Source organism: Pseudorasbora parva, chromosome 9 (genome assembly GCF_024679245.1).
Source record: "Pseudorasbora parva isolate DD20220531a chromosome 9, ASM2467924v1, whole genome shotgun sequence".
NCBI classification, from domain to species: domain Eukaryota; kingdom Metazoa; phylum Chordata; class Actinopteri; order Cypriniformes; family Gobionidae; genus Pseudorasbora; species Pseudorasbora parva.
Window position 1 is genome coordinate 43,727,680 of NC_090180.1, and position 137,071 is coordinate 43,864,750.

The 137,071-nt window shown below is 38.4% G+C and overlaps 2 protein-coding genes and 1 long non-coding RNA gene across 6 annotated transcripts; 2 read left to right on the forward strand and 1 right to left on the reverse strand.

Annotated features, from left to right (window-relative positions):
• Positions 1-8,504: 8,504 nt before the first annotated feature.
• Positions 8,505-16,352, forward strand: viml (vimentin like). Its single transcript, XM_067453315.1, has 9 exons — positions 8,505-9,085; positions 10,807-10,867; positions 12,677-12,772; positions 14,163-14,324; positions 14,616-14,741; positions 14,927-15,147; positions 15,281-15,324; positions 15,411-15,499; positions 16,021-16,352. The coding sequence occupies exons 1-9, from the start codon at positions 8,589-8,591 to the stop codon at positions 16,060-16,062; spliced, it is 1,338 nt and encodes a 445-aa protein (XP_067309416.1). The 5' UTR covers positions 8,505-8,588; the 3' UTR covers positions 16,063-16,352.
• Positions 16,353-20,684: 4,332 nt separating this feature from the next.
• pde1cb (phosphodiesterase 1C, calmodulin-dependent b) lies at positions 20,685-119,306 on the forward strand. 4 transcript variants are annotated; one of them, XM_067452744.1, is made up of 19 exons: positions 20,685-20,798; positions 20,923-21,156; positions 41,041-41,091; positions 43,338-43,509; positions 95,671-95,784; positions 97,419-97,601; positions 98,726-98,792; positions 101,061-101,177; positions 101,253-101,393; positions 104,671-104,771; positions 105,494-105,622; positions 107,958-108,059; positions 108,684-108,804; positions 112,121-112,202; positions 112,915-113,029; positions 113,594-113,757; positions 114,854-115,063; positions 115,471-115,533; positions 117,873-119,306. In XM_067452744.1, the coding sequence occupies exons 2-19, from the start codon at positions 20,958-20,960 to the stop codon at positions 117,887-117,889; spliced, it is 2,148 nt and encodes a 715-aa protein (XP_067308845.1). In that variant the 5' UTR covers positions 20,685-20,798; positions 20,923-20,957; the 3' UTR covers positions 117,890-119,306. The 4 variants fall into 4 exon arrangements, with proteins under 4 accessions (XP_067308845.1, XP_067308846.1, XP_067308847.1 ...); XM_067452745.1 differs by lacking the exons at positions 20,685-20,798; positions 20,923-21,156 and adding an exon at positions 35,816-35,956; XM_067452746.1 differs by lacking the exons at positions 20,685-20,798; positions 20,923-21,156; positions 41,041-41,091; positions 43,338-43,509 and adding exons at positions 64,863-65,160; positions 71,089-71,115.
• LOC137089227 (uncharacterized) lies at positions 57,303-60,556 on the reverse strand. Its single transcript, XR_010907650.1, has 3 exons — positions 59,989-60,556; positions 59,044-59,200; positions 57,303-57,608 (listed from the first exon to the last, which is right to left on the reverse strand). It is a non-coding gene; the product is annotated as an uncharacterized lncRNA (long non-coding RNA).
• Positions 119,307-137,071: the final 17,765 nt, after the last annotated feature.

The following is a 137,071-nucleotide window of genomic DNA, read 5'->3' on the forward strand; positions in this document are numbered from 1 at the left end:
GACAGTGAAGCGTGTTCCTCCCACAAGCCTGAAGCTATCAGAATCAGATTTAGAAGACTTGCCTTGTGCTTTTGGAGCCTTTGGTTGGTTACACTGACATTTATTCAGTTGGCACTACTAATTTTATCACTGTATGAGTTCAATATATTTAAAAAAGCGCTTTGGATTTTCTGCATAACTCCTGTTGTGTTCAACAGAAAGTCGTGTGGTACACATAAGAGTGTGTAAATAATGACAAAATTAAAATATCAATTATATAAATTTAGATGAGAAAAATACTTTTGAAATTATGATGGAAGCATGAATTGTTGACTGATTTCAGTCACTGTCAAAAAACTGTTACTCTGCCAATTTGTTAAAGGGTTAGATCACACAAAAATGTTCAAACGTGCTGCCTAACACGAGAATGAACCTCATTGGTTCTTCCTGAAACTTAAACTTGCCGCATAACCTAAAAAATGAACCTCATTGGTTCTTGATGAAGCTCAAACGTGCTGCATAATATGAGAATGAACCTAATTGGTTCTTGCTGAATCTCAGTGTAACAAGAATGAACCTCATTGGTTCTCGCACATTGAGCGAACATGCTTGAGCTCCTGTTTACCACAACTGATGTGTGAGTTTGGAACAAAATGATGAGTAAATGACAGAATTTTCATTTTTGGGCGGACTAACCCTTTAAGAAGGTATTCCTCAAATGAAACTTAAAAAATAACAAAAATAAACAGGAATAAAAATTAAAAATGAATAGAAGTGCTTTATTAGAAAACATTATCTAAAACAAAAAGTTAAATTATTTTCTAAAGTGAACTAAAGAAAAACAGCTTGAATATAAATGTGAAATCAGCATAATTTCATTTTAGACTAATTATGCCCTGGGGCAATTAGCGGTGGCCTTTGGTAATCAAGAACAAAACCGTTCACAAGTAGCTCATGATGAAACAAATGGGGTCTAGTGACGCGCTACAGTTCAGCCTTCCCTTTAAACTGAATTCAGAAAGCAGCTGCTTACAAAACAAGGGGATCTGATTAAGCACATGCAATAAGAGTCACCAATCTAAAGAGATGATTGTCTAATGAGAAATCACACGCCAGCATTTGCTCTCTGAAACATGCTTTAGTCAACGGAAATAAAAAAGTAACCACTACGAGGCGACAAAACACCATCTTGTAAAACTTGCATCAAGCTCTATATTTTTGCATCACATTCTGAGATGCATAAAAATCATGGCTATTGCCTTTTAATGTTAACAGCGTTTTGCTATTAAACAAAACAGAAGGGCTGCACAGATTCAATAAAATATGATCATAACACAACAACAGACATAAAAGCCTTCTGGAGTCGAGTTAAAAAGTTTTCCACATCCCACTCTTGTCATTTGAGCTGTAAATCCATGGAAAACAAGTCAAGCTAATCTAATGTACAGTAATATTCAGTAAAGGCATGCGCGTTTCTGTTAGGCCATATCTGAACCGGAATGCAAAACAGGAAAGCTATAGGTGATCCATGTTTGGCTTGCACCAGAGTCCTGCACGGGTCCATTTTTGGAGACCCGCCCCCGCCCGTACCCGCAAGGTTTAGCACCAGATCCGACCCGTGACCCGTGAAAATTTCAAAATTAAATCCGTACCCGCCCAGACCCGTTAATATTTGGCCCGTTACCCGACCCGTGCCCGCGATAAATCACACACGCTAAAACATTCAAATTAAAATGCTTAATTTTTTTATCCTACACCTCTCTCAACATCAACAGCGTCATGAATGGGCTAATGAAACAGGCAAAAGTGCCTTTAAAGACTCATTGTCAACAATTTCATATAGCTACTCCACTCACCAGCTTTACTTTTACTTCATCCATTGCTACTCCTGCAACGCTCGCTCCTTCTGCGCTACGAGAGGCATCAACTAAAGTTTCAATGTCGCAGTGGTGGTGACGTGATGGGTCAAATGGTATATCATTGTTGCGTGTATGTGTAATGGTAATTTGGACATAGAAATTGTAATAGCCTACAAAATGTTGGATGGGGGAAGAAGGAGCTGGGAACCAGCGAACATTTAAAAGACTTAACCAAACAAAACGAAAGTAACGTGAGTAGCCCTTCATGGACATCTCCCATGCGCACACGCATAATAAAACGTAAACACAACTCAACGTCAAATCCAGGTCTGGTGATCTCTCGTCCTTATATGCTTCCGAGCTCCCTCAGAGGACTCGAGACCGGTGTGGCTCGCAGGTGACGCTCATTCACAATCACGCCCTGGTCTCTCTCTCTCTCGCTCTCGCGTTCACTTTGCCACAGAAATATTGCACATATTTTTCATCCGCCCATCCGCGCTACTACCCGCCCGCACAGAGTTAATTATCCGCCCGCATCCCCGCCCGTGAATTTTATAAATGTCATAATCCACCCGTTTTAGCCACTTTTATGCGGATACCCGCGGGTACCCGACCCGTTGCAGGACTCTGGCTTGCACGCTGCTTGTCTGAGTGTGTGTTCGTCTGCCTCGTCCTGTAGTACGCTAAAGCCAGTGAATTCTAACTCTCTTCTGCCTGGATATCTCCATTCAGCCCGTGAGTGTGTCAGCATTTCACAACCACAGCCGAAGACACTTCCAGCCGCCGGTGCACACCTCTCATGCAACGACCTCTCTATAGAAAACTTCAGTGATCTCAGCTATAAACAGACTTGAATTACTCACCATCATGTCGTTCCAAACCCGTAACACCTTCGTTCCTCTTCAGAACACAAATGAAGATATTTTTGATGAAATACGAGAATCTAGACAGCGACACAACGGCCACTTTCAAGGCCCGGAAAGGTAGTAAAGAGATTCTGAACGTTGTATACAGTATGTGACTGACTACAGTGGTTCAACCTTAATGTTATGAAGCTTCAAGAATACTAGTGTGCGCAAAAAAACAAACAAAAATAACGACTTTATTCAACAATCTCTTCTCTTACACTTTACTCACTCGCGACGCATGTGTATGCACCACAACAAATGCATGTGGCCGTTCTGCCCTGTGTGTGAATAGTGTAAGAGAGTGACAGGGAAATTAAAGGGTTAGTTCACCCAAAAATGAAAATGATTTAATTAATTCCTCACCCTCATGTCGTTGGACACCCGTAAGACCTTCGTTCATCTTCGGAACACAAATGAAGATATTTTTGTTGAAAGCTGATGGCTGAGAACGGCTTCAGAAAGGCCTCCATTGGCATTCGGTACATTCCATATTGCTGCCTTCGCGTGCTATCGGAAGATTCCTACTTCCCACTTCAGAAGTCGTGATTACGAGCTTGTTGTGTTCAAGTGCTTTATTGTCGGAAAGAATGGAGGACGCCAGGTTCATACTTTTGTGCGTCTAGGGAAAATGTTATTTTAACTATAACCATTTCAGTTATTTCCCGGTCCCAGAAAATAATAGAATAACTGGCAAACATATAGCAGCACAACAGGAAAGCATATTGTTTATAATCACATTCACAATAAAGGCATAATGTAAACATAAAGAGGCTGCTTAAAGACTAAAATGGTAATAGTTTTCAGCCCTACATGATCCTATTGTATAGCTACTTTTATCACACTATCTAGTCAGCTTGCTTATTCTGGAATGATGATCAACTACATGCGATTTTTGATGTGTTTTGAAATACACAACATGCTTCAAATGATTATTAATGTATGTAAATATGTACTACTTTAACTACAAGACAATGAAATTGGGTGAACTAACCCTTTAACAGTGCATCCCAATTCGCACACTATCTGTTCTAAATAGTAGTCGAAAATAAAATTAGTATATCCCAAATCGTAGTAGGCTATGTTGAAAGGGAACTTGGCTAGCTTTAATTAGCTAATTCAGTAAATGGTAACTTGCTAAATGGTAACAGAATGCTTTGAAAGCATTAGCATAGCATAAGAAATGCTTAATGAGTACAGCAATATAGAACATAATCAGTTCAAAAGTTCACACTTATGTAATTTATGGACAGTAAATTTAAATGCATTTTTGGCCAGCTTTCTGGGAAGAAGACTTCGAGATCAGAATTTGGCCCGAACCCAAAGTACCCCCTGTGTATGTAAGTTATTAGAACTAAAAGTGTGCAGAAGGGGAGGTGGAGGGATGCTGACAAACTCAATGAACGCAGGTAAGACTGCTTTGCTTGAAGCTGTTTATTGTGAAGAAATCTTGTTAATAAAACATCATTTCTCAAACCAAGCTCATGCTTCACTCATCACATATACCCCCCCCCCAAAAAAAAAAAACAACCAACATAAACTCTTCTAAACTAGCAGAGCAAAGCATTAACCAAATCTCCCACTTAACATTAATCTTGCACAAAAAAGAAAAAAAAAAAACATTATGTAACTTTGTTTTAGCATTCCCTTTCTAATACCATGACAAAGCATGCTGGGGAATATAAATCCCAGCCCAGTTCATAAAAAAAAGTTTATAAAACTCAAAACAATGAAACAGTTTTGTGAACTCAAAAGAAGTTCTAAAAACTCATAAAAGTGAATTTGATTGAACTAATTGGTTCAATTTAAGATTCATTATTTTGAGTGGTAGGGTTTACAACATAGACTGTAAAAGAAGAAGAAGAAGATGATGTTTTATTTTTACATATTGCAAACACATTAGGCCAAGTTTGGCCACATTATCCAAAATACATATTAAATAGGTTTTTAGCCGGGTCTTGAAGGTAGACAAAGATGATTATGAAGTATAAGGGCTAGTGAATTCCATCATTTTGGAGCATTAACACAAACAAAAACGTGGAATGGACGAAATATCCATTCCAAGTTCCATTCCAGCTCTAGCTCCAAACATTTTTTTTGCTGTGAACTTTTTAGGGGTTCCAACTACGTAGTGCCGATAGAACCTTTTAAGGTTCTATATCGAACCTTTTCTTCTAAGAGTGTAGTGAATGTGAAGTGGAGCCATGATATCAAGGCCCCGCCCACAATCCCGCAGAATCGGTTAGTACAGTCAGACTATAGTAAACAGTAGAGTACTGCCTATATAAAAAGATATAAACAGTTTACTTAAGAATATCTCATTATTTCTGTGTGAACTTACATCAGTGTGATAAAAACTATACCATAATGACATCTTTATAAAATGACATCTTTGGAACAAAGATTATTAAAGTGTAATTTAATGGTTTAGTTTGTCTAAGGGGGTGCGGGGTAAACTTTAACTTTAGCAATTTTGAGGCTTCAAAATCCAAGTTACCAATCACTCCCATTATAAAGCTCGGAAGAACCAGGATATTTTTACTGTGTTTGGGTAAGAGAAGAAAGACACGTGCACCTATGGCTTCAGGGTGAGTAAATGATGGGTTAATTTCCAGTTTGGGGTGAACTATGCCTTCAGTGCACACTGTTAATGAAGGAGTTCATCATGTGTTCAGCTTTGAGCAGCTCAGGTTAGATGTATGATTACAGAAAACCATCTGCTCCTGGCATTGTGAAAGAATATAACACAGCTGTCACTGACACATATTCAATTATCATGCAAATCAAGGTCAAAGACCTTAAGGATCAAAAAACACAGCTGAAATACATTCAAAATTTTTGTAGATTACATGCCAAATATTTGATGTTTTGTCCATTTGTTAGATTAAGGTACATATTGTCATTGTTCAAATGTATATGACATCTTCTAAATCGTCATGAAAATGCATATTAGAATATGACAAGACATTTACATATACTCCCAAGCACTTCAAAGTACCGTGGTATAATAATGTTAAATTTCCACAAAAAAAAATCAGTTAGGTCTTGTAATGTTTAGTGCTTTTATTCAATTGTGACCTGAGCTTTAAAGTATCCACCCTCTGCTTGGCAACACAAACACAGGGCTAAACAAAAAGGACCACGGGCAGCTAGACAAAAGGTGCAAATGTGAGCAAAAACACGAAGGACAGAGGCGGACAGAATGGAGTGATTTCTGGGGTTTTAAGTTTAAGATGGCTTTTTACAATAAACATGTACACACACACATGCAGACACAAATCTCCTGCTCTTTTATAAGCTAGTCAACCCTGGTTTAGCCCTCTGCCGTCCTGGAACCCTTCCATCGGCCTCCTGGGTCGCCATGGCGACCTGAACAAAGCCCTCTCAGCCTCATTATTCCTCAGTGAGTAGTGTGCCAAACTCCTTCTCTACATGGAACCTATAAGAACACTGTACAAATGATTTACTGTAACTAACAGCTCCCTAACAAACTCATGAAACATGTTTCTTTCCCAGTTTTCTAAACCCTTTGTTCCCTGGAAAAATGCAAAACCAGTCATATTAATCAAGTTCCATTCCTAATTACCATTAACATTCCTAAAATATATAACAGAAATCTTGCAAATTAATATATATATATATATATATATATATATATATATATATATATATATATATATATATATATATATATATATATATATATTATTATTATTATTATTATTTTATTTTTTATTTTTTTACAAATACAGCCAGTGATATACTAGGATAAATAAGTATTTATCTGCACGTGAAAATGATGTGATAGTTTCACTTTGTGTGAAATTTTAACAAAAAATAATTTAGAAATGTATATATATATAAAAAAAAAATTCCAGGATGTCCAGTAGGCTATAGTTTCTACTGCAATTTGTTTGTGAATTTCATAAGAGTCATGTTTTTCATGAATCAGACCGCACTGCTGTGTTTTTGATTCACTGAGTCAGTCCATAAGAGTCATTTGTTCATGAATCTGACTCCACCAGTTGCACTGTACTGCTGATTCAGTACAAACGCTCGGCTCAAACGACTCATTTGTTTGTGAATTGCCCTGAATTTGAGTTTGTTTTTGCGTGTTTTGAGAAAGTAACAATGTGGAGAACCTTTTTTTGACAGTACCCCGAACTGGGAGAGCCAAGAGGACGTGTAGCCTATAGCGTAAAGAAACAAATATTTATATATATAAGCGCTTTGCATTTTGGTTTTACAGGGAAAACTATTTACTTGAGACATGTTTACTTGAGTTTCCATAGCAACAGGACATGATGATCAGTAGCTCAAAATCAGGGGGTAAAAACAAATGAGCTTTTCAGCCAAGTAGGCCGCAGGTTAAGAACCAAGGGCTCTTCAAAATAACACTTGCTGTAAAGCATTTTTCTCTCAATCTGCCTGCAGACTGAATATCCTGCTAATACGTAAGTATAAAATTAAGTAATTTAATATGGAAGTGTGAGGCCTGAGAAAAGACCTAAACAGACAAAAAAGTTCAGTGTACAGCTATATTGAATTAACTCTCTAAATGAAGGTATTTCAGCTTCCAAAAAAGCTCAAGAATGACGTTTGTGCAACTCAAGGGACTTTTTGTCTCTTAACTGGATGATTAGTCAGGATGAAGTAAACAACTGCTGTGATCACTCTTGTCTTCTATTGCAGCCTCACTTTACAGATTAAAATATTTCTTGAAATAGCAGGAAAAAAGTTCCAATGACTCACCAAAATATGATATGTATGTTTGACAGATGTGTGTGCAGTTTGTGAAACGACTGTCATAAGATATCACAAGATTAGTGCATAAAAAGGAATGGACCGTATTTATCACAGAGACCTTCAACTGGAGCTTGGATACTGAAGACATGACACAACTAAATATATTTGTTCAAAACAATGAGTCATGCACTGGATAACAATAAGATGAAGTTCAACAATCCTCCTGATAACATTCAAGGAATAAGAAAAAAGAAAATGAAAAAGAAAAAGAAAAGAAACAGGAGCTAAGGAACTAATGTGCTCAGTTCTGAATACGTGTCTAAAACAGGGCAACAAAACACAATTGGATGGCCATAGGGTCTGTTAAAAGCGCTATATAAATGCAGTCCATTTGTGTTAAATGTGTGAATAAAAAAGCCAAAATTCAATCTGTTCATCATATTGAGCGATCAAGCCTCTTCAGAAATATTGCACTAAACCACTTAATTCAAGTGGATTAGTTTTATGATCTTTTTATTAACTTTTTGAAGCGTCTCATTTTTTTGTTTGTTTAGTTTGCTTTGCTGAACTATAGTCTTACAGTTTCGAACAAAATGAGAATAAGTAAATGATGACAGAATGCTTTTAGGTTCAACTGGACTTTTTAAATCTTCAACCTTATTAACTAAAGGTAAATTAATTAAAACTAAACAGACATGAAAAATAAACAAAATAATTATGATTCATTATAATAACAGAATACTAAATAATACAATCCAAAAATATATTTACAAAATTAAATAATAATAAATTAAAATATAAGTGTGATAGTTTCAAATCTATAATACAATGCCGCAGTGAAATCTGGTGGCCTTTAATTCTGTTAATTTCCTCAGTGGGTGGAGAAAAGTAAAGTAACTGTTGAAACTCTTTCAGCCTGAAGGAACTCAATAGGGTTCTGTTTGTGTCACTCAAATCCTCCAGCACCGTTGTGTGATTTGCATAATGAGTCGACTATAAATAATGCTTCCTCTCACACAATCGTCCCCCGTTTGGGACAGTTCCTGAAGAGAGAACCGGTTTGCAGACCTAGGGCCTACTACAAATATTAAAGTGCACGATGTCTACGTCTTCCTACCGAAAGCGATTTGGAGACGTGAGCCGGAGCAGCGCGTTCCCCAGCCGTCAGACCTCCAGTTCCGTGCGCTCGTCTTTCGGCGTCTCCTCGTCCCCCGTGATTTACGCGTCGAAGAGCTCCAGAGTCCGAAGTAGTCTGGCGATGCCACGGCTGACCAGAGAGACTCTGGACTTTAATCTCTCGGATGCCTTAAATACGGAATTTAAAGCGAATCGGCTCAATGAAAAGGTACAGATGCAGTCACTGAACGACCGCTTCGCCAGTTACATCGAGAAGGTGCGTTTCCTGGAGCAACAGAACAAGATCCTGTGCGCGCAGCTGGAGCAGCTGCGGGGTCAGAGATCGTCCAGCATCGCGGATCTGTATGAGGAAGAGATGCGAGACCTGAGACGACAGGTGGACCAGCTCACCACGGAGAAAACACGCGTGGAGGTGTCACGAGACAACCTGGCAGAGGATATAGAGCGACTCAGAGAGAAGTATGACAAACTACACACAATGTTTGGGCACGTTAATGTGGGAATGCCATTTGCATTAGGTCATACAGAATAGCCTACATATGGCCTGGTTCAACGGGGCTTAAAGCACGCTTTAAAAAAATAATCGCTTTTCACTAAATTTAGGCTTGTATGTCTGTTGAACATTTATGGAGCAACAGCTTTTCTATGAAAATAAATCATAAAAGTGGTTTATTTTGTTTAAAAATCGTATAAATGTATGGCGAGGGGGGCCTTTTACCACACAGACACATGGGGCAAAACAGTACAGTAAACATATTAATACAAACACTTTAGCTAAAATAATATATTTTTTAATAATGTCTGTTAATTGTCCAAAACAACCACTTTAGCAAAGTTTGTACTATTTTTTGCTTATTTTGATAAATAAAATAATGTATTTTTGTTCAGTAAATATACTCTCATTAAATTATGTTGATATATATAACAAATATGCAGAAACTAAATTTAATATAGATTTAAAGCCATGAACTGATTTTCTAATTTTTTTCGTACTGTTGTCTGAGGTCAACTAATGATGTTTGTGTGGTAACAAGTAATAGGCTATTTTTCTACACTGGTTTCGAGGCTCTCTCCAGAACACTCGGTTTTGATGGGCGTGCTGTGCTGAAGACTTGGAAGTAAACGCCCACGGCTAGGATTGGATAAGATTTGCATATTTAATGAGCTTCAGCTCTCCTGCCTGTTCATGTGAGGGAGGGATTGTTTTGAAAGCAGCAACCGAATAATTCTCTGACAGTTCTCAGACTCAAAACGTATTTATCAAACAGACACAATGATTTATCTCAAATCCATCTGTGATTGATTTATTCATAACAGTTTCTGTTCCTCTCAATTCTGATTTCGTTTTAACTCCTACGGTGGCTGATTTAGTCCAAGATTAACATGGCAATCCCCCTCTTCACATTCGACACGGTGCCATTGAGTGTTAAAACGCGAAAGACGAAGCTTGAATTTACGGGTATGTCCCTCTTTGGCTAATGTACTTTCAAGATGGAGGGGTAACATGGCGACCGGCATTCGAACCCCTCACCCGTATGTATTTTCAATAGCATATTATAAATTTATGAGAATACTTTATTACTTCAAAGAAGTAAATATACATTAATGAGCACATATATTTATGAATGAACTAAGTGTTTTTAGCTAAGAATAAACTAAAAAAAGTTACACAGTGTAGCTTTAAATACATTTTTAAAAATAAAAAATATATATTTTGTAACTGCAGAGTGAGTGACCTCATTTATCAGGGATATTGTGCAGATATACAGACCAGTGTTCAGGAAAGCACTGTGGTGGTGTTTGCTTTTTAGTGTTTTGGAAAATATAAAATCAATTGTGCTTTTTTTTTTTTTTTTTACCTCGGGGGTCTTTAGCCTTGTTGTACCCTGTGCAGAATGAAGACAAAACCTATTTGAAAACTTTGCAGTAATCAAAGCATCTATCTCTAGCATAATTTGTTTGCATACCACTTTTTATATTATTTTGTGGTCTAAGGCAATGCAAATCATGTGAGCAGTGATTTTTGAGTATAATTGCATATGAGATCATTCAAAGTCATTATTGAGAAGTGTATAACTGCTAAATTTTGTGATTGACCGATAAGAATCAATCATTCCTGATATTTTGCATTGAGGAATATATTCTTAATGTGTTTTCTTGTTGATATCTGTCATTTACAGACTGCAGGATGAGATTCTTCAGCGAGAAGAGGCAGAGAACAGTATGAGGAGTTTCAGACAGGTGAAACACGATTGTGTTTAAAACTAAAGGATTTCAGAAACATTGCTACTTCTTATATGATTTCAAATGGCAGCGTTAAAAGGCAGACTGAAGGGCTTTGAAAAGCGCAGCATTATTCACTGCGTTAACGTAATTCCCACTGAAACAGGAAGACAGTGACAGTGGACAACAACTGCGCAGGAAATGAAGATGTTATTAGATGTTATCACTATTGCAGAGTTTCAGAAGTATGGTAATACTTATTGCAACATTTAAGTGTAGCAATGTATGAAGATGTAAAAAAAATGGAGCAACATAGTATGAGATAAATTGATAAAATTGTGTAATTTCTGCATCTGGGTGGATGACTGAGCTCACACAAAAATTTACAATTTCATTCAAAAGTTTGGGGACAGTTCAGCATGTATGGGATGAAAAGTGAGAGTAAAGGCATTTATAATGTTACACAGAATTTTGATTGTAAATAACTGCTGTTCTTTTGAACTTTCAATTTATCTTGACAAAAATCTATCAAAATTTCCACACAAATATGAAGCGGCACAACTGTTTTCAACTTTGAGAATAAGAAGAAATATTGGTAGCACTGAATTTTACAGTCCTCTTCCCCATGTACATATTATGTACTTATTATAGTAATTACAATAACTGGATAATAACTAGGTACTAACCCTGACCCAACCCCTAAAGCTGACTGCCCATGTAGTTCCCTTATATTAATCAGTACTTACGTAGGTAAGTAGACTAAGTTCCATGGGTGTCGGAAGCAAATGAAATGTGGGTGGGTCCTCTCTCTCTGATTTATTTTGGCTTTTTGCTGAATTAGAGACGATAAAAGTGAGTGGGTCAAATATCATTGGTCATAAAAAGTGGGTGGGTCCTGTCCAACCACACACAATGGTTACGACGCCCATGCATGTACTGTAAAATAAAGAGCAACCAAAATGTTTCTTGAGTTGCCAGTCAGCATATTAGAATGATTTCTGAAGGATCAAGTGACACTGAAGACACTATTGAATGAATTACATTTAAAAATATATTCAAAACGAAAAGAGTTTTTTTGTAAGTTTATTTCACAATGTCAGTGTTTGTACTGTATTTTGATCAAATAAATGCAGGCTTGGTGAGCATAAAATGCTCAAGGATCAATGTTTATTAGAAAAAAAACATATAAAGTTATAAATAATTGTGAGTACTCATGATCTTTAAACTATAAAATCACCACAAGGTGTGTGGTATGATAAGCAAACTTATGTATACTATTGCTGCTTGCTACTAATTTTCTCCATGTAATCACAGAAACAAACGAGTCTGCTTAATTTGGGAACTGTGACCGAGATTCTGGTCTGTGTTTGAGGAATGGCTCTGCGTGGCATGAATGTCTTTGTCTCTGGCATTAGCGCTGGGAAATCTCCATCGCTGCTGATTGCCCTTCCAGCAGACCAGCAGACCCTGACAAAGCAAACTGTTGTGGCTGAAACGGCTGCCAAGGGCAGGAATGTCTGGATGTGTGTGTGTGTGTGTGTGTGTGTGTGTGTGTGTGTGTGTGTGTGTGTGTGAGAGAGAGAGAGAGAGAGCATGTGTCAAGCATAAAACAGTGTGAGTGTTAAAGCCCTGTTTATTCAGGGTTTAAATGCGGGATGTGTTAGTCCTGTCAGCAGACATCCGCATGGTGCCACACAGACTGCAGGGCATTGTGCCCAGCCCAGAGACTCATTAAAACACAAAGACCTCTTCACCGCGTGCTTGCTGTGCATCTGTACTCAATACACTAGTGTTGCTGTGTCATTGAATGTTGTTAATGTTGTGCAGGACGTGGATAACGCCGCTCTTGCTCGAGTGGATCTGGAGAGGAAGGTGGAGTCTCTCCTGGATGAAATCGCCTTCCTGAAAAAGCTCCATGATGAGGTAAGACACACGGTTACAGTATTTCTTTCCTCAGACTGAGGATAACTTCTGCTTTAAAGGATTGGTTCATCCAAAAATGAAAATTACCCCATGATTTACTCCACCTTAAGTCATCCTAGGTGTATATGACATTCTTCTTTCAGACGAATACAATCAGAGTTATATTCAAAAATGTCCTCCCCAGTTCAAGCCTTATAATGGCAGTGAATCCAAAATTTGAAGCCCAAAAAAGTGTATTCATTCATTATAAAAAATGATTATTCATTATCCATCCTTTTTAATAATAAATAATGCCAATATGGCTAGGAACTAAATTCTCATTACTGTGTAATAATCAAGGAACTTTTCTGCCGGTGCAATGATATTACGGAGCACCTGAAAATACTCCCCAGCACGCTCTCTGTGCAAGAGAGTTGTCACGTTGGTTATGTTGACAGAAGTTATCCTATTTTCAGCCGCTGTGTATTCTCATTGCACTGCTGCAAACATTGTACTGCACCAAAGTCCCTTGATTATTACGCAGGAATGAGAGTATAGTTCCTAGCCACTTAGGTCTATAAAATCGCAACGTTTAATTTTCTGTCGGTGTAACTATACACATCACAACATGTAAATAGGGAAATGGTGGCGTTATTTTGTCACTTATTGAGCAGTAGGCTAGCTGGAGCCATTGACCTCCAGTCTTTGTGCTAAGCTAGGCTAGCGGTGTGTGCGTCAGACAGAGTTATGGCACGCACGGAGATGAGAATGGTATGAATAGACTTATCTAACTCTGGGGGATACAGTGAATAAGCTAAAGTCCCAAAAAGTTGACGTTCCTTTAAGTTCAAACTCAAACAACAGCATCAGTCTGATTATGGCATTAAGAGCAAGAAATGAATCTGTTCAAGATGCTCACATGACATAAACCTTTTTTTTCCACTGTAAAAAACTAAACGTGCTGTAGTACTGCACATATTTTGCAGTGATTTTACTAGTGTTCAATTTATATGAGCTCCAACTTAATTGCAGCACCACCTCGGTAATAGGGCGCACGTAAATGTTGCCATTGAATCTAATCGAATCGCTTTTTTTGGTGTTCACAAAGTGTTTCAGATCTCAGGTTATATTGTTGTTTTGGAGACTTTTGTATACTAAAATGTTTTAAACTATTCATTCCAGGCATTACTTGTCATAAATATAAACTAATTCCAGCATTATCTATAAAATGAAATAAATAATAAAATGTCTTTGAGAAGTACCAAACATCTACAGTATGTGTGCTTTTTCAACTGCATATCAACACCCTAGCATTCTGAAATGTTTTGTACAAGCAAAAGCTACTAAAAATGTCAAAACGGGAGACAGGGAGTCATGACAGATGTTACTCAGAATGCATCTCTCTCTGTAGGAGCTGGCTGAGGTGCAGGCACAGATCCAGGGCCAGCAGGTGCAGGTGGATATGGACATGGCTAAACCTGATCTGACAGCTGCTCTGAGAGACGTCAGACTGCAGTATGAGAACCTGGCAACCAAAAACATCCAGGAGTCAGAGGGCTGGTACAAATCCAAGGTATTTAACACGAGCCTTTTCACCATTAACAGGGATTTCCTCTACTTACCATCAACATCTTAGCCTCTTTTGTTCTTGCTTCTCATTTTTTTATCTGCAAGTCATAACTGTCAGATGAGCTTCTTCTGCTTTTAACGCTCATGCAAGGAGTACAAAAAATGAGCCCTCGCTTATCAAAATAATGTTTTATGGATTCTTCCTTTTCATACAATTTTTTTTTTTGTCTTTTCACCTCACATCCTTTGTTACCAAACTCTGCCTACCTTTACGCGTGTCTTCATATATTCTCAGTTTGCTGACCTGACAGAAGCGGCTAACAGGAATAATGAAGCTCTGCGAATGGCCAAACAGGAGGCCAATGAATACCGCCGTCAGGTGCAGGCGCTGACCTGCGAGGTGGACGCCCTCAAGGGAACAGTAAGCATCTGGCATTTACGCATATTCTTCTGTCAGAAATGTGATGACTGTGACTGTAACAACAAACCACAGACCCTGTTTTGTTGTTTACCCCAATACTGAACCGTGGTGTAGAAAAATCTGATATTCCATGACTACCATAACATCATATCCACAATCCCTAAATCTTTTTAATGTAAATGCAGAATGAATCTCTGGACCGTCAAATGAGGGAGATGGAGGAGAACTTTGGAATGGAGTTGTCTGGTTCCCAGGATACTATCGCTCGGCTGGAGGAGGACATACGAAACATGAAGGACGAGATGGCAAGACACCTGCATGAGTATCAGGATTTGCTCAATGTCAAGATGGCCCTGGACATCGAGATCTCCACCTACAGGAAACTTCTAGAGGGGGAGGAGAGCAGGTGGACACTTCCATCCTCTTTTAGTGCATTACTGCTTGACTTCTTTAATGATATGAATATGGTTTCATTTGACTTGAAACAATTGTTGTTATGTTTTATAAAATAATTTTACACTTTATTGTCTTGAATGTAGAATTGCAACCCCTCTTCCAAACTTCTCCTCATTCAGTCTGAGAGGTAAGACATCAAATCACAAACAATTAACATAATAAAACATATAAAAATGTGTTTCTGCAGTTTACTTAAAGATTTCATTTTCACAGAAACGATGCTCGAGTCCAAGCCTGTTATTGAAAATACATTCACTAATAAGAAAGTTCTTATTAAGACCATTGAGACCAGAGATGGCCAGGTATGTGCTTAACTTATTGCTGCATTTTCACACCGTCTTATGCTTATAAAGAAGTACAAACATTTCAAGCACTTTATTGAAAGTGTAAAGACCAGCAAATGCTTGTATATTAAGAACAGTATAAATTAATTAATCCTAAAATAATGTCATAAAATATGCTTACATGTATTTATTTAAATATTATTAAGTAAATGAGGCTTATGATAGGATTACATTTTTGCATTGTAACATTATTTGATTAACGATGAATTTAAATTAAATTAAACAATATAAATAAATACATAATATTCTTTTATGTATTTAAATATTTTTTAGATAAGACATTTATTTACTAATTTATACATTTATTTAAATTATTTTATTTATGTTTTGTAATTCACATGAATCTCTAATTTACAATATCAAATTTTTTTTTCTCTCTGGAATAAATGATGTATATACGTGATGTAGCCTAATCTAATTTCAAGTCAGTGATATCAGTTCTCTCTCTCATGAACACTTCCGCTCTTCTCTTCCATTAGGTGATCAATGAGTCCACTCAGAACCACGATGACCTGGAGTGATGGAGGGAAATCTCCTCGGCTATCATCCACTGCAAACCACCAGCTACAGCACATTTTTGAATCCCAACTCATTCTGATGTGAACAACCCACAATAACCTGCTTCAAAGTGCCTTCTTATCTGCCAAAAATAAACCTTACAATTATTTGAGCCTGTAAGGCCTGTAGTTCTGCTCGGAGGGAGAGCACACGACCTTTAGCGTACTGTGAATCTTTTCATTGTCTGAACCTGCATTTATCTTCCACGTAATGTTGCCTATTCAAAATGCTTCAATAAAAATAATCAAAGAAAGGTTTGTATTCCTAAAGAACCTCATTCTTTGTCTGGTGTAAAAGACAGCCTTAATAACAAAAAAATCCAAAAAATCCGATTGGAATTTCTTAGAGGATTTTTATTTGGTCCTAATCCTATCAGGCTCATGTTGGATTGATTATTTTAATCATTAAAAAAACAACTACACAAAGGCCTCTTATAGTTACTCTGGAGGAGAGTTTTGAGATCTTGATTGTTCCTGAACTGGTTCTGGATTTGAAGTCCATCACTGCCATCGTGTGGACATTTGTAAGAACAGAAAATACATATTACATACATACATATGCATACATATTTTTCTCAAGTCTTAATTGACCTTTTTAAAACAGGTCGTTCCTCTCACCAAGAAGCCTCCGTGTTGTCTATGAGGAGTTCATGTGGGATAGGATGTGTGTTCCTGTCTGTTTTTCCAGTGATGGAGACAGTGATGTACTCCCTGGACACAAGTGTTCAAGTTCCTGTTCGCTCCCAGGGAGGCACATCAAGAGCTCATGTGGATGCGGTCATAACTCAGTGTCATATTTTTTTAAAGGAATAGCTTGCCAGAAAGCAAAAACATCTACTCCCATGCTATTCCACACCCATATGATCTTCTTTCTTCAATGGAACACAAAATAAGAAACACTGAAGAATATCCATACTGGTTTTTAATTCAAGGACAGATGACTGTGACCCTAAGAGACAAGAAAAAGTAGTCCAGACAACTCAGGCACTATATTTTTCCCAATGCCATATGATTGTTTTGTGTGATAAAAAACCACCACCTGAAATTTAAGTTGCTATTAGTTGCAGATCTGTTCTAGTTTTGAAATCTCTTACACACTTGTTGCCTTTAGTATAAATTTCATCAGGTTAGTTTTTTTTACACATATTTATATATACAGGTCCTTCTCAAAAAATTTGCATATTGTGATAAAGTTCATTATTTTCCATAATGTAATGATAAAAATTAAACTTTCATATATTTTAGATTCATTGCACTCCAACTGAAATATTTCAGGTCTTTTATTGTTTTAATACTGATGATTTTGGCATACAGCTCATGAAAACCCAAAAAAATTAGCATATTTCATCCAACCAATAAAAGAAAAGTGTTTTTAATACAAAAAAAGCCAACCTTCAAATAATTATGTTCAGTTATGCACTCAATACTTGGTCAGGAATCCTTTTGCAGAAATGACTGCTTCAGTGCGGCGTGGCATGGAGGCGATCAGCCTGTGGCACTGCTGAGGTGTTCTGGAGGCCCAGAATGCTTCGATAGCGGCCTTAAGCTCATCCAGAGTGTTGGGTCTTGCGTCTCTCAACTTCCTCTTCACAATATCCCACAGATTCTCTATGGGGTTCAGGTCAGGAGAGTTGGCAGGCCAATTGAGCACAGTAATACCAATGGTCAGTAAACCATTTGCCAGTGGTTTTGGCACTGTGAGCAGGTGCCAGGTCGTGCTGAAAAACCAAATCTTCATCTCCAAAAAGCTTTTCAGAAGATGGAAGCATGAAGTGCTCCAAAATCTCCTGATAGCTATCTGCATTGACCCTACCCTTGATAAAACACAGTGGACCAACACCAGCAGCTGACATGGCACCCCAGACCATCACTGACTGTGGGGACTTGACACTGGACTTCAGGCATTTTGGCGTTTTCTTCTCCCCAGTCTTCCTCCAGACTCTGGCACCTTGATTTCCGAATGACATGCAAAATTTGCTTTCATCCGAAAAAAGTACTTTGGACCACTGAGCAACAGTCCAGTGCTGCTTATCTGTAGCCTAAAAGTGTCTTGACCTGGGGAATGCGGCACCTGTAGCCAGTTTCCAGCACACGCCTGTGCACGGTGGCTCTGGATGTTTCTACTCCAGACTCAGTCCACTGCTTCCGCAGGTCCCCCAAGGTCTGGAATCGGTCCTTCTCCACAATCTTCCTCAGGGTCCGGTAACCTCTTCTCGTTGTGCAGCGTTTTTTGCCACACTTTTTCCTTCCCACAGACTTCCCACTGAGGTGCCTTGATACAGTACTCTGGGAACAGCCTATTCATTCAGAATTTTTTTTCTGTCTTACCCTCTCGCTTGAGGGTGTCAATGACGGCCTTCTGGACAGCAGTCAGGTTGGCAGTCTTACCCATGATTGCGGTTTTGAGTAATGAACCAGGCTGGGAGTTTTTAAAAGCCTCAGGAATCTTTTGCAGGTGTTTAGAGTTAATTAGTTGATTCTGATGATTAGGTTAATAGCTCGTTTAGAGAACCTTTTCATGATATGCATGATATTTTGAGACAGGAATTTTGGGTTTTCAAGAGCTGTATGCCAAAATCATCAGTATTAAAACAATAAGAGACCTGAAATATTTCAGTTGGTCTGCAATGAATCTAAAATATATGAAAGTTTAATTTTTATCATTACATCTTTGAAAATAATGAACTTTATCACAATATGCTAATTTTTGAGAAGGACCTGTATATATATATCATCCACATCATCAAATGGGTTGATCCTAAACGGGGAGCTTGTTTGTATATGCATTCACCTTCACTATTCTCTCTGAAATGATGATCATGTCAGTAAGTAACTGTATTCTTAAATTCTTTTTTACAACACCGGCAAAGATCGTTTATTCCACACAAATAACAAAACCAGGTGGTAAAAGTACTCAAAAGTTATACTCGAGTGAAAGTATATATACCTAAATAAAAAAATACTCCAGTAAAAGTAGAAAGTCCTCCATTCAAACATCACTTGAGTAAAAGTACAAAAGTATCAGATTTAAAACGTACTCAAGTACCGAAAGTAAAAAGTAAATATTCAAATTAACTGTAAATATCAATAAGCAGATAAAATCTTTTGGGACTGATATGCAATGCTTTAATTGAACAAATGATAAGATTAGATACTGCAATTAAGAATTTGTTAGATTTGCAATTAATAGGAGACAATGAAGCACCTTAACGCAGTATAGGGGTTAAACTTAAAATAGACATGTTCCATAACATTAGCTCTATAAAACAGATGAGGAGCAAGATACTATTAACTAATTCAATATTAATTTAAAAGCCATAACCACAAAGACATATTACGTAACAATTAGTTAATAGTCATGTGCCTCAACAAGTAAAGTCATACTATAATTTTGCCAATTGTTATGATTAATGATTAATTAAACAGACAACTGAGAGTCGGAATGCATGCAGGCTTTGAATACATGAATTTACATTATTAGTTAATGTAATATGTTATTAGAGAATTAATGATGTCATATTTAATTAATAGGAATTCATATATTACTTAATCTACACTCTAAAAAATGCTGGGTTAAAAACAACCCAAGTTGGGTTGAAAATGCACTAACCCAACAATTGAGTTGTTTTAACACAATGGTTGAGTTGTTTTAACCCAGTGGTTGGGTTAAATGTTGCTTAAGACAACCAAATTGCTGGGTAAGAACAACTCAACCATTGGGTTAAAACAACCCAATTGTTGGGTTAGTGCATTTTCAACCCAACTTGGGTTGTTTTTAACCCAGCATTTTTTAGAGTGTATTAATCCAGGGTATTCTCACAAAAATGCGTATAAATAGTACGAGTGTGCAATGTCGTGGAATGTATACGCCAAAACTCATTTTGGCGTGTCTATGGCACGCTGTTTTTCGCGTGCATATGAAACACACTTTATGGCGTATTATACATACGAAGTGTGAGTGTTGTGAGTGTTGCTGGACAGTGTTACTTTATGCAAATTATTTATTTATATACTTTTTGATGTCACATTTTGAAATATTTGCCTTATGTAGTGATTATTTTGTCATCCACTGTTTTTTTTAGGGACACTGCTTCCCTTGCCTCCTCCTGCTTCAAAATGCAAGCATCTTGGAGAAGCAACAACTAGCTACCAGCTAGTCACAGTCAGTTTAAGGTGATCATCTTGGTTTAAGAACATGTTTGCTAACATCCAGCTATGACCAGTCAATGACCATTTTAGACAGTAAACTGGATGTTGCATCAGGGATGAAAAAGTGCTAAAATTATGACCAGTTGGATTATGTTGATCAGAAAAACATTTGATTAAAAACACTGAATTAAAATGAACACACTGGGAGAACAAGTGTACAAACTGAGCAAATGAGGAATATTATATACGTAGGTTACTATTGTTGATTTCCCCTTTATAAATATTATTTATCACTTTAATTGTGAGTGTAGCCTAATTGCATATTAGTAGCTCGACAGTGTCGTATTTCATTAATGTAATACACTTGACAGACTAATTACAGGTGCTTGTTTTCAACGCGCGTGACCCCAGAGACTCGTGTTTGCCAAACTAACTTTATTCGTGTGACGACCGCGCGCTTCTCTCGGGAAAGCGCACAGGAGATTTCCGCTGGATTCATTGCTTCTGTTTGACAAAAAGACTCGCAAATAGACTGAACCGAACACAAAAAGGTGGTTCAGCACATTATCCACGCTTAGAGGACACAGTTTGCTTTGAACCATAGTTTTATGAGGACGAGACAGCAATGACAGTGCCTGAATCAAAGTCATGGAGTGTGTAACTGTGTTTTCAAAGGAGACGTTCAGTCAGCTGAAGGTTGTTCGGCAGAGATGGGTTCAGTGACCTCAGCTTTCACCAAGTCGCGCAACACGTTGGTCAAAGTGGGTTCGGAGCCGCAGAAAGAGCCGGACGGGATGCTGCGAACCGGGTCTAGTGTGGTCGCAAAGCAGACTAGCAAAGAACCGCTGGTGCAGAAAACAAACGGTACTTCCAGAGCAAACACGCCACAGGCTCCTGCATCCGCCACAGGTGAGTTTACCTTCCGTCATGTTTCATATTTTTATCCGGTCTAGGGAGTGGATTAAAGCATATAAGCTGAAATTGGTCGATTTATATTTGTAGATTTTGTTGTTTATTTACAGTAGCTTCAAAATTTGTATTTGGAGTTGAGCACTCTTAACAATAGTTTAAAAAACCAAAATATCAAATCAAGCCAAAGTCAGGACTTCCCCCTCACCTTTTTGGTAAACTAGACATATTTTAAAGCCTGAAATTCTTAAAAAGTGTTTTAAACTATTGACAATATTCAGATTACAGTTCATACCAAAGTAACACTCTTAACACTGACAATGTTTTCAATTTCTCAATTTCAATTAATTTATACCCTACATCTTAAAGTTCCCATGAAATCAAAAAAATGTGGGGCTTTTAGTATGAACATTTTAGCCTTACTGTTATCTATAAGCTAGTGTACTCAGAAATTCATATTTAGAAGATATAAGCACTCAAAACTTACAGTCAATCAATGTAAAAGATGTTGATTATGTCACTCTGCACTTCACCTTCTCATCAGATTTTCTGCCCAATCAAATGCTCTCTAGAATCTGAAGCCCCGCCCTCTACATTGTAAATACACATTATAAATACATAATGTATCTATAAATAGATTTATAGATACATCATAAATAAAATTGGTCACTTGTTCACACATTTACTATTTCTACATGGTGAATGGCACATAGTGCGCTATATAGGGGATAGTGAACAATGTGAACTGCTGCAGCCTGGCGCAGACCACAAAACATATTGGACCCATTTGAATTCTGCACATAATGCAGTATTTTAAAGCGATTTGGAAGAGATTATGTGGAGAAACTGTTAGAGATTAGGAGGAAACTGAGGCTTTACCGAGCTGTGATATAAACTAAATGCTACTTGGCTATTTTTAAAAAGAGTTGTTTGAAATGTCATGCCCTGTCTTCCTTTTTCACAGGAAAATACATCAACAAACTGAATAATGCTATGCATTTCAAGGCACTTCAGTTGGTCTTTTATACGTCAAAATTGGTTAGGAGAAACTATATGGAAATGGTTAAAATTTGAAAGGCTGAAAAGTGATTATTTAAAGATTATTTATTCATAAAAAATAAAAAAAAACTTCTCTGCTAAATAAATGTCACAGCAAGTCACTTCCGATGGCCGATTGTCGGCTTGGTGTGTCCCGGGCTTTAGGTTTCAGAAGCCCTTAAAAAGGACAGAATGCTCATTCACACCAGTTTTTTGGTAATAGTTGTGATGTTGCCATGTTGTCTCCTCACAGCTGATCTTGGATTGTGTGTGTGATGGAGACGCATACAACGAGCGCATTTAGCCCAGAACACAGCATTGTTTTGGATGTTCAGGGTCTGTTTTGAAATATTCATCATAAAAGCTGATTAATCAGGTTGTGAACATTGTGAATGTTATCTTTAGGTTCGGTGTTAAAAATGCCAGTGTTAATGCAAAGTGGACCAGGACTAAATGTCATTTTTTTGGTCTGTGCTACAAGTGTAAACACACTAAGGAAGTTCACAAAAGCTTAGCATTTCATTTGGTACAGGGCCTAAATTTCATTCATACTGAACACATTAATATAAAACATATTTTTTTAAAGCAGCACTTGGCAACTTTTGCTCTCGGGGTCCCCCTACAGTTTGGAAAAAATAATGTCCTCAACTACTGTCGTAAGCTCTGTCATCCTTCAACAGGGGATGCCATCGCGCGTGCATTTGTTGACATGACAGCCCTGATAGCCCTGAACTAGTGATGCGCGGGTCGTCTCATAACCCGCGGACCCCGTATGTCTATTTAATGGTCACGGGTGCGGGGTGGGTTGTAAAAATATATACAGTGGTGCGGGGCGTGCCAAATAACTTCATAAAAGCGGCCCCGCGGGTTGGTGCAGCACTAACAGTTCCCCTGAACACTGCAGGAGGAGTTCACATGCAGGTGATCTTCTGGCGGCGTGTGTGAAATGTCTTCATCCCAGGTACAGTCAGTGGCATATGAATATAATTTCATGGGTTTTATTTTTTTCAAACGCCAAATAATCACAATGCTCACGTTTACAAGCCAGCGTCATTATAGTAGTCTATTGGTTACCGTTTTACAGAATCTATATGATGCTTCAGTTCAATGTTCAATTTTTAATGACATTCATATATTTGTAAGTGTATAGCTAAACATGTCCAAATACTCTTTTGGGAGCCCCTTTTTTCATCTGCCTCTATTAGGTAATTGTGGAATTTCAGCACATGCCTTTATGAGACGGGTGGGAAACAGGTGTCTGCTCATTTTGGGTCAAAAACACGGGTGATAGCGGCCATTTATCTGCACATTAGAGAGTTCAGGGACTTCTGTGGAACAGATGAGAAAAACACTCCATAATGGGATGATCAATGAAGCGCCGCTGCAGTTCTTTTGAAGGGTGCAGATCCGTGTTTTTTTATGGGTGAACTGTTTGATGTTATAATAACAGTGTCTCCTGATGCTTTATATAGCACAAGTGTTTTTCAGAGACGGATTTTCACACAAATCTAAAATGGACATAATCAGTCAAGCTTTTTTTGAATGGTTGCTGTCTGCCAGATGCCAGAACATTTATATTTTAGATTTATTAGAAACATTACCATGCAAAAATTTAAGTTGATAAGATTTGAATTGATTTTTAAGTAAAACATTTTTGTGAAATATTATTACAATTTTAAATAACTTTTTTTTAAAAGTTAAGTTTTCTATTTTAATATATTTTAAATATAATTAATTCCTGAGATGGCAAAGCCAAATTGTCATCAGCCACATGATTATTAACGTTGAAAACAGTCATGTTGCTTAATATTTTTGTGGAAACTGTAATACAGTTTTTTCAGGATTTGTATATATAAAAGGGAAGGGTCAAAAGTTTAAAGTACAAAATTTATTTAAAATACAAATCTTTTATAACTGCTCTTTGCTGTCACTTTTGATTGCATTTTAATGCATCCTCGCTGATATGAAAAGGTATATGACCATCCAGTTTCTGTTCCTCTCAATTCCAATTTCGTTTCAACTCCTACGGTGGCCGATTTCGTCCAAGATTAACATGGCAATCCCCCTCTTCACATTCGACACGGTGCCATTGAGTGTTAAAACGCGAAAGGCGAAGCTTGAATTTACGGGTATGTCCCTCTTTGGCTAATGTACTTTCAAGATGGAGGGGCAACATGGCGACCGGCATTCAAACCCCTCACCCGTATGTATTTTCAATGGCATATTATAAACTTACGAAAATACTTTATTACTTGAAAGAAGTAAATATACATTAATGAGCACATATTTTTGAAAGAACTAAGTGTTTTTAGCTAAGAATAAACTAAAAAAGTTACACAGTGTAGATTTAAAGGGGTCATGACATGAGAAATCTAATTTGCCTTGATCTTTTGAAATATAAGAAGTCTTTCTTTGTATCATTAAAAAATATGGAATTACTTTTGTCTCAATAAAACTGAACAAAACGTTATAAAACTGAACAAAACTTTTTCAGAAACTATCAAAAATATGCCATTCCAAAAGAAGAAAAACACATTGAAAATGAAAAAAAATGAACTCAGTCGCACAAATGTAACAGGATATTCATTATGCTTCGTTCTTTGTTAATGTTTTTCAAAGATTCGTTTTCGCAAATCGTGGATTGTGAATGCATTGCCAAAGATTTCGCTTACGCTTCTCAGTTTTTCGTTTGCTGTATTGACACAAACCTTTTGTAATGGCATATTTTTGATAGTTTCTGAAAAAGTTTTGTTCAGTTTTATAAAGTTCCTTTCAGTTTTATTGAGACAAAGGTAATTCCATAAAAACGGGGTTCATGGCTTAAAACAACCTTCCCATTATAAACAAAGCATTTATTTAATCAAGCGCCAAAAAACAGTTTGTTTGGATATTATGGGATTTGTGGCACCACACGGGCAAATACATTTACATTGCCTGCTTTCAGAGCAAGACATTGACTAATAGTTAACATTTCACCATTGGCCCCACACACTGACACAGTTGCTTAACGACTGACCTTTGCCTACATTGGATATGAGTGTCACCACACGTCAAAAGCAAATAGATCCCATTATAATCACTGACACTGTCTACACTGGATACATATTCCAAAATGGATTCAATTTCCACCTGTGGTAAATTCAGTTGATTGCACATGATTTGGAAAGGCACACACTTGTCTATATAAGGTCCCACAGTTAACAGTTCTTGTCAGAGCACAAACCAAGCCATGAAGACCAAGGAATCGTCTGTAGACCTCTGAGAAAAAATTATATCGAGGCAAAGATCTGGGGAATGGTACAGAAGAAAAAACTGAAGCATTGAAGGTCCCAATGAGCACAGTGGCCTTCATCATCCGTAAATGAAAGAAGTTGGGAATCATTTGGACTCCTTATAGAGCTGGCCTCCCGGCCAAACTGAGCGTTTGGGAGAAGGGCCTTAGTCAGGGAGGTGACCAAGAACCCGATGGTCACTCTGACAGTGCTCCAGCATTTATCTGTGGAGAAAGGAGAAACTTCCAGAAGAACAACAATGAATAGCTCTCCACCAATCAGGCCCATATAGTAGAGTGGCCAGATGGCACAGGACAGCCAGTCTGAAGTGTGCCAAAAGGCACTTGAAGGACTCTCAGACCACGAGAAAAAACATTCTCTGGTCTGATGAAACAAAGATTGAACTCTTTGGCCTGAATCTGAATTTATGGAGAAAACCAGGTCCAGCTCATCGCCTGGCCAATGTTATCTCTACAGTGAAGCATGGTGGTGGCAGCATCATGCTGTGGGGATGATTTTCAGCGTCAGGAACTGGGAGACTGTCAGGATTGAGGGAAAGATGAATGCAGCAATGTACTGAGACATCCTTGATGAAAACCTGCTCCAGAGCACTCTGGACCTCAGACTGGGGTTGAGGTTCATCTTTCAACACGAGAACAACCTTAAGCACACAGCCAAGATAAGAAAGGAGTGGCTATGGGACAACTCTCTAAATGTCCTTGAGTGACACAGCCAGAGCCCGATTAAACATCTCTGGAGAGATCCGAAAATGGCTCTGTACCGACGCTCCCCATCCAACCTGATGGAGCATGAGGAAGAACAGGAGAAACTGCCCAAAAATAGGTGTTCCAAGCTTGTAGCATCATACTCAAAATGACTTGCTGTAATTGGTGGCAAAGGTGCTTCAATAAAGTGTTGAGCAAAGGCTGTGAATAGTTGTGTACATGTGAAGTTTTTGCGATTTTTTTTTTTTTTTTTTTTTTTTTTTTTTTTTTTTTTTTTTTTTTTATAATTTTTTTTTTTTTTTTTTTTAATACATTTGAAAAGCTTTTAAACAAACTTCTTTCATATTGTCAATATGGGGTATTGTTTGTAGTATTGAATGAATTTACTCCATTTTGAAATAAGGCTGTAATATATAACAAGATGTGGAAAAAGTGAAGCACTGTGAATAGTTCCCGGATGTACTTGTTTCCTCATGAGGAGCTTAATTTAGGTCCCGACAGTGAAACGAGTCATCATTCAGGTTGTCCCCACCAGGAGAGAAAAACATGAACCCACACACATATTTTTCTGTATTATAACTATTATCATTTATTATAAAAGTGAACCTCAATAAACATATTAAAATAATAAAAAAAAAAATCTATGTCATGACCCGTTTAAAAAAGTTGTACTGACTCCAAACTGATCATCAAAACAACATGACAATGGGCATGATACATAAAGAAAACAATCTTTAAAATCACCTGAAGTGACTTTTCTCCCCTATTCCAAGCTTTAAAAGATTCCCTTTTCAATATGCCACTTTTTTGTCCCCTTTTCACCTGACCGGTAAAAGGAGCGACCCTCGAGGGTGACTTAAAATATCTCCAGTAGCTCAGTTTCATGGTTACCATGAACCAGTAACATTAAAGTCTCCTGCTGTTGGTTGTTCAGGTGTTTCTCCCTCTACAGCATTGCATCTCTAGAGAGCCACAGGTGGGGAAACACCAACCAACACAGTGACTGAATGTTACGTTTAGATCAAAACAACCCAATCAGCTCTGTGTTATTTGGTTAGAGTTCAGTTAGATGTGTTGTATATGGTGTCCAGAGTCCAATTTTAATGATATAGCTGCATTATATAGCTTGTCAAACTGAGTCACCCCTGCATGTTTGAGGATGAGACGGGCACCTGCTATGAATAATTAGGGCTTTGTTATTTAAATAATGAGTGATTTGTGTGAACTGATGGAGTAGAAATGCATGATAAGCAGAGGCGAACAGTAGTGGAGTACTTTTACTTTCTACTCCAATTTCATTTTTTAATGATATATTTTATAAGTGTTTTTCTTTGGAAAACTTTTAATTCACTACATTCCAAAGCATATATAATATCATACTTTTTACTGCACTAAATTTCATAAATAATACTAAAAAAATTTTTTTAAACTTTTGAATCACAGCTTTTATGTGGCTTGGCATGCTCTCCACCAGTCTTTCACATTGATGTTGGGTGACTTCATAACACTCAAAAATTCACGCAGCTCGGATTTGTTTGATGGCTTGTGACCACCCGTCTTCCTCTTGATCACATTCCAGAGGTCTTCAGTGGGTTCAGGTCTGGAGATTGGGATGGTCATGACATGGTCTTGATCTGGAGGTCCTCCATCCACACCTTGATTGACCTGGCTGTGTGGCATGGAGCATTGTCCTGCTGGAAAAAACAGTCCTCAGAGTTGGAGGACAAGAGTTTTTGAGTTCCAGGACCACCTTGTACGTGGTTTGATTCATGAGTCCTTAACAAAGACAAATCTGCCCCATTCCAGCCTTGCTGAAGCACCCCCAGATCATCACCGATCCTCAGTGGCGTAGCACCAAATTTTGGGCCCTGGATACAAACCATCTTGCTGGGCCCCCGTACCAAATACCATAGTGATACCAATGGCTGGTATTGCATTTTTATCATAAAAACAATTAAAACGTAAACAAAATAAGCCACACTCAGATTAATGTATAGAAAACTACTGACTTACTGACTTCTAAAGGGCCTCCCCAGCCTCGGGCCCAGGGTACTCGGTACCCTTTATCCCCCCAGTCCGACGCCCCTTCCGATCCTCCACCAAATTTCACAGTGGGTGCGAGTGGGTGGGTGGCTTGTAGGCCTCTCCAGGTCTCTGTTTAACCATTAGACAACCAGGTACTGGACAAAGCTGAAAATTGGACTCATGAGAGATGACTTTAATTCAGTCCTCTACAGTCCAATCCTTGTGGTCTCTTGCAAACCTCAACCTGGCTCTTTTTTGATTTTCATTGATGAAGTTTTTTTTTCTAGCTTTGCACAACTTCAGCCCTGCCTCTGGGAGCCTGTTTCAAACTGTCGTCGCCGTGCACTATACCCCAGTTGCCTTTTGCCATTCTTTTTGTAGGTCACTTGATGTCATCCTACGGTTGTTGAGTGACATTCGAATGAGTTGGTGGTCATTATGGTCATTGGAGAGTCGTTTTCGCCCTCTACAGGTCTATAGCTTTGTTGTCCCCAATGTCTGCTGCTTGACCTTGTTCTTATGAACCGCTGTCTTTGAAATTTTAAGGATGGAAGCAACCCGCCGCTCACTGTATCCCTCTGCCAGTAAAGCCAGAATTGAACCCTTCTTTTCCTCACTCAAAACTTTCCTTTTCAGCTTTTTTTGGCATGGTCAATAGCCATTATTTTTTGATTCCAATTATTTTTGAGGTACTATTGGCACTGTTTTTGCCATCCAGCTGGTCCTACTGCAAGAGGATAGTGATGACCACAGAAGTGTTTTTTATACGTTTCCTTATTAAATAAGATTTGGTTCAGGTGATCACCTAATCACCACATTCAGTAGAATTAGGTGTGCCTGTGTTGGAATTCAACAGACATTGGAATAGAATGGCTTCCATACTTGTAAAGATGCTGATTTTAGAAAAAAAATACTTTTTTCTTTTCTTCCCAGAGCTGTATATTAAGATCTGTCAGTACAAGGTGCCTTCAGTTAAAACAGCTTAAACATGTATTTAAGTCTGGAACTATAAGTCTTGTAGTTAGTGCATGCGCTGCAAATAGAGTTGGGCATTAAGGGTTGTCCTCCCACTGATAAAATCATGATGTTGTTTATAAATAGCCTACCAGTGATTTTTATGTAACACATCCTCAATGTTTTAGTGCAGGGTTCCTCATTCTGGCTCTAGAGATCTAGTTAATGATCACTGCTTCACAGCATTGACCTATGGAGCAGAATGAGACATACAAGTAGGGTTGACTGACTTTAATTATCGGTCAAAATGCAAATGTGAGTGTAATATTTGCAATGATACTTATTCATCTTACTGTAGTCGCATATACAACTAAGGATTTTCCCGAATTGAAACCTATTCAGACTGCAAACAAATCCCATTCGCGGTTCAATGTTAGTATCCATCTGTAAAATAACATTTGATGTTTTTAATTAACAGCGCATTTCCACTCTGTCTGTGACATCACCGAGCGCGCCCGGGGAACCACAGAGAGCACGCGCTGTGCGTCGCCACGGCAACAGGCCCGCGCCTGAACGGCCTGAACAGCTTGATCCGGCGAGCTAAAGCTGCTGCCCCCTTTTACAGTCTATGGCTGTCTCTGACGATGACCGCTCTTCTGTTCACATTAATGGACAAATAATGTACATGATGTATTGATTATGTAAGTAATCAATTGAGGCAGAGGTGCTGGTGCATCAATATTTGTCGACTCTGACAAGCCTCAATCATCCATAATTAAGGGCGTTGTCGCCCTCTTGCGGTCTAGATATCTATCTATCTATCTATCTATCTATCTATCTATCTATCTATCTATCTATCTATCTATCTATCTATCTATCTATCTATCTATCTATCTATCTATCTATCTATCTATCTATCTATCTATCTATCTATCTATCTATCTATCTATCTATCTATCTATCTATCTATCTATGATCAAAATCTTGAAGCAAAACTATTGAGAGCCTAAGGCAGCTGAAGAACAATGGAATAACCTTTTTTTTTTATTTAGCAAAGAATTTCACCACACAACAATGTACATGAAACTAATTAAAAGCTTTAATTCACAGATATTGTGATTGATTAACCATAAGCTTATGAGCTATTGCTGCAGAGTTATTGGACAGTATGCCTAGTCTGCTGGATATGTATCGGCTGATATTGAATAACTGTTTATTTTCAGATTCAGAAGACACTTCAGTTCTTACATTTAATATTCAGCAATATTATTGATTTGGCTGCACTGACACTATTGAATGAGAACTGAACTGAACTGATATGCTGTATCGGCTAGATTAAATGAACTAATTTAATAATTTGACATTTACAGTGGAACTGAATCAACACTGAACTGATTTCAGCTGAACAGTGGCACTGTTTTCTTTTAGAGCTGCTGAAGACTACAGCCAAAATGAATTCTGTTGCATCATTAAATCCTTTTCCTGTTATCATTGTAAAGCTGCTTTGAAACAATCTGTATTATATTGTATTTATATAATCAAACTTAAAGAGATGGCAATATTCCTTTTAAAAACATTTTAAGGGTTAGTTCACCCCAAAATTTAAATGTCTCCGCCCTCAAAGCCGTGTGATAATGAACATGAGCTCTAGCTTTTGTCCAGTTTGTTGCATTGCATTAACCTCAGGATCTCTTTAATGCAGTGGGAAAAAAACCTTGGTTGGTTGCCTAGTGACCAGCATTCACAATAGAGACATCATATAGATGAGCTGACCTCACACACATGCACACAAACAACCACAGCACTTCTGTAATGACTGGAAGCTCATTAAAGCCCTATGAGGAAAGACAAGACAAGGTTTGCTTGCCACTATAAAGATCTTGGATATAAAACAGAGAATATTAGCACACTGAAACATTTTCATATTCATTCATTAAAGCTATGAATTATATCTTTTTTTGCTTGGAGAAGATTGACATTTTCCAAAATGTGTGACTCTAATGCATTTATAAGCGATTGGTAAAAGCAATTTTCATACTCTTCTGGGGTTTTTTTTGGGGTCGGTGGTGTTCCATACTGGTTAATGCTCAGATGATTCAGTGGTAACTGCAAGTTGAGTTTGATCTCATACAAGCTGCCAAGATAGTCAAGATAGCCTTGAGTGAGACACTGGCTGAACCCTAAAATGCTCTAAGTGTTAAGTCAAGGAAGTACATTTTGCCAGAACTATTCTATTCTATTCTATTCTATTCTATTCTATTCTATTCTATTCTATTCTATTCTATTCTATTCTATTCTATTCTATTCTATTCTATTCTGCTGTACAGTGTGTATACATTACCATTCAACATTACCATTCAATGTGAAAAGGTCTATGCTCACCCAGTCTACATTTATTTGTTAAAATACAGTAAAATACAGTAAAAACAGTGCATTGTGAAATATTACAATTTAAAATAACGGTTTTATAATATTTTCAGATGTAACTTATTCCTGTGAATTTTCAGCATCATTACTGTAGTTTTCAGTGTCATATGATCCTTTGTGATCGTTTGTCTTTTTGTAGTTTGACTTTGAATAACAAATGACTGCGGTCCCTTTAAGAACTGCCGCACTCATTGATCCTGAACACTGTTCCTGTTACTCATTCTTCATTTCTTCCTGAATTGTTTAAGACTGTGTTTACATACTGTTCAAAATGTGCACTGAGAATTTGTTTGAGTGTATTTGACCAATAATAAGCTGTAAAAAGAAGCGAATATTTGCACTTGTATGTCAGGGGCGGCTTTATTACGGTAGGCTATGTGTGTGTGTGCGCTTCAGATGTGAGCTTGAAATCTGCGGGGATTCGTAGAATTATGTGCAATCCCGCGCGAAATTCAGACCGATCACACACACTAACACTAACACGCTGTCGTAAGGAAAAGTCCAGCAGAACGCGCGTCCGTCGTGTTCAGAGGTTAACCGGGCTGAATGAGAATATGCGGCTGCGTGTCAACTCGCTGTCGGTCAGAGAGGAGAGGAGAGGAGAGCAGCTGGGATCGATTGTGTAGGCTGAGCAGGCTATCGTATCTTTTCAGATATTTCAGTATCGATATTTTTGACAACACTAGTTGCACTGTGCCAACCCAGGCTTTTAAAAGTGAAATAAATCCACACTTCAGAGCCGCTTACCGGGCTTCCATGGCTAAAAGAACAAGCGGGCGCGCAAGCACCGGAAATCAGGTGGCCATGGAAACCAAAACTTGCGCGCTTGGAACCGAAGATCGGAACCGAAAATAATTTTTTTAATTTTTTAAACGGTTCCAAGTTAGAACCGGTTCTCGATGCCCAACCCTACTCATCAGACAACAGTTTACCAGTCTTCAACTGTCCAATTTTGGTGAGCTCGTGCAAATAGTAGCCTCTTTTTCCTATTTGTAGTGGAGATGAGTGGTACCCGGTGGGGTCTTCTGCTGTTGGAGCCCATCCGCCTCAAGGTTGTGCGTGTTGTGGCTTCACAAATGCTTTGCTGGAGACCTCGGTTGTAACGAGTGGTTATTTCAGTCAAAGTTGCTCTTCTATCAGCTTGAATCAGTCGGCCCATTCTCCTCTGACCTGTAGCATCAACAAGGCATTTTCGCCCACAGGACTGCCGCATACTGGATGTTTTTCCCTTTTCACACCATTCTTTGTAAACCCTAGAAATGGTTGTGCGTGAAAATCCCAGTAACTGAGCAGATTGTGAAATACTCAGACTGGCCCGTCTGACACCAACAACCATGCCACGCTCAAAATTGCTTCAATCACCTTTCTTTCCCATTCTGACATTCAGTTTGGAGTTCAGGAGATTGTCTTGACCAGGACCACACCCCTAAATGCATTGAAGCAACTGCCATGTGATTGGTTGATTAGATAATTGCATTAATGAGAAAAAAGAAATTGAACAGGTGTTCCTAATAATATGTATATATATATATATATATACACACAAACTTTTTATGTTAGATTGTACTATATATATATATATACAGTGAAAGTATTCAGCCCCCTTTACATTTTTCCCTCTGTTATATTGCAGCCATTTGCTTAAATCATTTAAAGGTATGGTTCAACCAAAAATGAAAATTTGATGTTTATCTGTTTACCCCCAGGGTATCTAAGATGTAGGTGTGTTGCTTGTATAATGCATGTCAATGGGGTCTAGTTCGAATTAGACCCCATTGACATGCATTATACAAGCAACGGTTGGAGTTAAAAATTCTACTGAAGAAACAAACACACCTACATCTTGGATGCCCTGGGGGTAAGCAGATAAACATTTTTGGGTGAACTATCCCTTTAAGTTATTTTTTTCTCATTAATGTACACGCATCACCCATACTGACAGAAAAACACAGAATTTTTTTTATTCATTAAAATGTATTATTTAATTTATTTTTAATTTATAAAAAAAAAACTGAAATATCACATGGTCCTAAGTATTCAGACCCTTTGCTGTGACACTCATATATTTAACTCAGGTGCTGTCCATTTCTTCTGATCATCCGTGAGATGGTTCTACACCTTCATTTGAGTCCAGCTGTGTTTGATTATACTGATTGGACTTGATTAGGAAAGCCACACACCTGTCTGTCTGTATAAGACCTTATAGTGCATGTCAGAGCAAATGAGAATCATGAGGTCAAAGAAACTGCCTGAAGAGCTCAGAGACAGAATTGTGGCAAGGCACATATCTGGCCAAGGTTACAAAAAAAGTTCTGCTCCGCTTAAGGTTTCTAAGAGCACAGTGGCCTCCATAATCCTTAAATGGAAGACGTTTGGGACGACCAGAACGCTTTCTAGAGCTGGCTGTCCAGGCAAACTGAGCTATCGGGGAGAAGAGCCTTGGTGAGAGAGGTAAAGAAGAACCTAAAGATCACTGTGGCTGAGCTCCAGAGATACAGTCAGTAGATGGAATAAAAGTTGTAAAAAGTCAACCATCACTGCAGCCCTCCACCAGTCGGGCTTTATGGCAGAGTGGCCGGACAGAAGTCTCTCCTCAGTGCAAGACACATGAAAGTTAGCTAAAAAACACCTGAAGGCTCCAAGATGGTGAGAAATAAGATTCTCTGGTCTGATGAACTGAACTTTTTGGCCTTAGTTTTAAGTAGTATGTGTGGAGAAAAATATCACCTGTCCAATACAGTCGCAACAGTGAAGCATGGTGGTGGCAGCATCATGCTGTGGGGGTGTTTTTCAGCTGCAGGGACAGGACGGTTGCAATCAAGGGAAAGATGAATTAGGCCAAGTACAGGGATATCCTGGACAAAAACCTTATCCAGAGTGTTCAAGACCTCGAAGGTTCACCTTCCAACAAGACAATGACCCACACAGCTAAAATAACGAAAGAGTGGCTTCACAACAACTCTGTGACTGTTCTTGAATGGCCCAGCCAGAGCCCTGACTTAAACCCAATGGAGCATCTCTGGAGAGACCTGAAAATGGCTGTCCACCAACATTTACCATCCAACCTGAACTGGAGAGGATCTGTAAGGAGGAATGGCAGGAGAGGATCCCCAAATCCAGTGTGAAAAACTTGTCTGGGTCTGATACTTAGGTGTGAATACCATGTGATATTTCAGTATTTCTTTTTTAATAAATCTGCAAAAATGTCAACAATTCTGTGTTTTTCTGCCAATATGGGGTGCTGTGTTTACATTAATGAGAAAAAAGGAACTTAAATGATTTTAGCAAATGTCTGCAATATAACAAAGAGTGAAACATTTAAGGGGGTCTGAAAACTTTCTGTACCCACTGTGTATTATACATACATACCGGTAAATATAATATTGTTTTATTTAATTAATCCATTTCAATTTACTGTGAAATACTGTATTTTTATATAATATATATTTTTTACCATCTAAGATAACGTACAATTAACCAATTAACAGGTTTGTACTGAATGATTGTTTAATTCTTTAAAAAAAAAAAATCATTATTATTCATTATCTGTGACTTGGAGCAGTTGAAGGAGCTTACTGATTGTCTTCTACTGTCTAATCATTCACTCAGACGTGAGACAGTCACGTATTAAACCGTCACTGAATCCTCACCCAACCCACTGTATTTATAGAGAGACAAAAAGATCAAAGCTCCAAAACTCCAGCTATTATTTCAGCACAATAGCTGCATCTCGGCCTCCACCTGTCTGTTTGCCTCTATAGTTTTCTATCTTTAAAAAGAGACAGTCTTTGAATAGAATTGAATGATTCATGCTTTACCAAAATACATAACATAAACCTCACGGCCTTGGCCGAGACACATTTCTGGGAGGGTGTTCAACAAATCTGCAGCAAATCGAAATAGGTTTGATTCCATTTAGCTGATAAAAATCACACGCACACACATACGCAAGGAAAAGCAAGCTGCTTTTTTCCCTTCGAATGTGCATCGCAGAACATCGAACAGACACAGAGTTGTAGTGCGGATGAGAGGGGCAGAGTGTGTTATGCATTGGTACACTAAGCGCTCTGATAAGAGGGGACTCACATTCAGCCAGAGAGACAATAATGAGAGAGACAGAGGACGAGAATGATAGAAAAAGAGAAAATAGTGTCAACCCTTTGAGAGTACTGTGAGAGCAGGTCAGGCTAAAGAGATCAGAGAGACAAAAGAACCAAACGACTCGCAAACAACTTTGGGATTTACTCAACGAGAGCTCACAAAATAAAGAAAACATGTCAGAAACGGACTCCAGGAAAAAGGGCTTCACCAAAGGCAGAAGTGCCACTTTCAGCATCGATGGATTCAGCTTCACCATTGGTAAGAAGAAGCTGTGCATTAAATCAGACATAGATGCCAGAATAAGGATTTGATTGAGGTTGAGGACAATTTGGACTAAAAGAATTTGATTGAGTTGGGAAATTTGGTCCAGGGCAATTCCTTCTTTACTTTCTAAAATCCATCACGACTGCAGTCTCAACAAATGTACAGTACAGAGATTTGTTTCGTGCTTCAGGAATCGCTCTCGGTGGGATGTAACAGTCCTTATACAAACAGATCTGTTGATTTCAGGATGTGATGTGATTGTAAGAGTGTCTGATTTCTGAAAAGAGCCTTTCAGGTAAACGCAACTCCACGGCGCCATAGCAACCAGAGTAAAATGCACCTGACCACACACACACACACACACACACACACACACACACACACACATACACACACACACACACACACACACACACACACACACACACACACACACACGTAATACACAATCAAACACTTTCACAGACCTACTCTAAGGAAAACATTTTTTTTTTAACAGCATATGAAATTTAATAAGCTATTTTGTAGTTTGTCGTCTGCAGTTCCTTAGGAGGAATACAAATTGACAATTGTTTTACAATTTACAGCAAGAGTGCAGAGTGATAGAATAAAGGAATTGTGTAACTCTTGTCATTTGAACATGGATTCATTTGGTGGGAAATATTTGAGTTTTTATCAAGATCTTTGACTTTTGTTTGATGCACAGTTTGAGATATGGGACTATATCACGTTATGTTTGCATACGTGTATATGTAATAGTTTTACGCTTAATTTGCATACTGTCTGCAAGTTATATATAGTTAAGGTATATATCAAATTATATTTTTGCATACATCCATATATCATTACATTATGCTTAATTATGCTTTTAAAGTACCACAAAACCAATCATAAATCACATTGGTGTATTTGTGGCAATACACTGTAATCTATTTTTCTTTTATGCCAAAAAGTCATTAGGATATTAAGTAAAGATCAAGTTCCATTCCTACTGTAAATATATATATATATATATATATATATATATATATATATATATATAAAATCATTATTATGTGTTTTTATTTCAGAATTATCTGTAGTAATTGTAGTGCTTTAAACAGTTTTTTTTGTTTTAAGTTTATTTATTTATTTATTTATTTTACAGTATTTCAGTACAGTTGACTTCATTTTAGACTTCAGACTATATCTTACGTACAGGGAAAATAGGGACCTATTATCTATTATCGGCTTGAGGATGCATTCCAAGGTAGGAAGGCATCAAGGCACATCTAATGTTAGCTTTGCTTCCTGTTTCCTGAGATACCTTCATCCGATAAAGTTTTGAAGGCAGCATAGATGTATCCTTCACTGCCTTTGATATCCCACAATCCTGTGCTTTCAATTCTAGGACATTTTGAGCTAAAAAAAAAAAGGTTTCTGAAAGTTGCAGTTGGTGGTCAGTTTGTGTGTATATGTGCATTTCTGACCAACATTTTCCACATCTGATGTAATATGCCCATAATGTTTAGCTCCGCACACTCACATGAATCCCCACAAACGCAATTGAGTTGATTTCTTTACGCTCTCAAAATACTTAAATGTTTGTGTATATATAGAGATATTTTGTATAAACCTTCAGTATATTGTTTTTATATATTCAATCAACATTTGTAAATGAGAAGTATAATTCTTCACTGTTTTTAAATTCAATTATGCTTCACGTGTAGTTCTTCCCCCTCACTAAAGCCATTACTCTACACAGTCTTGTACCTTTTGTCTTTTTGTCTGAATTTCATATACTTTTTTGCTTCATATCAAAGTTTGTAATATTATGATTAACTCGGCCATTCATTTCTCCCAGAGGGATTTAAAACTAAATGTTTTTTAAAGTGCTCTAAGCCATGAATCAAGCCAATAAGCTACAAGGTGAATGACAAGACTACAAATTGATTTGAAAAAAATCAACTACAAAAATGATTTGAAGAAAAATAGTATATGAAAATTGGATAAAAAGGTACAAGACTATGTACCCAATGGCTTGAGGGACAGAACTATAATCCCATGAAGAATTATGAGTTACAGAATCTAATTAAAAACGATGGAAAAATATAAAACTATTAATTTAAAGTTCTTTATTGTATTTATAATTAAAATGTTATTGTAAAATATGGGGGGACATTATTTGAGGTGCTTCATGGGATTGGGCATTGTTTGCCGCTCTTTGTTGCCTGCAGCTCTCTGATTGGTGGAATTTTCTGTACAGCGTAATGTAGTTTTTCATCAAGAATTCCGCTTTTAAACACGATTATATTTTAAAGATAACAAAAGCAAATCAATTAACAACCTCGGCGCTCTCAACAAGTTTGTCTCTAAAGGTTTATCAGTTGTGGAGTTCATACTTTTGGATCCTAACTATTACACCGTTGCACTGCTTAAGAGTACTCGATTCTGATTGGTCAGATATTTTGGTATGATAACCACTAAATCATTGACCCAGACAACTGTTTTCCAGCATAGCTGCACTAGTTTTATGTCTTTCTTCTCACATAATGACACTAATTCAGCCTACATCAATATTTCATGTCCATGAGCTGCTCATTATCATAAAATAAATGCTTCGTGTCTTGGTCCTGATCACCTTGTCAGGGTCTATTTTGAGATAATGAACGTCTGACTGTATATTTTTCCATGCTCAGACAGAGCGTCCTGTTTATCAGCCGTTTGTTTCGCAGAAACACACACCCACATGGGAGGACAGCGGTTACAGGGAGTCTTACAGGAAAGGTGTTATGATGGAAACATCGGAGGTGTGAGATGTTGTTTTAAGCGTCTGTCCTGATGCATTTATAGAAGGACATAAAAAAAGCCCCTTACTTGCAAAACACAATCACAACTAGTGCACTTTTAATAGTGTAGATAAACTAGCCAACGTGTTGAGCATCGCACAAGAACGCAGCAGGGAATCTCATATCCTCATTTCATCATAACACTGGCGTTTTCAAACATCTGCCTGTCGTCATGGTTACACAGCCCAGCAATCAATTGCTCAGTGTGCTTTAATCTCATTTTGTGTGACGTGTTGTCAATCAGGTCCAGTAGAGCGTGATGACGAGCCGCTGTTAGCTTAATGATGATTGGCTAAAGCAACACGACCACTTCCTCTCTGCCCTCAGTGTCACTCTGCAGGCTTTTAATGGTTTGCCTGCTGGGAAAACACGTGTGTTTTGGTCTTGATACAGAATGTCATGACACTTAATGGGAGTTGTATGGTGTTGTACTTCGCTATTCGCTAATGCATGTTGTGATTTTTCTCAGCTCAAACAATATGTACTCAAAAATCCAATCTCATTGACCGGTTCGGTGCATCAGCCAGGCTGACTTTGTTTTCCTGACTGTAATTGCTAATGCAATCGACATTAATACACAGAAGCAACTCTCACAACCCACTGACTAGATGTTATCTTGTTGGTGTAATAAAAGAATGCAAATGCATGGTATTGCTTGGAAATTTTTTCTTCTTCTTCAAATCACTAATTGCAAGTCTGCGTTATTTTAGTATAATTTATATTTGTATAGTAATTATTCATATTTTTCATTTATTTAGTCATTTTGGTGTGCTTTTTGTCAGTTTTATTAGCTAAATAAATTGATGATTTATGATTTATTCATCCTTAAGCCATCCTAGGTGTATATGACATTCTTCTTTCAGACGGATACAATCAGAGTTATATAAAAAAATGTCCTGGCACTTCTAAGCTTTATAATGGCAGTGAATGGCCGCCCAAAATTTGAAGCCTACAAAAGTGCATCCATCCATTATAAAAGTGCTCCACTTTTCGGCTCTGGGGGTTAATAAAGGCCTTCTGAAGTGAATCCATGGGTTTGTGTGAGAAAAATATCCATATTTAAAACTTTATAAAGTAAAATATCTTGCTTCCGGCGAAAGTGTAACACCTCTAGCAGTTCAAAACTCTTGTGCGTTGCCTGACATCATCGTCATGCCAGTTACAATTTTGTAACAAATTCAAATTTTGGGCTGCCATTCACTGTCATCATAAAGCTCAGGGTTTAGTTCACCCAAAAATGAAAATTCTGTCATTAATTACTTACCCTAATGTCGTTCTACACCCGTAAGACCTCCGTTCATCTTCAGACACAAATGAAGATATTTTTGTAGAAATCCGATGGCTCAGAAAGGCCTTCATTGACACCAATGTTATTTCCTCTCTCAAGACCCATAAAGGCACTAAAGACGTCGTTACAAAGCCCATCTCACTACAGACGTCGTTACAAGACAAAATATTAACAAATTGTTAACAAAAAAATAAATATATATTAATTACAAATATTAAAAAATGTAAAATATATTAACAATATGTCATTATTGTTAATATTAACTAAATATTAACAATATTTAGGTTTATTTAATAAAAATATTTTTGCCTTGTGGATAATAAAACGCCCTAAGACTTGAAAAGAACCTGAAAATAAACCTTATCTAGTATCCAAAATATCAGAGAGAGTTTCTTTTGACATTCTTTTCCACCTTAGCAACAAACTGGTATCATGGTGCCTTCCTCAATGGTCATTTGTTATTATAAATTAAAAAATAGTCAATAGAAATGTGATTCTCTGATACAAGCATCACAAAATACTTTTTTGTGGAATGTGCTGATTTTTCTCTGCCTTTTTTGTTATTGTGCTATTTTTTTATTGCAAGTGACTCAGTACACTAACAACACTTTGCCAGTCCCCTACTGACTATGACCCATTTGAAATACTAATGAAAGGCTGAAGTCGTATTAAAGCAGCCTTCCAAGCTTTTCCAGCAGCTTGGTTCATTATATTCACATTATGCAAAAAGACACATTAAAATAGGAGCAAAAAAGAGAAGCTTTTTAATGATGTATTTTACTTAGCCTCTGAAAAAGCTTTCGAAATAAGTTTTTAATGTTTTTTAGACACACACACACACACACACACACACACACACACACACACACACACACACACACACACACACACACACACACACACACACACACACACAGAAAATGCCACTGTATTCATGTGTGTGTCTCTCTTTTTTTCTGTAGTGGCTAATGAGGATGGCGAGACCAACAGCCGGCCACTAGCGAGGTTTGCACGTAAGTGTGTGTTTTTAAGAAACAACAAATTAGCTCTGCAATGCCTACATTATTTTTTGTACAAATTCTCTCTTGTTTCATATTCAAAAGGAATGGGCTGAAATGAAGTAGAAGGGACACATTTGCAGCTATATTTATTCATAAAGCAGATGGTTTTATCGCACTAAGTGCTCAAGAAATTCTGACGAAACACTACCTTGCCTTTACCATGTTTTTTCACTGTCATGGAAAACCTGGAAATATCAAGGAATGTTAAAAGTGATTTCCAGGACTATATAAAAAAAAGTTGAAAACCAGCATTGAAATTTCCATTCTTAAAAACCCGTATCCAGTAAATCACACATCACAAACGACTGGAAAAGTCATAAGGGGTTCATGGGTCAAAAAGCATGAAAATGGAGTCTTGATTTTGTGGTCTTCGAATCTCAAGACCAGTGGCTCTCAACTTGCTTGGCCATGGGCCGACCACACTTTCCCATGGTCATTAAGCAGGGACCCAAATTTGACCATTTATTTAACACACACGCACAAGCACGCACACACACAGATCAGACATACCATCATGACCACCTTCCTAATATTGTGTAAGTCCCACTTTTGCTGCCAAAACAGCCCTGACCCGTGAAGGCATGGACTCCACTAGACCCCTGAAGGTGTGCTGTGGTATCTGGCACCAAGATGTTAGCAGCTGATCCTTTAAGTCCTGTAACTTGCGAGATGGGACCTCCATGGATCAGACTTGTTTGTTCAGCTCATCCCACAGAATTGTTGTGCTCCTCAAACATTCATGAACCATTTTTGTTTTGTGGCCAGCGCATTATCCTGCTGAAAGACGCCACAGCCACCAGGGAATACTGTTTCCATGAAAGGGTGTACATGGTCTGCAATGCTTGGGTAGGTGGTGCGTGTCAAAGTAACATCCACTTAGATTGCAGGACACATGGATTCCCAGCAGAACATTGCCCAAAGCATCACACTGCCTCCGCCGACTTGCCTTCTTCACATAGTGCATCTTGGTGCGATGTGTTCCCCAGGTAAGCAACACACAGTTTTGGCAGCAAAAGTGGGAACAACACAATATTAGAATATTTGGTGTACAGCCTTTCTCAGACACTCTTTACTTAAACTGCGTTTGACAGAAGAGTCAACAGCTTTGATGCATTTTAGAATTACACTGTTACTTGTTGTTATTATTTCTTTAACTACACACTCTGTGACCCACTCAAAGCTAAAAGACTGGCTAAAACTAGCTGGTCACCTGCTTGACCAGCCTGGGAGACCAGCTTCGTCCAGCTTAAACCAACTAAGGACCCGTCAACCAGCCTTGGTTGGTTTTAGCAGTTATTTTCAGCAGGGTAATAATAAAAAAATAATTAAAAAAATAATGCTACAATACATTTATTGGTATACATACTTGGTCTGGGTTTGGTTTTAACTCAAATAATGGTCATTACTACTACCCAGTCAGATTGCTGAGGCTGTTTTAACAGACATCACACTTTACATGGGCATGTCACTAGATGGCAGCATCTATCATTAGAAGAAACTGGGCTTCATACTTGATCCAAAGAATCTCAGAGCTTCTCAGAGATTGCACACAGATTGCCTCTGAATGACAACATTATGAATACATGATCTCATGATGCTAATAATGTGCACAGCATTGGTTAGGAGCAAATCCCAAATCAAATATCATATTTGATATAGCATTAATTAACAACTACGCCATTAAGATGTCTAGAGGAGGCTTTAGTGTTTTGGCCTACTGTTGCCATTGCTGTTATTTTAAATAATAATAATAATAATACACATCTAAAGGAATGGGAAAGGCTTTAAATATTTCAGCATCATTTTCAATTATGAGTGGTTTGATTAATAAATAATAATAATAATAATAATAATAATAATAATAATAATAAAATAAAATCTGCTTTTCAATTTTGGTGCAAAATAAATCATTATTTAGGAAGTACAAAAAGAGTAAAGCTAGTCATAAATAAAATGTTATAATGTAATAAAACAAAATAAATGACAACATAAGATTAAAATAAATACATGAAAATTAATAAATGGGAGCTAAATGTTCCAATAATAGTTGATTAGCAATATCATTGAAGCAAGGCGGATCAAAGATTTGTCATATTGTGGCAGGAAAATACATAATGTGTTGCTTTTATTAAGCAGTTTAAAAATGGGAGGCGTTTCATTGTTTATCAAAGTCTTTACCCGGTTCATCCTGTTTCCAGGCTCAAAGTCTCAGAGTGCACTATGGAACACACTCACAGCTGGGACAGGGAAGAAGGAAAAGTTCAGAGTTGAGAGGGACATTCCAGATGATCCACGCAGAATAGAAGAGATCCTGGCGGACGAGCTTCCCGCTACAGACGTCCCAGAAGCAACAGAAAAAACTGCTGTCAGGTACATCTCTCTACTTTTATTGTTGTAACAGTTTCTTTACATGTCATGCGATCATGTTCACTGACAGGATCTGGAAACAGCAAATATTTTCTCTTAGTTGTTTCGATTATTCACTTTTCATCGATTATTAACTTTGTCCCAGAAGTTTCTCCCAAAATGAATGTGGATAACAGGTGCATTTGTCATAGGAAGAATTTGATGAGAAATGTTTTAGCTCATACTGAGATCCTTGACTTTTTATAGAATACTTTGGTATCCTGGCCAATATGAGTACAATTTGAGATTTTTTTTAGATTCTCAGAAATGAGAAGATTATAGTGATCAACAGGTTCAATTCAGGTATTAGCAGCTCAGTGTCATTATTCAGCTCAGTTCAGTTCAGTGTTGATGGGGGTCTGGATCAGTCTGTGGCTCTGCTCAGGTGTTATGAGAGCCCAGATTGCTCTGATAGTGCCCTTCAGCTCTTTTGCATTGTTGGGTCTGGCATATCACATCTTCCTCTTCCCTATACCCCATAGATTTTCTATGGGGTTAAGGTCAGGCTAGTTTGCTGGCCAATTAGGAAACAGGGATACCATGCCAGGTACTGGTTGCTTTGGCACTGTGTGCAGGTGCCAAGTCCTGTTGGAAAATGAAATCTGCATCTTCATAAAGCTGGTCAGCAGCAGGAAGCATGAAGTGCTCTAATATTTCCTGGTATATGGCTGTGTTGACCTTGGACCTCAGAAAACACAGTGGACCAAAACCAGCAGAGGACATAGCACCCAAACCGTCACTGACCATGGAAACTTTACACTGGACCTCAAGCAACATGGATTGTGTACCTCTGCTCTCTTCCTCCAGACTCGGGGACATCAGAGAACATGACTTTGGACCACTCAGCAGTCCTTTTTGTCTTTAGCCCAGACGACACGCTTCTGACGCTGTCTGTTGTTCAAGAGTGGCTTGACACAAGGAATGCGACAGCTGAAATGTCTTGCATACGTCTGTGCGTAGTGGTTCTTGAAGCGCTGACTCCAGCTGCAGTCCACTCTTTGTGAATCTCCTCCAGATTTTTTAATGGGTTTTGTTTCACAATCCTCTCCAGGGTGGGGTTATCCTTATTGCTTGTACACACTTTTTCTACCAAATCTTTTCCTTCCCTTTGCCTCTCTATAAATGGCGACTCAAAGCTCTGTGAACAGCCAGCCTCTTTTGCAATGACCTTTTGTCCCAAACGAGGGGCACCAGCCTGCAAGTGCTGTAAAAAGTCTCAGTTAATCGAGCACAGTACACATATTACACTACACGTCATTTTTTTAATTTATTTTTTTAAATAAACAAACAAACAAACAAACAAACAAACAGAAAAACAAATAGAATAGTTAAGTGCTAACATAAATTATTGGTCAGGTGCTGCTGGAAAAGATGCGTGTTAAGATGTTTTTTGAAAATGGCTACAGACTCAGTTGCTCAGACTGAGATAGGCATGTCGTTCCACCAGGTGGGAACGTTCCAGGAAAAGATCTGTGAGTGATTTCATGCCTCTTTCGGATGGAACCGCGAGGCGTCGTTCACTTGCAGAACGCAAGCTTCTGGAGTGTGTGTGAGTCTGAACAAGCAAGTTTAGGTATATTGGTGCAGAACCGGTGGCTGCTTTGTAGGCGAGCACCATTGGCTTGAATTTGATGCTGTTGGCAGCCAGTGCAACTGATGAAGAGAGGCGTGACGTCCACTCTCTTCGGCTAGTTGAAGACCACCCTCGCCGCAGCATTCTGGATCAGTTTCAAGGGTTTGATAGTGCATGGCGGAAGGCCAGCTAGACAAACATTAGAGTAGTCCAGTTTGGAGAAAATTAGCTTGCACCAGGAGTTGTGTGGACCACTCTGATAGGAGGAGACATGTGTAATTACAGATCTTTTATACTCTGAGAATTATGACTTGATTGGATAGGTCTGAATGTGATGCATTGAATCTTCCTGGCAGAACTTGCACATAGCTTAATTTCTGTCTTTCCAAGATTGAGTGAGTTGAAGTTAATGCTCCTTCATCCAGCCAGAAATGTCTGTCAGGCAGGCAGTGATACGAACACCAACTGTAGGATCATCTGGTTGAAATGAGAAGTAGAGTTGAGTGTCATTAGCATAGCAGTGATAGGAAAGGCCATGTTTCTGAATGACAGATCCTAATGCTGACATGCAGATGGAGAAATGAAGTGGTCCAAGCACTGAGCCCGGGGGAACCCGAGTAGCTAGATGATGTGACACTTCACCTCTCCATGACACCCTGTATAGGACCTAACTGAGATGGACTGAGATGCATTCAAGTGAGCTCCAGAATGGTTTTTAGATAAATGGTATTAAATTCAACCTGGCCTAATTTGTAGATTTGAAACTCTATCGAGGACATGCATTTTTTCCTAAAAGGCTAATTATTTATAATTCCTGCTGAAATTGCTTTCGGCTAACATGCCAAATTAATTTCTGCAAAATAATTGTATGCTTTTTAGCCAATTTCTGTTGTTGTCAATATGGTTTTGCTACTAAAGCCTAATGTGCACAGAATGGCTGGATGTTATGTTGTAGTAGAAAAAACTAATGGGCCAAAAAAAACTGAAGCAAACATGCATACATTTTGCTATCTTCACCTCAGGCTCAGCTAGAGCTGCCCATATTCATGGTACTCGCATTGATTACACAAATTGTCTTCACAGCCGAACTAAATATATTGTTAAGGGGGGGGGGAATGCTGTTTCATGCATACTGAGCTTTTAACACTGTTAAAGACTTGGATTCCCATCCTAAACATAGACAAAGTTTCAAAAACTAATGTTGGACGTTTGATGGAGTATTTCTTCTGTGTTAAAAATACTCCTTCCGGTTTCTCTCAAGTTTCGGAGAGTTTTTTTCGAGTATGGGTCGACTTGACGTTAATAGACCGAAAGGTCCTTGTATGGGCCGTACGGGCTCTTCTCCCGGTAGGGTGCGCGCGCGTGACTAGAGCGAGAGAGGAAATGCACGGCCATAAACACTCTCTCAGCTGCAGATCCAGTCGTCCGTGAACACTAATGTCGGTTATAGTCCGCGCCGCGCTCCACTTCATTCCTCCACTTTGACATTAAGCGACTTCAACGCTTCAGCACAGCATTCCGGGAAGGCAGCGCTGCATTTGAACCGATTTGAACGCAGAAATGCTTCAGTCGCTTCGCAAAGTGGATCTCCACACTCCAAGAAGTGTGTTTTTGACGGAGCCGTCCCAGCGATAAAGGTTCGGTCCTGCTGTGGAAGCAGCCGGTGAGTAAAACTGCTTCAAATGTCTGTGCTGTTGCTTATCGTCGTGTATGTAAACATCAGTAAACGACACGATCGCGTGCTACGTCATTCAAATGCGCTAACGGACTTCATTGCTGTTCTATGTATAACGTTACACTAGTCTGACGTGCAAAACCGTTTTGCTTGCTACTAAGGTTTGGTCGCATACAATAGTCCATAAACCGAATCATGTCCTCATAAACTGAGAGTAAAGACACAAATGTTGACAGGCCACTAAATACAGTACATACCACAGAGACGGACGTCCTGCTGTTGCTGTTTCTATTTCAGCCTCCGAATTAGATTCTGGATCATATCTATTAGCTGAGATCGATAGCCATGGGTTTCTCCACGCTTGAGGATGTCACCGCTTCGCATTCGTCATTCTTTAGCTCCGCCAACACGACCCGCCTTCAGGCGCTCGTTTTTTTCCGGAAAGACTCGGTACAGCCTATATTTCTTTTACAAATATAATAAAACTAAAGACTTTTCGGAGATATGAAGGATGCAATACTACTCTATAGGTACACAAGATTGACATGAGATTGACTGAAACTGAGTGTTTCACCCCCGCTTTAAAGGTGGGGTAAGTGCTTTCTGGTAACCGTTGTTGACATTTCAAATCACCAAATCAAACACGCCCCTACCCCCAAAAGGGTCTCTGCCCTATTTGGATAGCTCCGCCCCACACATGCGTAACCCAGGCAACAACGACTATGGCAAAATCTGTGTTACTAATCCAAGTCGAATATTCAATGAAAAAGTAAATGGCCATCACAAAAACACAAACTTTTCTAATGAACAACTCTATAGTACACGAGCCAACAGTCCAACTAACGAACATATTACAATTATGACAAGATTAGAGTTACAGCAATCACAAAAACAAACCGTTCTCATGAAAGCTTGTAAGTACTCAAACACGATAGTCCAGCTAACGACATATTACAATTAGACCGGATAAGGGTTATATAGATCATGGCAAGAGGAAACAAACATATATTAGGAGTATAGTATCTTGTCAGACACATTGTGTGAGCTGACGCTTGAAGAACACAGTGAGATTTAGATGCTCCATATGGTGTGGAAATGAACGGGTCTTTATCATCGGTGAAGTGAGCCACAATACGATCGCAAACTAACAAGCGAACATGACACACAAGCATAGTCAAGAAAAAGCCAGCATATATTAGTTCTCAGCTAATGTCAGTCCTATGTGACTTGCGTTTAAATAATAAATAATGACGTGCACTGAGCGCGCTCTTCTCACCAATCACTATCAATAGTAGACACGCCCCTTACCTGCTGATTGGCTACAAGTTTGTTATTGCACTCGGCCCAAGTCCTTTTTGTAAAACGTTTTTGAAATAACACTTACCCCACCTTTAAGGGAAGAATATTAACCTTATTTTTAAGTTAAGTATTTTAAATTGAATATTCAAGGCTGCCGGTGTCTTTTGGTTCCAGTTATTTATCTTACAAAAACAGTCAGTACTTGATGTTGCAATCTGGTTATGATATTTTATTATCATAATCAAAACAAAACAAAAAATTGTAGTGCAGGCAGTTTTACAGTTCACTGCACTTCTTCTAGTTATTTACCTATTGTCAGGTGAGGTTCAGGAAGAGCCAAGAACTCAAAGATGCAGAGAAAATGATGAAAAAAAGTAATTTTACAAAAAGTACCCCGTAGGGTGACAACAGATCGGCTACAGGCAAAGGAGAGTTGGACACGGCAGGACCTACGGGAATACACCCAAAATGGACCGGCACAGGACAGAGAACAAAGGAAGAATAAGGGTACGTTAGCATGACAAAGATGTACCAAAAATTGAAAATGTATTGTGTTTTCAGCAAGCCATTTCAGGGAATACGGCTTTAAATGATAATGAGCTTTGCTTACCCCGCCCCTTTGTTCTGTGGGCCGGGCATGTGGAGCTGTTGCCTTGACAATTAAGGCTAACAGAACGTTTCTGAATGGTTGGTTAATGTAATGTAATGTCACTTTGATGTATCTTTGTATGAACTGGCAGGATAACGTTAGCGTAGTAAGATACAAATGCTATGTGTTTATTGATGTGTACGTTAGTTCACTGACAGATTGATGTTACTTTTTTCTGTTAATGTCAGTTTGTCTGTGATGCGTAGCGCTATCTATGCATTTCAATAACTGTTATAACAAGATTTTTTTTCACAGTAACAGACACCATTATAAACCATCAACATAATTAAGCTTAGTGTAGTGTTACCACGTCCACGATAACTATAAAACCAGCCTACACAATTCGTAATAACAAAATAACCATATCGCGTTGTTCATTATAAACGTGTGATTATGAATTTATTGAGAGCGTCATACATAGAAAGCATGCCGTTATGTAACTTACCCACTTTAGCCGCATTCATCATGAAGCGTGCAAGCGATTCAAACTACACTCACTTCTTCTGGAGAGAGAAGGAACACGACAGTTCTGAATCCTTTATTCAGGAGCAGCATCTTAGCAAAACCTGCTTTATACTAACCCTCAGTTATAAAGCAGTCTGGTGAGAAATGCTTTGCGGTTCACGCAAAAATAAAAGCATTGACGAAAACTAAACTCAGCCACTGCGTCTTCAGTAGTTCGGATTTAGGAACATCAGAATGACTGCTGTGTTCATTATTACACCCAAAAATAGAACAGCAAAATCGCTTAGATGCCATTTTGCTCCAGCGTATCAACAATGACGGACTATGATTATGATGACAGAGCTCGCTCAGGGCGGGTCTGTGTTGAAACGCTGCTGTCAATCAACAGTCGTGGGAGGGCCGTGTGTGACGTCACATGGTCGAACGGCTCGATTTGAGGCAGGGGAAAACATATAAGGAGATAAAAAAAACCTGGATGGATTTTTATCATTATAGGATGGTTGTGTACAGGCACTGCCAACAAACATTTCCATACAATCAGCTTGTAAAAGTGCATGTACCATTATATGACCCCTTTAACTAATGACCATTATTCTAAAGAGTTACCGATTCCTTTTAATATGCCAATAAAAAAAATACTGCAGGCTTTCTTTAGGTTATCACTTTATTAAAATTAAGCAAAACAAACGGACAAATGTTTACTTTCACGAGGCATCACATATTTAATCTGGGATTTCTAATGGTTCTCTGTACTTGTGTTCTTGAGTTTTGGAATTGAACTTTGACAGTTGATGATGACAGAATGTGAACACAGGATGCAAGAACGCATATTGAGAAACAGCCCAGGAGGGTAACAAGGGAGAGCAGTTAGGGCAAATAAATCTATAATCTGGTAACAAGAGGGCAGGGCTAAAACTAAAGACTGACAGAAGGGCACAACACACAGACACAAACAAAAGCAAAACCAACATAACAGAATAACATGAGATTGACTCAAGACATAAGAAATAAGAGTGCATGGCCCAGAGAACAACCCCCAAAGTTGTATAATGCACAACATGAGTGTCAGGATTCTGTCACTAAAATAAAAATAAGACCATGTGACAGGACCCTGACACCTTTAGCGGGTAATGAATTGTCTCACGCATTCATATAAAGGAGTTTACATCCGCTTGGCATAATAAGGGATAATCATACCAACTAAGTAATCAAGCCATGCTAGCGTGTCTACTACGGTCCAAAGAGTGCAGTCGGACTATATAATTTGACCGTCAGTGCTTCAGTTTATTCAAACTGTGTCCATTGAGAAGTGCACAGTGTTTTTCTATTCTAATGGCATTGAACAAAACAAAACAAAAAACTAAAATTTTAATCCTTGTAGCAGTCAGATAATTGAAAATCTTAGTTTATGGATCACTGAAGAGCATCGGTAGAACTTTTAAAGTGCCCAATTATGCTATTTTAAAGTTTCCTAATTTCGTTTTGGAGGTCTCCTACAAAAGGTTCACAGGCATCAAAGGCCAAAAAAAGGATGGATGAATCAGTCTCTCTAAATCCGAGTCTGAATCGATGATGAAAAGTTGGAAGAACTAGTTATTCATCCCAAACATTGAGCAGGACATTTCTCATTGATGCTACTCAGTTTGAAGTACACCATGAGATGTTTCAACTGTAATTCCTCACCATCAGCATTAACGTGTGTGTGTGTGTGTTTCTAATTTATTGCGCTGCGCATGAGGGATTTGCATCAATAACAGCACATATGTTAGCTAAGCACTAACGTGAATGACTGATGTAACATTACAGTTTGCAAAACAGGTCTTGTGCCATCCTTTATCTTTACTCAAAGTACTAAACATTAAAGACAATCTGCATAAACAGAATAAGTTTAATGTAATAGAGGCATACAGCTGATTTACAGATTATTTCAGTAAGACAGTAATAATGGGAGTTATCTGGTCAGCCGTTCAGTCAGAATATGAAACACACTAAACATATTGTAGAGCACAGTGTCTTCTCGAGGATGCTATCCAGTATCCGCTGCAGTGTCTGAGGTGGTTCAAGGTTTCCCTGGTGTCTGCTAACGCAATAAGTGGACGGGGAGTATGCTAATGTGTCGCCTTGACTTCACAACGAAACTGCTTGCGATTCATTTGGCAGCCAATTGACCCTTACTTTTCAGAGATGAAAAAAATTATATATGGTGACTTTCATACTTAATACTTAGCAGGATATTTCCATTCACTTAGAACTATGTTACACACTACATTAAATTAATTTGAAAAAATCTATAATAGGGACACTTTAAACTCTTGCCTTCTGCCCGTTTAACTGCTGAGCCACTCCAAAAAGTTGTATTTTGGGGTTTTGCCAAGATGAGCGTTAAGGCTCAGCACACTAATGAGCAATTTGATTCAGGTTGAGATAATTAATGGAGGCAGGTGTTGCATGTCACGGAAAGCTCAGTTTGTAGCGCGCCACTAGAGAAGAGAGATGTGTTTGAGAAATGTGTGTTTTTGAGTTGTTGAGTGAGTTGCAGGATTGAGTATGATCATTGGTTTGTGCCCGGAGGGTATCAACTAGTCATGTGACTAATCACAATTCAGTTTGCTTGTATTTAACATTTGGAGAGGGTCTATCTAGAAACAATGAAGCATGAGAGAGTGAAATGTGAGAATGTGAATCTAAAAAAGATTTGCAATTTAGTCCTCTAAGCATGCAAAAAAAAACATAAAGTAGCTCCATAATATGTTACAATATATTGGCTGACAAAACATTTGAAATTAAATGTCATATCAGAAGAAATATCCCTCATTGACTCGAGCATGGCTTAAATCACTTTTTTAATGACGCTGCTTTAAGGATTTAATCATTAGAGTGAGTGGCGTTTGATTATTTTCATGGAATATTCATTATGATGTACTCCAACAGAGAGTTCCCGACCTTAAAGTGATTGTTATAAATGGTGTGTTTGTTCCTGAGCCTGTTGTCATAATGTAGTTATGCTCATTAGCTGCATTGTCAGCATAATGTTGTATTTGGCACCTGCCTGACTGCTGTCGATATTACAATACCCTGAAATGGGAGAAAAGAACTGCACATAGACTGGGCGTTAGATGAATGTGATTTATTATAGGGCTATCAATTTAACAGTCTAATTGGGTGGAATTATGATGTTGTTCATTTTAAAGTATTTAATCATGATATGTACGCTAACGTTGCGACTGAAAGATGCTGTTGCAAATGTTTGAAGATCCTCGTAAACGCCTCGACTCCAGAAAAGCAAGGGACTATATTTTACAGGACTATATTTTTCAGTGATATATTTAAATATTTAGTGTCTCCAACTAAGCAAGCCAAAGGCAATAGAGGCAACGGTGGCAAGGAACCAAAACTCCATCCGGTGACAGAATGGAGAAAAAAACCTTGGGAGAAACCAGGCTCAGTCAGGGTGTCAGTTCTCCTGCCAGAGTGAGGTTTAAGAAGCTTGGAAAACCCAGACAACTTCCGGCAAATTTAGATTTGCTCTGCAAGTAGTCCGGCAAAGAGCTCATTCAAGCCCATTTCTAATCTGTCGAAATCGCGGCACCAATCAGAAACGGTGGGGCGGGCTTTACACGATGACGACAGCGCAGCAGCGGTGAAGCAGATTTTGTACATTATAAAGATGGAGGCCGGCGTGGAACATCACTCGTTCCAATCAGCTATCGCTTCTGTTTTAAGCGATTTAAACTTTTCCTTTTTTTTCAAATAATGGCACTCGGCTACCAGATGTGGATTACACCGGCTACTTTGATGAGGAGGATGAGGAGTGTGATCATGTGCTAACACACACAGCAGCTCTCGATCTGGCCTTTCTGTGCTTATTTCCTCACACTAGATCTGGCAATCATGCAAAAAAAAAAAAAAAAGTAAATAAATAACTAGCGTAACTATGCTCAAGTCTGAAAATGTTCTAACACATCTGAAATGATGGAATTTCTGAATTGAAGTTTGTGAGACACAATTTTCCAAAAATTCCTCAATAATATTTTATTTTCAAAATATTGAAAATCGCGTTCCAATCGCAATACAAATGCCGTACAACAGGGGCAAATGCGATCAGAGCTCAATGTTTTCTGTTCGACCGTTAATCCGAGATGTTTCAGTCGATCTGAGATGCTATTAGGGTTTCCAAATTTAGCAAAAATGTTGATGTAGTGGCGGTGGACACCATGCTATTATCATATTTCTTTTACAACAATGAAAAAAGTCATCAGAAGCCATTGAAAAATCTTCCTCGCAACCCCAAACAGAGAATTGCTGTCAGAGTCTCAGATGTTTCTCCGTCGCTCTGCAATCGTCATCTCCTTCATCGCTCTGATTGGTCTTTAGGTCTATCCAGTAGCACCAATTGTAAGCTATACGATAGGGTTTGGTATAAAACAACTAACCAAAATTGAATGTACATGACATGCACATTTGTGAGACTGTGAGATTAGCGTCGCAGTTCACTCCGACTAGCCCACAGTTGTGAGAAATCAAGAAAAACCCAACAAGTACAAAAATACAATCCATGTACTTTCTTCTCTCAGGTCAGTATATTCACCTGAATTCCGCTCTGGAGATATTCAATTCAGTGAAGAAAGTAAATGGATACATTTTTTAGGATTTCAGGACATTGTATTTTATGTGGCTTTTTTATTAATCTTCTCATAACTTGTGTACTTTTTCTGAATGAGTCGGTGTGAACGGTGGCGCTAATAGGGTCAGAAAACCAAATGGCCACGGTCAGGATTACGTTCTGTTTTTTACCAAACCGTGTCATATACCCCCAGAAAAAGCGGGATGTCTTTTGTGGCTTTTTTTTAAAGCTTATAAATATTGCTGACACATCTTGCTCCATTAACCATTTTTTAAAATGCTTTATAAAATGAAAACCGGCTCTCCCCCCCAAAATGGCACCTATTTTAATATGTAATACCAAGTAGCAAATTATTGCTTATATAACTTTGATGTTGCTATGTTCATACTTGATTTACCTATTTTAACCTTCAATTGGTTGATTAAATTAATTTTCAGTGTCTTTATTGCTTTAATCCATTCGTACAAGCTGTCAAATGTGATTTTCCAGACTGTTATCTAAACTAAAGCCTATTGGCAACAATAATAATAATAATTAATCGTTGTTAAGAGTGTAATTTTGTACACAGCTGGTGGTCTGAATGGGGCTGCGGATCTGGTCTCTTAATCAAAGCTCTAATATCCTAGTGTATCGATTTAGGCAGCAACCCATTGATGGATATAGAGTTTCATGCCAAAGGTCATAAAGAGGTCAAGAGACAAGGCTCATTAGCATATACAGTCATCTTTGATCACTGACGGCTCACATCAGAGAACCTGAACTGTGTTATATTCTGAAAGAGCATTGCATTGGGTATCTCAAATAACTTTTGTTTACAGTCTATCAAAGTACAGTAGCTCAAAACAAGCCAAAGTAATAATTGAAAACCAGTGGTGTAGTTGACTCAATTTATAACTTAAAATACAGTAGTTTAACCAAGGTCAGCATGTCAGGAGATAATTGATAAATTACAATCAATGTGAAACTGTCGTATTGATGTCAGTCAGTGTTGGTGTTTATGCATTAGCACAATCAATAACACACACACACACACACACACACACACACACACACACACACACACACACACACACACGTCGTGTTTCCATGTTTTATGGGGACTTTCCATAGGCGTAATGGATTTCATATTGTATACTGCCCCTGCCCCTAAACCTACCTACCTAGGATTTCGGATATTGCCATCTTTGTGGGGACATTTTGTCCCCATAACTTAGGGATTACCAGGCCACACACACACACACACACACGCACACATGTGGTTTACAGGGACTCTCCATAGGTATAATGGTTTTTATACTGTACAAACCGTATTTTCTATCCCCTTACACTGCCCCTACCCCTTAACCTACCCATCTTTAAAGCTATTTGAAATATATGAGAATGTCCTCATAAACCACATTTATTGTGTAATAGTGTAATAACAAATTTGTGTCCTCATAAACCACACACACACACACACACACACACACACACACACACACACACACACACACACACACACACACGCGCGCGCGCGCGCGCACACACACACACACACACACACACACACACACATTGACACAATGCAATCTCTTCTTACCCTACCCATCACAACTAAGTGCCTCATCCGAACCCTTATCTAAACCAACCCTTAATCTACTTTGACTAAAAGTCAAACTGGGTTTCACAAAGATACGCACACGCACACGCACACGCACACACACACACACACACACACACACACACACACACACACACACACACACACAAGCTTGTAATGTAATTGGATCTTCATATCCATTTATTTATATACCCATTTACTTTGCCATGCATTTATTTATTTCATTTATTTTTTTTGGTAAATCTAGTTAGAGCTGGTAGACCATCTTATTTTTATAAGATTAATCCTTTAAGTTAATCCTTACAGTTAGCCCTACTGCTGTTAAATTTTTAATTACCTTTTGGTCATTAAATTGGCAAATCAAATTGTCATCACTTAGCGCTTCAGAATGACTTTGGGACCAGTTGCATGAGTATGCTAAAATCACTCCTTCAGACGCCACTCATTAGCATGTGTGCTCTTAATAGTGATCACTTAATTCTCTTTTGACAATATGGCTTTACGGACTCATTTAATGTGACAAGCGATTTGTAACATTCACAGGCGAGACGTGTCAATTTGTTCAGCGTGTCACATGGCATGTTCTTAATATTGGTTGCTTTTAAATTCTGATTAAAGCATCTGGATCAGATGATTGAAAGAATAATATTAACATTCTTTAGTCGGATAGATAAATCAAAGCCTAAAAACTCACCTAAATGAGCCATTCATCTGTGTCTGTGCTCCCCGAGGGACAAAATGCCAGGAAACTATTGGGTAAATATCAAACTTTAAATCATTCACTGGAACCCAATGAGATTTCTCAGATCTCTGACTCATTCTAAACTCATTTGGGACTCATTTGGCATCTCAGACCTTCATGCTATCCATAACATTCTCTGCCACTCTACATTTTTTGATGAATTTCTTTAGTCCAGGTTTGTAGTTTCTCTTTTGGTTTGGTGTTTTCAAATGAATGTGAGTTGTGCATTGAAGAGAGACCTTCTAAAGCCCTCCTGTGAGACCTTTCCTCTGTCAACACGGCTGCTGGGAATGACCTGTGACATTTGAGAGACTTTTACCTTTGTAGGCTGTGATGTCTGCTGGATTCTGTTGAACTCCAAAGACTTTTAAAACAGTTTAAAGAACCACTTGTTTGTAGTGAGCATCTAGAGACCCTTCCTTTAGGGGGAAAGTAGTAGAAATGGTCTAATGTTGCTCATTAGTGTCTGAATTTTGTGAATTTCATTGTTGTTGCATTAATATCTGGGTTGTCAGTCTGGTCCATATATGTAAGTGGAAGCTCTGTTCCAAAACCAAGTGAGTTGCAAACCTAGATGCAGGCTAGTTATAATAAGTTATAATACATTTGTATTTTTTCCCTCCTTGTCAATTGTGTAAATGTTGTGTAGAATAACAAGTGTAACCCCATAAAACGAATTGCTGATTGATTATGGTTAATTTGAAGACGTATTACGTGCATTAAAGCATAATTATAACTTTTAAAACATCTAATTCTGGACAAATTGGAAGCAGCGGATGAATCCTTTAAAGAGACTGCATTAAAGAGATGGAAAAATCAAAATAACTTGCTACAAATATAATAGTTTCATTCACTGAACTAATTCAAAGTGGAATATTTCATCTAAATGTTGATGCATATTAGTCACATTAGTGTGATGTGCATGTGGCAGAGGATGAAGCGCATGGCAAAGGATTCAAATGAAAAAGTCTTTAATTCTGACATCAATCACAATGAACAGGCGCATAACTACGATAACATAACTACATACTCCTAAACGCCCATCAATACAGGACAGCCCAGACTGGGAAACAAGGAGCAATCGAGATAATTAAAGAGCTGATAAACAAGGCACCGGTGAATGGGATGAATGAAGCACATGAGGGGAAACAGGCTCAAAGGAAAAAATAACAGAAGACAAAGGCAAAGCAAACAGAACTCTGCATGGCAATTCGAGTGTTTGACACCCTTTTAGGTAATATTATTCAGAAACAATAAGAGCAACAATAAATGGGAACACTATAAATATTCGAGCCTCGTCAGGCAAACAAGCTAAATGTTTAGAAATTGGAGAAATACTTTCGTTCTCATCTGAGGTTAATTTGCCATAAATGTTCTTTGTTGTCTGGGAGCTCGCCTTTCTTCACTCGAGCTGAAGACTCTGGCTGCCGGTGTATCTGTTGAATAATATTAGATATTAACCCTATTGATTTTCAGAAAGTACAGTAATGCACAATTTCAATTTCATTCAAAAGATTGGATTGGTAAGATATTTTAAATGTTTTTGAAAGAAGACTCTTATGTTCACCCAGGCTGCTTTTATTTGATAAAAATTACAGTAAAAACAGCATTTTAGTGAACATTATCACAATTTAAAGTAACTGTTTTATATTTGAATATATTTTTAAATGTAATTTGTTCCTTCGATTTTTGAGCATCATTACTCCAGTCTTCAGTGTCACATGATCCTTCAGAATTCTTTTAAATATGATGATTTGCTGCTCAAGACACATTTCTTATTATTATCAATGTTGAAAGGGTTTATTGATGAATAGAATCAATAATAATAAATCATTTAAAGAAAAATAAATATTTTGTACCATTATAAATTCCTTAATGCAGCCTTGATGAATTAAATTATTGATTTCTTTAAAGCTGCAGTCTGTAGTTTTTCCTCTTTGTAGCCATCTCTCTTTGAAATCCGCAATTGCAGTTCCTCGCGGAATGATCAACTTTACGTGAATTGTGCCTCAGCACGGTACAGCGTGGATGAATCCAATGTTTTTTTAGGAGAATATGCGGCTGTCAGTTACTGCACTGATGTGTATACTGTCATTCAGAATCACAGATTCTACTGTTTGAAATCATGACCAACATAAAAAAATGTTAATTTTAATAATTTTTAACCCAAAAAAGTTACGGACTGCAGCTTTAAGAAAAAAACATACAGACTTCAAATATTAGAACTGTGTAATATTTTAGTACTCAAATAAAAACAAAATAACAAACAATAGTAGTGATTACTTGTTAAATATGTCCTCTTCTCTTTCACTTCTTCATTCGTAAATTCACTTTTTTTTAAGTGAGCCTAATGCGTTTTAGATTATGGGAGGCACTTCGGTTTTGCAGAAGTTCAACTCAAAAAGATTAAAACAAATCTTTTAAAATCAGTCAGTTTGACTGGACGAGCTGTAAAATCAAAATAAAATAGTCCAATTAGTCCAATAATAGTGGACGGAATGAACTTGCACACTGTCAGCAGTGCCTTTTAACCAGGATTACTGAGTGAACATGACTAATTAAGTCATTATGGCTAATTAATATTCATGAGGAAAGCTGATTAGATTCGCAGTGTTTTGAGATGTCCCGGTCAAGTTTCATGTGTCTAGTGATGATGCCATGGGTCACAGTAGGTGACGTCATTCCCGTTAGAAACACACACACACACACACACACACACACACACACACACACACACACACACACACACACACACACACACACACACACACACACACACACACACACACACACACACACACACACACACACACACTATAAACCTCACTTAAAAGAAAAGAACTGAGTAGAGGCAGCAGAAAGAGCAATAACCTTCAAACAAGACCTTTGAAGAGCTCAGAGTAGACGGAGAGAACCGTCCGAATGTGCAGCACAGGGAGCTTCTCCATAGATGAAAGCAGGCCAGCGGTGATGTGTCTTTGAGACTTTGGCCTGGCATTATCTCCTGCATCAGGTAATTGAAGGGCCTCTGTAAGAGAAATCATCATCATGAACGAACGGCAGGGAGGGAGACACAGGTAGAGCTGAGCACCTAACGGCAAAAACCAAGAGAATGTCTGGGAGAGAGGTAAACGGACAAGACTATAATTGTTTTACAATGAGATGTAAGTTTTTAAAATGGTGATTATTGCTGCTTAACTCAAATATTAGCATTTCTCTCCTTCCACCTAAGACAGATTTCCATGCTGATTTACCTACAGTTTTTTGTGTGTGTGTGCCCACTGGTTTGACCTACATTACATTATGAGGACCCTTATATTGTAGTGTGTATTCAGGTGTCAGGACATGTCCCCTATATAATGAGGCTCAGATAAACCCTACAAATTGCCAAAAACATTTTTTGCAAGCATTAATACCCATATAATGTTCGATGTTTATCATATTATAGTAGCTGTTTTTCTAGTGATTTTATTTGGGGGCTCTTAAAAGTCTGACATATACTTATCTTTCCCTTTCTGCACACATCAGGATAGTCACCATCAGCCTATCCGTGTTGTCATGACATGTTGTGATCAGTCACATGACATTTAACACTCAAACTGAGCTTTTGTGAAAGTGAAAGTTTTCAGACTGCTTTAGGCCTCTTCCACAGAACTCTCTTTGAAAATTGATATAAGATTGATAAAACTATTGCTTTTAATAAACATACACTTTGGCTACAAAGATTTATATGTTAAATATTACAATTTGAGTCTTCTTCTCATTATGGCGTGACCAGTAAACAGCAGAATGTTTTGAGAAATCCGCCGCACTAACCTGCTGCTGTGTCTCGGCTTTCAATCACAGCTGTCCCTGAATGTCTCCCTGGAGAAAAAACATTTCCAGCGTGAGGAATTAGATCTCTGCATTAGTCTCAGGCCGGTCAGCCCTGCTCTCAGCCTTATTGGATTTTCGGGGTGTTCAGGAAACTCCATTATATAATGGCCCCATTGTGTGAAGCAAGTGGAAAAATACTAAAGTACAAGAAACAAAAAGAGGAATAAACGAAAACAATTGTTCTTTTGAAAGAGCTGTGTAAGGCAACCACAGTGTGGGTTTTATGACTCTATTGGAGTTCAATATGTTTTTATTCAGATGAATATGCTATAATAAAAACATTTACTGTATAGAGTACTTGATTATTTTGCAATAAATATTTAAGCTAAACTGTTGGGAAGCAATTAAAAAGCTGGGAAGCTAAGTAAATTATCATATTTATTTTATTTTTATTAGTTTTGAATCAATTTTAGAAATTTGACTTCATATTAGAAATAACATACATATTTTGATCAATTTAATGTATCCTTGCTGAATATTTATTAATTTCCTTCCAAAACAATATCTGACAGACCCCAAATGTTTGAACAATAGTGCATATCTGAGCACAGTTTAAAGGTCCCATGCATGGATTTTTTTTATTTTATATTGTTTCCTGAGGTGCACTTATATTGTTAGTATGGTTTTTACATAAAAAAATGTAGAAATAAAAGGCATTTTTTTTCTATACTGATATTAGCTCTCTGGCTGGAATTGAGTTGTTGAGAGTGTGAGTTTTTGTTTCTGTTTTATCACAGATATTTCTATTGTATCTGAGGGCTCTGAATAAACACAAGTGAACTTTGCAACGTTATTTCTCTCACAAAATGCTTTCAACCACAACTAACAACAAACACACAACATAAAACAGTAAGAGTGCACTATGCAACTTTCCGTCCACTGGAGGGCGCCTATTCTAAACAAAAGCGTAGTTTGATGACGCCAAGTTTGAGCGCAGCATCTTGGGACATGTGGTCTTCACCTCACAGCCGGTGGAAAATAGGACTCGGGCAGAAATCATGTTGATGGATGTGATTATTAACGTTACTGTAGTGTAAAGCAGAGCAGGACCGAGTGTTGTGGAGCTTAGAACATGGCTGCTGGAGCGATTGTTATACAAACACACGACTCGCGAGTACCGGGACTTTCATTATGAAGGGACGGGACACAGTCGCTGGGCGGGCGCACTTCCAATTTTTCCGGTCATGATTATAAGGTAAAGCAGCTCTGTTTATCATATTAGATACATATAAGTGTGTTTAAAATGATGTTATGACGTTACTCTGTGCGTTCACACTGCTAAGAGAAAAGCGCTACTGTAGAATAAAACCGAGGGTAGCGCAGATACGACGCGATTGACAGGCGATTCGCTCAAACGCTATGCTGAAACGTCCCGGTCCTTAGTTAAAATAGCAATTTTCTCACAATTTACAAATAGTTGGAAACATTTGGGATATTGTAAGTACTCAACTGAACAAAATTTATAACACTAGCCTAGGGGTTTTTGGATATTTTACTGCAAAAATACTACATAGTGCACCTTTAACAGCATCATTCATTATAACGGCAGTTTGGACAAGTGTGTACTGCATATATACGTGTGATTGACAGATCCCAACATTATAAAGAGTGTTATTTGATCGCTCTCTGTAGTTTAATCATTTAAATAACAGATTTTTTCATGCAGAAATGACGTGAAGTTGATGGTTTTAGCCACTGGCTTGATTCATTGATGCATCAAGACAGCCAGCGGCGGGACTGACAGTATTAAACAATTTAGAACGAAAGTCTGTGAACTTGAATGATTAGCTACACATCAGAACTCACTGATCCCAGATCAGGCATTAATGAACACTGTTACTCACTGTTTGTGGCGGTGCTGTCGAATCCATTAGGTAAAGCCTGAGCTGACATCGCGAATGATAAACTGAATCCATTCTCTACTAATTCTCTGGGCGGGCGAAACAGAGGAAGGGGAGGAAACCTTTCCTGATGACGTCATAACAGGAGAATTCAAGATCAGCTCGTCTGGGCTCTGATTCTCTCAAAGGCAGAGAAAGACAGCCATACATTTCTAGCCACTTAGGGACAATATTCAGGCTAGGGGAACTCATATTAACGTTGAAAAACCTCATAAAATAAAATGTTCATGCCATTGGACCTTTAAAACACCAAGATCCTTTCTAAAATTTCTGGAAGATAACTGTGTGTTAAAATCTAAGAAGTTACAGTCTCAATTTGTTCTCCATTTAAACTCTTTTGGACCGCTGTAAAGTTCCATAAAGCTCAGCTCCTATAGACAATTAATTGATAATGCTCCTTTATTATATAGAATTTATGAATTTGTTTGCTATGAAGTCTCCTGATCATCAAGATAAATCTGTTTATCATCTGCGATTTCTGAAGAAAAAAAATGAAGCAATCATTGGGTCATTTAATAAATGGAATGGGAGAACAGAGCGCTGTAGAGTGTGTGAATGTTTGTGTTAATGTGTATCTGACAGTGGGGCGGTACATTCATCTAACAGGCGTATAATCTCACTCCACTGATGCGCCGCTCTTCAGCTGCAGGCTGATTGGCCTCTTCATCTCTCCAGTCACAGTTTGTTTCATTAACTGCTTTTCTATTTCTCTTTTTCCTCCTCACCTCCTCTGTCTTTTCTCTCTCCAGCATAATAAGATGCCTAAATGTTAATGCGTAGCTATTTAATTGCCAAAGGGCGTGTTTTTGCATCCATTTGTACTATTGCTAATTGTTTTTAAATTGTTTAAAAAGTAAACATGCTAGATGAACATCTTTGACTGTTGAAGCATGTCTTGTTGTCTTAGCATCTCGCACCCTTGAAGCATGTCTTGTTGTCTTAGCATCTCGCACCCTAAGCACCACATTTTTTAAGATGCTCTCTCAAATTAAAAACAGTCCATGCCTGTCCATTCTTTGCATATGGACTATTTAATGCAAAAAAAACTTTCACACCAGTCAAGTGAACCAAACTCTGATGGCAAACAAGCCAAAAGTTCTGGTGTGAAGGTCTCAATTGTTTGTCTGCATGCTATCACCAGACCAAGCTCAATTTAAGATTGAACATTGATCTGGAAAGTCTGCTCTGTATTTTCTACTGCACAAGAGGTGTGATCAACGAGCATAATTCAAATGACACTGTACACAATTAGATAGTCCTTCAACCAATCAGACCACAAGAGGCGTGATCAACGGGCAATGACCCAGCTTCTCTATCCATGTCTATCCTACGTAACATAAGCAGTAGAATTAAATGTAAAGGTTTCTAGACTGAGCTGCAGGGTGAAATCATGAGATCAAGCTGGGTTTACCCAGTCTACTAAATTGCTGCATTTAAGTTTGTCTCAGTGTTTCTTCCAAAAAAATTAAGCAGATGTTATAAAAAAAAGAAAATCATGAAACTCTAGATGGCGCAGGCTGCAGGCACAGTCCTTAATCTGCTTGCAATCCCATCATGCTCTATAGGGAGCAGCTGATTGGTTCCTGCCCTATCAATAGCCAATGAGCTCGCTGCTCAACCTTCAAATTCTGGTTAGTATTTTCCGTAGCAGTTGAAACTAGGGCTGCAACTAGGGATTATTTTAGTAATCAATAGTTCAATAATTTTTTCAGTTAACTGATTAATCGGATAAAACACCCTTTTTTTTATTGACAAAACCCACTATTCCACTGATGATAGCCTAATGATGTCCTTCAAACAAACTGAGTGTGTGAATTATCCAAAAATTATATATATTTTTCCTTAGAGTATATCGTAAAATGTACATATAAAGAGGCAACCGTAAAAAAAGAATGTTTTACGCTGAGGATGCAAGCGCATGAAAGGGTAGGCTATGTTAAACATTCATGCATTAGCTTGAAGCTGAAAATAAAGAAATCTCATGTATTATGTGATGTATCATGTATCATGTATTAGCATCTTGGATCCCACACCTTTTCCGCAGCAGCTTGCTCTGTTTCCTCCACTATTTTTAGATCCATATTGTCCATAGAAATGCGTTATAGTGCTGTAATTTGGCGTGACTGGTGGAAGTTTTCCATGTACAGAGGGCAGACCCAACTAATTGATTAATGAGAATCGTTAGACATTTGCTTACTTAAGAGGGTATGTGTATGCATACTAGATAGTATATCTCGCATCATTGTCTTGGAAGAATTTGGAATAATTTCTGAATTTTGATGGAGAGGTGAATCAGAGTAGACTGCCCAATCTGCCTGGAAGCCTGTACAAACTTTTATCCTGCTTCTGATAAAAATTTGAACAATCACAAACCGGCTTACCCACCTGGCGCGCTATTGGCGAGTTTAACACGATGACCGCCAGAGAAGTGATGGATCTTTGGTCTGATTGGTTGAAGGACTATCCAATTGCGTACAGAGTCATTTGAACCATGCCCATTGATCACGCCTCTTGTGCCGTAGAAATACAGAGCAGACTCCACAGACCAATGTTCAATCTTAAAGGAATGAGCTTGGTCTGATGATAGCCAGACAAGAATCTGAGCACATTGAGATCTCTTCTGACACTCTAGAGAAGACGCATGTAAGATGTTTTTTTTTTCTCAGGGGATTCAAACAAAAGCCTCAATTTAACCCATTGCTGTAGGAGAAACATTTGAGATATTAAAGAGATGACATTTGTTTTTTGTCCTATGGGAAGAGACCCAGTTTGTCATTAGTGATCATACTGCCATCACCGCTGGAGGCTTCAGTCACGCTCAACTCCTCCCACCAACACTCGTGTCGTGAAATCAGGAGTCTGGGTTAATCTGGACTGCGCTGTATATTTGAGCGAGTGTGCGAGAGTGAGAGAGCAAGCGTACTGCAGTACCGTCACACACTCCTGTGCTCAGACCCGGAGTGGAGCTCAAGGGACTGGAGGAGGAGGAGGAGGAGGAGGAGGCGAGATCAGGGTTTGATGACTGCCGTGTCCCAACCACAGCTCATCTGAAGAGGGGAATCTCTCCTCTGCTCCGGCTCTGGGATTAAGTTTTTCCTTGTCTTGACATCATGGAGTCTCCCACCAGAGAGATCGAGGAGTTTGAAAGCACGTCGCTCAAGTACTTACAGCCCGACCAAATCGAGAAAATCTGGCTCCGACTGCGTGGACTGTGAGTATGAGCTTTTCAACAGGTTTTCTTGTGTGTGTGTGTGTTTGTGTGTGTGTGTGTGTGTGTGTGTGTATGTGTGTGTGTGTGTGTGTGTGTGTGTGTGTGTGTGTGTAAGAGGTTGACAAAGAGGCTGAATCTCATGTAAACAGGTCACTTTCCACCCAAAATCAAAAAGAAAAAATACGAAATTAAAATCTGCCTAAAGCATGTTTTAGGGCTATTTTTACATGGAGACATTATATTTTAAGGACAATTTAAGTTTTTTTTTTTTTGTTGTTGTTGTTGATTGATTTTATTTTTAAATGATTAAATAAAAACTGCATTCTTGGACACATGCAGGATTTGGATAGACAAATAATGTAAAAAATAATAAAAATAAACATTTTAAAAATTCATGTTTTCTTTTTCCATTTTAATAAAAACAGATGTTTTTTGATAATTTATTGATTTTCATGAAAATGTCACCATGCAGAAAGTCTTGATGCTCATATATTTTCTGGACAGATTCACAAGAATAAAATGTACTTTTTATTTTAAATAAGCATTTAATATATAAATATTCAGAAATATTGTTCTTTAAATTATAGTAATTGTTTATATAAAGGTGTATTATTGTGATTTTATTCACTTATTCAATTTCAGACTGCAGAGCTCGTGAATTTTTATTAATATGTTTCAAATACTTCTCAAATATATTAAACAGCTCCGTCATCTTGAAAAAACCGAATCTCTTTCGATGTCAATCAGTTTTTCTCTCTGGCTGACTGTTATTGAGCAGCTGGATGAAAAAGTCTCTTATTGTCCCAGAACCCAGTGAAATGAAATGCAATTTTCTCACTATGTGTGAAGAAAAGACGAGTGAGAGAAAATGGAAAGAAAAAGCAAGAAAGAGATGAATGAATGGAGGTCTTGTGTGTCTCCTCTCATATGTTCTCCCTTCATGCAGTAGAATAATAACTTTCCTTGGTTTTTTTCGTGTGTTTGTGTGTATTGAGTCAACATGAAATCCAATGAACTGGAGTTTCTTAAAGCATGTTTCTGGTCCAATTGATTAGAGTGCTTTAATCCAAAGAAGAAAATGTTTCAGAAGAAGAAAATCTTCATAAGCTTTCATTCAAACGTATTAACTTGTTCCACTTCTGAAATGACTTTCCTTTTCGGCTGATGTAAATACGTGGTTATATTTCCACTCCTCTCCAACCACCTGTCATACAGAGACACTTTTCACAATCCAATGAATACCTATGGACAAAATCATGCCCCTCCCATCTTATTTTACTCATTAAATATCATATCATACTCACTTGAACATACATCACAGTCATATTACAGACTTATATAAAGAATAGTTAGGCTACACATGTAACATAAACATACACAATCAACTTAATAGTTAATTCAAACATGTTTTCTGTGGAACAAATAAAGCTCACAATGACAGCAGAGAGTACCTGTCAAGCTCAAATAACACCAAAAAGCAACATAACAGTGCATATATGATAATTGACATCACACTGTATAGTTTATATGTTCTCATCATTCGTGAATAAGCACGTTTGCTGTTCTGTGTAACGGAGGGCAAAACAAGTGCTCTTTTTGACAAAATTGCGTCAGTCCCTCTAGTTGACTGGGCTGGATTGTTGCCCGTCACATGACGTCAGGCCAGTTCGCAGGACGTTAAGCTGTTTCACAGTGTTTTTGGCATGTAGAGCAGCTGTATATGTGGATGTTAAAGGTTACTGCAGGGGTAAATCTGACCACATCGGCATTTAATCTCACAGAAAGCCTCAAACATGCACAGCTGTCGTGGGTGTGCGCACATACGTGGATTATGGTTATGCATGTGCCTTGTGTGCATACAACCTCTTAATGGTGTGAAGCAGTGCTCATAATTGTGTTTGGGGACTTCAGAAACAGCAATAAGGAGTTTCCTTCTCTTACGGAGTAATTTCAGGCACCAGTGATAGTGGCTCATGGCAGAAATGAGTAATGATTGGCCTGCTCAGATTTTTCCTGTGCGCTGACTAATTGCTTCACCGTCCTTGTGTTATTAATGGCCTTTATGGAGACATATATGGACTGTTAGCAACACAGCCAACGTATACTAGAAGAAGTGGCACTTTAAACACCCTGTATTCAAAGTCATTTATGCTTGGATTCTTAATGGAGGGAGGCTAGGAGGCTTAATGGCTTGTGAAACTAAATTTGTGTAGAGTCGCAAAAACTGAAAAGATTCATTCATTTATTTAAATCATAAAGGGCATGCGTTTGCATGGTGTATGTGGAGAAATGTTATGTAATCTGAAAAGTATGCTATAACATAAGAAGGTTTTCTCATGAATATTTATTAATATTCATCTTTATGGATTAATATATTAGACCACTATTAAAATGTGACCTCAGTCTCAAAAATGTGTTCTAAGAATGTTCCCATTAAGTAATAAAAACATTATAACATTATAGCCCAGTTTTTAAATGTTTTACGTTAAAGGTGCACTATGCAACTTCCCGTCCACTGGAGGGCGCCGGTTCTAAACAAAGGCGTAGTTTGATGACGTAAAGTTTGAGCGCAGCATCTTGGGACATGTGGTCTTCACCTCACAGCCGGTGGAAAATAGGACTCGGGCAGAAATCATGTTGATGGATGTGATTATTAACGTTACTGTAGTGTAAAACAGAGCAGGACCGAGTGTTGTGGTGCTGAGCACGGCCGCTGGAGCGATTGTTAAACAAATACCCGCCTCACGAACACCAGGACTTTTATTATGACGGGACACAGTCGCCAGCGCCTGCACTGATCCGCTCTTCCGGTTATGATTATGAGGTAATAGAGCTCTGTTTATCATATTAGATGCATTTAAGTGTGTTGAAAATGATGTTATGACGTTACTCTGTGCGTTCACTTGTTCACACTGCTAGGGTAGCGCAGATATGACTTGAATGACAGGCGACTCGCTCACACGCTATGCTGAAACGTCCCTGTCCTTAGTTAAAATAGCAATTTTCTCACAATTTATAAATAGTTGGAAACATTTGGGATAATGTAAGTACTCAACTGAACAAAATATATAACACCAGCCTAGTGGTTTTTGGATATTTTACTGCAAAAATACTACATAGTTCACCTTTAACATTTCATCTTAGCGTTCTTCAAACATTCTGACAGTGTCACTTTTGAATGTTCTCAGAAAATTCTGAAACAAATAAAAAATCATTTTAAAAAATTTTAGATGAACATCTAGCTAAAACATTTCAGATAAAAGCGCTCCATTAACAATGTATAAATAAAGTTTTTGTGCTAATATTTTGAAAATATTATTTAAGACCACTCTGAAAAAAGTATGTTGGATTTACAATATTTAATTGTGTACATCGGTCCCACATGAATCAATTAAGTTAAACAAACATAATTTTTTTCGTGTAACGCCAACATCATGGAATTTATTAATTTTAAGTGATCCAATTAAGTAGTTTCAAAGTGAAATTTATAAGTCTCCCTGACTGGATTCCGGTATTCAAAATCATATATTCATTCATCCACTTCATTTTCATATTTTAATTTTACACAATGAATTATAATACTGCACTAGCTAGTTGACAAACGTTTAGCTAGCAGTAACACACATTAGCATCTTAAATACTAAGCATTAAAAGCTTTTTCAGCATAGCAGTATTGACATTATTGTTTTAGTCCACAGCTTAGGCAAATGCTCCACGCTTCTGCACATTGGTAACCCACTGTAATTTAAATTGTTCTTATAATTCCAACCTAATTGAATATTAAATGCTATAAAACACAATCAAGTCTTTGATTGTCCTTGCTCCAAAAATACATAAAATAACACTTTACATATAAAATGACAACATTAACCCTGTGTCCCAATTCGCATACTATCCATATTAAATAGTATTCGAAAATAGAATTAGTATGTCCCAAATCGTAGTACATTGAAAAGAGTATTCCACAGATACCCGGATGGTTTACTATTTCCTCTCCGAATTCGATGTGCACTCTAACGACTGATATTGCCCACAACCCATTGCGCGTTGGACGAGGATTCGATTAGAACTACAAACTTGGATAAAAAGCGTTAAAAAACTACAAACATGACGGATATGCGAGTCCGACGGTTAAGAAGTTTAGATAAAGGGGTTTGAGTGGCCAACTATCAATATTTAACCTGACAAAAATATATTTATTCAATGTTGTCCTCATTATATTTCACCTGCAGCAGCATTGTAATCTTTTGTAATGACACGTTTGGCCATTAAAGGAGTACTTCAGCGCTGGGAAGATGAATCTGTATTTAAACTGGGTCCTCAATGTAGTAGAAATGTGAAATTATTTTTTAATTTGGTGCCTTCTAGACTGAGTAAAGACAAAAAATGTATTTTTGTCTCATGGGGATGAAAGACTACAATTCCCAGAATGCTTCGCTGCCCTATGAGGCCATTCCCAAAGCCACCAACTTGATTACAGTGACTGAGTTAGAGAAGACACTACAATTAAAAACTGAACGTGTCTGTTCAATATAATGAGTGAGTCACCGCACGAGTCTCACAGCACTGAGCACTAACTACACGAGTGAAAAAGCTGATGAGGTCTCGTGATGAGAGCTGAGGTAATCGCGACTACACTCACAGCATACATTCACAACGCGAGTTCAGTCTGGCACGCGTTTCAGTTCATGCCTTTGCAAGCTTAACTTTCATAGAAATTAATTTGAGAAGTTAGAAGACTTACATTGCTCACCATAGCTCCGTTTAAATGAGTGCATGTAGCTGAGCTGAGCTCTCCCTGCGAGCTGAGTGTAATCTCCCCATCCCCCATGCGCAGATTCAAAACATGCAGAAATGGCTCCCTCTGCTGGCTGTAGTCTTTAGCCTTTGGCCAAACATTCCTCCTATAATGCAAATATCGTCAATTTGCATCATAGGAGGAATTTTTCCAGAAATAAAATCCATAAATCTCTTGTCTCAGGGGGATATGAGGGGGGAAAGCACAATCATTTGAATATACTCCAGGGTTTCTACTGATACAAGGCCATATGCTAATCACTGAAGTAACCCTTTAACTTTTAAATGCATCATTATATTTAAACTGCAAACACATGAGGAGAGTCTCTGCATTAAAGATGGCACATGGCAGATCAACGAGCGGCTACATTTCTCTCCGATACGGTAGGAGATTAAACTGAATGTGGAGGATTTGAACGGTGATGAATCTGACGATGATTGACAGGGCAGATAAACGGTGACGGGATGCACGTAACTAAGCGACAGAGTCTGTTAAAGATGGCGAAGTAGTATGTCCCGAAGCTTGCATACTTTTCTGCTTCACACTCAAAAGTATATACCTTTTCTTCACAAATAGAGTAAATACTTTTAGGACATAGTTTAAGTAGGAGAATTGGGACGCAGTCTTACTCTCTCCTGATTTAGCCACATGCAAAGCATTCTGGGAACTAACAAGCCCCGCCCAGTTTCAGATAATGCAACACAAATCATTCATGTAACACAATACAAACGGATTAAGTTTGACTTCAATTTGACTTAAATATTTATGTGGATTTAACACAATCAAATTAAGTTAGGTCAAAATGTATAGCAATTGTTTTGCTTTAGCTCATTTTAATTAAGCAATTTGAACTTTGTTTTTTCAGTGCAGATAACATTGAGCGAACATTCTATTAATGTTACTGGAAAAATGTGTGTGTGTGTTTGTGTGTTTGTGTGTTTGTGTGTTTGTGTGTTTGTGTGTGTGTGTGTGTGTGTGTGTGTGTGTGTGTGTGTGTGTGTGTGTGTGTGTGTGTGTGTGTGTGTGTGTGTGTGTGTGTGTGTGTGTGTGTGTGTTAAAGAAATGCATAAGATACTATTGTAAACAGAAGCCAAATGCAGGTTTTTAACATAGTGTTTGTTTTGTTTCAGGAGGAAGTACAAGAAAACATCACAGAGGTAAGGCCGGCAAGATCTGAGGTGTGCTGAAGTCATCATCGTCCTCTGTGAACAAACACTTTCAGCTAATAAATCTGATTTCTCTAATATTTGTGCTTTGTGTACTGTATGTATAAGCCAGAGTCAGAAACCTTCACTGGAGCATGGTCTCCCTGATGGAAAATTCAGCTAATACTACCTTAAGGTAGCTGGTTTGCTGGTCTAAATTGGTGTAGGTGGTTAAACTCCTTGCTAGAAAAATCTCATAAGGTCAGGCTGTTTAAAATTTTTTTACATAGTAAGTGGAATGTTTCTGTTCCAAAGTGGTCTACACTCTTAAAAATTAAGGTTCTTAATTGGTGTATTAAGCCTCAATAACCTTTAACACCCATGGAAACAAAAAGCTCTGTACATTTTTTAAATATTTATTGCACTAATGAGTAAAAAAAAAATATCTATTTTTTTCTTTTTTCTGCATATTCTGTATGTACACTGAAAAAGCAATTCATGTCTCCGATTGAACAATTTCTTGTGACTGATCACATCTAAATTTTTCAGTTGGCCAAATTGAATTTCTGTGCATTAAATTGCATCAATTCACAGAAATTCACTTTGGCCATCTGAAAAATGTAGATGTGATCAGTCTCTACAACATTTTCAATTGGAGACATGATTTTCTAAGCCTACAGGCATACAGCTCTGAAAAAAATTAAGAGACCACTTAACATTGATTTCTCAATGTTAAGTGGTCTCTTCATTTTTTGCATTTTTTCCAATATACATACTATATTTGTGTTAATTTGCATTCAAATATTATGTACTTTTATTTGTATGCATAAAATGTCGAAAACATTAAATGTTTCTTGTCTTTTCACATTCAGGAATGACATGAATCACATAAATGCGTATTTTCCATTTAAAACGGCCATATTTGAGAAACTTTTTTCTCACTGAATGTTACTGTTGGTCGTTTAACATTTCGGTCAGTTCAGATCAAAACAGTTCACATGCATTACATTTGCTTACCTCGCTTTCTTTCAACGTTAAACTGACGTATCACGCTGGAATTCGCGTTCTGCTTCTTTGACTGATAAACGGTGCCTACTTTGATTTGATTGGCATTCTCAATGCTAACTCAATGCTCAATGTTAAACTGCTGAGGCAGACCAGACTAAAAATGTGACTTTTAAACCTTTGTCATCCTCATAGTAACATGCAGAGTGTTGAAGTGCAGCAGAGCAATTTGGCCATTTCCAATTACTAACTTAGTGCACCAACAGACAACACGGACCATTAGAAACTAGTTTGAAAAGATTAATAAGTTATTTTTAGTCTTTAGTCTAGTATTAAGAAAGTAAATAAGGTCAGTTTTGACTTTCTGTTGACTTAGGACCAATTTTCAGCTGGTATTCGGATCAAAAGTGGACGAGGGAGACAAATACCTGTTTACACCTGGTGTTTTAATCTGTCTCCTTATTTCTTCGAGGGGAGGATATAGGAGGGGCCTTCCCATAATTTTTACGTCTTTTGTGGATGTTCGAACAAATGTAACCACATCAGCGTTTACACTATGAAATCAAACTGCTCAAAAGTGTTTTCGACTGCCTCTGGAAGTGGTTGAAAGTGGACAACTCGAAACGTTTTAGACCCTGTTTACGGCTGTGTTTAGCGATGTTTAATTGTGGTCCGATCGACCAAAACTCTTCTTAAGGTGCAAACAGGGCTGGATTTTCCAGCAGCCACTCATATAAAAGATGTTCAGAATTCCTGGTAAATCCCATTAGAAACACTGGGACCTGATTCTGGAGTAAGCTTGTAATGGAGTAGAGTTTCCTCGCACATTTATCAGAATTACATGGCAACACAAACCACAAAGAAAGGGGATGACAGCGTGCAGCGTTTGTATGCAGTATGTGGCTTTTAGCATCACAGAAAACATCTGTTGAAACAAATGTGCTTCGGTTTCCACTGAGCACTCTGCAATTATGAGTGAGAAGAGGGGGAGAGACAATAACAGAGAAAGAAAGATGTCAGGAGAGCCAATGCTGAAACATAACGTAAAAGAGGCTGAGAGAGAGAGAGAGAGAGAGAGAGAGAGAGAGAGAGAGAGAGAGAGAGAGAGAGAGAGAGAGAGAGAGAGAGAGAGAGAGAGAGAGAGAGAGAGAGAGAGAGAGAGAGAGAGAGAGAGAGAGAGAGAGAGAGAGAGAGAGAGAGAGAGAGAGAGAGAGAGAGAGAGAGAGAGAGTTAAGTCAGGTCTAATATTAGAGTGAGAGTGGGTTTGATTGGGGAGGGCTCAGCAGAGACTTTCCTCCGCTAACAGAGGGAGGGATGACTTCCTGTGCAGCTCCTCTCTGATTGACAGCTCAATGGGAGTCTGGGTAATTATGGCAGGCTAATTGGCTACAGAGCATTCTGGGACTCTGTCATTACAGAAAGCAACAGGACAGTTACAAACACACGTGTGCATGGACACACACACACACACACATGAAGAAAGGCATGGTTTCATATTAAATGAATTTATGTGGTTTGAGTGGTTATTCTTAATGTAAATTTTATTTTTTAGTACAATTACAACACACTACAATTCAAAAGTCTGGATTAAAAAAAAAAAAGAATACTTTTATTTAGCAAGGATGCATTTATAATGTTACATAAGATTGCAGATTTATAGATCTTTTTTATTCATCAAAAAAAAAAAAAATTGTATCACAGTTCCCACAAACATTTTTCACAGTTTTTAATGTTGATAATAAGAAATGTCTCTTGAGGCTCCATACATTTTGCAACCTTTTTTCCTGCTGGTGCGACTTAATTGTGTTAAAGGTTGCACTGGTTAGGTTAAAGTGACCCTAGTTAACCTTAACCCAACTGATAAGAGCTGCTATTCTGTTTTAGATGATAACATCAAACGAAGCGAAAGCAGAATGAAACCTGTGCGGCACAAACTGCTTATCAGATCGGACCAATAATAGACCCTTCACTCGCTATACATTGTCTTTAAATGGAAGATTGTCTTTTATCTTTTAAATTAGGATATTAGGTAAAGATCATGTTCCATATAGATATTTTGTAAATTTTCTATTATAAATATATCAAAATTGTATTGTTAGTAGTAATGTGCATTGATAAGGACTTCATTTGGATACCTTAAAATGCTTTTTTATTTATTTAAATTTTTAGATTTTTTTTGCACCCTCTGATTCCAAATTTTCAAATAGTTGTATCTTGATTAAATATTATCCTATACAGCTTATTTATTCAGCTTTCAGATTATGTATAAATCTCAATTTCAAAAAAATGTACCCTTATGACTGATTTTGTGGTCCAGGGTCACATTTTTTGATTTGTGGCCGGCGCATTATCCTGCTGAAAGAGCCACAGCCACCAGGGAATACCGTTTCCATAAAAGGGTGAACATGGTCTGCAATGCTTGGGTAGGTGGTACGTGTCAAAGTAACATCCACATGGATGGCATCACCCAAAGCATCACACTGCCTCCGACAGCTTGTTTTCTTCACATAGTGCATCCTGGTGCCATGTGTTCCTCAGGAGCAACACACACGCACCAGGCCATCCATTTGATGTAAAAGAGAACGTGATTCATCAGACCAGGCCACCTTCTTTCACTGTTCTGTGCTCCAGTTCTGATGATCACGTGACCACTGTTGGCGCTTTCAGTGGTAGACGGGGGTCAGCATGGGCACCCTGACTGATCTGTGGCTATGCAGCTCCATACACAACAAACTGTGATGCACTGTGTATTCTGACACCTTTCTATCAGATCCAGCATTAACTTCTTAAACAGTTTTGTCTGTTTGATTGGACCACACGGGCCAGCTTTTGCTCCCTTCGTGCATCAATGAGCCTTGGTCGCCCATGGCCGTGCCGCCAGTTCACTGCTGTTCTGTCCTTGGAGCAGTTTTAATAGATACTGACCACTGCAGACCGGGAACACCCCACAAGAGCTGCAGTCTTGGTGATGCTCTGACCCAGTCGTCTAGCCGTCATAATTCTGTCCTTGTCTCTCAGTCAAATCCTTATGCTTGCCCATTTTTCCTGCTTCTAACACAGCAACTTAAAGGACAACATTTTTGTGTTAAAAGGATCAACATGTGGATAGGTTGACAGTATTAAAACGGTCCCTTTAAGAAGCTCTTTCTCCATAGAATTAGAAAACATAAAACACAAGTTCAACAGCACATGCCATTAATCTCAAAAGTTATTGACTTTTGCAGCTCTATTTTCTATTTAAATTTTTTGAAAGATTTTTGGGAGACCCGCAGTGACAGAAGGTCTTAGAGCTCTTGCACCTGGAGATTGCTCCTTTGAGTAAATAAAAGCTGTAAATGCACGATGATAATAAATGCAAGAATAATTGGTGCAGAATGTTGGAGTGGTGGCTAAAAACACTCACAGAAGGTAAGGAGAAGAGCGTTAGGCTAATTCGGTTCTGAAACACCTGCATGTAAATGACACCAGCAATCACACACACTTCACATGAGCTCTTAAAAACCACTCGACATCTCCATTGATGATAAGAGAGAGTCTTGAATGTTGACTGTGTGTGACACAAACAGGCAGATATCTCTTAAAATATATTGATATGCTATTTATCTGTCATTAAAATGCTCTTGTGTGGTGTTTGTGAAGTGAATTGATAGGAGACTGTAATATACACTGCACACTATTAAAAAGGTATGTGAAACAGAAAAACAACATTTTAAACAATATTCAACATTGTCACATGATCTCCTTAAATTGCATGTTTCATTCATATTATTTCAGACAGTTGAACTATATTGGGGAGGGTCTTGTCCCGCTCGATGTCTTGCGAGTTATGAACAAAACCACAATTTCCCGCTAATGCTACAGCAGCCATTGGACATTTTAGTGCTAGAGAGAATTTTATTTCACAACATTTTGAGGTTTTCTTCAGAAAGAGAACGATTTCTTATTTTCAGTGTGTGTGCTAAAAGTCACAATTTAAAGATGGCTTTAAAACTAACCGCTACAAAACTCCAATTCAGATTTTTTGGGGGGTCTTTAAAGGAACATCGACTTTTTGGGCCTTTATTCACCGTATCTCCCAGAGTTAGATAAGTCTATTCATACCATTCTCATCTCCGTGCGTGCCATAACTCTGTCTGACGCACACACCGCTAGCCTAGCTTAGCACAAAGACTGGAGGTCAATGGCTCCAGCTAGCCTACTGCTCAATAAGTGACAAAATAACGCCACCATTTCCCTATTTACATGTTGTGATGTGTATAGTTACATTGTGTACTAAGACCGACGGAAAATGAAACGTTGCGTTTTTCTAGGCCGATATGGCTAGGAACTATACTCTCATTCCTGTGTAATAATCAAGAGACTTTGCTGCCGTACCATGTGTGCAGCAGCGCAATGATAATACACAGCGGCCTGTGTAACTTCCGTCAACATAACCAACATGACAACTCTCTTGCACATAGAGCGTGCTGGGGACTATTTTCAGGTGCTGCGTAATATCATTGCACCGTTATATTATGTTATATTTTAAATCGATATGGAGGAGAAACCTTTAGAGATTAGGAGGAAACTGTGACTTTACCGAGCTCAACGGCTCTGTTCAACCTGTGATATAAACTAAAAGCTGTTAGCTATTTTTAAAAAGGAGGGGAGCTGCTTAATATGTCCCGCCTGTCTTCCAGTTTCAGTGGATATTACGTCAATGCAGTGAATAAGCTGCGCTTTTCAAGGCTGTTCAGTCGGCCTTTGAGGCGATTCGCTATTTTGCCTTTGGCTCATGTAATCAAGTTGAGTGCATGTGGAACACTGTCCTGTGAAGAGTGATCTGGTTGTGTACCGCACATTTTGACTGATGTAGATCATTTGGATGTTCTGTACATAAACATTTGCAAACCTCAAAAAATTGTATGAGTAGGACTTAAGGACTGTGCAACTTTTTGTACCGTCACTTGATAATTAGAGGGGTAATTATTCAAATTCATGCTAATTATTATATTCCTCTGCTCACTGATCATTCCTATACCCCTTTTATTCTTTCTCTACATGTGTACTCTTCTCTGTCTCTCTCATCATCACCCTTTGCTTCTATCTGGCCTTTCAGGTGCTTTTTTTTAAAGCAGATTTGTGTGTGTCCAGTGTGGATGGCTCTGTGTAACTGTCATGATCGCTCTTGTGGATTGTTTTGTGGGAGCAGGTGTGCAAATGCCCCCTCGAAAATGTACTTCCTCTATCTGGCCATCTACTTCAGACCGATCTTAGAAAGATATACATGTGCATTTGGTTACAAAGCTCATTGCCTTCCCCAAAAAATATCCCAAAAAATTCTGTTTTACCATTTTTACATTAGTCTTATTGGCTGCCTCTTTTAAGTATTGTTTTCAGCATTTTATTGACTTGAAAATGTCTACCATACTATACTTCACCTCTACATTAGATGGAAGCTTGTTTCCACCACAATACATAACAATTAATTGTTAATGTAAATGTGTTTTTTTTTACCTCACAATACTTTTTTCTTACAATTGCGAGTTTATATCATTTCTGAGAAAAAGTCGTTTTCCCCCTCAGAATTGGACTTTATAACTTGCAATTGTGCTTTCTTACAGTTCTGAGCAAAGATTTGCGAGATGCAAACTAACAGTTGTAAGATAAAAAGTCACAATTATATTTTACAATTTTTTTATTCTGTGGCAGAAACACATTTCCATAAGTTTCTGAAAATAGAATAAACTTAAAAACAATGTTTGCAAAACTTCACATCTGAATTCCAAAAGATATACAGTTGTGGTCAAAATGATCGGCATCCCTGGCAAATATGATCAAATATGGCTGTAAAAATAAATCTGCATTGTTTATCCTTTTGATCTTTTTTTATGTAAACCTTTCATTGAAGTTAAATTATTGAAAAAGGGTAAATCACATTATGAAATAAATGCTTTTCTCCAAAACACATTGGTCATAATTTGGCACCCCTTTTATATACCTTTTACAACCTCCTTTTGCTAAGATAACAGCTCTGAGTCTGAGTTTGGAGAACACCTGACATGATATCAGAGACCATTCCTCCTTACAGAATCTCTCCAGATCCTTCAGATTCACAGATCTCTGTCGGTGCTTCTTCTCTTCACTTCAGCCACTCATCTTCATGGATCATTGTCCTGATGGAGGATTCAACCACGGCCCATTATAAGATTTCTAGCAGAGACCGTCAGGTTTTGATTTTCTATCTGTTGGTATTTGCTAGAATCCATGATAACATGCATCTGAACAAGATATCCAGGACCTCCAGCAAAAAAATAGGCCCACAACATTAAAGATCCAGAGGTATATTTAACCGTGGACATGGGGTGCTTTTATCTCTGTTTGCACCAAACCCATCTGGTTGGTTTTCAGCCAAAAGCTCTGTTTATAGTTTCATCTGACCACAGAACCAGGTCCGGTTTGAAGTTCCTGCTGTTCGTGCTTTTCATGCTGGAGTTTCTAGATGAGCGAAGAGGATTTTTCTTAAAACATTCCCGAACAACACGTGGTGATGTTCAATGTTTTTTGTTTTTTTTTGTATGCTTTCTGACCCCAAAACTCCTCTAATCTCTGCGATTCTCCATCTGTGATCTTGGAGAGTCTTTGTCCCCTCAAACTCTCCTCCTCGCCGTGCATTAGGACGATATAGACACGTCCTCTTCCAGGCAGATTCATAACATCCACTAGAATATATAGAATAGAATAAAGTTACTATCTTTACTGGATTGAGCAAGTTTCTGAGCTCAGATTAAATTTCATTGATTGGTAAATGTGGATAATGGGACTTCATCTCAGATTTCTAAACACATTTTAGCAGTTTTATTTATGGTGTAGCACAGCAAATTACATTGTTGCCCTAGGCTACATACAGACCAGAATATCATTTTGTATGGGCTCGCTCAATTGACCAGTGAGCAACCACATAGAAACAGCTTGATCTTATGATGACAATTTTGCACGCAACTCAGTGTGAAACTAGGTTCAACAAATGTTTTTTAGAGAAGGATATTTGTGCTGAACGTTTGAGTATGTTTGGTATTTTGAACCAGAAGAACACAAACTTTTTTCCATAATATGGTTCCTTTAAAGGATTCACTTTCATGTTATTGAGTTTTAGCAGTAGTAAATGGGTTTTTTCCTCTCTGTCAACAAAATAGAAATCAGTCCAGGTTGTTCTTAGTCATTTCAAAGCTCCATATCATCTGCAGCGGTGCATTGGCACTATAGATCATACACCAGCGCAGTCGTAAAGTAAACTCTTCACTCATATCAAGTTTGCAGCAGACTTCACATCCTGTCAACACTCAGATTTACACAGATGATTACTTTATTCATCTCTCCTGAGGTTAATGAACCATTCATGCCACTTTATTACCTCTGCCCTCCTGCGACGTGGTGCCAGGCATTGCCAATCCATCAGCTGTTCGGGCATGGCTGGCCCGTCTGACAGAGCGAACTAACTGGATTGATATAGATCCGGCTGTGGAGAACTATTAATTATTTACCCTGGCTGATGTTTGTCTGTGTGTGTGGTTAGTGGCACAACATTTTTAGTAGAATAGTATTTGCCCCAAAATTAACTGTCATAGTTTACCTAACCCTCATTCTTTTCTATACAATGAAAGTGGAAGGTGTTTGTGCAACTAAGCCTGATGATTGTTTTGATTAATCAACCCATTTTTGATTAATCTGATGAATATCGAAAAAATATTTATCCAAATGTTGTTTAATGTAAATTGCTGTATGGAACAAATAAATGAATATAGGCTATTGTATACATTTTGTGCAGGTAAAAGGTTTAATAAAGAATATTATAAAACGATAAATTAGCTACAATTAGGCCTATAAACAATGATTAAAAAACAAAAGCACAAACTCTGATAATGCTCATTTTCTTTATTTTATATCCCATAAATCCCAAGTTTCTGTTCTCGTCATTACCATTGTGTTGTTACGTGTGTAAGATTTTAATTGAATATGGACCCAACAGCAAATATTTAATACAAAAATGTTTTTTAGTTGGCATTCTTTCTCTATTGTGTGTCATCTGTTTGATGCGTATGCGCGCACTCCCTTCAAGAAGTCTGAAGTTTAACGCTTTGCTTGTTGCCACGACAATTCTTTAAGCAAAATGGAAATACTCTTGTGAATTCATAACATTAACAGAAAATGTAGGTCAAACCAACATAAGTTATTCATTGGGAGAAACACTTAAGCACACTGAACAACACATGCACTTGACAGGTTATAAATATATATATCTCATCTGTGGAAGGTATAGGACCATAAAATGTTCATCTGATCATTGCGTTCAGCCCGATGTCCTGCTCGCGTAGACATCACACACCGTCAGCGTTTCATGCTATGCAGAGTTAGACAGATGTCAGAATCACCGAGCACCACAAACAAACAGCTGTCGGCTTTTTACAGTTCCTCCTGAACCAAAGCAATGAGCTTATGCTGCATTCACACCATAACTTCTGATATATGGAAGTGTCAGAAGCCTGTGATGTTATATCCGTGACTCGAATTTCAAAGGCAACACTATCAAGACTGAAATGAATCTGCAGCAGTCAGGTGGTACAGGTCAGAGCTCCTAAGTTGTTTATGTTCATTATTATAGCAATGTTATTTGCTTTGAGAGATGAGGTATTTAACGTCGTCTCTCGTGACACTTTTGTTTGCTTCCTGCTGTGTGTGTGTGTGTGATGTGAAGGAGGCGTGGTTTTGGAGAAGCTCTGATCTCGCTACTGCTAGCTTATCCGAGAACTGTCTACCCTATCTTTAAGTTATTTATAATTTTCAGAGACTGTGATGAAGAGCTTCCATAGTAATCGCATCAGGAATTTAGTTTTTCATATTGTCGTTAAAAAAAAATAAAAAAATTATAATGATATACTTGGTGTTATATTACCTTGGAAGTAAATTACAAAAAACACAAATGATCTCTTTTGCAAAGAAAAATCAGTGTTTAGCACGCAAAGATTTAAGCATTGAAAAAAAAATATTTTTAAGTCCTCCACATTTTGCCCGCGCTGCTGGACTTCAGCATTAGCGCTGGTCTGCTGTTCTCCCCCAATGAATCAGGCGTAATTGAGCTGTTAATGGAATATTAATCAGTGCTGGACACCCTGTTTCACAGAGAAACCAATCTTTAAAATGCTCAGAACAGACCTTCATGCAATTAGCCATGGTTTAAAGTAATAAATTGGAAGTGAACGTTTAAAGTAGCAAATCTTGCCTGTATTTAAGACATTAGTATGCATATTAGAGTCTGGTCAGAGCAAAACTGCTCTTAATGGTAACGTGAACGTGAGGATTCAACTCAATTTTTTATGCCTAGGACAAAGGGTGGAATTGAATTTGGTAGAAGGGTAAAAGTACATTTTACAAAAAAAGAAGCTTTATTATTATGGTCTGCATCCTCTCAGCACAGCTTGATTGTTTACTTTGGCTTGTTGACTATGTTCTACTGTATGTTTGTTCTCTTGAGGAAAATATGCCAATTTATTTTCAGCAACATGTGATTAGTGGTGCATGCTGAGGCAGTTGCCATCTCTCCTAAATATTACATTTTGGCATGTAATATGCACCCCGAAAATTGTTCTTCAAATATGAATGAGACCTTAAACCATGCGGCATGTTGAAGGGAGGTGTGCTGTTTCTTTTCTACTTGGACGTGCATTGAGTAGACCAGAATAGAGACTTGGGGGTGGGCTTTTTGACTCGGGCCAGTGAACAAGCACCTTAACAACCGCATAGCAAAACCCTGGCAACCACCCACATCACCCCAGCACTGTGGTGGCGTGTTTGGCACAGACGAGCACCACTCAAATTTGATGAAGATGAATAGCAACTAGAAGGTGAAATGTGAGGAGAACAACACGGGCAACATCAGTACACAGGCCTATTTTCCCGGTGTTTTACAATCACCTGTCATCTGATCTGTGTTCATAGCTTCGGTCGAGTGATTTGGTCCTTCCACTCTTGGGTTCACTCCATTAAGATAGCTCATTAGAATCTATTGAAGCATCGAAAATACATTTTGGTTTAAAAATAGCAAAAACTACGACTTTATTCAGCATTGTCTTCTCTTCTGCGTTTGTTTTCCAACCTCAAATAAAGATTCAAACGGCCATGAATCAGCGTATTGATTCATGATTTGGATCGCCAATGTCACGTGATTTCAGCAGTTTGACAAAATCATGAATCAATAAGCTGATTCATGGCCATTTGAATCTTTATTTGAGGTTTGAAATCATCATTCATTATAACGGCAGTTTGGACAAGTGTGTACTGCATATATACATGTGATTGACAGATCCCAACATTATAAAGAGTGTTATTTGATCGCTCTCTGTAGTTTAATCATTTAAATAACAGATTTGTTTCATGCAGAAATGACGTGAAGTTGATGGTTTTAGCCACTGGCTTGATTCACTGATGCATCAAGACGGCCAGCGGCGGGACTGAAAGTATTAAACAATTTAGAAAGAGAGTCTGTGAACTTGAATGATTAGCTACACATCAGAACTCACTGATCCCAGATCAGGCATTAATGAACACTGTTACTCACTGTTTGTGGCGGTGCTGTCGAATCCATTAGGTAAAGCCTGAGCTGACATCGCGAATGATAAACTGAATCCATTCTCTACTAATTCTCTGGGCGGGCGAAACAGAGGAAGGGGAGGAAACCTTTCCTGATGACGTCATAACAGGAGAATTCAAGATCAGCTCGTCTGGGCTCTGATTCTCTCAAAGGCAGAGAAAGACAGCCCAAACTTGCTTTACACCGATCAAAATGTCTAGCCACTTGGGGACAATATTCAGGCTAGGGGAATTCATATTAATGTTGATGCCAATTTCATGCCATGGGACCTTTGAAATAGGGCCCTCAGTGTCTGAATTCACTCACTCACTTTTATTCACTCCTTCAAGTGAACTATATTAGAGGAGTAGTGGAGTAATATAGTGAATGTTACAATATAGTAGAATAGTGAATGAGGGTAAAGGGGGCGATTTCAGACACAGCCTGTCTTTATGGCTAAGACTAGCAAAAACTTTTATAATGAATATTATATGAATATTATTTGTAAGCTACTTTCAACAACACCTTGTAAGATGCAACCAAATTGACCAGTGCTAGCACTTGAAATCCCCATAACTGTTGAAAGAATACTCAGAGTATTGTGATTTGTGATTATGAGATTGACCTGAAGAATGAATGCTGTTTCACATGTGCTTATTCAATCTCTCCCATAATACTCTACTACTATTCGTAATCATTTTAATTAGCAGCTGCGGTCTTTAGCATCCTTGTTAGCGCGCCTTCCTCCCACGCCGCAATCCACGGTTCGAATTTAGCTTGGAATCGGGTCGAGCAGGGCCGGTTACAAGGGCAGTATACAGTACAGCTGTAATTGAATGTTATGTGCTAAGTTAACATCATGTATTCAATTGAACAGACACAGTGAACATGTTTGGCAGCAATTATAACTTGTGCTCATATATTACAATATAAGTGTAATATGCATAAATACATGCCTTTAAATTCAACATGACATCCTTAAAATGCTGCCTACACAGATTCCAAAAGAGTTCACAGTGGTGCAATAGAAAAACACTTTGGTTCCCTAAAGAACCTTTCACCATTCTGCTGTGAAGAGAATTTAAAAAATCTAAAGAATCTTTTTCCACTATAAAGAAACTTCTGGTGCAATGGAAAGATGTTAAAAGGTGGAACTATTGATGCAAATAAAGAACCTTATTAGGTTCACTAGGTTTTGGAACAGAGCCATAGCTCATGGTTGTGTGTGTGTGTGTGTGTGTGTGTGTGTGTGTGTGTGTGTGTGTGTGTGTGTGTGTGTGTGTGTGTGTGTGTGTGTGTGTGTGTGTGTGTGTGTGTGTGTGTGTGTGTGTGTGTGTGTGTGTGTGTGTGTGTGTGTGTGTGTGTGTGTGTGTGTGTTGTCTGCCAAAGAAACCCATGATGTTTTTATCTGATGGAGTAATATGTAGATTTAGTGACCTTTCAGAAATTGGATTGCTTTTATTGAATTACAGCGGGCGACAGTGTGACTAACTGACCTTTTGTTCTGAAAATGAGGACAGAAATCTTTATACCCCGAGTGCCGTTCTGCATCTATCCCCAAGCTGTATGATACTCTAAAACATATTTAGTCACAGTGAATTTTAATTATTATGGATTTGCATAAATCCAGGTATGTTTTGTAACCTCACACCAACTTCTACAACTTCTAACAAATTATCTCCACAAGATTAAAAATTATGAATTTTATTACTGAATTTGCAGTATCCAAAGGAAATTGTTTTTGCTTTCACTTATTTAAAGATGTACTTTTTGCAAGGTTTTTTTGCATTATTTTGTTTACAGAGTGTAATGAATAGGATTTATATACTGATCAATATGATTAAATAAGATGATTGTTAGACTTTTAGAAAAAGTTGTTTTATTCTATATCAGGGATTTCCAAACTTTTTTGTCAGCCGGCCCATTTTGGATTAAAATATTTACTTGAAGATCCTGAGATTTTATGTTAATTTCAGTAATTTAATTATGCATTTGCATGTTCTTGGCTCAATGTTGATTAATGCTCACATACAGGTAAACAAACACAATATATATGTTTTATTTAAACATGAGTAGCTGAGAGTTGCCAGGTCTTGCAATAAACTGAGTTACTACTAATAATAATACATATTATTATTACAATTTCTTTACTATTTACAGAATATAGCACTTTGTGAAACTGGTTAACATGACCATATTGTATATAATATAGTTAATGCATGACACATTTTAACTTTTTTGCCTATGACAATATTTTGATTAATATCAAAATTGCTTTGTCCATGTAAACAGTCATGTGACATTTACTTCTCAGAACCATCTGAGAAGCAGGAGATTTAAGTCTCCATTTGCTCTTGGTAAATTTCACTGCTGTCTAGGAAAAAGGTTTTTTTTTTTTTTTTTTTTTTTTTTTTTTTTTTTTTTAAGCCATAGTTACAGTGCAAGATCTACATCTTTCCTTCCCTAACGTCTCCTGTGTGCCATCTGGATCCCTCAGTAGCTGTCCTTATCTATTTAATCCAGATTATTCCTCTGATATTATTTTAATGTACAAGTCAACACCACCTATCAGCATCTTCAGCGTATGTTTATATGATGTGCTTATGTCATTTACTTCCAATTTGTGCAGGTTAAGTAGAAAGACGTGCAGATGCCCTAATATCTTCTTTTTCTTGTCATTTTGTGTTTGTGTGTTCAAGAATAATGGACTGTGCTTAATACAGTGAGGAAAATAAGTATTTGAACACTCTGCTATTTTGCAAGTTCTTCCACTTGGAAATCATGGAGGGGTCTGAAATTGTCATCGTAGGTCCACTGTGAGAGACGTATTATAAAAAATATTAAAAAATCCAGAAATCAAAATATATGATTTTATGATTAAACCATTTATTTGTATGATACAGCTGCAAATAAGTTTTTGAACACCTGTCTATCAGCTAGAATTCTGACCCTCAAAGACCTGTTAGTCTGTCTTTAAAATGTCCACCTCCACTTCATTTATTATCCTAAATTAGATGCACCTGTTTGAGGTCGTTGGCTACATAAAGACACCTGTCCACCCCATACAATCAGTAAGAATCCAACTACTAACATGGCCAAGACCAAAGAGCTGTCCAAAGACACTAGAGATGAAATTGTACACCTCCACAAGGCTGGAAAGGGCTATGGGGAAATTGCCAAGCAGCTTGGTGAAAAAAGGTCCACTGTTGGAGCAATCATTAGAAAATGGAAGAAGCTAAACATGACTGTCAATTTCCCCCAGACTGGGGCTCCATGCAAGATTTCACCTCATGGGGTCTCAATGATCCTAAGAAAGGTGAGAAATCAGCCCAGAACTACACGGGAGGAGCTGGTCAATAACCTGAAAAGAGCTGGGACCACCGTTTCCAAGGTTACTGTTGGTAATACACTAAGACGTCCATGGTTTGAAATCATGCATGGCACGGAAGGTTCCCCTGCTTAAACCAGCACATGTCCAGGTCTTAAGTTTGCCAATGACCATTTGGATGATCCAGAAGAGTCATGGGAGAAAGTCATGTGGTCAGATGAGACCAAAATAGAACCTTTTCAAGGAACTCACCTATCTCAAGGAACTCCTCACCACACAAACATCCACACGTAACCTCTGCTCAGTTTCAACGTATCTTCTAAAAACTCCCAAGACCAAACTCTGTACTATGGAAGATCGGGCCTTCTGCTCTTCAGCCCCTAGTCTGTGGAATGCTCTCACTGACCATTTTGAAGCGTGGTCCTAAAACCCACCTTTTTAGCAGAGCTTTTGATTGATTTGTTACTTCTTAATATTTCAGTTTTATTTATTTTATTTTATGTACTCATTTATTTATTGTTGTTGATTGTTTTAACTCTGTAGCACTTTGAAATTTTTGTTCAATATAAAGTGCATTACAAATAAAATGTATTTATTATTATTATTATTATTATTCCACTAAACGTATTTGGAGGAAGAAGAATGATGAGCACCGAGAGCGGGCCGGTGACGAGTGGTAATGAGTACCGGCTGCGCGACACACCGGTCTCGTCTCGCGGCCGAGTGACTGGAGCATAAAAGGAGTGGCGAAGGCAGCAAAAGACGAGAGAGGACCAGGCCTGGATTTTATGTTATGGTTTGTTTACGTTTTGTTGTTTGTGTGTGCGGGCAGTCGTCCATGAGGGGCTGCCCGCGTTTTATTATTTGTGTGTATGTGCAGGCAGTTGTCCGTGAGGGGCTGCCCACGGTTTACTTTCGTTTTGTTTTTTTATTTTGAATTAAAGTTTGGGGAATGTTCACTGGTTCCCGCGTCCTTCTTTCCCATCTACGAACTTCGTTACACATCCCAAGAACACCATCCCTACTGTGAAGAATGGGGGTAGAAGCATCATGCTTTGGGGGTGTTTTTCTGCACATGGGACAGGGCGACTGCCCTGTATTAAGGAGAGGATGACCGGGGCCATGTATTGCAAGATTTTGGGGAAAAAACCTCCTTTCCTCAGTTAGAGCATTGTAGATGGGTTGAGGCTGGGTCTTCCATCATGACAATGACCCGAAGCACACAGCCAGGATAACCAAGGAGTGGCTCTGTAAGAAGCATATCAAATTTCTGGCGTGGCCTAGCCATTCCCCAGACCTAAACCCAATAGAGAATCTTTGGAAGGAGCTCAAACTCCAAGGTTTTTCAGAGACAGGCCAGAAACCTGACTGATCTAGAGAAGATCTGTGTGGAGGAGTGGGCCAAAATCCCTCCTGCAGTGTGTACAAACCTGGTGAAAAACTACAGGAAATGTTTGATCTCTGTAATTGCAAACAAAGGCTACTGTACCAAATATTAACATTGATTTTCTCAGGTGTTCAAATACTTATTTGCAGTGGTATCATACAAATAAATAGTTAAAAATCATACATTGCGATTTCTGGATTATTTTTTATTTTTTTTAGATTATGTCTCTCACAGTGGACATGCACCTACGATGACAATTTCAGACCCCTCCATGATTTCTAAGTGGGAGAACTTGTAAAATAGCAGAGTGTTCAAATACTTAATTTCTTCACTGTATATATGCTGTAGTCATAGACAAAGTGGTGTGTGCTGCTGTATCTCTGTTCAGTTTTGTCTAGTCGAGACAAATGTTAATTATACATACTTAATTTAATACTGAACAGTATTGAAAACATTATCTAATTAAAATAAGCAGTTTCCATTTTTTAACTTTTTTAACTTCTGTTTGTGTGCTAAACATTAAACATGCTACCTCCATAGAGCGCTTTAAATCAGTCACTTATGCGTTTCATTTTAGTATGCTATAGGTATAGCTACCTATAGTGAGACAGCCATCAAGATGCTAATTTGATGCTTTCTTTGAAGAACTCTGTATTATTTAAAGTATAAAGCTAATCAGAAAATGTATTTAAAACCAGCCGGTCAATCATAACTCTTCAAACGGCAGCACGTTTGGTCACAAATAATGTTTTGTACCTACAAGGCACCCGCATTTTTGCTGATTATGAGACCAAGGTATTTACCCCACGGTGTGTCAGTCACTCTGTCCTTCCTCGTTCTTCAATACTTTTACCCATGGAGATGGAGAGCATGTTGTTCATTAAGGCTCTCATTAACTCTCTAATTACACACTAAAACAATGCGCTGACATTTCTCTAGACCCCGGCAACACAGTGTTCCATCATTATTTCAGATCGTTCGTCATTAATTGATTTCCTGCCCGGTCTGACCCTTAACACGCTGATTGGGTGCCACTGAGAGAGAAAGTGAATTAGTGTGTCGTTTTATTAATGTGTTTATGAACTCTTTTTGAGGCACTCATACACATTTGAATCGTAAAAAAGGCTTAAGACATTTAGAGAGTTACATTTGATGGCACAACATTTGGCAGCACTTTACCATTCTTCTTCAATACATTTAGGGCTTAATGATTTAATCATTGTTTGGTTATATAATACAGTTCTGTGGAGTAACTACATTATGTGATTACACCAAGTCAGAGTGTTGCAAAACAAATGCTAGAATGTTGTGTAAGATGATACCTTTGTGTTTTTAATTAATTATATTTAACTCATAGGTTTGAATGCTTCCTGACAAAAGTGCTTTTAGTGTTTTGTTGTTGTTTTTGTTGTTCTTTTTCAGTGTCTAAAATTCCAAATATTTATTGTATATTTGATCTTATAAATAAATAGTATTTTACTGTACATTGCATTTACATTATTTATATATATTATAATATATATATATATATATATATATATATATATATATATATATATATATATATATATATATATATATATATATATATATATATATATATATATATATATATATATATATATATATATATATATATATATATATATATATATGTTATATAATATAACAAACACACACACACATATTTATAATTATATATAATATATTATATATTCCCTGTTGTGTAATCTAAAAGAAGTAACTAAATACATCTATGTTGTTAGTGTTTTTTATTATATATATTTTTTTATTATTAGTATATCAAGTTTGCATCATAGATTGACTCTTTAAATCATGCATGATTATAAACTGCCATAGTGCCCTGCATTATTTCCACACGGATACATGTCTGTGCGGGAACGCAGCACACACATCTGCATAGAAATGAGCATTAGTGTGAGCAGTATATCTCCGTGCATCTGTGTGTTTTTAATCTCTGTGTGGTGGCTGTCGATCTGCCCTCTGCTGCCCCTGCTCCCAGATCAGGGGTGCTCTAATAAGCTGTTGGACTGTTTGGCCAGCACATTTTCTCTGCATTTCAAACTGTTTCCAGGAAGAAAAATAGCGGGTCAAGGATTAAACAAAGCTTGAAAGGGGTCTTATGATGCCTGTGGTTTAAATCAAACCGAAATCTCTGTTTAGTTGTCCCCTGTGTTCTAGTTAGTGGCGCTTGCTATTAGTATTGCTCATATTGTATTTAGGATTGGGGATTTGAACATACCCATAGCAGTTAGTATTATTAAACTTTAGCATGCAACTTGATTTGCACCATTGAATAAGACTGGTGTGATAATGGAAATATAACTTTTCTAAGTTATTAGTAAATACAAATCTAGTTAAATATGTTTCCTAGCTTGTCAGTGTCCTAGTAGTCCGACACTTGGTGTGCTTTTATTGCCTTTTTTTACCTAACAACCACATACATCTTCCTTGTAGCCGGATGGACTCTTTTGCCTTCAGAGCTACCTTAATTATTTGTGTCACAGATTCAACGAGGTGCTGGGAACATTCCTCAGAGATTTGGTCCATATAGACATGATAGAATCACAGTTTTTGCAGATTTGTTGGCTGTGCATCCATGATGTGAATCCCCCATTCCAGCACATCTCAAAGCTGCTCTACTGGACTGAGATCTGGCGACTGTGCTTTGAGTATAGTGAACTCATTGTCTAGTTTGAGATGATTTGAGCGATTGAAGTCGCCATCAGAAGATGAGTACACTGTGGTCATAAAGGGATGGACATGGTCAGCAGTTGCTGCGTTTACATGGACCCTAATAATCAGATTTTGTCACATGTAACCACGTCACAAAAATGTCACATGTAACCACGTCACTCCGAATGAATTGGCCAAATCCAATTAAATTTTCATTCGGATTGTAAGGGGTGCTTTAAAGCTTTTGTAATCTGACTGAGAGGACATGTAAATACTTGATCAGATTGAAAACCAAAACTGGATAGTACTGTGCATGTGCAATGACATTATATATATATATATATATATGTAATGACGTGCAGAATGAGCTATTGCTGTTGAATGAAGTGTCATAAAGGACTTCCATGTCATTGTAAAATTGTCCTTCCACCCATTATCTTTGTTTTAGACTCGTATCCACAGATACCTTGCTTTGGGCACAGTATTACTGTGATAGTATTACCTATCACAGTAATACTCAGATAGGTTGTGGCATTTAAACGATGCTCTAATGGTACTTTGGGTGCCAAGAAAATATCCCTTACTTCATTACAGCACCAGCAGCCTGAACCGTTGAGACAAGGCAGGATGGATCCATGCCAAATTCTTTCTTACCCTGAATGTTGCAACAGAAATCGACACTCATCAATCTTCTATTGTCCAGTATTGGTGAGCCGGTGTTAATTTTAGCACAGTTTGCTGTTCTTAGCTGACAGGAGTTATATGCATCAAATGATACCTAATTTATGATAATTAATAGAATACACTCACCGGCCACTTTATTAGGTAGGCATTAAAAAGCAGGTTAACAGGTTAAACACACAGTTATGTGTACACATTCTATGTCCTACAGGTGAACTCTTCACATGAACAAACCATTGATGATATCTCTGACATTTCTGGGAAACACTCAGTATTCACAACAGCCCAAACCTGCAGCATCTTAGCATTTCTCTCTCCCATTGATGCAAATTCAATTGGAGATTCATTAGCCAGAAAACATCGCCTGCCTCAAAGCACTTGAGCACTTCTGCATGAATATCTCATAAGCAGTCAGTGTGAATGGTGGCTTTGCATTGGCAGACCGGATTTATAGCCTGCTTGATAATGTTTAAAATGAAAGCCACACTATGGACTAACCTCTCTCTGACTGAAGCCTCTTTTCCACACACAGCCGTAAAACGTATGCTTGTATGATCGATGAATGGGTTTAATGTTTAAAATAATAATTCTCGTGTTGACTGTTAGCTCTAGCGAGTTTCTGCTTCTGTAAAGTATGCCACTACAGTATGTCTGTTCAAAAAAGTGCAGTTGTGACCTTAAGCAACAACATAATCTAAAAATTATTAAAAATTGTTTTTTTGGTATAACCCAGTTTGCTAGCAAGATGGATTTCTTGTTAAGTTTGGGGTGAGGCTTTTCACTCGTGTGACAATAGCTTTTCCAGGTCTTTCCCTCAGGTCTTGCATGAATTGTCTGATTCTAAGTATGAAACTCAACATTGCTTTTTTTTATATAACATTGTACTGCACGTGTAGTCTGCAACAGGCCAAGGCAATGATGCAGTGAAATCTTCTAGTTTTATTAGATGTATTCGGTGTAAACAAATGTTAAAATTCAAATTTAAGCTACAAGCCTGAAATTTCAAGCTGTTTCTTTAAAACATTTTTTTTTTTAGAATTCTCTCCTATAACCTACTTTAAATAACTTTGCCATTGTGTACTTTGAGTATAATTGGCTCTTATGAGCAAATTGCAGCATTTGTACTGTAAGTCGCTTTTGATTACAGCATCTGCTAAATGAATAAATGTAAATAGCTTTGTTAGTAGTGTCTACAATTAAAAAAGTTGTTTCAACTTAAGCAAGGGAAGTATTTATGCTGCCTTAAATTAAGTTTAGTGAACTTGACATGTAAAGATGTAGCCTGACAAGCCAGACCCACATCAAGATGTTTGGTATGGAAACTCACCATTGACAGGGCTCAATCCGAGGGGCGGGATAAACGGTTGTCTTTCAAACTCCCTCTGCATGCGATAGGATAGCGCTACAACCAACCAGAGCAACGAAGGTGAAGCAGAGCTAGTTAACAGATTGAACTTTCGCCGTATCCGGTTGGCAAAACTACAAACACATCTTCCCTTCTTAAGAATGACTTCAGTGCCGTTCTTTGTTCTTTTCTCAGAGAAAAGCTGAACTCCGAGTCTTCCAGAGTCGCGGTCAAAGCTGATTTGAAAGACCGCCGTTCGCCAGTTTCTGTGTTTAGCACGCAAGCGGAACTCTGCCGTCATTATGTTAAGCCCCGCCCACCGACTCTATACACAATGTGATTGGCCTGACCAGAGTTTGGCGTCTACAGGTCAGAAGTGTATTGAGAGTTGCTAGACGACACTCGTGGCAGATTAGATTTGCTGCCGCTAGGGTGCGCCTGGAGTGAATATGTAGGTTCCAATGAATTTATTTCTGTTCTCAACAAGATATATCTGGAATAGTTATTGTAACAGTTTTTCTAATGCTGAATTTTGTTTTATATACTTTAGGACTTTTCTTTGATTTATGGTAATAGTTTTAGTGCTTGCAGAAGGAGTGTGTCTCTCTAATTTAGTCAGGTTGATTCAGTATATATTTTAGTATATATTTTGTTTTGAACAAATCTGTTTAGATTTGGATACCACATCTTTGTTTACATGACAAAGATTTTTTTTGTTGTTGTGCAAAAGAAGCCTGAAGATTGTTTGATGCCTGGATGCCAGACTTTTTTTCTTCAGGACTGATTTTGTGAAGGTGAATGCACAAATCATTAAATGAATAGGAACGTATCAGTACAGTTTTGGCATGTCCTGCAGCGTGTATCTGAGGTGAAGCTGCAGTTATTTTCCCATGGCAAAAAATAATCAGTTTTTCATGAAATGATTTTGCTTTGCTGAACTTGATTGGCAGCCGTTGACACGGACAGCTGTGTTCATCCAATCAAACGTCATGTTCCACCCACACGTCTTGAGACATCTGTCAGTCCCGGCAGAAACAAGCTTTGTGTGCAGAGCGTTATAGACGGCTATTGTTGCCGTGCTTCTGATGGACAGCATTATCCCTCTGGATCTCAAACGCAAGCCTGTTACGTTTGTCTTAAATCTTTCTATAACAATTTACATGCAGAAAATAACTGACTGTATAAAATTAAACGTCAGACAAATCACAAATAAAAACCCTTTCGTTTTTTACATTCCGCAATAAACTAAGATAAAGGGACTTTGCAGAAAAAGACCCAAAGAAAGACCTTTCATTCAAGGAATCTCTGAGCAATAAAGTTGTCTTTTAGTTTGACACAAGTGGAAACGTTAGTGGGGGTTTTCACATTAGATGATAAACGTGTTTTTGATTGAGGCTTATGAGTGTGATTTGAGATCAGGTGCTGGGATGAACAGGGCTGTTGGGGTTTTGGTTTTCCTTTTTATCTGCAGGCAGCTGTCAAAATGTTGAGTGGAAAATGTTAATCTTCCCATGTGATTGCATTGACCCCAAAGCATCAATGGCACACTGTCACTGTATGATTGTCATAGTGACAGCCACCCACCCCCTTACTGGTGTCAAATCGCTTTCCTGATAGAAAACACCTTTGCCGGTGGACATGGGTGGGTCCCAGCTGGATTTTGTGCTGCTGTAATGCCCACTACTGTCACATTAAGATACAAATTTAACATATGAATGTCAGATATGCGTGCAAATATGTGGCAGTTATACCCTGTGGGAAATTACTAGCAAGCATTAAGTTGCCCTATAGGACCAATGATATAATTGAGGTAATGTTTCAACTGCTTATCGGCAAGTCAGCTAGATATCGCTCGGAGAAATGTGCACAAATCTGAAACCAATGAATCGATTGAATCTGTGACCTTTTAGCACCTATCAATAAACAGCATTGTGTCCTTTCAATAATCTGACCTATCATGTTGTGACTCAGGAGGCCAGATTTACTAACCGCTTGCTCCAGCACAAACCCTCTTTTGGCGTAAAACCCTCCCCTGACTGACAGGATTTACTTAAGACACACAGTAAAAAAATTTGCTCTGAAAAGCTGTGGACAGGGTTATTTTTTGCAGCTGACCTTATTCTATAAACATTTGTAGGAGTTTCCCTTTCAGACGTGAGTGCTGTATGTAAGAAATGTATTTCAATTAATCATAAAATGGCCCTGATATGTCATTAGACATTAAGAAATAGTGTTAATTTCAAATACTTCTATCACTGACAGCAGTAGTCCGGCCAGGATATTGTCATTTAAAACTAGCTGTTGCAGCCCTCAACTGATGTTGTGTTTTGGCCTGAAGCTCCGGCCTCCATCTATCTACCAATCCCTAAGTCAGTTGTGTTTCTGCATCCGGGTTGCCAGATCTGCTCTAGTTATCACAGCTGCAGATCTACAAACGGTCCTGCTGATCCTGCAGCCAATCTGGCAACCTCGAGTCAGGGGGAGGGGGAGAGGGGATAGGGATTGCAGTACCAGATTTGGCCACAATCTTACATGCACTTCCTTTACATCTTGCAAGGTGATTTCTTAAGGTTTGCGCTTTTTTTAATTTGTGTGTTGTCAGTAGATCACGCACAGAACTTTCCACTTGCGTCAATGCTTTTTTGGATTTGCGCTCTAACGTAAAAGGAATAGTTACCCAAAAATGAAAATGTGATGTTTATCTGCTTACCCCCAGGGCATCCAAGATGTCGGTGTGTTTGTTTCTTCAGTAGAACACAAATGAAGATTTTTAACTCTAACTGTTGCTCATATAATGCATGTCAATGGGGAGTAATTCTATGAGAGTAAAAAACACAAATGCATACAAATCCATATTAAACCCTGTGGCTCGTGGCGATACATTGATGTCTTGAAACACGAAATTATCGGTTTCTGCAAGAAATTAAACAGTATTTATTTATTTTTTACCTCACATCAGAACGAATCTTTCTTTGATTAATAGGAAGTTTGAAATAAAAACTGAATAAAAGTATTTAAATTTTATTTTTTGTTTAAAAAAAAACCTTACTGACCACAAAGGGTCGTGTGTGTGTGTGTGTGTGTGTGTGTGTGTGTGTGTGTGTGTGTGTGTATACAGTATATAATTTAGTTACAATTGGTTATAATATTATAGTTATAATTTAGCAGTGTCACAGGATTTATATATATATTTTTTTTACGTTTAATATTGATCTTTGTTTTGCAGAATTAAATGCTACATTTTAGGGTTTGGCGATGTCTTCCAAATTGGCATAAGACGATGTCTAAAGTGAAATAGAGTCTGTTATATCTGTTAATATGGCGTGAGTCTGGAGAAAGAGAGAACGCGCACTGAGCAGAAACGGCTCAGATTAAACTACTACAGGATATAGCTCTGAAATATCACGAGGCCGGGCCCAATCCTACTGCTCTTGGCATTGGCTGCTGCGCTCAGATAACTGAATGGCTGTTTATTTTGCAAAACAAAATGAATGTATGTGCATGTCCTTGTTTTCCAGATTACGATGTTTGGTGAAACAGTTGGAGAGGGGAGAAGCGTCTCTCGTAGATCTAAAGAAAAACCTGGAATATGCTGCCACAGTGTTGGAATCGGTCTATATTGAGGAAACAAGGTAAAGTACTGAGTTTACTCTCTTAGTTTTCTCACTGACCTGAAATTATCATCCAGTTGAAAACGCCTTTAAAACTATCTGGAAATGGAAAATAACATATTCCTAACCTATCTCTATTCTCATGCTGTTCCATGAAATCCATCGGTTGCAAACAAACTGCCGATGTTTGATACATAAACTACATGATACATTTATAATGAATAATCATCTCCAGGCTATTTCCTATTTTCGCCAAAATGTTTTGCATTGCTCACAAAGCCGTAACAACACATTCTTCAGTCTTTCCATGTCAGGTGCGGATTCAGCTTTTCCACACAATCCCTAAGTGGAGTCACTGTAAAGGGAAGATTGTAAAATTGGTCCACGATCAGTCTAATGGTGCTTAAAGCAGTTCACTCGTGCTGACAGAGGTCAATTCAATTAGCAGTTAAAGATCAATCCCAAGATTCTTAGATTAAGTGAGTGGCCGTTTGAGGGGGTCACAGGGGTCAACGCTACTGCTTTGTCCTTCAGCAAGACCTAATTTTTTTTAATAAGAATTTTGATCATTCATTTTGAAAAATAATTAGTTTGGATATATACATACATATTTTATATCTGTATATATACTGTATATTATTTTATTTTCATACTTGTTTTAATTTATTCTGGCTTTAATTTAAAGTTTTTTGTACATTTTAGTATGAAGTACAACATTTTCCAGTAACGAGAATCACAATGGGGGATAATGGAATTACGAAAACCATTAGAAAATCTAAGTATTACAAGAGACTTTTGCAGGAAAGACTGTTTTGATCAAAATTAAGTCACAATTACAACAAATATAATTTCTTTCTTTTGGGTTGAAATGGCACCCCGACACATTTTCATCAGGATGTGTGGATATGAGAACATGCTGATAGCTTTATTGAGAGCACATAAACGATCACCTGCAGTTCGAAACGAGACAAAAACTTCATCCTTATCAGTGCCATTTCATTCCCACTCAGCGACAGTATTTAGCGTCTCTGCGGGGAGATGCAGCACTCCATCACGCCGCTCGAGTACCACAGATATCGTTTTATTTTCATGAGCAGGGTGAAGAATAACAGCTGTGAACATCTAGATGCCAGAAAAGACGTGATAAAAGCTTATGGAATTATGTAACTGGGACGTCATCACGGCCCAGGATTACGACACACACTCTCACTTGCTGGACCACCAGTCCGGTCTGATCAGATTCATATTCGCTGTGTGATTTATGAGTGTTTAAATCCATCATAAGAGCTTATGTCTGGATACACAGACGTTTATGGCACAGTTGCTGCAAATTGTTGATGTTTTTAGTGCTGTAACATCAGACGTTAAATGTCAGTCCAGTGCCATTCCAATGCAGATATTATTTACTAGACACATTGTTCTGCTGCACTTAAAGAAAACATACTGTGGTATTATGATAATTATGCAGATGAGTTATGGATCAGTCTTAAATCAGCAGGTTTGGCTCAGGCTTCACTCAGTTTCGATTAAGCATAAATTGTCGTTTATTCCTCTTAAATGCACAATTACCTGTCACAGCCGATATTTAAGCGTGAAGTGGTGATGGCATTTAAAGTATCTTTCCCTACCTCCCTCTCTCTCCTTCTTTTTCTAAGGCGATTGGTCGATACCGAGGATGAGCTCAGCGATATCCAATCAGATTCTGTGCCATCAGAAGTCCGTGATTGGCTGGCCTCCACCTTCACACGGCAGATGGGGCTGATGCTGCGACGGACGGAAGAGAAGCCGCGATTCCGCAGCATCGTACACGCGGTGCAGGCTGGGATATTTGTGGAGAGGTGGGGTTAACCACAGACCAGTACGCTAATATCACTGCAGAAGATAGTGCTATTTTTAAAAGAAAACAAAAAAATTCCCACAGTTTTGATTTTCTTGGACACTTGCAAATTAAACAGGCAATTATTTTGCTATTCTACCTTTAAAATGTCTATACACTGTAAAAAATGCTGGGTTGTTTTAACCCAATGTTGGGTCAAATATGGACTAACCCAGCGATGGGTTATTTTAATCCTGTGGTTGGGTTAAATTTTTGCTTAAAACAACCCTATTGCTGGGTTAGTCCATATTTGACCCAACATTGGGTTGTTTTTTACTCAGAATTTTTTAGTGTATGTAAACAGCCTCCAATATGATTGGATAACCTTTTTGCATGTGACCTAATTGTAGGGTTGTAATGTCACATTTTTAGTCTCTTTCATTTCAAAGTATCAAAGGACATACTATTGCAGTATTTATTCATATTTTGAATTAGCTTTTATATTTATAAATAGCTTTTTTACATTTTATTGTTTCAATGTTGTAATATTTTTTACGTGCTATGTTTTTATATTCAGGCTTAATTGATTTTGTATTTCAGTTTTAGTTATTTTTGTACTTAAACCAAGGCAAGTTTTTCATCTGATGTTGTTTTCAGCTTTATTTTAATAGTTTTAGTTAATAATATTAACACTGGGAAACAAATCATATTTAGCTGTCATATTTTTTTTTTGTAACCATGAACATAAGCAGGAACCTTCCAGTGTTCATCAATCAGTCTACATCCTCTTCAAGTCCTTTTTTCTCCTTGCTAGGCACCATTAAAGTCTTCTGTGATTATAAATCTATGCATTGAGCTAAATGTGAGTCAGCGTATGCATATACATCATCTTCTTGACATGTCTGAATAACTACAGTCCCTTTGCCTCTCTCTCATCCGTTAGCATCATTTCATTATATTCTAAAGCACTTCAGGCAACGCTGCACATATAAATTGCTCTGACAAAGCATTTACTTAAAGAAAGTGCAGTTTGTCCTCTACGTTTTCTGTTTTGTGGTTTTGAAGGTGAAGATTATGGCATTGTGTTTGGAGCGCCTGCGGCCTTCGCTGCCGCTTTCACTTGATGTGTTTATCTCGTTCTAACAGAATGTACCGCCGAACCTCTAACATGGTGGGACTGAGTTACCCTCCCTCTGTCATAGCAGTGCTTAAGGTAACATACTCACACACTCTTTCATGCTTATAAAAAAACATTGTTTTATCTCTCTGCTTATTTCTCTTTTGTTTGCTCTCAAATTATCACACAAAAAAGTTTTTTTCTTCAACTTGGGAGACTACTGGCCCTGTGGTCTTCAGAAAATACTTTTTCACATTTTCATTTGTTCACTAACATAATGGATTAAGTTGATATGCAAATTCTACTTTATCTACTTATCATTGTTATATATTCATTCCCACTGAATGCCAAGACATTTACACCATATTTCAGTAGAATTCTGTGGTGTAATTAAAAAATAGAATATCTGCACACACTAAATATTTGTACACTTTTTGTCTAATATTTTGTCTACAGCTTGATTGGAAATTAAGCACAAATGCACACACATACACCGATCAGGCGTAAAATCATGACCACCTATCTAATATTGTCCCCCTTTTGCTGCCAAAAAAGCCCTGACCTGTCGATGCATGGACTCCACTAGAGCCCTGAAGGTGTGCTGTGGTATCTGGCACCAAGATGTTAGCAGCAGATCATTTAAGCCCTGTAAGTTGCGAGTAGGGGCCTCCATGGATCAGACTTGTTTGTTCAGCTCATACCACAGATCCTCGATTAGACTGAGATCTGGGGAATTTAAAGGAAGTCAACACCTCAAACTCGTTGTGCTTCTCAAACCATTCCTGAACCATTTTTGCTTTGTGGCCGGCGCATTATCCTGCTGAAAGACACCACAACCACCAGGGAATACTGTTTCCATGAAAGGGTGAACATGGTCTGCAATGCCTAGGTAGGTGGAGTGTGTCAAAGTAACATCCACATGGATGGAGGACCCAAGGTTTCCCAGCAGAACATTGCCCAAAGCATCACACTGCCTCCGCCGGCTCGCCTTCTTCACACAGTGCATCCTGGTGCCATGTGTTCCCCAGGTAAGTGATGCACACACACACGGCCATGCATGTGATGTAAAAGAAAACGTGATTCATCAGACCAGACCACCTTCTTCCATTGCTCTGAGGTTCAGTTCTAATGCTCACATGACCACTGTTGGTGCTTTCGGCGGGGTCAGGGGTCAGCATGGGCACCCTGACCGGTCTGCAGCTATGCAGCTCCATACACAACAAACTGTGATGCACTGTGTATTCTGACACCTTTCTATCAGAATCAGCATTAACCTCTTTGTGCTACAGTAGCTCATCTGTTTGATTGGACCACACGGGTCTGACTTCGCTCCCCACGTGCATCAGTTGGAGCACTTTTGATAGATACTGACCACTGCAGACCAGGAACACCCCACAAGAGCTGCAGTTCTGGAGATGATCAGACCCAGTCGTCTAGCCATCACAATTTGGCCCTTGTCAAACTTGCTCAAATCCTCACGCTTGGCCATTTTTCCTATGGGCCACCACTAACCACTAGCCACAGAGGCTGGTGAGCAAAAAAATTAATGTCAAGCCCGGGGTATATACATACAGTAGTGACCAAATGTGATGTCCAGGTGGGATATTTGTTGTTTATGACTGTAAAAACCAATCAAAATTTGAGGAAAATATATATTTTGTAATATTTAAAAAAAATGAAGGAAAAAACAAAACACCAATACAGGAAAAGCATATATTGAATATAACAAGTGACTCCTAGCACAACTATGTACTGTGATTATTAGAAGGCTACTTCTACTGCAATATAATTTTTAATGTATAATTTTATCATTGATATTTATTTTTGATTCATTGTGTACCAAATTTGATTTAATTTTGTATTTTAATAATGTTATATATTGTTATACCATTATACCATTTTTGATATACACCTCTCATGTCTCAAGGTCTTCGCTGCCACTGTTGTCCTCTGGATGAACACACACATTACACATTTATAAAACCTTATTAGAGGGAACATTAGGGTTTCATCATGGAAATGACACCAGCTCTGAGAGACAGTAATCATTTGTGTAAAATTGATCATTCTCACACAATAAATATTTTATGGTGGACTTTCATGGTTTCAAGATTAAAATTTAATTTAATGTAATGTCTTATTTCTTTCACTCAAATCTTGTTTTCACATCTATATACTCAAGCTTGGCACACTGCATTCTTAGTCGACACATGAGAACCAACAGTGTTCAATAGTGTTTAGCACCTGAATATGAATATGTATATTGATTATTGAATATGCTCATGTGCAAAGGAGATTTGAGAGCTGTGGCAGAGGGGAAGAATATGTGTGTGCTGAGTTTGTTTCTCTGTTTTTTCTTCTCAGAATGTGGATAAGTGGTCTTTTGATGTATTTGCTCTGAACGAATCGAGTGGTGACCACTCACTCAAATTCATCTTCTATGACCTCCTCACCCGATACGACCTCATCAGCCGCTTCAAGGTGAAAACAACTCCTGAAGAAGTGAGAGTAGAGGGCTGTAATGGTCTTTTTTTATTAACACCGTATCTCTGACAGATCCCTGTCTCAGCGCTGGTGTCGTTTGTGGAGGCTCTGGAAGTGGGATACAGCAAACATAAAAACCCCTACCACAACCTGATACACGCGGCCGACGTCACACAGACCGTACACTACCTGCTCCTGAAGACGGGGATGGTGGTAAGCTTAAACAGACACACACACACACACACACACACACACACAATATATATATATATATATATATATATATATATATATATATATATATATATATATATATATATAAGTGTTATTTTAGTATTATTGTATCACTGTTTAAATTGTTTATTATTATTTTAATTTGGCTTGAATTTTTTATATTTTTAGTTTTCATTTTAGTTAATTTAATAATAATTTAGTTAATTTAAGTTTTTAAAATTAATTTATATTTAATCATCTTTTTGTCTTGTTCTTTTTTTCTTGTCTTTTTTTGTTTAGCTATGGCAACATTTCTAATTTTCATTTGTTATTTGGGGGATTTTTTGTATATTATATTTCAGCTTTATTTAAAGGGTTATTTCAACACTGACAAAATGGGCTTTCAAAAATAACTTTTCTGTTAATAACCCTTTGACAATCTGACTGTCCGTGGGCAATATTTATTTTTTTTAAATGCACAAAAGTACAATCTGCAGTTTTCACGAAAGCCCAGGAGCATTTTGCGTCATCAGGTGACCTTTTGCTAACAAATAAACATGAATTTTAAATAAATATTTACTTACATTTACATATTGTAATAAATTCAAAACCTAATGAAAATCAGCAAAGTTAAAAATCAATGACCCACAACAATTTTTAATTTTTACTTTTTAGTACGTCAACAATAACAACACTGCTCCAGGCTTGTGGAATCTCTTACCTCGTGTTTAGAGCGGCGAAATGCAACAACATCACCATCCCCTTCAGTATCAACACTGCTCTGGCAGCATAGACTGGTTTGTTGATTATAATGATCTAATGTTGCGTTGTTCCACTCACTCTCAGTTCAGATACGGTGTTAATCATCTTAATAATGCTATCGTGACAAAATGTCGGAGTCTGTGGGCACGAACTCATGAGTTACTGCACAGAAACCCAGCGGCGCAATCATTAATTCTGCTGACACGCGTGTGCTGGCAAACACACATCTTAAGCTTTTAATGAACAATCATCAGGCCAGTCATAAAGCAGCAGTTCCTGAAGAGAAACTGAGAGAACTCTCATGCTGTTTACTCATATGAGGGTCTTATCTTGTCATTGTCACAAATCGCTTTTATTTGCTCACAAAGAGGCATGTCTCTCATCAGAATTCACTTCTGCAAGACAAATGCGGAGGTCTGAAGTTGAGTCTCTCTATTAAATGATTAAATATTAAGATGAAGTCCTGAGGGAAGCAGCGTGCAGCTGAGAGCTCAAGGTCCTTCAGAGCTTTAGATTCATGATTGATCTGTGTTTCACCATCACATGTCCATTATTTTCCTGCTATGGACTCAGTGCTTTTGGCTATTTTAAGTGCCCAATATATACTTAATTATTGTGGTGCCTGCTAGAATTTAAATGATTTAAAGTTCAAAAACACATTTTTCTGATACTTGCAGCACCTCTTTTCAGTTTTAGTTCTTGTAAATTACATTGTGTTATGTGTCAATCATCATATAAAGCCTGCCCTGACGATTTGATTGGTCTGAACAGTTTCTGTTCAGTCATAATTACTCCACAACAAGTCCAGACTGAATTGCCCGACCTTAAATGTTTTGGGCGAGGGTAAATTCAGCTGGCATCCAGGCTTTTAAAACACACCTTTCCAAAAATTCCAATCTGCTCTGCTCTGTTTGGTCAGCTGTTGTGATTGGATATTTTTTATCCAATGGAGTTGTGAATTATTTAAATTCGGCATGAAATGGAAGTTGTGATACTCTTCTCTATTTTGACGTGTATATATATCCAAGTAAGACGGCTTCTCAAAAAAGAAAAAAATGTAGGACGGGACAATTTTATCTATTGGGAATTGATTGGATGGTTTGTTATTGCGGTGATCTCATATGAGTGACAGTTTGTCCCGCCCTCGCACCAGTAAACGTCATCAGAAAGGGGAAGTGATGTCACTGATTACAAGGTGATTAAATATTACAAGGGAACATGCATTTTTATTATTAGGGGTTCAAGCACGAAGTGCTGAAACCCTATTGAAATCCTTGGGCCAAGATGAAAAAATTGTAAGCGGGAATTTTTTTGTTTTATCTTTACTTGTCCGCCATCTTAGATTATGTCTGAAACCTACTTTTGCAAACTAGTCCCTGGTTTTTTGACCGATCGGAACCAAACCAGTGCCAAAATGTTCTGTGTAAAAAAAAAGTTGAAATTTCGATTGATTTTTGCTAAGGGGCTTCAAAATGGACGTTCAGGGCGGAGCCTATTTTACTAAAAAGGCTATCTTCACCAAACTTGGTACACATATGTATGGGCTTAATCTGAGGCCTCGATAAAAAAATCTGTGATTGGCCACTTGCTGGCGCTATAATGTGAAAAAAACATGAAAAGGGCTATAACCACGCGACAGCTAGTTCGATTGACCTGAAAATTGGTATGCAGTCTCTTGGTCCAAGGTACTATATATATCTATGAGGACATATTTTTTGGCATATCTCAAAAAACATGGCCAACATCAGCCAATGAATTTTGAGCACCTATTAGATGGGGTTAACAGAGGTCGATCGGAACGAAACTCAGTGGGCATGTTTGACTCATGGTCCTAGAGGTCTGTAAGAATTTTGAAAGAAATTGGCCACTAGTTGGCGCTAACTCAAAAGGGGGAGCTCAAAACTTCACGAAAAGTATTGGGTATATGTGGCATGACATGCTGATGAAGCATGCAAAGTTTTAAAGAGATCGGACTATAGGTGGCACTATAACTGTTAAAAAGCTTTAAAAACCATGCATTTCCTATGGTAAATTGCCTATAATGGCTGTAAATGGACTTTTCCATCTATTATTTCAATGTTTAAAATCTTGTTAAATAAAACTTAATGTCTTTAATGCCTCTGTGCTTAAAAGGCCTTAAAACCTTGAACCCCGTTAAATGCTGCTAGCAGCTTTAATTATTATTATTATTATTATTATGTGCACAGATAAATCATTTATAATAAATACTGCAAAATTCCATAAAATATAAGAATTGTCCATTCTGATTGGTGACAACTTCGTCTCAAATGTTTCTTCCAAAATTCACAGTCATGAAATGATACCTGAAGTAGCAAATGTAAATTAAGTTAAAATACATTTCTATGGTAGTTTTAAAGGCCTACTGAGACACACAAACACTTTAGAAGCTGGTACTTTCAGCAGAGGTGTCCATTTGCACTTTATCTAACCTCTTTACCATTAAGTAGAAATGAGGTGTTAGAGATCTTGTGCGTGATGCTTCTTTCCTCTCCAGCACTGGATGACGGAGTTGGAGATTTTTGCGATGCTTTTCGCTGCTGCCGTCCATGATTACGAACACACCGGGACCACAAACAACTTCCACATCCAGACCAGGTAAGGCATGAGAGCGCTGAGGGCCGCCGGGTGAGTCATCCATCAGACTCCTACGCTGACTAACACACAGCCTGCAGTCAGAGTACCTCAGCGTGAGCCGGCTTCATTAAACTAGCATGTAAGAGGGAGAAATACGGCCTTTCTGCCCGAAACCTGACCTGGGACAAATTAGAATGGTTGAAATGAGAATAAAACAAAAACACAGTTTCGATAAGAAGGAAATAATTGTCAGTAAATTGGTTTATGGTTTTGTATTGGTTGTAAAATGTGAATAGACTGTTGCTGGGTTGAAGTTTGGGGTTGATTAAAGTGAGTGTATTAAAGTTTTTGAAAGAAGTTCTTTCAAAGGCTGCATTTATTTGAACAAAAATACAGTAAATTATTATTAAATTTTAAAATAATTATAATTTGTGACACTGGACCACAAAACCAGCCATAAGGGTCTTTTTTTTTAAGCAATATTTATACATAATCTGAAAGCTGAATAAATAAGCTTTTCATTGATGTATGGTTTGTTCTAGATAGGATATTTTGGTAGGATATTTGGCGGAGATGCAGCTGTTTGAAAATCTGGAATCGGAGGGTGCAAAAAAATCGAAATATTGAGAAAATTGAAAGTTTAGAAAATTGAAAGTTTTGGAAACCATAATACATTTTATAGGTTTCTTTGTTGAATAGAAAAAGGAAAACTGTGTGTAGTGAGTTTGCATTTATTCCTGCAGGTCGGACACAGCCATCCTGTACAACGACCGCTCTGTGCTGGAGAGTCATCACGTCAGCGCGGCGTATCGACTGCTTCAGGAGGACGACGAGATGAACATCCTCTACAACCTCTCCAAAGATGACTGGAGGTACATCATTCTATTCATTTTCATCATTATCTCACTTCTTTTGTCTCCAGAGAACAGATAAACTGACAGAATCAATTTCCTGTAATTGCAATATCATGATATGGATGTATCAGGGTTTTATTTTTATTAAAACTAACAAAAATTAACACACAAACACAGACACACACACACACACACACACACACACACAAACACACACACGTGTCTATGTGTGTAATTTTTTATATAATTTCTTACAAAAACCCACAGTTGTAAGATAAATATCGCAGCAGAATAATTTTTGTATGCATTTGCAGTCAAGCCTAATTTTTGTCAATTATCCAATACTGGTGCTGGTCCTATAAATAGATTATCATCAAAAAGTTTATTTATTTCACTAATTCCATTCAAAAAGTGAAACTTGTATATTATATTCATTACACAGACTTATATATGTTTCATGTTTATTTATTTTAATTTTGATGATATAATTGTTAACTAAGAGAAAATCCCAAATGTATTATCTAAAAAAAATAGAATATTACTTAAGAACAATACAAAAAAGGGATTTTTAGAAATCTTGGTCAACTGAAAAGTATGTACATTAAACGTATGAGCATGTACAGCACTCAATGCTTTTGCCTGAATTATTGCAGCAATGCGGCGGGGCATACAGTCGATCATAACACCTGAGCAGAGCACATGTCTGTGGCTCTGCTCAGGTGTTATGAGAGCCCAGGTTGCTCTGGTATACTATAGTGCCCTTTAGCTCTTCTGCATTGTTGGGTCTTGCATATCACAGCTTCCTCTTCAAAATACCCCATAGATTTTCTATGGGGTTAAGATCAGGTGACTTTGCTGGCCAGTTAAGAACAGGGATACCATGGTGCTTAAACCAGGTACTGGTTGCTTTGGCACTGTGTGCAGCTGCCAAGTCCTGTTGGAAAATGAAATCTGCATCTCCATAAAGCTGGTCAGCAGCAGGAAGCATGAAGTGCTCTAATACGTCCTGGTTTATGGCTGTGTTGGCCTCTGCTCTCTTCCTCCAGACTCTGGGACCCTGATTTCCAAAAGAAATGCAAAATTTACTTTAATCAGAGACTATAACTTTGGACCACTCAGTAGTCATTTTTGTCTTTAGCCTAGACGACATACTTCAGACGCTGTCTGTTGTTCAAGAGTGGCTTGACACAAGGAATGCGACAGCTGAAATGTCTTCCATACGTCTGTGCGTAGTGGTTCTTGAAGCTCTGACTCCAGCTGCAGTCCACTCTTTGTGAATCTCCTCCAGATTTTTTAATGGGTTTTGTTTCACAATCCTCTCCAGGGTGCGGTTATCCTTATTGCTTGTACACACTTTTTCTACCACATCTTTTCCTTCCCTTCGCCTCTCTATAAATGGCGACACAAAGCTCTGTGAACAGCCAGCCTCTTTTTCAATGACCTTTTGTGTCTTGCCCTCCTTGTGCAAGGTGTCAATGTCTTCTTTTGGACTACTGTCAAGTCAGCAGTCTTCCCCTTGATAGTGTAGCTTACAGAACTAGATTGAGATACCATTTAAAGGCCTTGGCAGGTGTTTTGAGTTATTTGCTGATTAGACTGTGGCACCAGGTGTCTTCAATATTGAACCTTTTCACAATATTCTAATTTTCTGAGATACTGAATTTGGGATTGTCCTAAGTTGTCAGTTATAATCATCAAAATAAAAGAAATTCACATTTCAAATATATCAGTCTGTGTGTAATGAAAGAATATAATATACAAGTTTCACTTTCAATTTGTGAAATAAATCCACTTTTTGAAGATACTCTAATCAAAATCTTTAATTGGATGTTTAATTTAATTTATATAAAATGCTAGCTGTCAAATTAGCATTAGCAAGACAAAATTGGTTTGCAAAAATAACTGTAACAAGATTAGTGGTATCCAACGTTTAACGTAGCTTTAATATCCAAAATAATCCAAAAGAAAGTTAAGTGGCAGCCCCTCTTGGACGACTGCCAAACAAACATAATAAAACCCTACATAAATAATCCAGGCCTGGTCCTCTCTCGTCCTTCACTGTCGTCACTCCTCCTGTTATGTTCCCTTGCCACAATTACAAAAATAACAGAATGGGTTGTAAAATGTTATAATTTTAAGAAACAAAGTTGATGAAACACCCAACAAAAAGTGCTGAAAGGATTTTTTTATTTTTGTCTGAGGTTCTGTGAAGTTACACTGCAAGACAGAGATGATGATTGAAATGACTGATTTATATCTCAGTCAGAAAGAAAACGCTTATTCGCATACTTTGAAGCGGAACTCAGTTACTTTCTCCGATTCAGTGCGGTTGTTTTGTGTGCTTGTGTTTTAGAGAGCTCAGGGCACTCGTGGTCGAGATGGTTCTGGCCACTGACATGTCCTGCCACTTCCAGCAGGTCAAAGCCATGAAGAATTTCCTCCAGCAGCCCGAAGGGTGAGAAACCTTTACAAACATCCGACCTGCTTCTCTGTTGTCTGTCACATTTGGCTTTGTCTGTGTCTCCCCAGAGCAAGATTTTATTGGTTAGAGGTTGTTCTTTCATAGCAATAGAGACTTTATTAAGACTGATGTTCCTCAAGATGTTTCTACTTTTCCTTAGGAGAAATAAAAATAGACAAAAGATACATTGAGTAAAATATAAAGCTATAAAATGAGTCTGCCTTAAATGTTGGCAGACACTATTTACTCTAACCTGTCATTTTCACTTTTTGTAAATAGAATCTATCGCTATTTTTGCTTGGTGTAAACAGGCTCTGTTGATATTTTTACATATTGTAAATAGCCACTGCCTAAAAGGAATGCAGCTCAGCCTAGATCAGATCATTTGTGTTTGGTAGAATTTGATGCAAAATGTTTGAGTTCTTATTGAGATCTTTTGATTTAAGACTTTCTTATTTTGGCCAATCTGAGCAGTTTGCAGTGTTTTTGAGGTATCTTCTGAATCCAGATTACTGGCAGCTTTTTCTCAGGACAAACATCTATAAAGCTAAATTTGCTCTCCATTAAATCTCGTGTCAGAACAAACACATATTTACCACTCGTGTTTTCTTCACCCAGAATTGACAAACCCAAGGCTCTCTCTCTGCTGTTACACACAGCCGACATCAGCCATCCAGCCAAGAACTGGGATCTACACCATCGCTGGACTACGTCACTGCTGGAGGAGTTTTTCAGACAGGTTTGATTCTTAAGATGCGTTCGGCAGACATTTGCGCTTGTGCGAGAAGCAAGAAAAACCTCATCTTGTACCATGTATTTTAATCCTCTCTCGGTTTGGCTTCCTGTTCTCTTCTGATTGCCCTTTCATCCAATCACACGTAAGCCTGCGTGGATTATCATAGGCTGCAGAAACCAGAGCATGTGGAAGTGTGTCATTTGAGATTGTTTACACCTGAACATAAACCTCTGAAAATAACTGGCTTTAACGGCCCTATCGAATTCAGGTCCTGAAATTAAACTTTGGCACGATCATGTGAACAGAGCTTGGCTCATGTTTTAAACATCACAGAAATATCATATCCATGCATTCTATAATACAAAAATATTGTCTGATATGCTTCATACTTCCCTCGGGTCATTTTGACCTGAAAAAAGTGTGTTTGTCAGAGAGTCCAAGACCTTAGGACTTTTGTTGCACTTGAACCACTAATACAAACACAAAAAAATGGTTGGAAATCCTCCCCTAATGTCAGTTTGACACCCCTTAGGAATTCATGGAATGTGATGAATGCTTCAGTATACGTACAAAAATGCAAATATTTCAACAAAAAATAATTGTATAATCTCTACATGTGCATCTGAATACATACTGAAGAGATAAACTCAAGAACTCAATTTAGGACCCATCAGAAAAGCTCATTTGCACCATTATTGAGTCGTTAAGAATTCCAGTCGCACTTCCTGTCATTTGCATAATTGCAGCCTATGGTTGTCATTGGCTGCCTGCGAACCATGTCTACTTTGACCCGCCCTCAAACACTGGAAGAGTTTGGTTTGCATGCAGTTCAGAAGGATGAGGAATCTTGCTGAAATCGATACAATAACAAACATCATCATTACTGTTTGTGTCACTGTGTGTGCACCCCATATACCAGCAAACCAATGAGAACAGCGGGAAATGATGACAATATGCACCAAATCTGCAGTAGATCCACTGGCAGATTAGAAGAAAATGACTGTAATTTAGCAAATATATAATCAATGGATAGTTACATACATATTACCACCTTTTTATGCTTAAGGTTTATGGTACACCTCAAACAAAGGAATTTTATAGTAATTTATAATGTTAATATTAATTAGCGAGTCCATTTTCAGTTTATATGGACTGCACACTCCTGATAATATATTATAATTACTGACTGGAAAAATAGGCCCAATCCGTTGATGGACTCCGTCTGTCTCTGTTGCTTTGTAAAGTTAACGATAGAAGGGAATTGTTTTCTCTGTATTACCTTCTGGTCTTACCCATCATTTGTCTGTTTATCTGCAGCTAAAGTGATTGTTATAAAGCACATTCATTTACAGCTTTATTCTCCATAAAGTAGGCTTCATAAATATCCTTTGATTGATTGACAGATTAGAGGATGGGGAGCTATTCCTGTGTGTGTGTGTGTGTGTGTGTGTGTGTGTGTGTGTGTGTGTGTGTGTGTGTGTGTGTGTGTGTGTGTGTGTGTGTGTGTGTGTGTAGTATTGTTCCAGCAGCTGTACACACCAGGAGGCAGATCAATAGTGACAGGCTGAACATAAAAGCATGACAGTTTATTTTAGTATGCCTACAAGAAATGTGTAAGAATATTTTGTATATATAAAAAAAATCTTTCTAAACCAGACTCAGAGCTGCAACTGTCCATTGCGACATTTTAATGATTTTATATGCATTTATCTGGATTCCGACAGGCTAGTATCAGGCCACAGACTGCTGACATTGCTTTTTAGAGTATGGTTAAGGTGGCTCAGACTCTTAGTATAACAGAGTTGCAACATTAACTTTTAAAGGTTTCAAGATGCATGAAGCTGTAGTGCTTCACTTTCCACAAAAATGCTGAATTTTAATTTTATAATCATCAGCGTATCAAATAACAGATTCTTTAATGACATTTTTAACTGTATGTATGTCTTAATTTTTAGTAACAAACCCTGAAATCCCCTTATAGAAAATAAAGCGGCTCATAAAATGCACTTTTTAATAATCATTTTATGAAATTTAAACTCGTCCTGTTAAGGTGCAGTATGTAATATTAACAGCTAGTGGTTGAAATGGGTAGTGCAGTCTAAATTCAAAATATTGGAGAGAGTTGTTTCTCCTGCCTCCTTCTCCTCAGACTGGTCACATGGGTTGCCAGATTGAGAATGGAACTAGTGCTATTGACAATGGAAGAGGTTGAGCCTTATAACCTTACACTGTTGAGTTGATTTATCTGAGTTTTAAAATGCCTCTGGTCGTAGAGCTTATTGGATGGATGCCGAGGATTTTTAGGTTTGGTATAATCTGCGATCTCTGACCCATTTCATTTGCTGGCTTCCATGGCAGCAATACACTGTGTTTTACAGCAACTGGCAACCCGGGTTTTTGAAATACTATTGGCTAAATTGGCAGTGAGTGGGATGTTTTTCTGAGAAACAGGTATATCAACTAAGTATGTTTCCTAAATATCTGATACATATTATGGTGTTTGTGCTTTAGTAAAAAAAATGACATACAGCACATTTAAAGCCACAATATATATTTTTTGGCCGCTTAAGGTCGCTTACTCAAAACAAAGGTGTAGCTTGATGACGCCTTGATTTTGCAGAGCTTTTATTCTGCCGCAGACGAGCGCTTTGGCTTCTTCCTCTCATGCGTATGTGGAGTAACACAGCAATTGTGTTGAAAGTCATGTTATAATGCTACTCCGTGCGTTGACTACTATGAGACACTTGTTCACACTGCAGTAAGCTAGATCAATATACGGCATGGTAAAACATGGTATTCGTGGTAAATCATGAAAATGAGATTTAAATAATAAGACGAGCTATATAACTGATTAATTTGTCTGTCGCTAAATGTATCTAAACAGTTGCTCATCTGTCTAATAAAACACAATATATTAAAATAAAACAAGAAATTAAGGGTAACTAGTATGATGTCATCAATAGGCGACGCTGGTACATGGTCCTGGTTAAAATTTATGAAAATCTTCAAAGATTTCGAACATTCTTCGAAATATATTAATGATAAAGAATAAAGTCAACAAAATATATAACATTGTTTTAGTGGTTTTTGGATATTTTAATCCAAAAATCTTACATATTGTGCCTTACACTCTTTGTTGACAAAACATCATTATCAGTATGAGGTCCTGTTTTGTACTCTCTTTGTGGAAAGTGCCACATACATTTCATACCTGTGTTAGTTATTAATTGTGCTATATATTTGAACATTTTACCCTAAAACAATACAATGTAATGTATTATTATAGCAATGTAGGTGAATGATGTGTTTGTGTTGACAGGGTGATAAGGAGGCAGAGCTTGGTCTACCCTTCTCACCTCTGTGTGACCGTAAATCCACTATGGTGGCCCAGTCCCAGATCGGTGAGTGACAAAAACACAAACGAATGCTTGCAAGTAAATCTGAATACTGCAATTGCAAAAGTATGAATTATGCTAAATTGCAATACTCATATTAAGCAGGAAAAAATACACATTTTAGCTCTAAACTCGCCATGGCTGAAACACGTGGCTATTTTTGAAGATCTTGCATATGGGCATAACTTATTCCTTTTTTTTTTTTTTTTTTTTTTTGAGCTCAGTGCACAAAATAACTTCTTTTTATATAGGCCTATATATCCTGTAGGTTTCATCGATTATCTATCATACGCTAGCACAAGTGCTTATGATTAAATGTAAATATTGCAATTTTAAAATTATGAATTATGCTAAATTGCAGTTACTCACATTAAGCTGGAAAAGGGGGAACAATTATACATTTCAGCTTTAAACTTACCGTAGCTGAAACGCATATATTTTTGAAGATCATGTGTATAGGGATAATTTATTAAAATGCGGTTTCACAAAAATTAACTACTTCCTGTAAGTTTCATTGCTTTTATCGTCAATAAAATCTCACCATTGCAATTGGAAAATTATGAATGACACTAAATTGAGCTACCCATATTAAGCTGGAAAGGGGGTAAAAATTGGCCAAAACACATGGTCATTTTTGAAGATCATGCTTAATTACATACAAGGATAATTATATAATAATTTATTCAAAAATAAACAATTTCGTTATCATTTCCTGTAGGTTTCATTGACTTTATCGTTGTTCCCACGTTTACGGTTCTGACGGACATGACCGAGAAGATCGTCACGCCGCTCATTGAAGAGGCCACGAGTTCAAGCCTGGCTGGGTTTCGCAGGTCAGAGTCTGGGAGCTTTTTTTCTTTGTCTGCAGTACAAGAATAGCGATATAGAAGATAGTAGATAGAATAGAGATAGTGTCAAAACCCAATTCACTGCTTCTATTGCAGTCATTACTGCAAATCCAATTCAGCCCCGGTCAGATACCTCCGTTGGATCATTTAGAAAGAGAGTGAATGTGAGTCAATGCACTGCTGTTTCTGACCCTTGTACTTTAGTCTAAAGTGATCTATCAGTTCAGACAGAAAACTTTTAGTTTGAAAGTTTCTTTGTATTTTCGAAGTACGAGTTGAATTGCCAATGTTGACTAAGCTAAAGAGCACATTGCTTCTTTTCGTAATAAATGCTCCTTTTGCATATAAAGGACTGAATTATGTGGTAAACTATAACAGCCAGAAGGTTCATAGAAAGGACACAAAGCAGCAGCAGCATATTAATGATCAACAGAGCAGGAAATGTAGGTAGATATGGAGACGTTACAGAAGCTAACTGGATGTGATTGCTGCCAATATATATGCAATATTGTGATTTATGATGAGTCCTTATCCCATCAACTCAAGCAGTATTGCCGGAGATGTGAAGAGGAGCAGTGTGAACAGCTCTGGTTCTGATAGCAGCGCATCCCATAACTGCTCGCTGCTCACTGTGGACCTGAAGAACTTCAAGACCATCTGGAACGAGGCGGTTTCTCTGAACAGAGAACGGTGGAAGACGCAGGCAGATAAAGGTACGGGCAGATTGATCCCTGTAAGAATGCATGCTTTTGGGAGATGTTTGTAGTTTGCACACTGGAATTTACTGTCAAAATAAGTTTTTTTTTACAATTTATTTTGGTGAATAGCAGCGCTTACTCTGGTAAAAATCATATAAATATACACTTCTGTTCAAATATTTGGGTTCAGTAAGTAGTCTATATAACACCGATCAGGCATAACATTATGACCTAGATGTTAGTAGCAGATCCTTTAAGTCCTGTAAATTGTGAGGAACCTCCACTTGTTTGTTTAGCACATCCCAAAGATGCTCGCCCAGATTGAGATCTGGAGAATTTGAGGACAACTCAACACCTCAAACGCATTGTTGTGCTCCTTAAACCATTCCTGAACCATTTTTGCTTTGTGGCAGACGCATTATCCTGCTGAAAGAGGCTGTGATGAACTGTGTATTTTGACACCTTTCTATGAGAACCAGCATTAACTCCTTGCACAATTTGAGCTACAGTAGCTCGTCTGATTGATTGGACCACATGGGCCAGCCTTCGCTCTACACCGGTTCACCACTGTTCCTTCCTTGCACCACTTTTGATAGATAATGACCACTGCAGACTGAGAACACCCCACAATTTGGCCCTTGTCAAACTCTGAAATCCTTACGCTTGCCAATTTTTCCTACTTTCAACACGTCAACTTTGCTGCCTAATATAGCCCACCCACTAGCAGGTGCCGTGATGAAGAGATAATCAGCGTTATTCACTTATCCAGTCATAATGTGTGTCTGTATATATATATATATATATATATATATATATATATATATATATATATATATATATATATATATATGTGTGTGTGTGTGTGCAAAAAAAAACTTCATTAACATTATAAGTGTACATCAATGAAAAATATAAAGAAAAAAATCTATGTAATGACCCTTTAATAGTTTTTTTCATCAATGATGCATTAAATTAATCAAATATGACAGTAAAGTTTTCAATATGACTTTGAAATTTGATAAATCCAAACTTTTGTAGCATTTTGGCACATTTGATGCATTCAGAGAAAGTGAATAGTGAATAATGTGCCTCCCGCTGTGTCTCATACCAGAGACGGAGGAGAAGGCCAAACGAGAGCTGGAGGAACAGCAGGAGGCAACAGCAGAAATCCAGGAGCAAAAAAAAGGCCCAGAGTCATCAGGACCAAAGAAAGACAGGGCGGGAGAAGACAACCCGGAGCCAGGGGGGGTGAACGGACCCCCGGAAGAAAGTCCCCATGACAAATCAAAAAAAGAAGGGGAACATCGGAAATTACAGAACGGTATTGTGATCAAATGATATGACTGTTACTGTCAGCTCAGTTAATGTCGCTCAGTTTCAAGATTTATCATTGACTGCCCTCTGCTGGATAATCAGAGCAATAAGACTAACTAACACTGTGGAATGGAATAATATCTTCTTAATGCATACTGTGCATTATATACTTGATAAAGTATGCTACTTTAAACCATAGTCTGTGAAACAGCATACAATGTTAAATATATCAATATTGCCATATGACCTTTTTTAGTGATGTCCATTTATCATTTATATAGTGATTTTGGCATTTTAATCAAATTGGTCTATCCATTCATCAGTTCGTCTGTCTGTCTGTCTTTTTGCTGCACAATCAAATTTTGTCGTATGTCTGTTCTGCTGAATCTTTGATCATCTGACGTCTGTAAACAGGAGAAGTGTCTGAAGAGGCAGAATCACCAGCAGATGAAGATAAGAGAACATTCAGTCACAGTGGTAAACATGCATGTTTATTCTGTAATGGAGACTTGTGTGTTGCTTTAAGGCATTTCAATCAGGACCATTTTGAGAATGAAATTTATTCACAATCTTTGGATTTGGCGAAAGGCTTAGGCTCCAAGATGCTTGAGCTGCTATACTAGACAGCTTGAGATACATCAGTGAAACATAAATAACCAAGCCTTCAAATAACCAAACGTTTCTTAGCATATTACAGAAGGAGATGCAATGATAACATAGATTTTCTTCACAGAATCCAATACTCAATTATGAAAATGCTAGGAGGTGGGCGTTAATGTCTGCGCGACATGTGTTTCAATGAGCTTACATACTATAGCTGATTAGAGTAGGTGGAGTAACAAATCAGCTGAGTGTCAACTGACATCGTTTAGCAATCAGTGGTCTGCCTGAACTACGTTTGAATTCCATTTTAACACTCAAGTGCTATTCTTTAACTGCCTACTGCGACATCAATAATGTATTTGGACATTTAATGTCTGAATGTTATTGGATAATCTAATAAAATACTGAGTGGCATCATTTAAAAGAAAAAAGTAAACAACCTTACCAGCCCGAAATGTTTAAACAGTAGTGTAGACTTTAAAATGAAGACAAAGTTTTGTGTGACTTGTTTGTGTTTGGTGGATATAGTGATGAAGTACACCTGTGGTTCCTCTGCTTGGACACCTGTGTGAACTTCACCAAGCAAAACACCAGTTAATTCAAAGACATTATGACAGAAAAATGCGGGTACAGACACTCAATTTGATATTTATGTGATGACATGCATGCAAAAGAAAGATACAATTATGTTTAAAACAAAGCACCTAGACATGCAGACGCTTCTACAAACATTAGTGAAAGAATGGGTCGCTCTCAGAAGCTCAGTGAACTCAAGCGTGGTGCCGTGATAGGTCGCCACCTGTGCAATAAGTCCATTTGGGAAATGTACTCACTACTTAATATTCCACGGTCAACTGTTAGTGGTGTTATAACAAAGTGGAAGCAATTAGGAACATCAGTAACTCAGCCATTAAGTGGTAGGCCACGTAAAATCATAAATCGGGGTCAGCGCATGCTGAGGCACACAATGTTCAGAAGTCACCAACTTTCTGCAGAGTCAATAGCTAGCTACAGACCTCCAAACTTCATGTGGTCTTCAGATCAGCTCAAGAACAGTGTGTAGAGAGCTTCATGGGATGGGTTTCCATGGCCGAGCAGCTCATCCAAGCCTTACATCACCAAGTGCAATGCAAAGCGTGGGATGCAGTGGAGTAAATTACGCCCCCACTGGACTCTAGAGCTGTAGATGTGTTCTCTGGAGTGACCAATAACACTTCTCTGTCTGGCAATCCGATGGGCGAGTCTGGGTTTGGTGATTGCCAGGAGAACGGTACTTGTCTGACTGAATTTTGCCAAGTATAAAGTTTGGTGGAGGGGGGATTATGGCGTGGGTTGTTTTTTTTTCAGGAGTTAGGCTTGGCCCCTTAGTTCAAGTGAAAGGAACTCTTAATGCTTCAGCATTTTGGGACAATATTATGCTCCAACTTGGCTCAACAACACACCTGCCTTGAAGATTCCAGTATGCCTATAATACCTAATTAGCTGGTTCAGGTGTATGAGGTTTGATTTAGTACCACATATGGAAGTGACCCTGCCATGAGAAAAACAGATCTCAGTCACATATGAGCAAAAACACTAACAAAAAAAACACCAGATTTGGTCCACATTTACCTGCAGTCTGTACAGCAAATGTATAAAACTGATTAAGTGTCTGTATGGTAGGCTTTCTTTAAGAGACTAAACTCTTTATTCCTTTTAATAATACAAATATTAGCACAACTGTAAATGTATAAAAGTGTTCAGAGATCAGGTAAAAACCAGACCCTTGTTCGATGGTTTACCGCACAGATTCATTAAGATTGCCCCCAAGCGGCGAACCAATGAGCAAGTAGCCTATGTGGTTATTACCTGATCTCTGATCACTTTTACACATTTACAGACACTTAATCTTATTAGATGATTAGTTAATTGCATTTAATAGATTTTTTTTCCAATAAAACATTTGCAATGTGTTTTTAAAATGTGTTTTTATGCATGTTTGGCCTGATTTTTTTGTTGCATTTACACTGTTCTGACCAGCAGGCGTCACCAGTGTGTGGCGTTTTGAACATTTTGAAACACTAAATCATTTTTTCGGAGATTGTTCAATTGATTGTTCACATCACTGACTTGTATTTAGTAGAATATCTAAAGTGGACTATTGAAATTAAGTATGTTTCTCATGTCTGAGGTGGTCTTTTCTGATACCTGTTTTCTCACTCTGATTTGAACAGAAACGGCGGATGCCTAGAGAGATTTCCAGTGGCGTCTTGAGGTCCAATGTCAGACACAGAGCGGTGAACTTGCCATCGGTTTTGAAGGTCTACAGCGCTCTCTAGAGGACACGGTTAATGCTTACTTCACTTTGTGTTCAGCCTCTATCCCCTCCGAAGCCTTTGCTGCAGTTATCTCCAGACTTTCGTAAGACCGATCTCTGAATGATGAAGGACGTTACGGGCGAGGGACAACAGCTGCTTATGTCTGGTCTGTTTTAATAACTCAAGCAGATCTCATTTCCCTCCCAGACCTTTAGAGTGCAATGAGTACATCCGCTAAGAAAAGCATGCAAGAGCTGAAACAATACAGTACATAAGAAATCTTATTAAAACCTCCTTCATTTGTAATTACGCACACAAATGCTTTTCATGTCATTCTGCATTTGAGCAGCCTTGCAGTTGGATGACTTGCCACGTGTCTGTGATTTATAACTAAATATATAATGTATATCTTAGCAGTTGCACCTGTGATCAATATTCACCCAGATCTGCTTTTGCGGCAACATGGCATTGTGTTCAGTTATTTTAAACACGCTTTAATCAAAATGGATTGATTCATTTCAGCAAACATGCTCCGATGCAATGTCTGATGGCCTCACCACCTAATAGAGGTTGTGTATATGAAACCCTGAATGTGTATATGTATTATTATTGTACATGACTGTCAGCATTTAGATCAGAGCTTTTATAACTGAGAAAAGCCGTACGACGTGGCAGTATTTCTTATTCAAGCACGTCTGTGTGCAGCTGTGGAGTAGAAAACGCCTGAATCAACCTAAGATTTTTCCTTCTCTCGCTTACCTTCAGATGCCTTTCTTCATGTAGTCTTTCTGAAAGCGAACCGAACTGAAACGTCTTCTACAGGAAATACTCATGCACAAACTAGTCACCATAGACAATGTAAGTCTTATCAATGAACGTGGTAGTGTGTAAGTCATAACCATATCACTGTGCTCGCTCTGCAATACCTAGAAATTTGCCGTACGTCATTTTTACTGATGTCCTGGGGTTTCGGTGACAAGCGTTTCTCTGTCCTTTGAGCGGATAATGGAAAACATGTCCTTCATATTTCACCCCAAAATCAAAAGAAAGCAAATAGGGGAAAAAATATATTTTTAGAACCATTATTTGTGGGGGCCTTTTAAAGGGTACATAACACACAGTTTCTGATCTCCTACCTATAGAGTAGTATTGCATCCTTCATATTGCCGAAGAGTCTTTAGTTTTATCATATTTATAAAAGACAGATACGCTGTACTGATTATATCCGAAAACAGCTGAACTCATGGAGGCGTGCAGTAGGTGGAGCTAAAGAGTCACACACACACACACACACACACACACACACACACACACACACACACACACACACACACACACACACACACACAATACATCATGGTATTATCCCTGGATAACTTTCGATTCACTATACGCTCATGTTGTTTACATTATATGCACTTAAGCACTGATTGCCAGCAAAACACACACATCTAATGCAGTTTCTCTTACAACTCATGACCGGGAACAAACAAACACACTTGTAGATCTCCATTCTGCTCTGGAAAAACAAACTACATCCACTGTTCCCTTAACACTGGGTTATTTGGGAAGCTGATCAAGGTTATCTTTCCCTAACAACCAAACATACTGATTTCCGTGGCCTAAAAACAAAATGACAGCACTGCCGATAGCTTCCTAAAAACCGAGTGAAGCACGTTGACGGGCACTCATGCTCTTTGCTCTGGTTGATCTGCGTATGCTGCACTCATCCAGGGGAAGTGCCCATACAAGGAATCCTAAATAAGTCAGAATGAAGAAATAGAGACAGAGTGCCCACACTGGGGGCAAACAATCCAACGCTTCAACAGATCCATTGACTTTGTATTTCGTAAAGCTGTCTCCTTGTCATTTCTGATTTATAACAAAAAAACAAACAATGTCTAAAACCTGATATGTTACAAGGTGTGCAGCAAACAAGGTAAAAAAACAAAGAACTAAGTTTATAAGCTGCGACCCCAAAAAACGAGCTTGTAAGGAGACATAAGTGGATACAGGCAATAGATGTGACGCATAAGCAGAATGGGTACATTTTGGGATCCTGACACTCAGTATACCTCAGTATCCCTACACATGCAGTAAACATTTTTGTCACTGTTAAAGGGATACTTCACTGACTTTTCATATTAAACTATGTTATTCCCTTAACTTAAACGAGTTGATACACACCTCTCTCGTCTCAGTGCGTGCACTTAATCTCTCTGACGGGCAGTGACGATCTGATAGCATTTAGCTTAGCTCCCTAAGCCCAGTTCATTCACTATGGAACCAAACAGAGATCAAGTTAGAAGTACCAAACTCCTCCACGTTTCCCCTATTTAAATACAGTTACACGAGTAGTTGAACGATCAAGTATGGTGACAAACTAAAACGTGGCGCGTTTCTAATCGAAATAAAAAGGAGAACTATAATGTATGGCGGATTAGCACTTCTGAGAGTACTTCGGCTCGGTGCAGTAAAAAGTCCCGGCCGAAACATCTTCCCTCACATCTCCCTATTGACAGAAATGAGAGAGTGAGGGGGAGGTGTGAGGAAAGATGTTTCGGCCGGGACTTTTTACTGCGCCGAGCCAAAGTACTCTCAGAAGTGCTAATCCGCCATACATTATAGTTCTCCTTTTTAATCCGATTAGAGAAGTACATTGTTTTATTTTGTCACCATACTTGATCGTTCAACTATTCGTGTAACTGTATTTAAATAGGAAAAAGATGGAGGTGTTTGGTACTTCTAACTTGATCTCTGTTTGGTTCCATAGTGAATGAACTGGGCTTAGTGGGCTAAGCTAAATGCTATCAGATCGTCACTGCGCATCAGAGAGATTAAGTGCACACACTGAGATGAGAGAGGTGTGTATCAACTCGTTTTAGTTAAGGGAATAACATAGTTTAATATGAAAAAGCGGTGAAGTAACCCTTTAAGTCAAATATCCAAATGTCAATTTTATATATGATATTACCTGTCACTGATTACGTTCCCATGTAGCGGGCGTAGTTCTTAGTGTAATATAACATGTCGCACTCTGTCTCAATTGCATGTTTCCACTTTTGTGTCCTTAAACACTTGTTTTTTGGGTCAACAGCTTATAAAAACTACTGGGTTTTTGGTTCTGTTTTTTAGCTTGTTTGCTGTACACATTGTTACATAGCAGCATTGTTACAATACGCAATACAAACTCAATGGATACGGTTTGATTATGGTGGGACGTGGTTTTCAGATTATGACGCGTGCCGCTCTGTCTCTATAGCATTAGACATCCCCTTAATGTCATTTTCATGGCAATACATGCTCATTTTCCACAATTCTTCTCATCAACATATTGTTCAGACATTTTACTTATGAGTTTCTGTCATGTACTCCAACAAAAATGAATACACTACCAAAAATACACTTAAGTTTTAGACCAGACCCATGTTCACCAAGGCTGCATGTATTTGATCAAATTATGTCAAAATATTACCATTTAAAATATGTAGGCTACTGTATTGCTGTGATGTATTTCAGCATCATTAATGCAGTTTGCAGTTGCGTTATCTCTCAGAAATCATTCTACAGGCCTGTTCACACTAAAAATGACAAATATAAAGATAACTAGCTATATTAGCGTCCACACCAGCGCTTTATATTAGTATCCACTGCTATTTTAAATGCTCAAGGTTTTTAAAGCAGAAAGCGTTCTGATTGGCTGTCAATGTTTTTATTCTTTTGGAAAGATGATTCTGAAAGTGTTTCTAACTGTATCGTTTCTCTGTGCCATTATCGTTATAGTTGTGGTGTGAACTCTACCATTTTTTAATATTGAGAACAATTTTTAGAACGATATTATATTTATCATCCTTGGTGCGAACGGGCCTTAATATGATGATTTTTATATTTGTTTGAAATCAGTTTAATGCATCCTTGCTGAATAAAAGTTATTATTTATTTAAAGAATATATCTCACTGACCCCAGTCGTTTAAACGGTAGTGTGTCATTATTGTATAGATACACATTTGCAATTGAAATATTTTTGTTTTTTACATGGTGTTTTTATTTTATTTTACTTTTTACATTTATAAAGGCAATGTGAATTAGGGGGAAATGTACTTAACATAAATTATAAAATGATATCAACATTAAATATGCATTTTATTATGCAAAATATAATTTATCATATAATTTGAATTAAATATAATTTATTTTCCTTTTGATTTCAGGGTTAAATGTGACCTTGACATGTTGTTGACAGGTTTTGTGAAGTTAATTCAATATTAAGTTCAGCATTCAGGAGGTGAATTGAAACATTTAACTCTGTTCTTTGTTCTATACGTTTCCTCAGTTGTTGTAAATATGGTTTCTCTGACCCGTTTCAGCGATCTCTGGCATGTTCTGAGGGTGTGATGTGGGAAAAGTTGAACTTCTGATTTTTTTATTTATACAAAGCCTGTAAAATGATTCTTCCTTACTGTATCTAATTTATGTATTTTATTTACTTGAGTTATTAGTGTTAAAGTTTTTCTCCTTTCCCAATATTTTTACACAGCAAAATGAATAGCATTGTTATTTGCCCTGACATAATGAGATCAGATAATGGATATGCATTTCTCCTGAAATTGTCACTTTATTATGGGTCACATGATTCAGTTTGCCTTCTTGTGGTTTACTGTAAAGCTTCCTGTAGATTCAGACTATTACTAGTGTTGGCTTCAGATCATGGGGCAGATGAATGTGACAGCATGTGCTGAAATTATGCTATAGCATGTGTGTGTGTGAGTGAGTACGAGACTGTGTGTGTGTGTGTGTGTGTGTGTGTGTGTGTGTGTATGGGAGATCATGTTCAATTTGTAAAAGTTGACACTGTGATCTAGTGTCTAGCCGTCTCCATGTCTCCATGATGTCTGTTTTTGAGCAAGACGCAAAGAAAGAGAAAAACATCTGTGTCTGCACATGCGTGATTCACAATAAACAACAACTTAAAGGGCTCAGAACAAATGTGCTGCTGTTTTTGGGACTGAAGAGTGTGTGTGTGTGTGTGTGTGTGTGTGTGTGTGTGTGTGTGTGTGTGTGTGTGTGTGTGTGTGTGTGTGTGTGTGTGTGTGTGTGTGTGTGTGTGTGTGTGTGTGTGTGTGTGTGTGTGTGTGTGTGTGTGTGTGTGTGTGTGTGTGTGTGTGTGTGTGAGATTGAGGTAATAAAGGTATAGTCCACCCATAAATGAACCATTTATTATCATGTATTCACCCTCATTTAGTTTACAAACCCATAAGACTTTCTTTAGTGCATTACTAAAGGCAGGATATTCGTGAGCAACAACTTTATTTTATTTTGGGGCTTCAAATATTGTTGTGGACAGTTGGCAGGCCTTGAAGTCAAAAATTAAGTAATCATGGGCTTCTGAAGAGCATTTTTGTCTAGAGTGGGTGGAGACAGCCGTCGCCATATTGGCAGCGTCACTCCCGGGTAACTGACAATGGGCAAAGAGGCGGGATATGGGTGGAGCTGAGGTGCTGAAATAAAGAATAGTAACACTCAGTGTGGATGAATCGTATTTGTGTGAAGACTCAGGATCTATTCTAGAGAACGTAGGCAACGCAGACACTCATACAAAGCGGAAAAACACTTTTTGAAGTGCCAGTCAGAGGAAAATGCCTATCAATGTGTGCGGTCATGAATAATTAAGCATGTGCTGTCATGAATTAAGCAATGCGTCTTCTCATAAGATAAAGACAGCAGTCTCATGATTATCTATGAGACAATGATAAGTCATCGCTGTACTAGTATGAGATAACATCACAACCTATGACGTTGACCTGAAGATGAATTTAAACCAGAAAGTTGAAAATAGAGCAAAAAGGTTTGAAGTTAACTAGTTTTCACAATCAAAACTAACAGATTGTAACATTGTCCATGATGTTCAACACATAAAATCTCAATTTAAAATCTCAGAATATTTGGTTCAGTGTTTCATAACCTGCAGCAGTTCATAGTTTTCCCGCTTTTTCGCCATCTGTTCGAAATCTGCAATTGCACTTATTCGCGGAATTATCAACTTTACGTGAGTTGCGCCTCAGAGCGGATTAATATTGGAAAATATCATCTGAACAAGTAAGTAGCCTAGATAACATCCACTTTTGTTCTGACCAACTAAGGGAAAAGGCTAGCCTAGAAATAGCCTAGACGCACCCTAGCGGCAGCAAATTTAATTTGCCCGCAAGTGTCATCTCTCAATACCCATCTGAGCTGTATTCCTCACAATCTGGACGGCCCAATCACATCATGTATAGAGTCAGCGGGCGGGGCCATAATGACGTTTGCGTGCTTCTAGTAAACACAGAAACTGGCGGTCTTTCGAATCAGCTTTGACCGCGACTCTGGAAGACTTGGAGTTAAGCTTTTCTCTGAGAAAAGAACAAAGAACGACACTGAAGTCATTCTTAAGAAGGGAAGATGTGTTCGGAGTTTAGCCGACCGGATACGGCGAATGTTTAATCGGTCAGCGAGCTCTGTTTCACCTTCCTTGCTCTGGTAGGTGTAGCGCTATCCTATCGCGTGCAGAGGGAGCTTGAAAGACAACCGTTTCGGATTGAGCCCTGTCTATGGTGAGTTTCCAGACCAAACATCTTGATGTGGGTCTGGCTTGCAGGCTAGGAAAAGGCATAAATCGCGATGAAAATCTAATGATCGCTTAATCACGTCAAACCATGCAAATTATTATTTGTTTTATTGTTACAACAACAATGACTACATTTATTAGTGCTGAGCAGTTCCATTTCTGTGCAGTCTAATTTCTAATTGTCATATAGTTACCAACAAATGTGGAGTAGGGGTGAATTGCCCTCATAGCTAGCACAAAATAATGAATGCACATATAGCAAAACGAGAAAGGCACAACAACGAAAACTCCGTAGGCTAACTGTAGGCCTATGAATTAAGTGAACAAGTGTGCTACAGTTACTTAAACCATTGAAATGTCTTACCTGTCCAGCAGAAAATAAAGTCTCTGCATTTGTTTGAACCCTTTAAAAACACGGAGTTCACGCCACCTTTCAAAAGCCATTTTTATCCTTGGTTTCGAGTGTCTTCTGACTCCTGTTGTCACTGGTGATTCAGAACCTTTCTGGATCCGCCATTAAATGTATAAGTTTAATTTTAGCCAATCAAGTGCTGTGAGAAAAGGATATATCTCCTCATCCTCATGCATTATAGCCTGCTAGCGTCATGACTCATATATGCTCGAATTTCCCGCGGAAATCAACCAGTACCACACCGGAATTAAAAACATTACAAGTTTACCATTGTAAATCAAACGGTAAGAAGATAGTTTTGAACACTGGCTGGTTGTGTACTTGCTCAAAAAAATATTTAGGATACTTTTTAACCCCCTAAAATGTTACAGACTGCATCTTTAAGTTTATTTACAAGCTGTTCACACATTGGCAATACAAAAGGCGAATAATACATGACAATTTTTACACATAGGACTAGATATAATGTAGTGTAGTAAATATGAAACTGACTACGCCACCTCCTTATTTAAGGCAGGAGGAGCCTTCCAAAATTAATGGGATTATAAGCAACAAATGTAGTTTGTCAATAATCACAATTTTATTAGTACAACACAGCCATATCAAAAAGGTTAAAAACCAATTAAAAATGCATCAGCAATAGGATTCATAGAATCAGGAAATGGCGCTCCTCGAGAATGCAAGAAGGGTCGGGCCTGCTCGTTTACACCACCTACCACCTGAAAGAGACGGGGGAAGAAGACGAAAGAAACCCACAGCATACACTGCAAATAAGTAACCACAAATTAAATCACCAATTATAGTGCCAACCTTCTAATGCACACCACACAGTGCCACACACCACCCAGATCAGCCACACCAAGGGAGGTTAGGTGTCGATGCAGGCCCGGCCCTGTACAAAGCCAGTAGCACTGTAACAGAAAGAGGAGGGCAATACCACACAAACAACAACAAATAAAAACAATTATTAGTATGATCAAAGTAGACATATAGTAAATCAAAAATAAATGTAACTCAAAAGGGAAACTTAAATATACAAGAAACAGTGGCTGGTCTGCCCTTTAGCGAAAGTACAACTGCAGCACAGTTATCCAATCTCAGCGCTCAATCCCCACACATGATACAATGATACAGTTATTCACCGTTCCAACGTGGCCATCAGCCTATTGAAAGTACTGCAGCAATAAGTGTTCCCAGACAGAGTGTAAAACTTCAAGTCAGCCTCAATGAAAAGGAGGCTGTACGTCAAGCACAACTTCCGAAACAAACCTCTCGCCATGTGTCTCTGCAACTACTATTTATGCTTCCTTAATCATGTGACAAAGCACCTGCACCTGAAACTCATTACTGGCTAGTCTCCTCCCACATTCACCCCTCCCAAAAGATGTCGTCGCCCCGACGGCAAGGGATAATTTATAGCCAGGGTCTAAAATGGGTGGCTTGAGTTAGATCTGTAAAAGCAGCAGCCCCTATCGCCCCAACAGAAATGCTTGTCATTGCGGAATGTGGCAGACGGTGAGGATTTGAATGTTGACCAGCTGTTGGCCTTGAAGTGCGTCGAACGGTCAGCATCTCATCGTGAAGTTGTAACCTCTCCTGCTGACCACTGGCTAAAGGGGCATGAGGTTGCAACACACCTTGCTCCAATCCATCACTGACAGGACTGACATGTCCCAGAATATCAGAGTCTGCTTCCTGGCCTCCTTTACCTGGTGTTAACACATGGTATGCTCCCTCTAAAAAACTATCCACAGACAGAATAGACCTTTCTTTAACAGGCCATGCCGAACAATACTCCTCTTCACTATTAAGTTCACCTTCTTGTATACCAGACTGCAGACAAGGCTGAGGTATTATTGGTTCACCAGGCTGATTTCCAAGCCGAGCTGCCCTCATCTCAGACCTATTAACCCGCCGCATATTACCAGTGCCATCAGCTGGTGTAACGGTATATGGGGCACCAGGTTTGTCTGGCACGTTAACCACTTGGTACAGTAATGATGACCATACATCTTGAATCTTATGGCGACCTTGATGGCGATGATCTTTCAAATAGACTAGTTGCCCTTTGCTCAAACCAAGATCCTGTACCTGATTATTATGTTGTTGTTGTCGATATTCTGCAGCCTCTTCAAGATTTTTTCGTGCTAAATTATGAGTCACCCGGAGCCTCTCTTGGTGCTGCTGAACCCACTCTTCCCAGGAGTTAATTACCTCCTTGTCAGCTTCAGAAAGATCTATACCCAAAAGGGAGTCAACAGGAAGTCGAGGGGACACTCCGAACATCAATGAGTATGGTGAATGGCCAGTAGAACGATGAGTTGTAGTATTATATGCCCAAACCAACTGGGAAATATACTTGGGCCACACCCTTTTTTTCTCTGGAGGGAGGGAACGAAGCAGATCGTGAAGTGTCCGATTGAATCGCTCACACTGTCCGTTGCCCTGTGGATGATATGTTGTGGTCCTGGATTTTTCAATCCTGTAAAGGCTGCAGAGCTGTCGAATAAGGGCACTTTCAAAATTTCTCCCCTGATCAGAATGTATTCGTTTAGGCACTCCAAACCGATAAAACCAGCTCTCAGCCAGGGTTCTTGCTACAGTAACAGCACTTTGATCTTTAGTAGGCACTGCCTGTGTATACTTGGAAAAGACATCAGTCATGATTAGCACGTTTTCTCGCCGGTCGGTAGCAGGTTCTAAAAGAGTAAAATCAATCGCAAGAACCTCCAATGGCTGACTGGCAAGAAGAACACCTTGATATGTCTTCACTCCTGGCTGAACGGCTTTAGAAAGTATACAACGTTGGCAGTGCTGGCAGTACTTCTCTATCTCCACTCCCATTCCTGGCCAGTAGCATCTTTGCCTGATCAAATCAGTTGTCCGTCGCACCCCCTGGTGCCCATGTCCATCATGAAGGTTATACAGAACTTCCTGATGAAGACAAAAAGGCAAAAGTAATTGGAAAAACTCCTCACCGTGGGATGTCATTGCCCGTCTATACAGCAGGCCATCTTTCTCAGTGATCCGGTCCCATTGACGAAACAAACACTGTAGATCCTTTGAAAGTTGTAACCGCTGTTCTTTATTTGGTTGCTGCCCCGACCTCCAGAATGAGAGGAATGTCTTCAAAAGAGAATCAGCACCTTGCAGTGCCACCAAGTCAGCTCTGGAACGACTGGGAAACACCCCAATCTGTTGCAACATTGCTACATCAACACCATCATTTTGAGTTGGAGAGCATTCATCATGTGGAACAATTCCATCACCACGGTCTTCACTGGCCTGTGCACTGTATTGGCGAGAAAGAGAATCAGCATTGCCATTGACACGACCTGGGCGATAGAGCACTGTAAAGTCAAAAGCTGCTAATTGTGCGACCCATCGTTGTTCAGTGGCACCTAACTTAATTGACTGGAAATGGCTGAGAGGATTGTTATCAGTATACACGGTGCATTTACTTCCCAGCAGGTACTCTCTAAATTTTTCTGATATAGCCCACTTAAGTGCCAAGAGCTCCAATTTCATAGAGCTATAATTCTCCATGTTTCTCTCTGACCTCCGCAGTGAACGACTGGCATAGGCTACGGGCTTTAATCTGCCCTGATTTTCTTGAGACAGGATGGCCCCCAAGCCCTGATGACTCGCATCAACTTCTAAAACAAATGGCTTCGTAAAATCAGCAAAGGCCAGAACAGGGGCACATGTAAGAGTCCTCTTCAATTCCCTGAAGCTTCGCTCACACTCATCAGTCCACATCTCAGGTGAAAACATACTGGGTTTAGCCTTCCCTTTCTTTGCCATTTTAAGAACATCTGCAACCAACTGGTGGAGGGGGGCAGCTAATTGGGCGAAACCCTTCACAAAGCGTCGATAATAACTGCAGAAGCCAAGAAAAGACCTGACCTCTTTCACATCATGGGGCTGCCTCCAATTTGCCACAGCAGATGTTTTCTCTGGGTCAGTCGCCACCCCTTCTCTGGACACACGATGCCCTAGGTACTGCACTTCCTGTTTGAAGAAATGGCATTTACTTAACTTTGCTTTTAGTCCTTTCTTTTTCAGTCGACTAAGGACCACCTCCAGTCTCTGCAAGTGCTGTTCAACGGAAGAAGAAAAGACAATAACGTCATCAAGATACAAAAGAACAGAATGCAGGCTCTGATTGCCAAATATTCTTTCCATGAGTCGTTGGAAAGTCCCTGGTGCATTACACAATCCAAATGGCATTCTCTCAAACTCAAAAAGCCCAAAAGGTGTGCAAAAGGCTGTCTTTACTTTATCTTTTTCTGCCACAGGGACCTGGTTATAGCCGCTTGCCAGATCCAGGGTAGAAAACCACTGTGCACCTGCCAGGGCATCCAGGGACTCCTCAATACGGGGAAGTGGGTAAGCGTCCTTACGAGTCTTGGCGTTCAATTGTCGATAGTCCACACACATTCTTAACTCTCCATTCTTTTTCTGTACCAAAACAATAGGTGACGCATAGGGACTACTGCTTTCCCTAATTACCCTACTGTCCAAAAGCTGCTTAATATGACTTTTCACAGCCTGCCACTGTGTAGGAGGTATTCTCCTATACCTCTGACGTACAGGGACATTATCAGTAAGTGGTATTTCGTGTATAATCTCATCAGTACACCCTAGGTCCCCTTCATTTTTAGCAAAAACCTGATGGTACTTCTCCAACAGCTCTTTTACACGTCTTTCCTCTACATATGTGAGTCCTGGCCATTGTAATGCTGAAATAGTTTCTGATATAGGCACATGGGGTTCCATAACTGTGTGGGCATTAACTACAGTCACATGTGCAACCTCTTCACCTTCCCCAACAAAATTCAATTGCTGCCCTTCAATTCCTTCAACCTGATGTAACTTGCCCAAAACCTGTTTTGCATGAACTGTAGCCCCTGTAACACCTACATTCACTACAGGTACATAAGTCACACCATTTACCACCGTCACTAAAGATGGAGACAGCAACAAACCTGGGGCAAGATCTGAACCCCCTGGCTCCAGCAACATAGATCTTGGGGTGGTATAGGGAACCTTTGGGCAAGTGACCTTTACCAATTTTAGTGACCCTGCTGGTATAAAATCTCCTGCCCTTTCAAGCACACGGACCCTACCTTCATTGATTACTGGACAGACCTCTAGTCTATGGCAATGACGCAAAGCCTTTCCCCAGCCCGCCTTGACCTGATCAACATCTAACGAGCTAAATAAGACTTCCCCTTGTTGCGCAAATAACTCTTGATAACACTCTCCAATGACATTCATACCCAAAAGCCCTGGTGCCGCATCTTGTCGTGAAACACCAAGGGGGTCTTTTACCACTAAAACCCCCCGGCCCGGAATGGTTTGGCCCAAAACCTGGACATCCAGTTCCAAGTAACCTACATAGGGTATGTCTAGCCCATTAGCTGCCTTCAGGGCAAGCCACCCACATGATCTAAGTCTAGGGGCCATCAAATGCTTAAATGCTTCCTTAAAGAATGACTCTGTAATGGTGGTAACCATAGAACCGGTATCTAGTATACATTTCACTTCTACCCCACCCATTACCACCTCTACAACTGGACATTTACCTATAAGAGGTGGTGAGGACTTAATGTTACTAATGACATTATCAGTGCTTTTTCTCCCCCCATCTCCCATACCTGAGGGTCCAGTAGCAGCAGGGGTGGTATTTGGGTCAACAGATAGGCTAGCGGCTCGTGGTCTCGGCCCTTGACGACACTGGCGAAGGACATGTCCAGGCTTACGGCAACGCAGGCAAATAGGCACACCTTCTGCAGTAAACTGATAATTGGAGTTAAGAGTACGGGGGGCAGACTGATCCAACATAGATTGTATCTTAGCTAAACTTTGTAGGATGCTATCAATTTGAGACTGCTGTTTGTGAAGTTGCTCTTGTAAAGCAGGCAAGTCTAACCCCTTCCCAGTCCCCATCGAGTTACAGGTCCCCTTGACATTAAAGTCAGCTTCTTGATGATAAAGCCCTACTCGAGCCTGTCCAGAAGGTCGCTCACCCTCTTCAGCCCATTTGATAGCCTCCTGTCGAAGTGCTAAAAAAGAGATTAATGGGGTTTGTCTCACAATACTCTTTAATTCTCTGCGCAATGCTACATCACGCACGTGTTCCACAAACTGGTCTCTAACCAAGGTGTCTAGGTCAGTTAGCTTATTTGCATAAGAGCGCTGAATATCCCCAATTAAAGCCCACAATGAGTGAGAAAACTCTTTTAAGGACTCTCCATCTTTTTGCTTTCTATCAAAAAACTGTTTTTGGAGACTAACAAAGGAAGAGGAGGAACCATACCAATCTTTTAAAATCTGTAAAACAACCTCAGGGTTTGCCCGCTCTGTCAAAGAGCGAAACCTGATTTCTGCTTTTGCTTCCCCCTCCAAATGATCATAAAGGAAGAGGGCCTTCTCTCTATCAGTAATACACCGATCCCTAATGCATGCTTCAACATTCTCAATCGAATCGTAAATGGAAAAATCAGATTTGGATGTAGAGCCAGAAAAATAAGGACACTTCCTCTCACGATGAAATTAAACAAACCTTTCAGGTGTTGCTTGTCTAGGGAAATTTGATGAGGCAATATTAGAAACCTCAGGTAATCCACTAGTACTACTTGCAGCTAAAGGCGGGCGTACACGGTGCGATTTTTGCTGTCGTACGAACTCGCAGACGATTTTTTTTTCTCGGGAGAAATCGCGTGGACATCGTGGATGCTCGTATGGTCGCGGCTCGCACCGTGTGAGAGGAAATACGAGACGAGCCGAGCACGTTAAGAGCACCTCCCGACCTTACGATAATTTTTGAACATGTTTAAAAAGTTCAGGGAGTCGGCCCGATTTTTACCAGCTGTCCCCTATTGCCAAATCATGCACAAGCACGTCACATACGCTCAATCTATAGCCTATGACTAGCTCAGTGGCTGCCACATACTGCGTTCACACACACACACACACACACTTTCTCTCTCTCACGTGCACTCTTCTCTCTCCCTCATGGTTGTTTCGGTTAAAAGGAATGGCTGTTCTCTGCTTTTCAACAAATCATTTTCACACCTTTTTTCTTTATCTTTTTTATCTGAAGCTATAGCAGCAACATTGAAAGCTCCGGTGTCAGTGTTACATGAAAACTCGTGTGATCGCGGCCGGCTCGCGGTGCAAACAGTCGTGCCGTGTACCAGCTGATTTGATGCGATGATCAAATTAAATGACTCGTAGCGTCTGCAATATCTCACGACCTTCCGAGTGTCCGAATTCGCACAGTGTACGCCCGCCTTAAACTGGCACCCCCTCCTTGATGAAGCTGTGCATTAGTTACCCGCAGTCTTTGTACTTCCTCACGTAGAGCAAGAAGTTCCTCCTGTTCCTCTTCCAAACTCATGTTTACAACAACCCAAGCCTACTACAAAAACATTAATATACACATAAAAAGGGTTGGAAAAAAACAAGAACAAAAAAAAACACAAGTTATTGACAGTCACTGGCCTCTGGGTCCCCACATTGTATATCCGGGCAGTCGCTCCTCTTGTATCCTGTACCAGCCACTGTTTCTATTTAACCAAAATTATAAAACAATTAATGTCACAAAAAAGAAAACCCTGCCGTCTACGCCAAAAATGTAGTGTAGTAAATATGAAACTGACTACGCCACCTCCTATTTAAGGCAGGAGGAGCCTTCCAAAATTAATGGGATTATAAGCAACAAATGTAGTTTGTCAATAATCACAATTTTATTAGTACAACACAGCCATATCAAAAAGGTTAAAAACCAATTAAAAATGCATCAGCAATAGGATTCATAGAATCAGGAAATGGCGCTCCTCGAGAATGCAAGAAGGGTCGGGCCTGCTCGTTTACACCACCTACCACCTGAAAGAGACGGGGGAAGAAGACGAAAGAAACCCACAGCATACACTGCAAATAAGTAACCACAAATTAAATCACCAATTATAGTGCCAACCTTCTAATGCACACCACACAGTGCCACACACCACCCAGATCAGCCACACCAAGGGAGGTTAGGTGTCGATGCAGGCCCGGCCCTGTACAAAGCCAGTAGCACTGTAACAGAAAGAGGAGGGCAATACCACACAAACAACAACAAATAAAAACAATTATTAGTATGATCAAAGTAGACATATAGTAAATCAAAAATAAATGCAACTCAAAAGGGAAACTTAAATATACAAGAAACAGTGGATGGTCTGCCCTTTAGCGAAAGTACAACTGCAGCACAGTTATCCAATCTCAGCGCTCAATCCCCACACATGATACAATGATACAGTTATTCACCGTTCCAACGTGGCCATCAGCCTATTGAAAGTACTGCAGCAATAAGTGTTCCCAGACAGAGTGTAAAACTTCAAGTCAGCCTCAATGAAAAGGAGGCTGTACGTCAAGCACAACTTCCGAAACAAACCTCTCGCCATGTGTCTCTGCAACTACTATTTATGCTTCCTTAATCATGTGACAAAGCACCTGCACCTGAAACTCATTACTGGCTAGTCTCCTCCCACAATAACATATAGAATATATAAATAAATATGGTGCTAATTAAGCTTTTATTGTCTTTTTGTTTTTTGTAAATGTGTTAAACAGATAAAGTCATATGAGGTGGTCATATGAGGTGTTTTTTTTTTTAAGTGTTTTTTTTTTTTTTTTTTTTTTGCTGAACTACTTTAGTGTGATTGTGTCAATATTAGAAGTTTGCAACACTACATTCTGCCAGTAGGCGTCACTGTTATTATGAGGGAGTGGAAGTGTTTGCATGTAGTGCACAAACCTGTGCAGAGATAGATAGATGGATGGATGGATGGATGGATGGATGGATGGATGGATGGATGGATGGATGGATGGATGGATGGATGGATGGATGGATGGATGGATGGATGGATGGATGGATGGATGGATGGATGGATGGATGGATGGACGGACGGACTAGTTCTCGCCTACAAAACAACCACTGGCTCTGCTCCAATATACCTACACTCACTTGTTCAGACTTACACACCCTCCAGAAGCTTGCGTTCTGCGAGTGAGCGGCGCCTCGTGGTTCCATCCCAAAGAGGCATGAAATCGCTCTCACGGACATTTTCCTGGAACTTTCCCACCTGGTGGAATGACCTGCCGATCTCAATTCGTGCAGCTGAGTCTGTAGCCATTTTTTAAAAAACATCTTAAGACACATCTTTTCCAATTGCACCTGACCAATACAGAATTTATATATAAATAATGATTGTTATTTAAAATATAACTTGTACAATTATACATATGGCACAATAATCAAGCAAAAATACATATCTAAATAAAATATATCATTAATGATAATGAGCATATGATTAAAAAAAATGTTTTATTATCAATTTAATTTTAAATCAAACATTTCCACATTTTACGTGTGATCTAAGAATCCAAGCAGTTTTTGGGGTCACATTACATTTATAAATGAAACTGAATTGTTTTTCTCCACTGCTATAAACTGCTGTCCTCGTTATTCAGAAATATGAGACATAATGTCCTCACTTAAGTGTACAGCTGATTCTTATGCTTTCATCAAGTTCTTTAGTTTGACTTTAATCTGTGGAGTTTAGGAGAGTGGTTTTGTTGCAGCCCTGGGCCCTGACAGAAAAGGAAAAAAACTCGACTCAGCAGCATAACACCTCAGTTACACCATATTCAATTTTCACACAGCAAACATGTTGAAGTGAAAATGATCATCAGGGCATCAAAGCAGATGTGTGTGTGTGTGTGTGTGTAATGTGCATACATCTGTGTTGAAGTGTCCTCGTCCACCTCTATATGAATATTTTTTTGAGGATGGTAAATGATGTATATGGCATGTGATGTTGTTATTTAAGTCTCGTGTTTATCATATTTATTTCATAGATGTTACTGGAATGTGTATATGTTCCCTAAACCACACACATAAGCAGATGAACACAACTCTCTTATTTAAGAATGAGCAGGTTTGAGCTGAGCATATTGTGAGCTGAAAGTGGGATCTTAGTTTAGCCCTTCAGTGTTTCACAGTCTCTCTTGTTTCTTAAAGGTCAGCGAATCGAAAGCGACTCTTCAAAGAGGAATATTGTAATTAAGATGGAGTCGCCGTAGCAACAGGCCATATGCTGTGTTATCTGACGAATATTGCAGTAAGGGAGGGTGTCGGACTAAGTGTTGCCCGGAAGGTTTGAGTGATGTGTTATTTTTTTTCTTGCATTAAATCACATTTATCAATTAAATGTATAGTAAGTGCAAACATTTTTTTGTGAGATTGGAAACCATTTATTTGGGAATTAATTAAAAAACTATTTTTTTTTTGGCTCAGAACAGCTGCATCTGTGGCTTGCTATCAATTACCACAGGCAAAAATTTGCTTTTAATTTATAAAATTAATTAAAATTAATTAATTAATGTATTTATTTATTTATTTGTATAACATTGATGCCTTTAGCTGACGCTTTTATCAACTTACAAAAGCAGAACCAACAATATTTATAGTGTTCAATGCCAGGTTTTTCAGAAAGATATACTAGAAAGATTGGAGTAATGAAAATTCAGGGATAAATTACATTTTAAGATGCATTAAAATGGAAAACTATTCTTTTCAATTGTAATAATGTTTCACAATAGTATGTTTTTTATATAATTTTGATCTGTAGTGTTTATTTGTTAAAGCTCTTATACAGTACTCCAAAACTTCCATAAAAAATATTATGACGTCATTGTTTAAAGGGATTGTTTAAAATTAAAATTAAAAATGTACTTTTGATAGACCACTTTAGACATTCTACTAACTCTTAAGTGATTCAATGTCAATAGCAGTCATTAGAGTATGAGTAGACTGTCTGCTTAAGATCTGTTAACACTTTAATGCTCCCCCATACATTATACTGTCTACAAGTAACTTTGCAACTATGTCAACTAACAGTCTACTGTTGCTGCATAGTAAAGAGTTATATATTTGGCAGTTAAGATAGCTGATATGTAGTTGCAGAGTAACTTATTAGTAAGATTATTAGCAGAGTAACTTGTTAGCAAAATGTCTAAAATGGACTATCAAAAGGAAATGTAATCTTGATCTCACTGTAATGTCATGCCCTCACTCCCTTACATCACTCAGATTCAGATTTAAATAGCTTAATTGGCATGTTAAAAGAAATCTTTACATTGCCAAAGAATTCATAACACTCTACGATAAAACAGTTGTTACACAGTTGTTAGCTCTGTCCTGCTGGAGGCTCTTTTGTCGTGACAGGATCTCTCGTACGTGGCGGCCAGGTTTGCGTTCGCTGGGCTTTCTCCTAGCAGGAGTGGGAGTTTGTCCATATTTGATTTTTGAAGGAAGTCTTTCTGATGGGTTGTGAAAAGGGGATGGAAAAGTGCCCAATGTTTTTATAATTGGGGAGAATATCAAGAAGTGTAGCTCTGTTTCCAGCTGATTATCTGCAGTGAGGCTTCCTTCAGCAGCCAGGTCTGTCTGTCTGTCTGTCTGCCCCCCCCCCCATCTCTCTCTCTCTCTCTCTCTCTCTCTCTCTCTCTCTCTCTCTCTCTCTCTCTCTCTCTCTCTCTCTCCCCCCCCCCCCCTCAGACTGTGTTCACTGATTCTGTACATGCTCAGGAGTTTCCTCAGCTTAAGGTCGCTCACTTTACTCAGGGATCCTGCCAATTCATATTTCTGTTTAGGGCCTGTTTTGTCTGGCTATGTTTTTATTGTCAGTTTGTTACTCACTGAACGTTCTCAACACACTCACTCACTCACTCACTCACTCACTCATTCCATCACTCACTCACTCACTCATTCCATCACTCACTCACTCATTCCATCACTCACTCACTCACTCACTCACTCACTCATTCCATCACTCACTCACTCACTCACTCACTCCATCACTCACTCAGTCACTCACTCAGTCACTCACTCACTCACTCACTCACTCACTCACTCACTCACTCACTCACTCACTCACTCACTCCATCACTCACTCAGTCACTCACTCACTCAGTCACTCACTCACTCACTCACTCACTCACTCACTCATTCCATCACTCACTCACTCACTCACTCACTCACTCAT

Excerpts from the sequence above, each read along its gene's own strand:
- pde1cb (XM_067452744.1), top strand. The coding sequence starts at position 20,958 with ATGGGTTCAGTGACCTCAGCTTTCACCAAGTCGCGCAACACGTTGGTC. Across the intron at positions 108,805-112,120 it reads TGGAGGAGTTTTTCAGACAG|GGTGATAAGGAGGCAGAGCT; the intron begins GTTTGATTCTTA and ends TTGTGTTGACAG. Across the intron at positions 113,758-114,853 it reads GAAGACGCAGGCAGATAAAG|AGACGGAGGAGAAGGCCAAA; the intron begins GTACGGGCAGAT and ends GTCTCATACCAG.
- viml (XM_067453315.1), top strand. The coding sequence starts at position 8,589 with ATGTCTACGTCTTCCTACCGAAAGCGATTTGGAGACGTGAGCCGGAGC. Across the intron at positions 12,773-14,162 it reads TGAAAAAGCTCCATGATGAG|GAGCTGGCTGAGGTGCAGGC; the intron begins GTAAGACACACG and ends CTCTCTCTGTAG. Across the intron at positions 14,325-14,615 it reads AGGGCTGGTACAAATCCAAG|TTTGCTGACCTGACAGAAGC; the intron begins GTATTTAACACG and ends ATATATTCTCAG.